The sequence below is a fragment of the Typopeltis vanoorti genome, chromosome 5 (assembly GCF_054136105.1).
Source record: "Typopeltis vanoorti isolate ZY-2024b chromosome 5, IOZ_Tvanoo_1.0, whole genome shotgun sequence".
NCBI classification, from domain to species: Eukaryota; Metazoa; Arthropoda; class Arachnida; order Uropygi; family Thelyphonidae; genus Typopeltis; species Typopeltis vanoorti.
This window is the reverse complement of record NC_143553.1, coordinates 44947456-45091634: the sequence shown is the minus strand read 5'-3', so window position 1 is coordinate 45091634 and position 144179 is coordinate 44947456. Positions and strand designations below refer to the sequence as shown.

General features: G+C 35.3%; 1 protein-coding gene across 2 annotated transcripts; it reads left to right on the top strand.

The window, feature by feature from the left end:
• The first annotated feature begins 33052 nt into the window (after window positions 1-33052).
• Window positions 33053-143428, top strand: Vps24 (vacuolar protein sorting 24). 2 transcript variants are annotated; one of them, XM_090392393.1, is made up of 6 exons: window positions 33053-33127; window positions 91464-91524; window positions 105195-105374; window positions 123025-123146; window positions 130318-130432; window positions 142253-143428. In XM_090392393.1, exons 1-6 carry the CDS (start codon window positions 33068-33070, stop codon window positions 142393-142395), a joined length of 681 nt encoding a protein of 226 aa, XP_090248519.1. In that variant the 5' UTR covers window positions 33053-33067; the 3' UTR covers window positions 142396-143428. The 2 variants fall into 2 exon arrangements, with proteins under 2 accessions (XP_090248519.1, XP_090248521.1); XM_090392395.1 differs by lacking the exon at window positions 33053-33127 and adding an exon at window positions 65040-65172.
• The last annotated feature ends 751 nt before the right edge of the window (window positions 143429-144179 follow it).

The following is a 144179-nucleotide window of genomic DNA, read 5'->3' as shown; positions in this document are numbered from 1 at the left end:
CTTCTAATATGAATATTTCCCCCCACATTCTCTCCTTTTCATTTCCTTCTTTCTTTCCAATTTCAGCCCACCTCCGTACTGTTGGCTCGAGGACGACGATAAATTTAATTTTCTTTTGAAAATATCCAGGTCTGAATTCCAATTATGACACAAGTAACCTTTACTGAACAGGATATCCTTCTTTAATTGTGTGTTTGGATAGAACTACGGTAGTCTCGTTTAATGGGAAAATGTAAACAGCACAAGGGATGGAAACGGCAGGAGAGTGAAAGGTTTCTCACCATTCTATTCCTTCCCAATTTTTACAAGATGAGTTTTGAAAAGCTTCTTCTTGACACGGCCAGTAGTAGGGTAGCCACTCTGCAAAAGATCAAGTTCAAGTTAAGATAAGGCGTAACGTGATTGGTTGTTGAGATGATGACGTCACGGTGCCCGTGATGTCATGTGTTTGGAATGTTTGGAATTTCCCGGGGGCATAAGTGTCAATGGCTTCAGTTCTTGTGTTCTGTTCGCGTATGGAATTATGGGTGATGTTAGAGATAAGGATTCGTGTCGTGATTGGTGGGGAACTTTGAACAAGATCAAGATCAAGATAAGATAAGGAATCGTGTCATCAATGTTTGTTATTATCAGATGTAGATAAGTGACGTCATTTGTTAGTAGTAAATAAGTGACGTTATTATTTTGAATGGAAAAGGGAGATATATTAGTGGATAAGGAATCGTGACGTTTTTGTGTTTGGAAATTTCTGGGAAGAGAGACATATGTTCCCATATATCTCTCTTCCCAGAAATTTCCAAACACAAAAACGTCACGATTCCTTATCTCTAGAAATCACACACAATGCTTTAAGCAAACCAAACAAACCACGTGATGTCCCTGACAGATGAGGGCCCCAAACAAATTCCAAACAATTCCAAACTTTATTTTATCAATATCCATCACCCATAATACCATACGCAAACCATTTACTTATCTACAACGCATAACAACACACATCCAGGACACTGACATCGCTTTTCCTTTCACCCTACCCCTATTTGGTTCATAGTATCCCACCAATCACGACACGAATGCTTATCCACTAATATATCTCCCTTTTCCATTCAAAACAATAACGTCACTTATTTACAACTAACAATTACGTCACTTATTTACAACTAACAAATTACGTCACTTATATTCATCTGATAACAACACATCCATGTCACGATTCCTTATCTTATCTTGATCTTGATCTGGTCAGAAGTGTCCCACCAATCACGACACCATTCCTTATCCACTAATATATCTCCCTTTTCCATTCAAAATAATAACGTCACTTATTTACAACTAACAAAACGTCACTTATCTACATCTGATAATAACAAACATTCATGACACGATTCCTTATCTTATCTTGATCTTTATCTTGTTCAAAGTGCCCCACCAATCACGACACGAATCCTTATCTCTAACATCATCCATAATTCCATAAGCGAACAAAACAGAACTGAAGCCATTGACACTTATGCCCCAGGGAAATTCCAAATATTCCAAACACATGACGTCACAGGCGCAGTGACGTCATCATCTCAACAACCAATCCTGTCACGATTCCTTATATTATCTTGATCTTGATCTTTTGCAGAGTGGCTACCCTACTACTATAGCCTCACTAAAACTTCTTCCTCGATAAGAAACATTGATAATGTGTTCTAAAGTTGGTCTCATTTGCTCTACGCATTAAAAACGTCCCTCATTATTCTCCCCCACCAGCAACGTGGCATAAAACTCTAACTAATAAAGCCATTAGTCTCTTTTTCAATGAGGATGGCCGTTGTTTGTTGCTTGGAATTTGCTGCCGAAGTACCTAAGTCTATGAGGCCAGTGTAATGAATCTGTAAATTGCGTGCGTGTATGTGTGTGTGTGCGTGCGTGCGCACGCGCTTACGATAGGTTTGCCTGTTATGCTTGATAAAAAAAAACCTGCCACTCTGCATGCGCATGCTTAACTCACCTTCAGTTGAAATATTCCTGATAAAGGTTCTTTACGTCCTAGACGGGATTCGAACCTACTCTTTTCAGCAAAAGGTCATTGTCGATACCGGTTTCAATGAGGCGTCTCTCATATCCAAATTTAACGATATAATGCACACTTTCATATCTGGCTATATTTCCAACAAAATTAACACAATATTTAATCCTTCTTTCAATTTTCTACACTTTATAGACAAATTCTAGTAATGCGATCCTTATTCGCTCTGTCCGTGGTATATGAGAAGATGGTAGCCAGAACGTTGAAAAAAAACTGCAATCTGTGCACTGCCTTCAAGTCCCATGAATAAGCACTGACTGTGCTTATTCATCCCCCTAAGGACCCATTCCTCCCCTCAATCCTGACTTGTATGGGATTCGTTGCCCCTGGAGTTGGAAGGCTAAAAAATCAGCCTATATTCGCTTGGAAGAACATACAAAAATATACCTGCAATCATGACTACATACGGACTGATCTAGCGACTATGTCTTGGACAGCATTCTTAAAATCCACTGAAACAAAAATACGCACACAAAAAAAAAACCACTGTGCTTCATGAGAGCAACTACAAATGTGAAAGGCTTTTATTTAGAATCTGAAACTGTCCTTAAAACCATTCTTTAAGTTTTGTATTGTTTACTTTGCATTTTTTTACTATTTATACTGATCTTTCTGTTACTTAAAAAGTACTGAAAAGCATACAACTGTTGTTTATCTATTCGTTGTGCTGTTTTCATTCTGTTAAACGCCCACTTGAGGATAACATTTATAAGGAATCTGAAGTTGAATAAATAAGACAGTCTTATACTGACTTTTTTTTTCGTAATTTGTCATATCACAAAATAGGTCAACCACACCAAAATCAACATACGGTATGTCAGTCACATAACCTGAATTACTGTGGTCATAATCTGAAATCAACCGATCATAAGTTCAAACCATTCAGAGTTTGAAGTCTTTTACTAAACTGGTTGAAATTCTTAAGTATTTCATCACTGATGAAATGAATCACACGTTACTAGTATAATTCAACTTTTAATTGTGTAATTTTTGCAGAGTGGAATTTCATGCAGAAGAAAATTTCTTAGTATTATTATCCACACTTTTCTTCGAAATTACTGCAGCATAATTTTATTAATTCAGAAAACATTTCAGAGAGGAAAATAATATTAAGTGGCTAATCAGTATTATATAAATTTATATCAAGTAATATTAATTACTGCAAAGAAAAATAATATGAAGCAGCACGATCACCACTGGCGGTGCCTTCCATGTTAAGATTTAATTGTTTTTCACTACTACGGTTAATTTGATATTCGGATTCATACTGTCACTTTTGTTAACATTTAAAAGAAATAAATTCTTAATACTCAACTACCTTTTTGAGACTTCAAATCATATTTCCTAGCATACCGAGATGAGAACTGTGGTATTTTTTTACCTTTTTTTAAAAGGGTGGTCTACGAAGTCGGCTTTGAATTTTCTTTAGTGTTGTATATCTCTTCCGTATCTAAAATTTAGATTTTAGCCTTTTACAGTTTGCCTTTTCTCATGGCAAATTTTTCTGTGAATCTTCTTAGGATAAAAATTTAGAATGAAAACCCAAATACTGCAATAAATATAAGTAATTCTCAATTCCTACATAAGCGATTAGTGAGGAGGGATTTTGAACTTTACATTAGTCTGAACGAAGAGTTTCCGTAACACGAAAAATCAAATAACATTCTGATATTATATAGAAACTCCTGTAACTCAAATGGATTAATTATAGCTGAAATAGGAGATATTATGAATCCATTCTTATTTCATAGCCAAATAATGAATTGAAACTTTTTGAAAATAGATCAAAGAGCTTATGAGAATTCAATTCTCGCAATTGGAGGTACCTTGGCTTACACTACTTAAAAGACATGACACGAATTCTTCCCAGGAGCCCATATTCTCTTTTTATTAGTGCTTTTGATTATGGTTTCACTAATAAAAATTAAGGGAGTCTCCATAGCTCAGTCGATATAGGCGAAGTCCTTCGGTCGGAAAGACCTAGGTTCGATTCCCGTCTATGACGTGAGGAACCTTTATCTGGACTCTTTCGACTAAAGTTAAGTTAACCAGTCTCCTACGGAGATAGGGGGCTTTTTCTTCGGGAAACTTGGGATTTTCGTCCCTCAAAATAGACAAACCTGCCAGTAGAACACACGCAATTTACAGACAAGAATACTTTGAGGCATTGGGGTAACCGCCTTATCCTCGTATTACGGATTAGGAAATCCAAGGATACTTGGAAGTGCCTGTTAAAGACAATGATGGGTGGACGAACGGATGGAATAAAATTAAGGTTTTACTAATAAAACGCACTAATAAAAGGCAAATATTGGCTAGTGGGTAGAGTTCTTATCTTGTTTTTAAGGTGTGCAAGCTAAGTCAAATCCGATATCGAGGACTGTTTTCTCATAAGCTCTTTGGGATGAAATGTTTCAATTAATTTTTTTAGCTACGACGGATTTATAATATCCCCTATTTCAGATTTATAATATATCACACAGATAAAAAATCAAAACTATTTCGTTATCTTAAATCGCTTATGCATAATAAATACGTCGGATCGCTAAAACTAAAAATTAAACAAAACGGGATTCATTTTTATGAAGTTGTGTGTGTGTGTGTGTGTGTGTGTGTGTGTGTGTGTGTGTGTGTGTGTGTGTGTGTGTGTGTGTGTGTGTGTGTGTGTGTGTGTGTGTGTGTGTGTGTGTGTGTGCTATTCAAGTTCAGAAAGTTGAGAATGGAATTCAATACATAGACTAGTTTATAAATTTAAAGCGAATGCAACCATGTTGGACAATATCAAAGTTGGAAAAGAAGACACAGCATCATTATCGTTATTCATATTCATGCAACGTTGATGCAAATCTCTGGAATATCTATATCTTAAATGGAATAAATGCAAATTGTCAATATACGGCATAATTTGATGTGATGTGATAGGATGTAGAAACTATTCCCATAAGAAAGAGAAAAGCGATACTGATAAAAACAAGAGTTTACTTCTGTGGTATCTTTCTGAACAGTCTGGAAGAAAGTACTGCAATTTTATAAAGCTTTACTAAATTAAGCCCATTTTTTATTTGAATAGCTGCATTATCAAGCTAATCAGATTATGCACGTGTGCCACAAAACTACATGAAATATTGACGACAACACAAATATTCACGCCGTGTACTTTTCCATCATATATTTTTTGGGCTGATTTTACCTCAAAGATGCTGCTATTTCTGATCTTTTTTAATCATATCCTAAGATCATATCCTAGTCCTACTACGAATAGAACTTAAAGCTGATTAAAAGAGACAAAACGAAAATACTGATTGTGTAAGAGTAATATTGCATGATTATGAAGTAATGCCGGTAAACGTTATATGGGTTTTGAACAGGAATGATACTTCTTTCGACTATCATCCAGATTAACAAAAGAATGCCAATAGATAAGGATTATTTGTTGCACTATTACTCTGAACAAATCAGTCGTGATATATAAACATTTGAAGTGTATTGCTTATGAGGACTTATCTTATTATTAGATAAGGAAAAAAAACTACCCATAGTTCTCGCGTTCACAGACTTTACCAAGACCTTTGACTCGATTGAAAGAAACAGACCTTTTAAAAGTCCTTGGAAAAAGAGAAATCTACAAAATTGTAAAAGCCGTAGCACCGTAAAAAGCATTAATTATTTGCCAATAGCCATTGATATCTACGTACATAATGCAAAGATAATATGCTAACTCCATTCTTGTTTTCAGGTGTATGTCGCATCATACCTTAGAGGCGTCATGTGTTTATACACTCTTATATGCAAGATCTTATGTTTGCTAATGATGAAATCTACTCAGTAAAATTAATAAATAGTTCAAAACCATATTAATAATTTAGCAAGCCATATTAGTCGTGATGAGATTTTAAAATTAAACGAAAAAAGTGTACTGTTATTACTCTCTTTTGAAATACTAACATTAAATATATCACACAGATAAAAAATCAAAACTATTTCGTTATCTTAAATCGCTTATGCATAATAAATACGTCGGATCGCTAAAACTAAATATTAAACAAACCGGGATTCATTTTTATGAAGTTATTCTAAAATTCATTTCCAACTTAAACAAGGCTATATTTCTATAGGAACCGAGAACAGCATTTCCGCTGAGCTACTGCTTGATGAGTAACGTTTTTCTTTTTTTTTATAGCTCTCATTCACGAATGGTTTGTGACTATAGCACATTCGTACCGTAGGTGGATTAAGGATTTTTTAATATATTTTTTTTATTGATTTTGTATATTTTTGTATTTTTCATTTATTTATTTTTTCCCTCGTCCGGAAACCCTGCTCTAGAAAACCAAACACGTAACTTGTTCAAGCCACTTCAGGCCTCCAATAAACGGGGTGGTGGTCTCACACCAGACGATGAAATTCATCTCCTCAGCTAAAGACAATCACAAACATCCATGTCCACAGTATAGGACCCACTGAACCCACACATTATGGAGCTACCGGTCGTCCTGATGTACTAGATATAGCTATATTAAAAAACATAGCGCACAGCTATCAGATACAAGCAATCAACGACTTAAGTTCTGATCATAACCCCATCATATTACAACTAGGCACCATACAAGATATAACAGAAAACACCACCACATTTATAAATTGGAAACAACTTCCCTCAGCCTTCCAGGAAAACCTTGGTCCAATACCGCATATAACATCTGCTGAAGATGTAGAAAAAGCAGTGAAGACTCTTGAAAAACAACTGCTGACAGCTATAACACAGGTAACAAATATAGCCAAATGTACACCATCAAATAAACTTCCACAGGATATAAAACGTCTTATCCAAGAGAAAAACAGATTAAGAAGACAATATCAGAGAACAATGGACCCAGCGGATAAACAAGCAGTCAATAGAGCAACAAACCAGGTTCGATATGCCCTAAAGGACCACCGTAACCAACTCTGGAATAACAAAATTCTCCAATTAAACACAGAGGATCAATCAATATGGAAAATGATGAAATCACTCCGTTCAAAGCGTTTTACATTTCCTCCAATCCAAGGTGAATCTAATGTTGTCTACAACGACGAGGAAAAAGCTGAAGCATTTGCTGACAGTTTAGAAAAACAATGCAGCCCCAATTATATCAATACAGATATAAATTTCATAAGTAAATTTCACACCCAAGTGCGTAAAATAACTCAAAATGCCTCATTCCAATCCAATAACAAATCCGTGTCACCAACAGAAGTATATGAGATTTTAAGAAAACAAAATAACAAAAAGGCTCCAGGTCCAGATGGAATAACAAATAAGGTACTCAAGTTACTTCCTCGCGAAGGGGTTATGCATCTAGTAGCCATCATTAATGCCATCCTCCGGCTAAATTATTTCCCACAACGATGGAAAATTGCCGACGTTTTCCTAATCCCCAAACCTGGGAAAAATACACAGTTTCCTGAAAATTACAGACCAATCAGCCTTCTTTCATGCATAGGTAAGATAGCCGAACGTGCTATTCTCACACGGCTTCAAGAGGCAACAGATATCAACCATATAATTCAAGATGAACAATTCAGCATTAGGAAATATCACTCCACAACGCCACAAATTTACAGAGTTATCGAACATATAACCCAAGGGTATGAATGGCACCAACACACTGGCGCAGTTTTTCTAGACATCACTCAGGCATTTGATAAGAGTATGGCATCATGGACTAATTTTTAAACTACACGAAGTTGGTATTCCATTGCCACTAGTGCTACTTATCAAATCATATCTACACAACAGAAAATTTAAAATAAAACTCAACGGTATCAGATCCACAGAGAGGAGAATCACGGCCGGAGTACCTCAAGGCTCTCTACTCTCTCCCCTACTCTTCTCCATATACATGGCAGATCTCCCCAAACTGTCTCCAGCTATCACCGCTCTGTATGCCGACGATACAATCAATAGCCAGATCCCTCCGTCCACACCTGGCCACAATCAAGCTGCAGAGAGCAGTCAATGAATTGGAGGATTGGTACACCAAGTGGCGATTAATCCAAACAAAAGCTCTGCAGTACTTTTCACCAGACGTAAGGCAGAACCGAATACAAGCATACAAATGTTTGGTAAAATCATCCCTTGGCGCAATTCTACCAAATATCTGGGAATTCATCTTGATAGACGTCTAAACTTCAAGTCACATATGGATAGTGTTGCCACTAAGGCAAGTCAGACTATAGCACAGCTATATCCACTTTTGAACAGGAACAGCTTCCTAAGCATAAGCAACAAAATCTTACTTTTCAAATCGGTAATCAGACCGCAACTAACTTATGCCTCTCCAACCTGGGGTCACACGACTAAAAGCAACATCAACAGACTTCAGATAATACAGAATAAATGCCTAAGAATGGCATTTAATTTCCTATGGTTCATCAGAAACATCCAGTTACATCAAGAAGCCAATCTTCCAGATATTAAGACCTACATGACAAGCATTGCAGAGAAATTCTTCACAATCACGGATAATCACCCAAATCAGTTAGTTCGACAGGCAACGGACTACAAGCCCTCAGATCGTTTCAAACATAAAAAACCGAAATCCTCCATCGCAAGAGAAAGCTGATACAGCCTCAATGCTCACAATGAGCGGGTAAATTACCCACAATAATCTCATCACCCACAATCTAAAATCCAGATGAAGGGATAAAGAGTCAAGGACTCAGTCCATCAACCAATTAAATTCAAGATTCAAGATGTCCACAGTGGGATTCAAACTCGCAGCCTGTTGGTTGGAGAGCGGATATGCTTAGCCAACCATAATATGAAGGAGGAAATGACAAATATTCCCGAAAATGAAAATAAAAAAGAAGCATTTAATAAAAGCCGAAATAGATGTAGTTAACGTAGTTAGATCATCATATCAAGGATTTCTTTATTTCCCAACTTTTGAATTCTATGAACTTCTGGGAGAGAGAAGCTCACTAAATGCACATTTGCAATATAATATATTGTCTAAAATCCTTAATTAGGAACTGATAACTTTAATAAGTAATTGATAAAGAGATCGAACCGCTAGGTGAATCGGGGAAAAAAGAGGTTAACCTTTTAAACCCGAATATTATTTAGAGGTTATGGTCACTTTCTATGAAAGCCTGCTGTCATTCCTTGTCTCATAATTAAACGTTTCGTAATTTGAGAAGTACATGAAATGAGTAATGCTGGTGGCATTTTATGTTTTAGACTTTAATTGTATGCTGACATAATATTTTTTTTTTTTGCTTTCTACCGACTAAATTCGCAAATATTAATACTGAGGGTTTTTTTTTTCCACTCGGAAATCTGGGTTTTTCTTCCCGTGAACACACACATCTACAGACATAGGACACACCGGGAGGCATAGGGCTAACCACCCTATCTTCGAAGCGGTTGTTGTTTCAAATAGTATAGTTCGCCCAACGATTTGAGGTCCCTCGAAACTACTGCGCATGTCAGAAAAAGGAGAATCCATTCCAATAATAGGGTAATCAGTCTGTCTTCTGGGATGTAATAATAAACAAACTCAGTTTGTTTATTATTACAGGTCGGAAAATTTAGCTTTTCTTTTACGAACATTGTTGTTTTTAAAGTGTAACTATTTTGCTTGTATAACAGTTGGAAAAATGTACGTAGAGTGTTAATACGTGCAAATACTGCGTTCTACATAAAACAATATCACTTCGCTCCATGATAAGTTTCCTTTTATTCTGGGACTTTTTAAAACAAAATCCGATTTCATGAAGTATTTTCCTTAAAGTTTCTCTTTTCCAAGGAAAATTAATTTTTTCTTTAAGCACAGGAATCAAGTTCAGAATAGTTGGCACTCTTTTCTCGAATACGTAAAATTCGTGAATAGCTCTTCTTATAACGTCTACATCAAAATCATTCAAAGCTACAGTTTCGATGGTTTTCTTTCTCTGGCGCTTTTTTTTTTTTTTTAGGAGATTTAAATTTTGGCTTACCTTCACCTTTTGATTCCCTACTAATTCTTTTAACAGTCAACCCCGATACGCCCGCACTTGTACGTTTTATGACTTGAGAAAGGGGAACAAGAAGACGGCCTTCTGACGATTCTTTTTCGCAGAATATCAGCACATTATTCAATATTCTTTTGCAAGAGCTACTGAAACGTTTAACAACAGAATTGTTGACTGTACTGGATCCATCATACAAATTAATAATAAAAAAATAATGCAAAAAGAGAACAACAAAAATCAAGCTAGTACTAGTACAGCGACAGACAAGAAAGCACATGATTTCGCATGTTGGCGACCAATTCGTACATCCTTCATTTCTTTCTCCCCTTCAGCATGAATCGACTATTCTTGGCACAAAGCCAAGAAGGGATCTAGAAATGGTGGGCGAACTATAATAGGCCATGCCTAATACGAACGAAACCGGCCATTAGGCCTAATATATGTGAAATGATGAGGAGTTCACGGTAATACTTAAATTTGAATCACTTGTTCAAATAGCGCATTATTCTAAATATTACATTTCTCGATTCTGTCGTCTGTAAGCCTTATAACTTTGATTTATTTGAAAGCGTAGTGTGCTTCTTTTTCGAATCGAGAAGCACCGCTGAGAGAGACATTCAGAATCAAGTTGTCAGAAACTAGAAAAGATACTTTGAACTTTTGAGAAAGTAAATATTTATGAAAAAAAAATTGCGCTAAATTATAGTTAAGAAATTGAAATATTTGAATGTATGTTACTGATCAACTGATAAGCAATTCAATTGATAAGCACTGAAAAAAAACTCTTTACATCATGCATCTCTCTTCCCTATATTTTCATTTTTTAGAATTTCCTATCAAAAATTATAACTCGCTGGTGGTTTATTCCACTGATAATACGTTACTTCTTTTTTCCCGTGATTCAGTTCTTTAGCCAATCATATTTGTGACTTCCATGCAGATTCATCACCGACAACCTACAAAAAATATGCAGAACTGTTACTAAGAAATAAGTAGAAATAAATAAAACAAGGAAGAGCTTATTTTATTCCTTACTGAATTTGTATGTGGATCCTACCCGCATAAGGTTGTAAACATATCTTAAGAGCTGCTATCTTAAAAGTTAGTAGCTTAAGTAAGTTAACAGTCAGATAATCCTGGAACTTTGCAATAAAGACATAAAGACTAAACATGACACTTTCCCATCAGATCTTCAAAAAGCAGGGTAACGGTATCGCATCTGCGATAAAAATCGTTTATAGCCTAAAAATTTTCCAAAACATCAAATGTTTAAATATCTTGTTTGTAAAGAAAAAATTTCCATCATGGAGAGAAATAATCTCTCATATGCTACCCTAATATCATCGCAATGGTTATGTTGTAATGATGTTTTTAATATGGAATGGAATTTTGGGTCATAAAGTGCTGCTGTTAATTAAAGTTTCCTGGATTACAAGGTACACTTTATTAGCATTTGTAAACACCAAGTTAGGTGCCCAATACTTATCTGAAACTCGATGAGGCGGGAACTTTGCGACCACTTTGCAGCCACGTGTTACACCTTATCACATTATTCGTAATAACGCGAAATTCCATTCGGAAATTCATATCATTATTGAAAATGAAGTAATGTACTGTTACCTCCAAAGATATCTGTGAAATGAGAAACCACTTCAGCTAAACACATTTTATCTCTCTCTGTACATTTTAGGATCATTTCAGTTTTAAAGAAGCGAAGGTGAACATTACAAATGACGTGTTGAAGGTTATCGGAATAAAGTAACACTGAAAATTTTCTCACGGAGGTAATATTCTTCATCTTACTTCCAAAAATAAAAAATAAAATCACAAATAAGCAGAAAGGTTCGATGCTTTATTTCTCGACTTTTTCAAAATGAAACCACTGCGCTGCATAAAATAAAATAAATTAATAATGGACAAGTAATGAATAACAATTTAGCTATTGAATTTTGTAATTGACCTCATTACTCTACAATTGTAATTCAGCACTTTGAATTAAAATGACAAAGATAGACAAAATAAACAGGCCTCTAAAAGTCAAATGGAATTAAAATGTAAATAAAAAAAATAAAGAGAGGAATAGTAATCTTTTAGCCACAACTTCTTCGAAATTGGTAAGCAGCCTGTCTCACCTTTCATTGTCATTGTAATTCAGTGTATTTTTACGTGATGCTAGATGGAAGGTCATGTTCATTCCTAATCCTTGTATTTTTACAATCGCATTTGCTGAATGGTGAGATTTAAAACTTCCATGGAAAAAAAAAAAAAAAAACATTGCCTGCACTAAAGATTGACTAACTATGAAATCTGCTGAAAATAATTTATGTCAAGTTCCCTAGGGCGGGGACTGCAATGGAATCTGTAAGATGACTTCGAGTCATGAGAATTATGATGGCTACACTGAGATCCTAAATTGAAAGATTCAAATATAAATATATATTGAATTTTAATGTGTCTTTTTAAAATTTCAAGAAGTTGAGAAGGTTTTGCATGTTGCCTCCTTTGCTAGAGAGGTATCATATTTAATTGTGAGAGATTTTGACGATAACATTTATGGGGACAGTACTTACTAAACTTTATACATATATGTATATACTATTATATATTTTGCACGCGCGCACGCACACACACACACACACACACACACACACACACACACACACACACACACACACACACACACACACACACACACACACACACACACACACACACATATATTGTATATTCGCATCTTTGACTGTATCTTTGTCATTTCAGTATTCGTAATTATGCAATATTACAAAAGTTAAAAAAGTTTTTTTCGGCATGAAACTCTTTGGATTACGGTTGATTACAAAAGTTATTTATTATATTTATGGTATGAAAATTATAATATTATATATTACAATATATAATATTATAATATAATATAATAGTATATAATATATAATATTTATTATGAAATAATGTTGGATTTTTAATATCCATTATTTCTATGCAATAATGTTGGATTTTTAATATCCATTATTTCTATGCAATATTATGATTGTTTGGAATAGCTCGTACAGGTTCCTTCCAACTTTAATGACACTAGGTAACTGATTACCAGTCTGATTCTAGTCATCAACTAAAATACCTTTTTTTAATTAACCTTTGTTTCCAACAAGTTCCAGATTTAGTTTATTCTTAGGGCAAGAACGTAGCTTATTAATTAGAATTAGTTACTTCTAATTACTTATTAGAAGATATGCAGTATGTTATTACAGTAATAGAATACTTGCAATCCTACGTTTCAATGTACTAATTGATGATATCCCTTACATATTTAAAAAAAAATAAAAATAAAAACAGGTTAAAAGAAACCAAAACTTCACACTAATTATGAACCTAGTATGATCCTGTTTAAATGTCACTTAAATTCAATTGATATAATTAAAATATGGCAATGTAAACGTTAAAAACTGATATTACTAATAACGTGTATTTCTTTCATAATTACAAATATATGTATGTGTTTAAAAGGCCTCGATTAGACTTTTACAAAAACACAATTTATTCAGGACATATTTTGTGTTGCCTTTTCTTTAAATCTGAATTTATGCCATGATAGGAGGATTTCAGTGCAGTAGGAGATACTCCAAAGTCTTGTTTCCGTAAGTGGAGAAGAGCTTGGATCATTGTAATATAAGAAGAGATATATTCATTGGCAGTGCTAGTATTAAGTTACACGATGCACAAATTGGCAGATCACATTACATTGAACCATGCCGAGCCATTTGCGGGTTTACTCAAAGAATACGTAAATTTTCCTTTTTTTAATTCATATAATTTATATATCGATTGATTCAAAGTTTTCGTATGTAATGAATATTGAGGATATTATAGCTCCATCATTTTAAATTACGTCAAATTGATCCCTTTTACACCCTGCTTTCTGGTGTTATACAGCTTTCTCATTATAAGCTGATTTTTCTTATTGTAAATGCATAGTAATATTTATAAAACACTACTAAAGCTTCTTTGCAAGAAGTTGTAGAAGATTTTGCATTGTAATAAGAATACAGAAACAAAAAGTGGTTGCACTCTTCTTTCTTAAAGTTCTTCATTTTCAAGAAAGGTAACGTTTATTCGGTAAGTAGAACATATAGAGCTCCTGAAGGCGTTTTATATTGCACGTTTCAAGTTTTATTTAATTATAGTGTTCATTTAGTGCTAAGATCTAAATCTATGTTGCATAGCAATGTCAAAAATACACCCAGTGATAATATATTATTGTCCGCGCGGTTAGTCTAGTGGCTGTGCGCTTCGCAACCATATGCCTGGGGAAGGAGTGTCCTGGGTTCGATTCCCGTCGGCGACGTAAGGAGCTTAAGGATTTTCCTCAGCCATAGCCAAGTTAGCTGGTCTTGGTGCAGTATTGACAAAGATCGCACAACCCAAAGACAACCGACAATTGTTGAGTTGAAATGCTAATTCTCTTCAACCGAATTCCATAACATCTGAAACTGTCATAACACATTCACTATATATTTCTTAGTTTTAACACATTCTGGTGTCGTTTATCGTTCCGACAGAACTTCTCATTACCGGTGGGCTCAACTCACACAAAGTTGAATTTTATTTCTGCTTGTTTGCTTTTGAGCTGGCATGCGAACTCACACACGCATTATATGTATAGTGACCATATTTTTTTGGAGAAAATAAAGGACAAATCAGAAATTGTTTCATAATAAATAATAAAAAAAATAGTTTGCGTTTATTTGTTTCACTACAAATAAAAAGCTTAATAACATTTATTATAAAATATAAGCATATACATAGCATTTTAGACAATCATATTATTACTTTAAAAATTTTAATTTTGATACTTTTCACAAGAATGAACTTTTTTTTTAATAAATCAGGTTCGTGTTTTAAAAATTCATAAAACTGTAAACAATTCATGTCAAAGTTCCATTTGTTATAAATGCATGCTTTCAATGTTTGATTTTTAATTGGCTTTTTCCACTGGTCCACATATTGTTCACTAATGAAAATACTAGCTGTGGGGACATTAGATCCAGGGAGATATAAGCAAAATTCAACGATACAAATTATATTAATTGATAAATTTAAGTATTCAAAATCATCCTACAATTAATTGCATTGGACCAATTAAGATGAGCTCTGATGCACTATGAACTCTTAAAACTTTCATACATCGATAAAAATGCAATCATACGGTCAAATTGACGTGGATTTTGTAGCACGGGTTGCATAAGCCACATAACAGCACACCCAACCTAAATGGGCACGCGACGCCACTGATATATGTGTGTGTGTGTGTGTGTGTGTGTGTGTGTGTGTGTCCAAGCAGATCTCGATGGGTTCTGAAACAAAGCCACGAAACCACCGCCATCTATTATCTTCTTCAAATAAGCTCAGCAGAAGCTTTGAGGAAGAGAGCAGAAACACTACCCGAACAAAGAAATAAGTCCATCATAAACGAACATACTCAGCAATTTGTAAACTGAAATTTTGTTGTAATAAAAATGTAACAAAAATGTTTTAATAATATATATGTAAATACGCTGTATACTAACAAACTCTGATATTGATTATTGATTATATGAAGAGCCAAAGGCTTCAATTCGGAGACATGAACTTATTTAAGTTAAGGGATATTACATCCCATATTGTTTCATAGCCGAATAAGAAACTCAAAGAGTTTCATGCCGAATATAGAAACTATATAAAGTTCGGCGAGTCCAAGCGTAAGCAAATACCTGGATAGTGCAACATCTGATCTATTTGGTAGTGCAACACTGAGACTACTCATAGTAAGGGTGAAGCAAGCTCCGATCACTATTCTTGGTATTTACACATAATGTGAAACCCAGCTCCTAGGAGCTGTATTACTGTTCTACATTATGAGAGAAGGTCACTACCCAGACTGGTTTCAACCTTTATTGAGGTCTCATCAGTGAATATGTAGACCTAGTAATCTACTAGGTCTACTAGGTTTACTAGGTCTTCCCACTCACTGACAACCCGAAATCGTCCTTGAGATTGATTGAAGATAAATTGGGGATTCCAAAATCAACTGTGCACAACATTTTGACCGAGAGTTTGGGCCTTTGAAAATTGAATTCGCGATTTGTTTCCCACAAGTTGACCGACGACCAAAAAACTCCCAGTTGTCGTGTACCCGCGTCTCACGACCACTTTGAAATCACTTAAACCACTCGTAAACTTGAGCACGGGATAAGCATTCATCACCTTATGCTTTTTTGAAGCATTTGATGCGTTTAGGTAAAACTTTTACCAAGTTTAACACAAAAGTCAATCGCAGCTCTCTGTTTGAAACTCATTTTCCGACCGTTCATCAAAACACATGTAATTCTTGCCACTATAACTTAGCTTCTAATGCAACAAATGTCACAAACAGACACAACACTAATAAAGGTAGCCGCTTTCGACAACAAAAAGATACAACAGGTGGCGCGACTAGTTTCTTCTGTTTTCGAAAAGTTCGGATTATTTTTGGACAGAGAATGTAGATCTTATAATCTACTCCCCCCTGCCATTTTTCCACTGGTCATATGAAATGTTGAAGAGACGGAAGCGATAATTTTCCTGTTATTTGCACTGTATTCGCAGAATCATGTTCTCCTACACAGATGCCCATGAAATATTGACCAAGCTAGCCAGAGTACTTTTTCCGTCTTGCAAACTGTAATGTTGAAGCAGTCAGTCAAACATCTATCAATGAATCAGTGAAGTATGTAACATACTCTATTCTCCAGGCAGCAACAAATGCAGTTCCAAAAACATCATCTCGATTTCCTCTCTTTCCAAAGCCTTGTCAATTAGCCATAAAAGATCAGGACTGAGCATGAGTTATATTTCGTAGATACCCTACCACATCAAATCTAATAGCTTATAAACGTGCTCGGGTCAAAGAACGATATGTTAGACCTTAGACTCAAAAACTATCTTGGATCCAATTTACATAAACGATTATTAAACAACTAGTACAAAAATTGTTCGAGATAAAATCCGGAAAATAAAAGGTGGATATTAAACACACAATCTGTCTACCTTAGAACATAATGGATGTTGTTGCTGATCCCAAAGCTATTGAAGACATTTTGGGAGAAACTTTTGCTGCAACAAGAGAAAGAGCAACAAGAGAAATAACGGCTAACTTTTCTACCAGCGGTTAGAGCCGTACAATCAGCCATAAGTTAAGAAGGAACTAACTTTAATTATATCACCCAGTACAGAAGATCCTCATGACTTCCATCATGAAATCATAAAACATCTTCCATCATCTCCTATGGATTTCCTTCTCTTACTACGCAACAGACGGGTACACGACAACTGGGAGACGGACAACTGCGCGAGGTCAACTGGGCGATGGCCAAATGGGCGACGGACAACTGGGCGACGGAATAAAAGATCAAATATGCAATTCTATTCTATTGATTTATTACCAGGTAAATTTAAATAATATTTTTTTGAGAAATGAGTTAAAAGGACGGTATAAACATAAAATTCGAAAAATCTCACCTATAATTAAGTTTATTTTCATTGTGTAGAATTACGAATTGTATAGAAGTTATATTGAAATTTCCCATACAAAAAATGAGTCAGCTAGTTAATAAATATTTATATTATATATTTTCGTTTATATCATATAATCAAAATTTGTAGGATCGCTTAAGAAAGAGATGGTTAAAAAGAGTGGTCCGAAAATGATTTAAAAATGAAAAGGTATAATTGCACAGTATTAAATTAAAGAAAAAATATAGTTTTCTTTTAATTCATTTATTAATATTATTTTGTAATTAACAAACATATTTACAAATATTACATATATATACAATAAAACAAAAAAAGTATATGAAATTCAAGACAATTTTTTGAATTTGTTAATTCATATTATAGTTATATGCAATACCACGTAAATATTCTATTATATTTTCCCTATCGTAATTAATAACTTTTTTCAAAATTCTTTGGTCAGCTTCATCGTAACATCTCGTTTGTGCTCATGTTGAAAACCTGCTACTGCTCTTTCATAATCAACATCATATGTTTTTTGAATTTTTTGTAGTCCATTTATAAAAATCGATAAATTTGGATGACTTGCGCTGCTGCCAAAGCTCAATTGCAGTTTTCGATGACAGGCTTCCGCAAAAGTATTTGTCCTATCGCTTCCATTTATTGTTCTTTGGTACACAAACCAAACGTTTGAGGGAAAAATCGGTGGCGCCCTGGTTCTGTTATTCCTTAGACGACCTATGTATGTGTTCGTAAACCATTCTAAAATTGGTTCAAATTCATTGGATAAATGATTCTCAAGTTCAGAAATAGCGTAAATAACATCTTGTTCTGGAACGAAAGCAAGCGAAGTGATAATTTTTGAATTTAAAGCGAATTGAGCATCAGAATTATATCTGATTAAAAGACTGCATGAAGCTAAATGCTTACGAAGATTTTGTACGACATGAAAAAAGCAACCATTTATGTTGGCTTGTGTAAATACTATACATAATGCTTGATGAATGGCAATTTCAAAATCATCATTTATATTTTCGGGATCTAGTAATGGCCACATTTCATGTATCATATAAAATAATTTTGTGTATGTTTCAAGAGTCTTATTAGGTAATAAACAATATAAAACAGGGAAAACAGGACCTCCATCCTTTCTAGCTAAAATAACAAAAATTTGAGCAAAAAGAGGGGGGAGAAAGAAAAATTTGCCATCCATAAATAATTCATTCATGCTTTGGCTCCACACTGCATGGCTTTTACGACCAAAAATTAATATTCTCGTGGGGTCGACCTGTTCTGATCCAGAATCAGCCAATAAAAAACGTTCAAATTGTGATGGACTGAATTCATAATTTGAGTATTCTTCAAGAATAATTATTGTTTCCCTAGAATCAGGATTAATTGGGGCTTTTAATTTTTTTTAGTCTTCTTCTTTGAATATTTCTGCACAGACTGCTATGATTTGAAAGCATTCCTTCTACCGCAGAAGAAACATTTTGTAGAACTTGAGTTCTGATTTGTGATGGGTTGCTCATTGTCGTATCCGCTAATTTTTTGGCTGTTGTACTAACTTCTTGCGTTATTACTCTGGCCGCATTTCCAGAAGTGCTACATGTGTGTTCCTGTTTTTCAGAAATTAGTGATCCATCACTGACACTTGTTCAGATTCTACCTTTGCATCCTTTGTTTTTATTTTCACATCGCCAAAATTGAATTAAACCTTTCCTATCAATCTTGTCTTTAACATAAAGATACCCATTCCAAACATATTTTTCCTTGTCTCTTTGACTTAATATTCTTGAATTATCCATTTCTGAAGAATAGAAACAAGAAATATAAATATAAAAATAAAATTTTAAAAAAAAGTTTTCGCTATTGATATAATTAAGAATTTTTTCAGTACTATTTGAAAAATAGTACTGAAAAAATTCTTAATTATATCAATAGTGAAATATTTCTATACTTCTATATAATTGTACTTAGCAATTTGTTTCATTTGAGAGATAATCAAGAGTTTGAAATTTATTTAAATTAATTTAGATGTCACGTATACAATTTAGTATACGATTAAGATTATAAATTTTGAATACATACCTTTTATTTGCTGAAACTTGTTCTTTGCACGTGGTAACTGTAACATTGATATCGGAAACGATGTAATAAACAAACAAACAACTAGTCTTACTGTTTAATTGAAGTCAAAATATCTTGCGAATGCATATTATACTAAATAACCGCACACAAAACGCCCAAATGATAAATTGCCAAACAAGACACCTTACGCAGTGAAGCTCATAAATACTTCTTCAGACAATAAAAAATAAACTTAATTATAAGCGAGATTTTTCAAATTTTATGTTTATACCGTAATTCTATGGGAAATTTCAATATTACTTCAATACAATTTGTAATTCTACACAATAAAAATAAACTTAATTATAAACAAGTTTTTCAATTTTTTTTGTTTATACCGTTCTTTTAACTCATTTTTACCTGGTAATAGATCAACAGAATAGAATTGCATATGTCATCTTTTATTCCGTCGCCTAATTGTTCGTCGCCCACTTGGACATCGCCCAGTTGACTGTTCCCCAGTTGACTGTCCCCCAATTGCCGTCGTCCAGTTGTCCGTCGCCCAGTTGACCGTATCCCCAACAGAATACTCGTGCGTATACATCAAGAGTTGCCGGATTCTTGACATAGTCAATTGTCATGACCATCCCAAAAGTAGGAAACGATTTAACGTAAGCAGTTATTGACCTATTACTCTGACTACCTGGCTATGTAAGATATTGTAGAAAATTGTTAATGCCAAAGTTCTCTGATATTTAGAAAGAAACAATCTTCTCTCGAACACACAATGTGGCTTTCGTAGATATCATTCAACGTTGGACCATTTGGTCAGTTTAGAAACGTGTAAGAGGCATTCCTGATACAAGTGCATTTAGTTTCAGCGTTCTTTGACATGGAAAAAGTCTGTCCTAGCCTCATGGGACACCTTCCTGTATTTATTAAAAGCTTGCTATCTACCCGAGTCTTCTAAGTCCGTGTGAAAAGTATGCTATCTGGCCACTTCAGCAAACGATTGATCATGTCTCATCGTGGGCTCTTAATAATGGATTCAGATTTCGTGGACTATTATCTTTTTTTCACTAAAAAAAAAAGGATCTGTGTACACCTCTGTTGAAAACGCACTTTCACCTAGATCCTGAATAAAGAATTGGGGCAAACTATATTCCCAGTAGCAACAAAAGCCAAGTTCGTAGGATTCATCTTTGAGAGAAAGTATGCATTCTTTGCACACACACGTCAATGCAGGAGAGCATTGAATCTCCTTCGCACACTTTCCTCTACTGACTGGGGCGCGAATCGAACTTTATTCTTAATCTTTCTCGTGCTCATATGCGTTTAAAGCTGGATTATCGGGTCTTCGATTCCATCCATCAGCTACTCGTGCCTTTTCGCACATCATGTTGAAGCAAATGAACTGGCTCGATTACTTAGACGGAGACTTTTGCCTCTCAACTATACTCTAAAGATGACGTTTCTTCCAGAGCATTCTACGTGGACTATTATCTTTTTTTCTGCGTCGCGAGGTTTAATGTCATACACGTCAGACTGCTGTACGACTTTCTGGTATGGGTGTTAAAGAGATTACGCAAGCTATTGGCATGAATGTTGACATTACCAATAACAGAATTATTCCAAACAGAATGGTTTGCACTCCAATCTGTAACCTCTCGTTCTACCAACTAAGAAAGTCTCACACTCCATTATCCATCGACCTGCAATTATTTAATACACACAGAGCAAAACGCTCTCATTTCCTTCCGATCTATACTGACGGTTCAAAATCTGAGACCTTTGTTAGTTGTTTCTTGACTTTATCATATCCAATGAGGTCACAGTTCAATGCAGTAATTATACAACAGAGTCGTTCATCTCAGTTCATCTTGCGCTTGTGCGTATAAAAGAATGCTACCAACAGTGTAGTCTGTATATGATTTATACAGACTCATTGAGTTCTATACAGGCCGTCTTTTCTTCTGTGCACAATCCACATCCCGTGTATCGCGAGGTTCTACAACTGGTTGTACAAACTGAAAGTCCTTAATTTTGATATTCAGCTGTGTTTGATTCCCAGCCACATTGGAATTCAGGAAAATGAGACTGCAGCTGCGGCTGTAAGCTCAGCCGATAATTTTTCTACACACTTTTTATCATTCCGTATACGGAGTGTTTATAAGATTACGGTTAATAACCAAATTGCAGTCATCATGACAGGAAGCACTGACAAATAAATTGCAAGAGATTAAGCCTGAAATTAAGAGATGTCAGTCTAGTCAATGTAGAAACAGAAGAGAGCAAGATGGTCTTTGCATAGGTCACAGTCATCTTACACATTCTTATTTACCGAAGGATGATGACTCGCCCGTGTATCAACAAGGCAACATGCGTCTTACCATTCATCATGTTCTGATGGAGTGCCATCACTTCACTCGAGAAGAAAATGCATTTTTAACTAATCTACTTGAGCCATGTACTCTCAGGCAAATCTTATCAGGCTCGGACAAATTGCATGAAGTTTTAATTTTTTTTTTTTTAAGAATTAATTTATATGAACACATTTGATTATACATTATATTTATATGTAGATAGTAGTTTGCTTAATTTATTATTATTTTTAATTTTTTAAGTGCTTTTTTGTACGTAACATGATATTTACTAATTGATCTCTTTATTACTGTTTGTTATTACCTTGAGTACTACTGTGGCCTTTGGATTGGCTCAGTATAATCTTTGCTGTCCTTGCGCCAAGAAACCCCTAATCAATCAACCAACCAATCACTACTTCAACAAGCAAACTGCTCTAGGCACTTACAGTTCTGTGAGAGAAAAAAAAAATCTAGCCTGACCGCTTTGTTAACAGCACTCAAACTGAACTTCTCCAATTCTCACCTTAAATATTAAAAAAATTTCAACTGATATCCTATAACATCCTTTCATACAGGGCCGACCATTCTCGAGGGTGCAATGAGTGCAATGCACCCGGGCCCCACGATCGAGTGGGCACAGTCGATACACATTATCGGAAACGTATTATATTTCGAATGTTTTTTTTTGTTTGTTTTTTTTCCTGTGCCAAAATCTTTTGCAGGTATATTTTATTTCAAATCCCTTAATTTTTACCTTTGAAAAATATTTTAGGGCCCCAAAAGATTTCTTGCACCCCGGCCCCTTTATAGAGAATGCCGGCCCTGCTTTCATATCATCCTTTAATATCATATCAATCCTCTTTCTCATCATTAATAGTGTCTACATTCCACATACTCTCAACCTTTCTTCTTAATCTGCATTCCGTAATCTCGATATCATCTTTGTTACTCTTCTTTTAATCCTTTCCACATCTTTATTTCCTCCGAGAAACTCAACAAACTAAATCTGAGCACAGATGTCCGGTGCAGTCGTATCAAGGCCCTATAAAGAGGAAAATTGACTTTCTTATCCTTGCATATCAATGTTAGTTTCAACATCGTAATTATCCGTTGAGTTGTATTTGCTCTTTTTGCAACGTTTTCAGTTACTCCAAGCATAATCCATCCAGTCATATCCTATCAATATAATATGTCGCACGCAAAAATGCATGAATTTGCACAATAACATCGAATCGATAGCCATTCTTTTGCTCACACTTCCAGCTTATTCAAATCATTCTGTAAATGCCGTATATCGGTAGCATCTTTGATTGCCCTGCCTATCTTTGCATCATCAGCAAAAAACAGGAGATCTGTCAGTCCCTTTCCAATATTATTAATACACAAATTAAACAACAATGGTCCATGGATCCCTTTGGTACATCACCGGTCACCTTAAACTGGAATATTCACATCGCCCATATACGACATTCTGATGCTTGTCCGTCAGCCACCCACTTATCCAAGCTAATAGTTTATATTCCAATCTCATATTCTCTAGTTTATGCAACAGCCTTTCATGTGGTATCCTATCAAATGCCTTAGCAAAGTCCAACAATATCGTAGTGTATCCACTCCCAATATCCAACGCTGCCATAACATTATTATAAATGAGCAAAGCAAGTAAATCAAGGCTGTTTCCTTGCAAAGCGTAGCTTGTTTGTCAACTTTTTTTTTTTTTTTTGTATGCCAGTTCTTGAAAGCTTCTATAAAATCTTCACAATCACTTCAGAGATACAAGGATAATGCAAAGAGATCAGTCTTTGCATTACCCTTGTGCAATGAGATTATCACACATTATTTTCATTCTTGTAGGATCTTTCCTGGACTAAGACTCAAACTGTTACTATCACGACTGTCAGCTTCGGTGATAGAGCTCATGAGAAAGATATTGATCCGACTTTATAATTCGAAAATCGTTCTTTATATCATAATTGCAACCAACAACACATTTTCAGATATTTTCATATGTTAAGTAGTGCTGTTAGTGGAAGCAGAAAGCTTTATTTTTACCTTATTTAATTTTTGTCTTGGCACTTTTTTTTCATTCACTCGGATAACTGTATTGTTATTAAGATAACGGACTCCTTGCAAATTCATAGATGGTGATTTTATACTTATAATAAATATATAATATTAAATAATTTAAATGATAGCCAAGAAATGGCGCCAGGGTTTTAATCCTATGAAGTTGCGTAACTATTTTACGGAAGTTACAAAATCGTATTATATAAGAGATTGTATGCTTCAAATAGTACGCTGTTAGTGGACTACTAGCACATATCCTGAATATTGCAAGCTGTCGATTTTAATTATCTGTATCTTCAAGCACGTTTGATATATCTGTTATTTAAATAATCAGAGCAAAATCTACTAATTTTGCCATGTTTGATTACCATCTAGTGATTATAATAAAAATATATAAAAAAATCAGCTAACGCATTTTTATTCCCCTATATAGGAGTAGGAGAGGCTATTTAGCCTTATCTAACTTTTGGAGACTGAGTGGGCAGTTCAATCTCCACTGGTACCCAATCAGAGATAGCTGGCCCAAGCACTAATTAAGCGGCACGCAGTGAAGAGAGATGGCTCAACAAATGTCGCCATCTCGTGGTCCCTAACCCTAACACTCGTATATAATGTCTGAAATAATGTGGGTTCTACGGTCGATTTTCTTGAGTTTACGGGGCGAAAAATCAGAGTTTCCGGGAGAAAAATTCCGCTTGCCATTCCAAAGATCGACTAACTCGGGAATCAGTCGAAAAAAGCCTCAGAAAAATTTCTTCTACTCGCCGACTAGATTCGAAACTAAGAAGTCTTCCTTCGTGCGGTCAAGCGCCATGGTGTGCAAATGCCACGGCGCTTGATTATAATAACCCTGTAAATTATTATTATTATTATTATTATTATTAGCAAATTTGTAATAAATATTCGTTAGAGCTAATTTGGTAAGCGTACCAATATTCTGTAACATTTGCGAATGTATTGTTCTTTGAATTATTCTCTAAACATTTAAGTCATTAAAAAAAAAAAAAATTCTGTAATATTTAAGAAGCACTTCATGTTCCAGAGAGATAATGTGATACGCTCACATGATGAAGATAAGTTCTGTTTAAAAGGTTTAAGCATATAATATTCGTTTTTAACATAAGGTTTGCTTATTTATTGTTGAGTAAAAAATCCTGGGTTGTATAATATCAGACAAAAAATGAAAACATAATAATAATAAAAAAAATAAAAATTCCATTTCTTATTAAGTAAACATATCGTACTCGTATTACTAAGTGGGTCAAAGTTGAAACAATGCAAATATAACCATTACTGTAATTTTCGACATAGTATGAGATGGAAGTTTCCTCCTTGAAACTGTTTTCTTGTGTGGTTAAGAAGCCCTTGTGATTCAATGAGCCGTTTGCGGATCTGAAGGTGACATTCGTAGAGCCAGTGTTTGCCGAACCGCTATCTAAGGACAGAATAATTTTGATAAAGTCGAAAAAAGGTAGTAAAGAAATTGATTAAATATTATGTGTTTATTTATTTTTTATTTTTATTTTGGAGATGATGATAATTTATATAGCTGTTGCTGCGTCGTATTAATTTGTATAAAGACAATACATGCAATTTTCTAGTTGCATAATTTTTTTTTTTTTCTCAAGAGCAATCGAATAAACCACCACTTAATCACATTGGCGGTTCTTGCGAAAGAACAGTATGGTCGGGCAATTACATAATCAATCCGAAAGGATTGAATGTAATATTGTTTAATAAGATGGTTATGCCACACAATAAAATCCGTACAGTGCCCTGCTTTATCGTATAGCAAGTTCCGTTTTCAGTGTAACAGCTACAGTTCTGTAACCAACTCCCCCCCCCCCGAGGACAATGTTACATTTTCATTTCTAATCCTTCGAACTAGGGATGAAAAAATTCGAATTTTCTTTTGAAAACTGATTTTTCATCCTGCAAAACACGTAAACCAACCAGAAAAACCCACGCAATATATCATCGCTCCCAAACCATGCAGTTATTACTGCACATTTCTGAATCTCTTCAAGTGCAAATAAAATAACTAGTAGCATATATGATATGAATATCATTCAATGCACAGTTTTTGTGTATGTTGAGTAAATAATTCTATAGATTTTGAATAATTTTAATACACTGGCTTCTGGAGAATTAAACTCCTGGCAATATTCTTTTGAACTCTCATTACTTGGAATTTCCGTTAAATTTCCTGGAATTTTTTAAACAAGCGCAGCATAGCAACAAGTCTTTCAATTGACCTTTTCGAGTTTACATAAAAATCGCCACGTGCTCTTCGTACGTCATTTTACGTTGTCTATTACTAATTATGATGTGTCATTTTACTATCGCCTTGTCAGTATAACCTTGACCATGACCCCCGTCTGAATTTAGATTACTACGTATCTGATAGAAAGCAAAGCAAACTCTCTTTATCTTTCTTAAAGGTGTTCCACGTGAACACAAAAATGCTTCTATTTCGACTACTGTGAGTCCCGCTAGCTACCAATTTTGATAAAATGTCCTCGCCAGTAGTAAAGACAGAAGAAGAAAAAACACATCTTCTGCTCCAATACAAATATTTATTTTAATCCGTTTTGAACATGCTCTGTTGTTAGTGTTTCCATTTATATAAACTTTTAATCCTTTGCATTCAAATGGGAAATACGAAACTTTAGACAAGTTCACCTTTCAACAGTTAATAAATTGTGTTCAAAAAGTGTATTTAGTTATATTCTAAATCTGCAGACGGAAATATGTATACACGTATTATATGTATCGTGTACAGCACGTGTCGATATCAGCATAGCAATACCGGCAAAAGGAAATGATTCAACACGTGTCGGCTCTAAAGGAATATTTTCCCACGAACCAGTAATCACTATCTGTAGAGATAAATATACACATTCATTTGTTTCATGTTGGCTCCTAATTTGAAGGGCATGGCTATCGTCGTGTTTCTTCGGCCGTAAACCTTTGATCTCGAGAGAATCCAACCTGATTAATTTTCACCTAAAGTGGAGATTATCCCATATTTTAATGTTAAGGAGGTCGCCGTCTACTTTAAAACAAGTTCTAAAGCTTAAAGGTTTGCCACCACATATTTAGCATAATCTCCAGTGAGAAATGAACTCTACACAATCTCACATCCAAATATTTAGGGTGAAGTAAAACAGAGCACGGTATTTCCCACAAACCACGAGTCATAATGATTTACCTTGCGTCTCCAACGCATGCTCACACGCATTTAGTATATGCAGAAGCCGCGTTAAGTTTTAGCAAGTCGGTACACAAGAGTTTATTTAATGATTATCGAAAGCGGTGCAGAATACAAAAGCTAATTTTTGCTCGGTGTTATTGCTGATGGCAAGGATATTTTATTTTACTCACAAAGATTGTAAGCGGGGCCACCTATGGATAATCATGCTCACGGCGGAATTTGAATTCACAGCTTGTTAGGTGCATCTGTACATGGTGCGTTAGATGTGAAACAGTTTCTTCTTTCCAAATCCGCAACAGTGCTCGAACTCCCGCCAGGATTTGGCACCGGCGGACTTTTTTTGGTTTGTTTTGTTTCCGAAATCGAAAAAGAATTTAAATAGACGTTGTGCAGATCATCTACTGAGCAATCTACCGTTAGACGCCTGCCAACAGTGTTTTGAAATTTCGTATGAACAAACAATGTATGCGTACTATTGAGTTAAGGGGAGATTATGTTGAAAATAAATAAACGATTCATCTTTCTGTAGATGTTTCTTATTTTTATACGAATTCTGTCTTGTGATTTAACGGGCATACTGTGTACATAATTATGTTATCACGAAATTCAAAATTGTTTAACACTTTCGAATTTCGTTGTAGACTTTACCTCTGATGAACAGCTTCATGCCCAATAGAATTTGCCAAAAAAAACTGATCTTCTTATTACATAATATAAATTCTATAACGCCTTTTATTTAGAAATAAAGTACATGGAACTCTTTCTCCTCCCGGTTTACTCGTAGAAATCGGTAAGCAGCTCGTCTCCAGACTTAGTCATCGTCGATAGCCAAGATTATGACGGCGGATGATTTGAAGGTCTTGAGTACGAGAGTATGGTCAACAGCTACCTCCCGCTCGTGTTTCTAAACGTTTTTCTTTTTGCAAGAGAAACTCGTTGTGGAAATCAAAACGGAAGTTCGTGGAAAAGGATAAAGTTTTAGGTATGATCACGCGTTGATAAATAATACTAAGTACTGTGAAACAACACAAAAGTCATCTAAAAATAGTCTAGATTCTTTCATGGAAGGTTAAATAATACTCCGTGTGAATGATATCAGTTATTTTGTTAAAATTTATTACTAGGCTGTATTTTTGTCTGCCTTATATCTGCATTGCAAGCTGTTTTTTTGCGTCTGCAGCTATAAATTACTGTATCACCGACGTGTGAGCTTTCTGGAATTTGAACCACCATCGATACCAAATTATTCCGCGTGTCTTAAAGCGTAGTGTGTTGTTTGCTAAACCTATGTGCATCACTCTGGTTCCACATTGAGATTTGCTTGCATGTCATTTGCTCTTTCAGGATTTAGATTATGCGGGTCCCTTTTTTATGATAATCCTAAGCATTACTAGCCGCTCCACAGAAAGTATTCTAGTGCATTTGTTGTGTGGAAATATACGGGAAATAAAAATATGTTTGAAGGAAAAAAGGCTCCATAGAAAATGCAGAAGAATGAAGGCTCCTCGGAAGAACTGCAGTAGAGCGAATTAACGAATGGGAGGTTCTACATGTAGAAATGATAAGAACTGTTGAGTAGCTGATAAACTTGTCTTGATAAAGAATGAATTTAATTGAATCTTGGATGCATTGTCATTGGATATTGTGAGTGCAAGCAGTGTGAATGAATTCAAGAATAAGTATGATAGCTGGTGTGTGTGTGTGTGTGTGTGTGTGTGTGTGTGTGGTCTCACTCGATGAGTCTCTGACTCCCTACAGGTCTGCCTTTTTTTTTTATTGATTTCTAAAATATTTACACATATACAATGATCATCTTGAGTGACATTCTAACTTATAATGTTTACAAAATTCAGCACTAAGTGCTGCATATATGATTAATTTTCTACATTGGATTTCAATTAAAAATTTCAATTTTTGCCTCTATATTATGTATTTACAACACGTGTTCTTCGAATATTAACAATGAAGATTGTACAGAATTTTCTGTATAATGAATGACTAATATAATAATGTTAATAATAATAGTAATTTTTTTTCACAGTGAGAAGGTTTATTATCATACATAGTATTTACGTATATATACATGAGACATTTTCTGAACATTACAAAGATTCAGTACAATATGCAGATAATAATAACAACAATAATAATTATCATTATTATTATTATTACATTATTTTTTCATATTGCATAAGAGTATTATATTAATGATATTATCACATAATAATCAGTATCTTCAGTATCTTCTTTGTTGTTGCATACTTTACTAACTGTTTTATTACATTATCTGCTTCTTTGGTTATAAGTATTACGTGTTATAAGTATTAAGTGAGGCGAGTTAATCCCACCTACTTCGAAGCTTGGGTTAGCTTTTGTGAAGAGAGTGGGATTTAGCCTTCACTATTTATGTTGTTGCTACTATTTATGTATGGGATGTTGGCATTGGATTCTGGTGATTTGTGATGTGTATATTAGTTAATGTTATATTAACTTCGTTGGTATATTTTCCAGAGTTCGTGTTTTAATGTTCTGTAGTTATCTACGTGTTTTAACTTTCTTGGTAGGTTGTTGAGTTGCGTGGGTATCTGATGTGATCTCACAAAAGAACCGTATGAATTGTTGAAGGGTGTGGGGATGTAGAGAGTTGTTGTAGGTCGTGTTATACGATATGTGTGTCTCTGTTGTTTCGATAGGTGATGTTGAAGTAATTCCTTGTTAATGTCATGTAGTGTTTCAGTTTTTTAATGCTCAGAATTCTGTGTATCGCCATGTGCTTGTCGGACATTGGTTGTTGCGTGTAAGGTGTCCAGATCACTGTTGACACTATTTTCCTGTGTAATGTTTCTAATTTTGTTAGGTGGCTGTTTGATGTGTTCGCATAGAATGTTATTCTATCCGTATCTGAGTAGGGATTCGCAGATACCGTGATGTAGGAGTTTTTTTATGTTGGATGGAATAATGTCTTTAACTTGGAAGAGTTTTGCTGCGATGATCCGGAGTTTGGTGTGTAGGTATTCTATATGTTTTATCCATTTAAAGTGGGAATCTATATAGAGACCGAGGTATTTTGCATGTGTTACAGGTTTGATTTCGAAACATTGGCAGGTATTTTTGTTATTGATGCAGCGGTATGTGTGACAGTGTATCGATAGTGATGCGGGGCGTATGATTCTTGGGTTGTGTATAATTAACATCTGTATTTTGGTGCCGTTGATTAGAATTACGTTTCGGTAGAAGTATGCTGTGATTTCATTTAGGTCTTGTGCTTTGCAGAGAGCCGTGTTGATGTCTGTGTGGATTGCTAGTAGTGCAGTGTCATCTGCGTACTAAAATATTTGACTTTTTATAGCCATGTTATGAATATCGTTAATGTATATGTTGAATAGAGTGGGTGATAATATAATAATAATTAATAATAATAATAACGGATTTATAAAAGTGTGTGAGAATTACCAATGCTGATATTGGCAAACGATAACCAGGATTATTCTATGCAGAAAATGCAAGCAGAGAGAACTGAATGTCTATTCGAAAGTGAGTGTAGTCATGTGATGTGACTTAGTCATATATTATTTAAGATGTCTTAGAGGCACTTTTGTAAATGAGAAGCAAGGAGTGAGAAGAGTATACTGTGCATAAAGGAATTTGCAAAATTTGAAGGCATTTCAAGCAATCGCACATTTCTGAGGATTAGGGTTTGTTCAGAGATAAAGAAATGCCTTGATAAAGGAAAACATTTCTGAGATACTGAAAACAAAAAGCCCTATAAGATTTTTATGCCAAGAAAAACAGATATCCGAAGAACAGAAATCGTCCAATAATACAGAAATTCTCTTTTGCATGAAATAACATAGTATTAAAAATGCTAACATTGAAGTCAAAAAGGTCATCAAAATACATTGCTCGACAAAATTAACAAAACGATTCGAAAACATGATGTAAGTGTGCAACGTATGATGATGCAGAACAAAATTTAGTACAGCGGTGTACAAGAGAATAACAATGAAATGAGGAGACAGCAAGAGACGTTAGATAGTTGTAAGGAAGATTACGTAGAGATGTTAAAGTATTACCAAAAATATCACATGACAGAAGTCGACCATATGATTAAAAATATTTTCACATAACATCAGAATATGATCAATATAAAATCACCATGCACAACATAAAAGTCTATAAAATTCAGTGGGAACAAATTCCACACATGTTCATTCGAATTTAAGTCTAGTGATCATGGCGAGGTCGATAGACTCGGATACTTCATCATTTGAGCTCTATAAGCAGTTTGCAATATCATGCATGAAAAGCAAATCTAAGCCAATCGATCCCCTTACAAAGTCGCACATAGGATTCAAGGATCTGTTCTTTGCACCTTTCTGTATTTACGGTATCACCATCAAAAACATGAAGGAGTGCAGCCGTTGATCATTATATCGCCTACTTAATAATACTGCATTCGCCTAAGTGTCCTTTTCTCCGGTGTTAAAGATGTACATCCCTCGTTCTCTGCAACCAGAATCCGAAAATATTCCAACAGTTTAGTTGGAATATTTTCTCCCGTGGCCGCAGCAACTTCAAGAGACAGTTGATGACAGGCAATCGTGGGATTCCGGGTTGCTCTTAGAACCAGAGAGCACTTTGTTCTGGTTATCAGAGTCCTTGGGTGAACTTGGCCAGTTTATGGCGTAATGGTTCCTGTCTATCCTGTAACTGCTGCCGAGACGACACTTTTTGATACAATAACTCCAAGTGGCACGTCACCTTTGCCTGCGACAGACCAGCTTTAAGTCGTCGAACGGCTGCCATTTGAAAGAATCATCTTAACAATTGATGAATTGCCATCTCGAAGTTACGGCGATGTGACTAAACCACTGAGAAAGCCAAAATGCGGAAATGAAGCAATATTTCATGACCTCTGTTATGAGTAATTCGCATTTATGCGGTCCTGTAATGTTACATAAATTTGTATTGGACTCTGAATTTTCAAGACCGAATGCCTATTATATCAAATATTCGCCTTCTGGGATACTGTTAAAAATAAAATGTTCAAGGCTCTGTTAATTTTTTCTAGCAGTGTATCACTGAAGAAAGTCTTGAGATTAGAATTTCCAGTTGCAGAAGCCAATATTCTAAATTTGGTGATTTGCAGAAACCAAGATTTATCAGATGACGGTGAAATGCCTGGTACACTAATCAGCAAAACTCTGGTCGGTCTGCATTAAAAACCGACAATTGTAAATTATATAGAAAGAAGTCTGCTATGGTACAGCGCGATTGCTAAAGAACATTTCCAAATGCTCTTTTAGCATTTGGAAACAAAACACAAGCAATATTAAAACATGTTAATTTAATTTTTTTAAAAAGAACGATATGACTTCAAATCTCAGAAAACGCTGATACGGTGTACGCCTACTGGAAATGAAAACGAGTTAGCTCCTGAAGTGTCATTTTTAACATTCCTACGGATCGTAAAATAAACATAAATCACCATAGCGTAACGATAGATTATGCGTAATACATGCCACACAGTGTCAGGAGTTATATTTACTAAGAAAAATAAAAGCAATATACCTTTCTAATGATACGGTTTCGAATCGTGTAATTATGATGAGCGAAAATATTTATCAATCACTTTTAGAAAATGTCAATGATTCATGCCTTTCAGCTGATGAATCCACATTGTTAATAAGACGCTCGTTTTTATTTGTATTAGATACATTTATTGGAAGAAAACGAAATTAAAGAAGAAGAAGAATGATGATGACAACCAGCATGAAGAATAAACATACAGGATCATTAGAAAAAACGAAACAAGTAATGCCTTTTTTTTTATTGTTTTATTTATTTATTTTTTAATTTACGGCCGAAGCAACTAAGGCTATGAAGCTCATGTGTGATGTCCGTAAATTGCATGTTTTTCTGGCCGATTTTGAGAGATGAAAATCCCGAGTTTCCGAGAGGTGAAAACCTTCCTCTCTGTATGAGACTTTCTAACTCACCTTTAATGAAAAGCCGTAATAAAGTGTCTTCGAGTCATAAACAGAACCCGAATTCGCGTCTTCCCACACCCATCGAGTAATGCCAAACACAGAAAGCGCACATTGCATGATAACACCGGAAATTTAGCAAGTAAACGTTAAATGCGGAGTTGAATCTGGCATTTAACATAGTTAATTTTATAAAATCCACTTCTAGTGATTGAAACTGTTTACAGTATCATGTGATGAAATGGGCTCTTCTCATAAAACGTCATCACTACATGCCGAAAGTCGCGGGCTGTCACGTGGTCGAATATTAAAAAGACAGTGGGAGCTGAGAGAAGAAATGATTATTTCTCTATCAAACAAAACCAGTGATTTCTTCAGGGAACACATAAAACGATATTAGATCGATTAATATCATTAAATGGAAAGATAAAAATTAGTTATAATTAAATTTTGAACCAACTAACTAAAAATAGCTGCTTTGGTTATTCAGCGATTTAATGGACCGAATGAGTGATGCACAAAAGAGGAATGAATATTACAGTTCTAACAAACGAAACCTGCCCTGATCAGCTTTCGTTTGTTGGAATTGAAATGTTGTTGAAAATTTTATTTAGATTTAATTATTATTTTTTCTCCAGCCTGGATCTAAGAAAGGTTTTTAATGGGTATCGGGTGTTTTCAATTTTAGCAGAACAGTTCTTCATTCATAGCTAGAACATCTACGAATGTTCTAGCTATGAATGTTCTAGCTAAAAACATTAGTTGGGATATCTTTTCTCAGACATAACAATGAAAAATTTTAAGAGATTATCACGTGATAACTTTGGGGTAAAAATTCATAGCAAATATTGACCTTTAACTGTAATAAAAGTGACCGCTTCAGTTTGGAACAATTTGGTAGTAAAATTACTTTACCAATTATGAAGTAATTTAATGGAAAATGTCGATTTCCGAAAAAAAGGAATCTATTGGTTCTTTTGTAAAAATCCAAAGACTTTAGAAAGGGACTGGACACTTCAACAAGTTTATATAGGTTGGTTTTGCCGCTAAAATGATTACTAAGCTGAAATGACTCAAATGAATCAAATCTGGATGATTTAAATCCACCCGTATTGGATGGATTTAAATTTATGCATAGGCAGGAATTTTAACCAATATTTTGTTAATAAAAATGATTCGACTGAAATCAAGATGCAGTGCCATAGTCGTATTGGGTATCCTTCCAAAATATTCAACTTAGTTAAAAGAATAAAAATAGAGGACAATTAGTTTTAGATATAAGTTTGAAACATTTCGCCACCTTTTTTGGCTGATCTAATAATCCAATTAAAAAAAAACTGAGATGGACTTTTCTTAGCAGTTAACTAATTTTGCTAAAATGCGATCAGCCTAAACTTAATTTAGGTGGAAGTCACCATAGCAGAAATAAGGATGGCACACACATGTTTCTCCTCCATCTCCCCCCCAGAACGTATTGAGAACATCATGGAACATGTTTTCTGCCATGTTTTGAAAGAAGGCACGGTACAAACATGTTGCATGCCCATTTTGGAAAAAAATATACGGCTCAATTAATCTGTCTTCAAAGGCACCTGCGCATGCATTGACAGAGAATTGCTGCTGATGGTTTAACTGAATACTGAATCTAGATCTCCACCCACATGCGATTGTCAGAATTAAAAATATCACTTATTAGCAAAAGATGATTCTTTTGTTAATAAGCTTGAACATGGTAGAGATGTTACATGAATAGCCAACATTGCGATTATCTTTTTCCCTGAAAGGCATAGTGGTTTTTCCTGCAGAAAATTCGGGGTTTTCATCTCTCAAAATAGGTGAGCTTACTAGAAGAAGACAGACTCAATTCACTGGCATAATCCACTGGCCTCATAGCCTCAGTTGCTTAGATCGTAATTCTTACCAAATAACCAGCATTTATCTTAAAATTTATATTGAAGTTGTAGAGACAATCTCTAGTAAACAAAACGCTGTCTCTCTTGCACAATGAAAACCAAGCTTTGGGGATGCATTCCTATTATATTCTAATATGCTATAAGCATAACATACAATTGAAACAGGCAAAGAGATTGCCATTTTGTTTCTTCTCTCGATGAACATGCGCATGAACAACTTAATTTGTGCGAATGAAGTTTCCAATCTAAAAATATCTGACATCAGTTAACTCGCGCTTGGCTGATAAGCTAAATTCACTATAAATTTCCTTCTCCTACTTTTTTCAATCCTCAGTTAAGACATTTTAAGTCAAAATTCCAACAGAACCAGAGAAAATAATTTACCATTTCACAGATCAGTAGTTAACTGATCTGTGAAATAATATAATTATTTTGTTTCTAAAATGGAATTATGGATCTATTGCTCTCAACCAACAAAATGTGCAATTCGCATCTCAAGCAGGGCAAAAGTGTTTTTGTACTTCTTCAGATGGTAGATGAATCTGATCTCCTAATGTGAATCCTCCACTCTACTTATTATGTACTTTAAGATTACGACCTTTCTTGCGGAAGTCATATAGTAAATTACAGAATTCAGTTCGATATTCTACATGTGGCTTAATCTTAACGATGGAGAAATTTTCCTTCCAGAGAATCAAATAATTAAAAAATATGCACCTGTAAACAATTAAAAGTAAGCAATTGTAGTAAATAAAAATAGATATCCGATGACAGAGAAATAGATTGGAAACTTCATTCGCACAAATTAAATTGTTCATGCGCATGTTCATCGAGAGAAGAAACAAAATGGCAATTTCTTTGCCTGTACAAATAAAAAATATATAAATTTTTCACACAGAAACACAGGCAAGTATGCCTACATGTATGATCGGAAGCCGCGATTTTATATATTTTTTATTTGTCAAACAATAGGTGCCAGTACGCATTCTTTGCTAGCACAAAAAGTTGTAAGTAGAAATGATACTGCATCTGTATGTCACGTGTTGCTGTTAATAAAGGTATGCCATACCATTGCGTTTGCATTTATTCCATTCCATAAAAATGGAATGGAATAAATGCTAAGTGGTAGCTTTTTTTTTTCCATCACAGATCAACACTTTATAGTTTACGATTGGAGTCGTAGGCTGGAGGATTTGTTGTTGTTGTTGACGTTGACGTTTCTTTGGCCAGTTCTGTAGGAATTTTCCAACCAGAAATTCCTGTTTTAACCTCATATCTCAAAAATTGACCATATATCCAGTACTGTTTCAGACATAATATGTAGTTATTGGTGTTTATGTCGAGATGACTGCATTTATTTACAGTAAAAATTTATTTACGCTAAAAGTCTTTGTCGTTGATATCGTTGAACACAACTATACAGTAATGGCTGAAGGGTGGAGACCGGTTGCTACCAATCTTAAAAAGTTAATTGGAGCTGAAGGAGCAGTATTTACACCTTCGGGAATAAAAGGACTTCATCATCATTATCAGCCATTTTCTGTCCACTGCTGGAGACGAAGGCCTCCCTCAAAGTTCTCCATTCATTTCTATCCAGATCTTTTCGATGCTATTTAAGGGATTATATTTATTTTATGTATTATTTATTTACACATGCCTGCCACACAGTGGCAGGCATGTATAATGAATTAGAAATGAATTAGAAAAAGGTTTCTAATTCATTGTAATGAATTAGAAACCTTTATGCAGATTTAAGTAAACGTCACTTAAATGCAAAATACTTGGTCATACGTCACCATGTGTTCTAGGCAACTATTTAAGAATGCTGCTGGTCAGGAATCGTCAAAAGAGTGTTGATCACAATGGGTAAAAAAGCAAATGATCTTTCGAAATTCAATAAAGTACTTATTTAGGGTGATTGCTCGCCTGGCTTTGAGCCAAAATTATGAAAACAGCAGAACTGACTGCTGTTTTCATAATTTTGAGAAACCAGCATATTCCAGGTGTTTAATCAGTTAGAAAATAATCCACATTGATTGTCTAAGAGGCGTAACTGAGGTCTAAGACAGTCTGTTAGGTTAAAAGGAGATCGCCGTCGTCTCTGAGAAGGCTTGCACAGACAAACGGAACTCTCTGTGTGCAGCAGTTGACCGAAGCATTTAATGAAGGCTGTTTCCGACCTATCTCACCGAACTAGGCGCAGGGAATTGAAGAGGATCGGTATTGACAGTCGCATACCTAATACCAAAACCACTGATTTTTACGAAGTTTCAAATTCAGTCGCCGGTATGTGTATTTTATAAACTCTTAGCAAACTTTTGCTGTTAACATTATGCAATTGCTGCACGCGTCTATCATGTAACACATTCTGTTTATCTACTTTTAATAGTATGGTCTAATTTTCAAGGTAATTTGAATTGTAATTATGTTAAGTTTTGTCATCGTACAATATCACTGTCAGTGATCATGTTTGACTGATATATCTTAAGACATCTTTGATTAACTTCCTTGATTATTAATAAAATAAAGTAAAATCAATCCTAGATCAGACTTACAATAAGAGTAAATTTAAAAACAAACAAAAAAAAAAAACTAATCATTGTAGAAAATGGACTGTACTATATATGCAGGCCTTCAGGGCTGAACTTTGTAAAAGAACACCTTGGAATGTTACTGAAGGCCTCAAAGCTATTGTACATAGGTAGATATTTCAATAAATAAACAAATGAAACAATATTGCTAAATATTATCATACATAACATTAATAATGATGATAATAGGAATAAATTAATATTTATACTATTGCTACTACTACCATTATATCTAGTAGCAGTATGTACATTTATCCAAATATGCTTTGTATTGTATATCTTTACTAATCAGAAAATATAGCATGTTAATTGTATGTCTATCCCAATGGCTTTAACAGGCCTTTAACAGGCCTTGGAAAGGCCTTTAACAGGCCTTTCCAAGCATGCTTGGATTTCGTAACCGAAGTACGAGGATAGGATGGTCACCCCTATGCCTGCAAGTATTCTTGACTGTAATCCGTGTGTGTGTTCACGGGGCCGGTTTGTCTGCTTGCGGGATGAAAAACCCCAGATAAACTGGCGGAAAAAAACCTGCTGTCCACGCTCAAGGTCGGCTAACTTGGCTATGGCTGAGGAAGATCCTTAAGCTCCTCACGTCGGCGACGGGAATCGAACCTAGGACACTCCTTCCTCAGGCATATGGCTGGCATACGGACTAATTGTATATAAATAGTGTAAATGTATGATAATAGCATATTTTTTCAAACTTTAAAAAGTAACAATTTTACTTTTAATGTATTTAAATATTAATTGTATAACTTCCAATATAAATGTTAAAAAAAAACACTATATTGTCAATGCAAATGTTATTACACATTATGATACGCTGTCCTGCTACTCGTATTAATGTCTTCACTGCACGTTCCTTAATGTGTATTTGTAATTAATATTAGTATTATTGTTATACTAAATGCAATTATTTTTATTATTAGTAGTAGTAGTATTTGAAATTATTCTCGAAGACTAATAAAAATTATGATTATTATTAAAAAAATTCAAAACATTCCATCACCCGAGATTTCAGAATTTTGAAATGCTTCATCATAAATCAATCAGTAATAAGACTGAACATTTAAAGTGTTGTTATTTGACTGCCCCTTTTTAGCTGTTCTGAAAGGCATGTGGCAGTGTGAAAATAAATCCGTAGCAGCTTGTTTTCATTAGACAACCGCTGTAATCATCTAGTGTCATGTAGCTCATTCATGACAGTGTCCTGTGTATCACACACTCTCTCTTATTCCCTTTTGCGCAATCATTTTTCCGTTATAGCAAGTCTATTCTGCTATGGTTCCGTCAGTCCTTTTACCTCTTACTTCGATCAGTTGTTTCCTGTCAAATACTCGATCTTCGCTTAATGTTTTCTGCTCTGTTGAGCGACTATCCTAAGAGTGCAACTACTTCTTCTGAGATACAGTTACCAGCCCAATTCACTCCCATTACCTTGTCTCATTCGAAGTTTACTCTGGTCATGGCTTTTTTCATTGTCTGTCTTCTAGAAAGCATCTGCTCAATGCCTTCTACATGCTGCTAATGATGTGATACTGCTAGATTTCATTTATCATGAGCTGTTTTGAATAATTAGCCACTGCGGGTACGTCAGTTACGAAGGCTTCTAGCTGATGTCTTCTGCATGCTGCTCGTGATGTGATACTGTTAGATTTTTATCTACATATGCAACAATAAACTTGAATGTTATCATAAAAAGAAGAAAACATACGATAAATTCGCAGATGTGTAAAAGTTAACTGACTTGCATTGAAATAAATAATCTAAAACAATGAAAATAATTGATCGAATAACCAAACCTGAAGGGTTACTTTATAAACGAAAGCAAGCAAACATGATAAATTAAGAACAAATCTAATGCCTTACACATTTAAAAGAAAAAACAGATATATAAATTTATGTTCATCAAAAAGACCGGAATCTAAGAATATAGAACCGACATGAGAAATGTTACATAAAAAAAAATAAATAAATAAATAAAAAGCGATACTGTTCAATTCTAGCGCGCCATCTATTGCCAATTTTAGTAATTATTTGATTACTTTAATCAAATTATTTGGAATTTGGAGCAGGTTTGTAATTACTATTTCAAGTATAAAGGTAAGAACAAGTCAATAGTAATTAATGTGCCACAAATGTAATTACTAAATGCCTTGTTTGGTCAATACTACAGTAATTAGCAAATACTGTTAGAGTACTAGTTAGTTATAGCGCCAATAATATCAAACTCGTACTGCGAAAATCAGCTTCATGAACTTGTGCTTTATTTTACTTTATTAACGTAATCACTTAACGGAAATTCTTAAGTCTAGTGCAGTGCTTCTCAACGTGGGGCGTACGCCCCACAGGGGGGGGACAATTTGAAATTATTCTCTAACGAAAAGCAGTGTAATTAGGTGAAGCAACTGCACCCCTTTTCTCAGAAATTAGAAGAAAATAGTATTTTGAAATTTCGATTAAATAACAAAAATGTAAGGAAATTAGCTCATAAAATGAGTCTCCGATGAAATTCAAAAAAAATATATATTTCGATAAGTGTTAAAAATGGATATATATTTAAGATTTTATGATATTATTAGTCTTTATAATTAAAATGTACTAGAAAAGGCAAATGCACTATTCAGATTGTATTTTAATTCTTTCCAAAAACAATTATTGTTAGAAAACTAAGGCAACTCGTAGCAAAGGTGAAGAAAGTTCTTCATGTTTAGAGATTGTACATCTCCCTGGTGACAAACGAATGTTACGTCTTTGTTGTAAATAGTAATGATATGACGTCATATTTCTTATTTTGTATGTACTATGTTAAGGATGCTGGTAGTTCTTGTAGGATATTCAGAAAATTCTCGGCGAGTATTTATTTATTGAAATACATTCATCTGAGGAATTTTTCTTAACTTCGATACTTATAACAATAGATGCGATTGTCTGTTTTCGTATCAGGCCAATAGGTTTTTGCATGAATGCTTTATGAATGATTTTAGGCAATGATTTAGTTCAAAATTTTCTATTAATTAACTTGTGCGTTGGAGATGTTTCTAGAATTATTATTATTATTATTATTTTAAGTGTTGTGGAATTTTTAATGAAAAACAGCACCTGCAATATATTCAAAATACAGGAATACGTTAAATAAATTTTGTAAGGGGTTTTTATTCTTATAGTCCTAAATATGTAAATAATTTTTGTTAACAAATAAATTGATTATTCACACATTTCCTTTATATCCAAGAATTGCTTCTTCTTCTCCTTTTCTTCAATTATTACTATTTCTACTATTACCACTAATAAAAATAATCATAAGAATTAATAAGAACTGACCAGATATTATGAAATTTAATTTTAATAAAAATGTTTTTAAAAAATAAAATTAGGTCATACTTAATTTTAAGGGTAATTAATTAAATAATGAAATCGAAGCGAATCGTATTTAAATTTTAATATAATTCATAAAATAATGAAATTCATAATATAATTCAATTCAATATAATTCAATAACATACTTCATAAAATAATTACCCAGTATTGTATATATTACATAAACAGTATTATATTTAAATATCAATATGTATGATATTTAAACATAATGCTGTTTATGTAATATATACAATACTGGGTAATTAAATACACACTCAAGCATGTTCGCCCATCATTACAAGTCAATTTCATGCATCTACCGTTCGTGGGCTTACCTTATGCAGGTTCAAACATATCAGGAACTTGCATATGTTTAAGTGCTTTGTTGTCTTGTGCAAAGTGATTACTTGCGATGCCCGGCTAGCTCCGCTGTCAATGACAACATTCTAAGAAAAGGAAAATTATGGTTTTGTTATGTCGTATGCCAATAACTAGTAAAGGAATCAAGATATACAAGCCTAATTGGAAGAGTGTTAGCGTACCTACTGTTCAGTCAGTGGCTGGAAAGTTGAAATCACGTGTTATGAAAGAATGTTGGTGAAGGTGAGATGAAATTCATTGCCCAGCGTGAAATTTTTGACCTGTATATTTGATGTCTGAAGTTGCATGGAAAAAGCTCCATTTCTAATATGTAGAGCAGGGATTCAGATTATGTAAACAATAAATAAAAAATTCATTATATATATATATATATATAATAAATAATTGGTTGACCCATGATACCAAAAACCTCAACAAGCCTATCACAATCTCATTTTCCATGTAATACAATAGAAATTAAACATTAGTGTGACAGAAGATTCTACGATAGTTAGCGAAGCGGTTTTGTACTAATTACAATAGTAAATCAAGTTTCCACCCTTTTCGCTCCTGTGGGATCTTCCCTGTTCTTAGACAAATTGTATACCTTAGTCAAAGGAAAATCCATTTCAGTTGAACACATCTTTTAGCATCCGTGGTGACATCCAACGATCAGTCCCTATTGCAGAATTCTTATTCAGTTTGTGCAGCAGCTCTAATACCTCCTCCTCATTTACCTGCGTTTCTTCACACAGTTAAGATGTAGCAGTGAACGCAATGTTGCATACATCAGATTGATAGCGTTTAGCAAAATGAACACTCAATCGCTGAACGACTTCTGCATCATTCAATTACTATCTGCATTCACCAGAGGTATTCATATTCATTCTTTATTTTACTTGCAGCATAATGATATAATTGTTTTCTGTTGTCTTTAGCTTGCAGAGCCAGTTTCTTTTCATATCCACACTTATCTTTACGTACAACAGTCGTGACAATTTTGGCCTGTTGCGTATAATATTCATAACTGACATCGTCCTTGTGCACACGGTATTCCTTCCACATCACCTTTTTCTCACGAATCTCGTGCTTAATTAGATTACACAGCCTTTATTAGAGTTTTCCCCTCCTACCCTATTTATTCTTCGAAATCTAAGGACGCATTCTGATATTGCATCATTTAGGTATTTGTCAAACGCAAGTCGAGCGCTGTCGATATTCTTCCCATTTAGCAACTGATACCATGGCGTGCGTATTATCATGATACCCCAGCATGCTTCTCAGTGTTCATAATTTTCTTCTTTGTAGTTCAGCATGCAACCTTTTCTAAATGGAATATTTATAAACTTAGCAACGAGTATTACACGATTACTGTCATGATTACAACCAATGAGTATTACATGATTACTGTCATCAACCGGAGGCAAAATTGTTACGTCTTTAGCTGAATTCCCCCCTTCCCCGACACTATAATGAAATCTAATACTCTTTGACCTCGAGTTCCTTCTGTCACATGCTGGTTGAGGATGTTGTCTCGCATCTGCTCAATAAATTCAGTTTCATTCTTCTCATGAGATTCCACAGCTACCCAATCGATGTGTAGGGTGTGTAGAGGAACGGATGCGAGTTTTTTTTATGTGTGGAGTGAGGGAAGAATGAATTCATATAACAGAGACGGCCTGCACTTGAATGCTTTTGGTATCAGGAGTGTTGAAAATTATTAATTGGTATGAGAGCTAACACAAAGTGTCATAGAAACTAAATGGAATCAATAACACAGCCAGTGACACTTTTCGTATTAATCATGTCTTCTCTTCAAGTGAAATTGCGCACATCTTTGTGTTGCAACATGGCGTTAGTAACAGGGGTGGCTCGTGCACTGCGGAACTGCAGCACCCCCAATTTTTCTCAATATATAAATATATTTATTAATTTATTTATATTTGCGTGTAATATTTAATTTTATCATCAACAATCCTGTACAATTCTCTTATTTTGTAAAAAAAAAAAAAAAAAATAATAATAATAATAATCCATCTTGTAGCACTTAGGAGGGCACTAGCGGCACTGTGTTTTCCATAGTGTCATATTGCTACGCGCGCAAGCATATGTACTTCCTACTGAGATGCGAGCTATTAGCGTAATACGGCACTGTCCGTCGCACAGTTCCACTCTTGTTTATATGTAGTTTGCGCCAGTAGTAGAGTGTTCGTAGTGCTTATCGTGTTTACTCCGTCTCTTGAAATATTTGGATATTACAATTAAAGGATTTAATTGTAATGTCCAAAAATTGTAAATCCATTCCTTTAATTACAATTAAGGGAATGGATTTTATTTTTAAGTAATTTTGAATTATACCAAACTCTTTAATATTATCGATAATAAACAATATTTTTTCATGTTTATTTTTATTTTTTAATTTTTACCATAATTTTGATATTTTATCCAAACACGTATACACTGTACTTTAAGTGTGTATGTATATTTCGAAAGTTGCAGCACCCCCACGATTTCAAGCCACGAGCCGCCACTGGTTAGTAATGACTAATGCATGTCCTGAACAGGAATCCGTCAGGTACTTCCCATTATTATTAATTCGTTTTATTCTTTTATCAAAATTTTACCGACACCTTCGTATATATTTTGTAATAATTTTCTACTCTGCTGTTTAGATGTTCGACATGAACGAAATTTTCCATTTTCTTAGTGTTAACTGCCTTTTTTAATGGCTTCTTCTTTATTATAAACAATAAACGTTCCACCATATGACCTTCGTCTTCTTATACGGAAGAACTTTCGCCTACCTGTGTACATACTGGTAAAAAGTACACAGAAAAGTGTTTATTATATTTCTATTGTTTTTTTTTATGTATTTTATGTATTCTCTATTTAACAAGATTGAATTTAATTCTAATATTTGCTTTCTCATTTTAAACTACCACTTATCACTGAATTAAAATTGATCATTATACTCGACGTTAAGTAGTTTCGTCAAATGACTAAACAAATATCGCAATGCAGACTCATGTGAATGTATAATAATCACGTGCTCTTTCTAAACGAAACACTTTTGCAGTTACAAAGATGCAAAAGTCCTACCCATTTATTATTATTATTATTATTATTATTATTATTATTATTATTATTATTATTATGAAGAGAGACCCCATCGAGGGAAGTCACATATTACACACACCAGCTATCATACTAATTCTTGAATTCATTCACACTGCTTGCACGCCTAACATCCAATGGCAATCCATTCCAATCAGGCACCACCCTATGAGAGAAAAATCTAGCCCTCACCCCCCCCCCCCTTCTTAGCGGCATTCATTCTTAGCTTCCAAGGATGCCCTTTCGTTCTTTCCCCATCCTCCATAAATTGAAAAAATTCCATCAACTGAAATTCTGTATGACCCTTTCAGAAGTTCGTAAGTCTCATTCATATCACCCATCTTTGTCCTGTTTGCTAAAGTCTGCAGTCTACAAATGCTGAATTTTAATTTTTCTTCAGAGTCAGTATATTCGACAATCCTGATATCATTTTTAACACTCTCCTTTGTACTCCCTCCAATATATGAGAATCACTACGGAAACCAGGAGACCTGCGCACAATAGTCCAAGTGAGGTCTTATCAAGGCTTTGTAAAGAGGCAAGATAACATCCTTATTATTTATTAATCTGGTATATTTGTAAATATACCAGATTAATAAATAATAAGTCTCATGATGACGGCAAAGCTTGTGATTAGAAAATTGCAGATGGCAATACAGTTTATTGTGTACGTCTGTAATACTGCAGAGCAGAAAGCAAATGGAGAAACTATTGCTCTATTCTCTCTCCAGACTAACCACCATGGCGAGCAAATCTACACAAATGGCCCCGAGTTACCGGCGTCCCTTAAATGGGACAGGGGTGCGAAGAATCCCCGGGCTCAACATGGTGCGCTCAGTAAAACTAGGAACCTGGAATGTCAGAACCTTGTATGAAGCAGGTAAGCTAAGAAATGCTATCCAAGAAATGAAAAGACTTGAAATTGGAATTTTAGGAATGAGTGAAGTTAGGTGGCCAAGATCAGGCAAACCTCAAGTCAATGACATGACAATGTATCACTCTGGAAGTTGTGAAAACAACCATCAAAACGGAGTTGGAATAATAATAAACAAAGAGATCAATAAGTCACTGTTGAGCTTCATCCCTTACTCAGATAGGGATGAAGCTCAACAGTTTGAGCTTCATCCCTATCTGAGTAAGGATGAAGTTATTAAAACTGAAAGGACAACCACTAGATGTTACTCTTATACAAGTCTATGCCCCTACTGCTGACAAGAGTGATACCGAGATTGAAGAATTTTATGATCAATTAAAAGAACTATTGAAAAATACAAAAAAGCATCATATTAACATAGTCATGGGTGATTTCAATGCTAAAGTTGGGAAAGGTAGAAGTGGAGATGTAGTTGGCGAACATGGACTGGGCACAAGAAATGAGAGAGGTGACCGTCTTTTTCAATTCTGCCAGGAAGAGGAGCTAATAATCACAAACACATGGTTTAAGCTACCACCTCGAAGATTGTATACTTGGCGATCACCACAGGATAATAATGGGAATATAGTCAGAAACCAAATTGATTACTTACTAATTAATCAACGATTTCGAAGTTCTATAAAGAGTACAAAAACCTATCCTAGTGCAGATATTGCTTCTGATCATAACCTACTGGTGGCAGAGTTAAAACTTAGACTGAAAGCTATGCTTAAGAAACATCAACAAAAAAGGTTTGATTTGGGAAAATTAAAAAACACAGAGATAAGAAGCAAATTGAGTCAAGACCTGAATCAAGAGCTAGCACTTATCAAGAATGATGACATCATGAGGGTTGATGAATCTTGGGACAAATTGAAATCTGTCTTCATAGAGAAATGTACCAATACCTTATGTCCTAATAGAGCAGTAAAAAAGAAAGATTGGATGACTGATGAAATTCTTTCTCTCATGGATCAACGCAGATCATATAAAAATCATAATCCAACAAAATATACAGAGGTTCAGAAAATTATTAAACACAAGATCAAAAAAGCAAAAGAAATCTGGATGAATGAAAAATGTAAAGAAATAGAAATTCTACAGGAAAAACATGACAATTTTAATCTACACAAAAAGATGAAAGAGACCTCAGGTATATATAAGAAAAAACAATTCTGTATCCTTCGAAACAAAAAGGGAGAAATTATATCCAAAAAGGATGACAAAATACAAGAATGGGTGAAATATATAGAAGAACTCTTTACTGATGACAGACAGAACCCAGAAAATACTTATGAACATATGGAAGGTCCATGCATTCTAATCAGAAGTAGAATGTGCATTGAACTCAGCTAAAAATGGTAAAGCCCTAGGACCAGATAGAATACCGGCAGAAATAGTAAAGTTATTAGAAGGTGACAACATTAACATATTAGTAAAGCTATTTAATAAGATCTACGATACAGGCATAATCCCTCAAGACTGGTTACAGTCGACCTTTATCATGCTACCTAAAAAAGTAAATGCGCAAACTTGTAATGACTATAGAATGATCAGCCTAATGAGTCACGTTCTCAAAATGTTTCTGAAAATAATTCAAAAAAGAATATACAGAAAATGTGAAGACACCATCAGTGATACCCAATTCGGCTTTAGAAACGGCTTGGGAACAAGAGAGGCCCTTTTCTGTTCTCAGATCTTATTTCAAAAATGTATTGACCAAAACAAGGTAATATTCATTTGCTACATCGACTTCGAGAAAGCATTTGACAAAGTCCAATATGCTAAAATGATTGTACTATTAAAAAGAATTGGATTAGACGGTAAAGACATCAGGATCATTGAAAACTTATATTGGAACCAAAAGGCATCTGTTCAAGTTGATGACATTATTACAGACTCCATTAACATCAAACGAGGAGTAAGGCAAGGATGTGTGCTGTCACCTCTTCTTTTTAACATCTACTCAGAAGCCATATTTCAAAAGGTCTTGGAAGGAAGAAAGGAAGGGATTAGTGTAAATGGTGAAATCATCAGTAACATCCGATATGCCGATGATACAGCTCTTCTGGCTGACAATATTTAGGATCTTCAAAATCTTCTGGAACTAGTGAATGAAGAGAGTGAAAAAATTGAATTAAAAATGAATATCACCAAAACTAAATTCATGGTCATAAGTAAGAAACCAATTCTTAATTTAGCACTTTCTTTAAATAGGAAACAAATAGAAAGAGTGGCAAAGTTTAAATATCTCGGATGCTGGTTAAATGAAGATTGCAATCCAGAAATGGAAATAAAAGTTATGAAATGGCAAGAAAAAATTTTCTCTTGATGAAATCAACACTGTGTAACCGCAGTTTAAACTTAGCGCTTAGAGTACGCATGGTTGAATGCTATGTATGGTCTGTACTGCTGTACGGTGCAGAAACTTGGACCTTGAAGACAACATCAATAAAAAGACTTGAAGCCTTTGAGATGTGGTTATACAGACGAATGTTAAAAATCCCATGGACAGCAAAAACGTCCAATCAGGAAATACTGAAACAAATGGGAAAATCACGTGAACTTTTAGATACCATGAAAAGAAGGAAAACTGCATATCTTGGTCACCTACTTCGTAATGAAAAATATAAGATACTTCAATTGATTATAAAAGGGAAGATAAATGGAAGAAGAGGACAAGGAAGACGAAGAAAATCTTGGCTGGCAGATATCAGACAGTGGACTGGTATGAACTCTGAGAGACTGCTCAGAATAGCTGAGAATCGCTCAAAATTTGCCAAGGTGGTCGCCGACCTCCGATAGGAGATGGCACTCAAAGAAGAAGAATATACCAGATTAATAAATCTGGTATATTTACAAATATACCAGATTTATAAATATACCAGATTAATAAATCTGGTATATTTAAGGTTCTGATTATTAAAATAATCAGAACCTTAAAAACGGAAGAAATGAACTTTAATACAAACTACAGATAGTTCCACAGCAACAGCTAGCTGATCTTGTACACGCGATATGTGTTTCACTCACGTTCGATACTATTTTATTTGTAGTTATTCTAGTCATTCTTGTCAGTTTGCAGTTATGCATAATTGTGAGATTGTTTAAACCTCTATGTAAGCCCTGAAGATGCCAACAGATAAGTGTGGCGAAACTAGTTGGTTCAGTTAATAAAATTGATCAACACTTGATCGGTAAACCAAAAAATATTGTTATTTACTAATTTATGATCAAGAAAATAACCTTCATGATGAATCTGGTATATTTATTTATTAATTATAATTAATAAAAACAATTAATTACGTTATATTTATTAATTCTAGATTTAGAAATTATAGGAACCCTGGAGTATACCGACTTGTAAACGAAGTTTATCAGATGTTAATTGGAGCAATGACAACTATTTTGATTGTGAATAAAACAAGAAAGTACCTAGCCAGAAAACTGTTTCTGAATTATGTTGACATCGCTGTTTTAATGAAAAGGTATACTCTTTTCCACACCACCTCAGAGGTGGAGTATTAAGCGCGCTTTTTTAACGTGGTATCTCCAGTAGGCCTAATTCACGATTTCGTAGTAGCAGGAGTGGATAAAATTTTAAATATATTAATTTATTTTGTGTCAAAAGTGGTGAATATCATTTTTATATCAAGAAGAAAAAATTATATTATTAATATAAAGACTGATTAGCAATGGACCAAGGACTGATCCCAGGAGTGCACCGCTGGTCACTTTAAATCTTGTAGACTCACAGACATCCCCTATAACACAGTAGTGAGCTATGGAAATTTATTAATACAGCTTGTGTACAAATTCCAATCAAAAAGTATGAGAGGACAATCAACCTCTAAAGGCTATCATTTTCAAACATATATTTCATGATCTAAACATGAAATATTTCCACACAATCAATTGTATTAATTTATTTTACATAAGAAAATTATTTTTTAACTATCAAAATATAATAAGAATGAAATCTTTTATAAAACATTTGATTGGCTACTGGTTTTATCATACGATTGGCTACCAGAATGGAGAAGGGAAAGATAGCGCATGCGCTTATTTTATTTTCAAACTTGGGCGCATTCGTTATAGAGGGGTTGTAACAATAATTCCAAATAATCTATACACTGCCGAATAGACTGATTTTTGTTAGGGTACCGTATGGGTTTGTCGCTTAATATGTTTCAAAATTTTTTTTTTCTTTTTAAATATAAAAAAGTAAACAAGAATAACAAGGGACTGACTCGCAAATTTGCGAAAAATTTAACAAAGGGCTCGCGTGAGCCCCCGCGAGCCCCTTATAGTTCACCACTGCCTATACTTCTATTTGATATCTCTCACTCAGCCATCCTCATCCAAAAGAATATTTTCTCTTCCAATCCTATTGACCAGAAGGCCACAGGAGACAGGCAACACATTGTTCTAGGAAAGAAGGAAGTGATTTGCCTTGATCATTTTTCAGGGGTCAAATGAATCGGAATTATTGTATCAGGAAACCGCCTCTTGTTTTCAGCGATCATAGTAACGCAATTTTTGTTGTGTTATCTAAAAAGCCCATTTTATCACCTTATTCGACATTAAAAAAATTCGAAAAGACTATTCAGTTCATCATAAATATCAAGCGCGTGCTGTGCAATATAATAATAAACTGAACAGAGGAAAACCTTTTGATTTAGAAATCATCTCGGGAGGAAGGAAAGAAAATTACTCTTCCCAAGAAATTCTACTCTTGTTTTAATCCTTCTCTATTGAGACCATGCTCCCAAATTAAGCAGACTCTCCCCTCCCCTTTCAAAGTATCTTTCTACCTAATAAATTAATAGGAAGGTTTTTTTTTTTCCTAATTTATTTCAGAGAAATTTCCTAAGAATGATTTCGTATTTATTACTATTACATATGAATACTTCCGAAATCGCTTTCTAACTTGATTGAATCATTTTTCATGATTTCCAAACGGTAGGAAATGATGATAGTAATAATTTAAATATTCATTCATTTCCCACCATGTTGAAAAAAGGGCATAAGAAAGCTTTCCACAGCATTCCCAGTAATTGTCTCGGTACTGGACTACTTAAACGCACTCAACCACAGGTTTCTATTGAAATATTTTCTCCACGTTGATGTTGCCTTCTAAACTTCTTCATTTGAGTAGAATAAATTTCAAAATAATTCATTGGCTAATTCAATAGCAAATGCAAGAACTGCTCATCCGTTTTGTTTAATTTTGAAAAGTTTTAAAAGCACATTTCACTTTATTTGTTGATATTATGTCATCGGAAGTGGATTATATCTAGCGTATGCTCATAAAACGAAATGCGAAAATAACTTTAAAAAAAAAAAAACAGAATTTTTGCCAACTGGTCAATTTAATAAATTTGCATCGTTTAGAATTAAAGACATCAATGGATTGTATTTTAAATAATACAATTATTTTATTAAAAACATTATTATTACTACTACTACTACTACTACTACTACTACTACTACTAATAATAATAATAATAATAATAAATTGTTAATAATAACAATAAACACTGCAGAGTTGACATGAGTGAGAAGAAAACTACACCAACCTTACTTGCATTAAAAATGGCCGAATGATATTTAATACAAAATTCGAAACACAAAATTAATATAAGAATAAATGAATGTAATATTTTCAAATTTTTCTTAAAATTTTTATACAAATCTTAATAAATTATTTATTGGATTGAAATTTAAGTACTTAGAATTTTCTTTGAATTATTTTATAAAACAAATTATAATCAAATCTTACCAATTGCAGTTTTCCATATATTTCCTTAAAGAATGGAGTAGAACGATCAGTTGTATTTTACTCCTTTATATTCCTTTAAATGTATCAAGTGATCTGAGCAATTCTTGCTCCGATTATATTTTCAACTAGATACAGTATGTGGAGTCAACCTCTCAGGAATCTTCGAAAATAGATATCGTATATTATATATAAAGGTTATAATCCACTAAGTGGACTGGTGCCATAGGCTAGAAATTTACAAGATTAGTTTTTTAATATTTTGTCATTTTTTTAATTGTTATATAAAATGAATAAGATTCAAACTTACTGACTGTAGTTTCCATATATTTTCTTAAAATACTTGGTGTTAAAAGTGATATGAGTAAGAATGAAACGGTGGAAAATGTAGAAAATGACCAGATGGTAGATGCGTGATAGCGCACGTACATGAAGTTTCCACTGAATCTAATTTGAGGAGATTGAGAGCTGGAGAAACACCTCGCGGATGGTATAACACAAAATTAAGAGAAGGAGGGGAAGATCGGATTTTGTATGGCGATTCGAGTGTTTGAGAAGGGTGTGATGAAATCGTATTTTCCTGGTGCTAAGATTAGGGATGATAGTGATGACGTAAGGATGAAGAGCGTGAAGGTGAAAGGGGTCATTTTGATGGTAGAAGTGATTGAAAGTGACAAGAGTGGTATGCAAGATCACATCAAAGAGTTGCTGATGCATGCGAAAAAAGAAGAGCTATGAATTAGCACTTCTTTTTTCGCATGCATCAGCTGCAGTGTTTTTCGCATCAGCTACAGTGTGATAAAAGTTAACTGAGAAAAAAAAGTAATGATCGCGAATAAGTCATTGGAAGATGTGTAGGAGGAATGGTGTGGATGTGTAGAGTGACTTTGATGGAAGGAAGGAGTTGTTATACAAGGCGGATGGCTTGCATTTGAATGGATTTGGGATCAAAAGTCTTTGGAAAATGTTGTTCATTGAGAGTTTGGAAGTTCAGAGTCAGGAACGGTAGAATGTCTAGAGGGGGGGGGGAATGAAGGTTAGCAGCGGTCCAGGCAACCTAGAGATTAGTAAGTGGGAGAGTGATCACATGACTCCAAATGTAGCACCCCAGGTTCTTAACTTGATTGGATTAAATAACACAAGGTTCAAAGAAGGTTGTGGGATTAAGAGGTGTTGTAGCTTATGTATACTAATGCCACAAGTAATCGAAATAAGGGTGAGGAGTGTTTGGCATGGGTTAGCCAAACATAGCCAAAAGTGAGGCTTGGTTGACCGAAGATGATATAGTCATAGGAAAAGAATGCAAAGGATATAGTATCTTCAGAGGATAGAAAGAACAAAATGTGGAAAGGGTGGGTTTACTAATAAGAGCTGACGAACTAAAGCCACATCAGGAGGACGGGAATAGAGGAGAGTTCGTTTGGTGTGGGACATAGTGCAGCAGGACGAAATATACAATTGATTGCTGCCATAATGCGGTGGATATATGGGAGAATGTAAATGACATGTTAGCATGATGAGTACAGGTCGAGTAATAATTATGGGGATTTCAACTATTGGGACATAGATTGGGAAAGGGAATGGTCATAAGGATGCAAGAAAATGGAATTGATGCATGTGCTGAGAGATAATTTCCTGAAGCAGCATGTAAAGGAGAGACACGAAGTTTGACAGTGCTGTATCTGATCGAGGCATCAGCGAACTTAACAGTCACCAATCTACGGTACACGTTAATGAGATATACAAGATTTACTTATTCTAAATAACCCTGTCTATCACGCGTGCTTATTAAACAAAGAAGTTGAATAAATTAAATCAGTATGATTAGTAAAAAAATTGAAAAATATGACTTATCTTTCAACAGCGTTACGAACCAACGACGTTTACCAAATATCCTCGATCGCAAAAGCATGATTAGTTCTTTCTCTTTTTAGGCATATACTTCTGCTTTCCTACTATTAAATCACGTCCATTTCATTATTAATTCTAAAAAAATGATGCAACTAATTTCAATATAATTTTCATTCTATTAAAAATATACTTTGAAAACATACAAAGATGAACTCCGAAAGAATGAAAAGAATTATGGGTTAACCGAATATTTCACTCAATAGTCGTTCACTCTTCGCAGGCTTCTCATTCTAAGAGTTTGTTTGTCTGCTTGAGAGTCAGAATTTAGAAATTATAGAAATATTTCAGAAATGGAGAAAATGTCAAGGTTGATTTTTTTAAGTTGAACTTGAAAACCAGAGTAATGAACTCATATAAGAAGCGTGTGCGTTGGATCTGTCTGAAGAGCAATCGCATGTTGTTTTCAAAGGAAGGCCGACTGCTAGAAATGTTATAAGAACACTGCTCGTTTCTGTTACCTTCGTTATTTCTGTCTGTATGCTTAATGAATTTAAGGTTATAAAATATGTGCATTTTAAATGAGCATTTTCATTTGGTGAATTACTGACAGAAAAGAAGAAAAAAATGTGTGTGTGTGTGTGTATGTGTGTGTACAGAGATTTTTCACTTGGTAACAAATTTAGTTAAACTCGACAAAAAATTATATTCCTGGTTTCATCCTTTATCCAAGTGTAAGCGTGAAGTATCTTCACGATTGGGATAATTGTAAACAGGAACTCATGACTTCCCACCAATTTCCTTAGTATCCCATAATGCAAGACACACTTCCTTTCGGGCGTACATAATGCTATGTATTATGGGAGGCCACTACTAAGATATGACTTCTGCACTATTCAACCTTGCCATCTCTTCATCTAGCTCCACTGACAAAATCTCAATAAAAGTCTAAATCGGTCTGGATAGTGGCTCTCCCATAATGTGAGCGTTATGGGAGGGTGTGTGTGTGTGTGTGTGTGTGTGTGTGTGTGTGTGTGTGTGTGTGTGTGTGTTGATATTTCAAGCAATATTTAACCTATTCAGTTGAGATTCTTGAATTTGTTTAGAATTTTGTACCATTATAGACAATCTATTATAGAAAATGAATTGTGAAATAAAAAATAACATAAAAATATATCTACACTCTCTGATCAAAAGTATCCCGACACCCTCTGTAATTCGTAACTAACGTCTAGATATCACTACGACCTCACAGGTATAAAAAGGGGCACGAATCTGTGTGTTATTCAGTGATAAAAAGTACGAGCAGAATAGGTAGTTCAAGGGAGCTCAGTGACTTCGAATGTGGACTAGTTATTGGTTGCCACATCAGTAAGAAATCTCTCAGAGACATTTCAACCCTTCTCAAGTTGCCCAAGTCAACAGTTGGTGACATGATTGTGAAGTGGAAATGTGAAGGCACAACCGCAACAAAACCACGGTCAGGTAGCCGCGTTTCATGACAGACAGGGACCGTCGAGCGTTGAAGAAGGTGGTTTGTGGAAATCGCCAGACATCGAGTGAAACAATCACCCGGGATTTCTGCAGTGCTACTGACTGTCCGTCGAGAGTTAAGAGGAATGTGGTTCCATGGTCAAGCATCTGCCCATAAACCAAACATTTCTCCTGTAAACGCTAAGCGCCGCCTGCAGTGGTGTAAAGATCGACGCCACGGGACAGTGGACAACTGGAAACGTGTGATTTGGAGTGATGAGTTACGCTTTATCCGATGGGAGGGTCCGATTATCCGATTTATCCGATTCCTGCAAGCGTGTGAAGTGAAATTTGAAGGAGGTGACGTTACAGTGTGGGGGTGTTTTTCATGGAATGGACTTGGTCCTCTCGTAACACTACACGGAAATCTAAATGCGGAAGGGTACAAGGACATTTTGACCCATTGCGTACTGTTTACGATACAAGATCAATTCGGTGATGACTGTTTTCTGTATCAGCATGACAATGCTACCTGCCATAAAACAAGGTGTGTGACGGAATGGTTTGTGGACAATAACGTTCCAGAAATGGGCTGGCCGGCCCAGAGCTCTGACCTGAATTCCATAGAACACCTTTGGGATGAAATAGAAAGCCGACTTCGCTCCAGACCCCAACAACCAATATCACGAACTGCTCTGGCTTCAGCTCTTCAGGAAGAATGGACTGTTATTCCTCCAGAGACTTTCCGACACCTGGTAGAAAGTCTTCCCGGTTGAGTTAGAGCTGTCATAGAAGCAGGGCCGTCGCCAGATTAGATCGCGCCCTGAGGCAAACAATTAAATATCGCCCCTCATGGATTTTAAGACAAAAATATACGATAAACTCCAATTGCAATTTTGTTTTCATTACAAGAGAAACATTAATGCAAAACGATTACAAAATAATATGAATTAAATGCTTGCTCTGCAGGGATATCGCACAATAAATCTATTTACAAGCTCTTCTAAATTTAAATTATAAGCTATGTCCGCCTCTATCGATATAGTTGCTAGACCAACTGTTAGCGTAGCGACGGCGCCTACCGCAATATCGAGCGCCCTTATTAAGCCGCGCCGTGAGGTAGGCTGCCTCTATGCTGCACCCTGTCGAGGGTACTGAATAGAAGCAAAGGGTGGATCCACCCGGTATTAATTGTCCACTACTGGAAAGTGTGTCAGAGGGAAAGTCTGATTATAGTTTCGAGTAGATGTCCGGTTACTTTTGATCAGATAGTGTGTAAAAACTTGGCTATCTCTAATTTTTAAACCTTCGCTGCAATGAAACAATCACTAGCTTGGCAACTCTTGTTCAGATGATTACTATAATTTTTCGATACTTAAAATTTCAATTCTTATATTGTGGCGCCATCTATGGAGGTATATTATAATATAATTCATATTTTTGTACATTATATATATATATATATATATATATATTCTATATGTATACATGACTTGATTAAACAATTAAGTAATGGATTAGAAGCCGTCATTAAAAAAGGGTGCGTTTCCTGAGAACACTTTTACATAATGCTGTCATTTATTATAAAAACATTGAGACTTTGATTTTAATAAAATGCATAAGCACCTATTAGATTTCAAGTTTCCAAATGTTATTTCTCTGCACTGGTAGTATTGACTGAACCATTTCTGATTAGAAATTCTATTTCTAATCCTTGCAAAAAATACTCAAGAGAAAAACTGTCTTGTCAGTTAAAGAAAAAAGTTCCCCCCTCTCCTCCCCTTCAATTTGTCCATTCACACAAGAAGAAACATTCAGAAGTCCATTGAGTGAAATGGAATTAAGTTATGTTTGGAGACAGTCATTAACTTCAGACAGGCTAAATGAATGTCCATTCAATACCATTTTATAATAATAGCACACTTATTATGAAAATGGCAAAATGAATCAAAATGAAAAAAAAAATATATATTTAATTCTGGCTGGATAAAATTTTATTTAAGATCTTGACTGAAATTTGTCCAGTTATCTTAGTTTTGCTTTCACCCAATGTATTAAGAAAGTTGAACAGAAGAAAATTGTATGCAGCATGCGTGCCAAAATCAGCTCAGATAAGAATGCTATCACGAAAAGAACGATGTCTATGAGTGCATTCGAAAAATTAATGTATGAAAAATTAATGTATGAAAATTTAATTTCCATTTAAGCCTCATACTCAAGTGCATTGATTCGCACGTTTCGTTCTTTACAAGATGGAGGGTGGGGGGAGGCATAGTTATTTAAATACTGATAATCACATTTTCATTTAAAAAAAATCTATGAATGCCTTTAGTTTCCAAAGGAAGTAATTGAGGGCGTTTAAGCTCTAACTAACGTTTTCTTAAAGATCGATGGTCAGGAATTCTCCACTTTTAGCCATTAGATAGTTCAGATAAGAATGCTATCATTCTTATCTGAAGTAGCAATGACTCAAAAGCATCCGAGAAGGAGGGAGTATGGCAACACCATATGATCATCTACTTCCGCATTGTTTCTCCTAAGGTTGTACATTACTGTCTGAAATAATGCGAGATCCACAGTCGATTTTCTTGACTTGCATTAAAATACCGAGTTTTCAGGAGAAAAAAACTTTACTTGTCGTGGTAAAGATCAACTAACTCGGGAACGAGTTGAACGAAGGCCTACAAAAAAGTTCCTATAGTCAGCGAAATTTTGCCAAAAGAAACGGTCTTTCTTTTGGCAAACTAGAGCTTTTAAAGTGAAATGTAGCCCTCTGGAAATAGCATTTCCAGAGGGCTACACATTTAACTAATACCTGTACAACAATTGCTGATCTGCTTCTTTTATTTAATCTGACTAATAATTATACAAAATGTTTTCACAATAAAAATTAAAAAGCATTCATTGTTATGTTATAGACAATACAAAGAGATGTGTGAGAGAGAGAGAGAGAGAGAGAGAGAGAGAAATTGGGAGCAGAATGGCTTAAAAACAAAATACAAATTCATAAAATTCTGCCTAAAAGATGATATAGAATATCTTATTTTTTTTAATGACTGGAAACTTGTCCAATGAACCGTTTCTGGAAGATTTGTTGAATGAAACATGGAACTAGGAACTGTCATTGAGAGATTCCAGATGGAAAGTAGTGTGTGTGTGTGTAAATTAAAGATGCGAAGAAATTATATTCTTGGTTATAATCCTTGGTTTTAATCCTTTATACAATACTTTGCGCATGAAATATCTTCACTGCTGAGCTACTTGTATATAGAGGCTAATGACTTCACATCATCAATCCAATTCACATCATTAATCAGATGTGATACCTTTTGAGTGTTCTAATTCAACCTTGGTATCACTTCTGGGTCTGGCTCCCACTGATGAGATCTCAATAAAGGTCGAAACCGGTCTGGATAGTGGCCCTTCCCATTATATGTAGTATTATACATATCCGAAAGGGTCTGTGTTTTGCATTATGGGATACATGCTAAGGCATTTGATGTGAAGTCATTAGCCTCTGTGTACAAGTAGTTCAGTTGTGAAGATATTTCATGCGCAAAACATTGTTTTGCTTACTTTGATAAAAGATTAAAACCAAAACCAAAATTTCTTGGCATCTTTAATGTATAGTAGAACCAAGTTTAAAAAAAAAAAACTTTCAACATATATATATATATATATATACACACACAGTATATACATTGCTTGGAAAGAAGTCTGAGGTCAAACCAGGATAAACAGATCACCATATCATACCACCACCACCACCTCTGAATATCATATTTCGGGTTACGCACTCTGGTAAGAGACATTCTCAGGGCATCAGCCACATCCGTAATTCGTCGCTCATAACACAACTTTCCATGTTTCCACGTACAACTGTATACGCTCTTTGCCCACTGATTCTGCACAAGTAAGCTGCATGTTGGTTCGAGTAATGATGTGGGGCTGGCACAACGCGGTCCTACCACGGAAACCCATGTTGTGAGCCTTGGTTCTGAATGTTTTTGTGCAGATTCGTGTTCCAGTCGATGCTCGGAACTCTACATGTCGACCAAGGAATGGCGGTTTTCACATATTATCCCTCATAGCAGCTTACAGCGATGTTTGGTGAGTGTGGTGGGTCGTCTACTGCAGGTAGTGTCGTGACGTTCTTTCCTTCATGTTCGAATTCGCCATCTTGTTATAAGTCACTTTCATATAAAAAAAAACAACTAATTGTAAATTGATCACTAATCTAAGGGTAGAGAAATTTCTATTATACTGCGCCACTCTATCCTTAGATTAGTCTATATAAAATAGCAGGATCAATTCATAATTAGTTAGCAGTCTCTTTATTCATACTGGCCGAAGTATTTATTTTCCACTTGGGATTCCCGCATGATTCGAATTTTTGTGAACGGTGCAATAAAAAGGAATTCAGGCAAACACAATAATTAGATTAACAAAATGAAACATTTAATATAAGCTATATAACACATACCTAAATTTTACTTGTAATTTTAGACAATAGAATCAAGTTAAACATTAGGTCAAGTCAATCACATTAGTTCAATTTTCCAAACCTTCACATAACCTTCTCAGTTTCTGAGTCACAAAGTTCCTACACTTAATTAAACATAATAGAACTTCCTATCTAACCAGTTTCCACACATTTTTCAGCCATGCTATAAGTTTCGCACGCACTAATAGCTGTAAATATCTCTCAAGCAATTCTTATCTTTGATTCTCAATTTCGAAGAATTTCCACAGTTAAAGTTATGTTAAACGGAGCGTAACTAACACTCAATTCTTCATGCATTGAAAAAAATTAATATGACAGTCCTTACCAGAATTAGTTCCTAGCACATCAAATACGTTGTGAGTATACTTTCAAAATATTTTTATTTCACTTAAGAACACATCTATAAGACTTATCCACAGTTATAACTAAAACACTATTAATCGCGCTTCACAACTCTAGACATCAACTGTAGGTTACTTTAATTATCCTTGTTATCACTCATTAACTAATTAAACACTGTGCAGTTCTCCTTAGGGCAATTTAGAATTAAGTCGCAATTCTAGATTAGCTGGGTTTATTCAGAATTCTTCATTGAACGTCCAGCTTTTTATATTATCCGATCACGGCTTTAATTTCCTTTTTTTTTTATTATCACTGCAGACTTCACCTTCAGCTGACTATAAGATTCACTTCATCTTTGCTCGCTTATAAGTATTATCCCTTTTAATTCTGCCCTTGAGAACCTTTCACTTACTTCCACTTCTCTAGTTTATACCCTTGCTTCCTTCACTTCCAAAAATTCCGTCTCCTTCCTTCTCTACTTATTACCTTATATCTCTTCTAATATATCTCTTCTCCCAGCTCACGCTCTGTTCCACTCGCGCTCGTTTACTTCATGCGTTTCCATGACAACAAATAAACGTAAACATTTTCGTTAATGTTAAATAAGGCTATACCACTACATTGAGTTAATAAAAATACAATAAATAGAACATTAGAGCTACTTAATCAACTCTTTCATTTCGTATACAGATAACTATAATAATATTCGCGTTACAATATTTACATAAGTCACAATAATTTATATTGTGACTATATATTACTGTTTAATTATTACTGTTTAATTAATTAATAGCTGATAAAATTCAGAATAAACACTTAAATAATAATTCTTAAATAAGGATTAATAAATAACTTTTATACAAGTCATGATTAATATATAATAAACTATGTTGTGTATTTTGTTCTTTTTCATTCACATTTAACATTGTTTATTATATATTAATCATGACTTGTATAAAAGTTATTTATTAATCCTTATTTAAGAATTATTATTTAAGTGTTTATTTAACAGTAGCACTTGCAGTTGACTCCTTGCGCTTTCATCTCAGTATGATATCTCTGTCTGTCGACCTAGATCGACAGTCAGTGGTATCCTAATTTTACAACAGTTTTGCCGAACAGATAGGCCAGCAACATGACATCCTATCATAAAGCCTCTTTCAAACTTCGTCAGTTCCTTTCTTGTCAGTTCCATTTCACCCGGACACAACACAAATGCAATGACTTGGGAGCATCATTATCCTCCAACTTATACCGGCAAAAAATGTGATTCGTTTTATGGCACGATGCACCTTGCCCATATGGATGTTTGTTGACTTCTTCACTTCTTTCCAATCAGTGTGTGTGTGTGTGTGTGTGTGTGTGTGTGTGTGTGTTAAAAGGTTAAAAGACTATGAACAACATAGAGAGTCTTTATACATAATTAGCATTAAAACGTTGTAGTTGTATTTGAAGCTGTTCTTTCGTTTGTTGCATTGTTGGAAGAGTGCGTGCTTGCAGCATCACGTGAACGCCAGTACATGATTACAGCTGAATGACTATCTGGGAGGTTGTAGCTCAAGTTATTATTTAGATGAATAGGATTGAAGATGATTTCTCTAGATTCAACGATTTTTCTCTTTAGTTCTTCATTGCAACGGAAGATGTTAGTAGATTTTTCCCAGCAGACTTTGTGACTTTGGTTTTCATCATTAGGATTAGCCAAGAAAAGGATATGATTTGATAATGCACTGGCTCGCTGTCTCTTGTAAGTAATGTCCCTCATGTGTTCTTCTATATTTCATCCTAATGATGAAAACCAAAGTCACAAAGTCTGCTGGGAAACAGGAAACATCTACTAACATCTTCCGTTGCGATGATGAACTAGAGAGAAAAATCGTGGAATCTAGAGAAACCATCTTCAATCCTGTTCATCTAAATAATAACTTGAGCTACAACCTCCCAGATAGTCATTCAGTTGTAATCATGTACTGGCGTTCAAGTGATGCTGCAAGCATGCACTCTCCCAACAATGCAACAAACGAAAGAAGCTTTAAATACAACTACAACGTTTTCATGCTAATCATGTATAGAGACTCTCTATGTTGTTCATAGTCTTTTAACCTTCAGTGTTTATTCTTTTTTCTTTCTTTTATAATGTCACCTGATGAAGGCTGTTACAGGCGGAAACTAGTAGTTTTTTATATTTAAACCTTTTTACTTAAATCTCGGTCCTAGTCATTCAATTCTTCATAAAAATATGTATGTTAACCGAGTTAATGATCATTCTTTCATATATATATATATATATATATATATATATATATATATATATATATGTTTAATTCCGCAAACTCAAGCAAATCGACTGCAGCGCTCATGATGTTTCAGTGAAAGATACGAATATTAGCGTTGGAGTCAAAGGTGGCGATATTTTTCTTCCTGAATCTCACCTTGAGACCTAACAAATAACCTTTAACTCAGCTATCCTTGATTATGTGTAGAGACCGACTTCTAACCAATTTCCGAAAAGTTAGACTAAAAAAAGTTCTGCCTACTCGTGGAATTAATTAAAAATATAACGCTATTATATGAATCTCCTAACCGCAAGCAAAAGGCTCTTAGCCTATAGAATATTAGTTAGTACTGTGGGTGGACAATCAATTTATTGGGTTCATATAGTACAGACCAAACAGAGTTCAAGCCACTTCAAGTCTCCTCTAAAACAAAGTAGTGGTCCCAAACTACTCTCGTAACGATGTGTATGGCACCATTCAAACTAGCAGTGTGTTAGTTAAAGGGCAGATACACTAACCAGTCGACCAACCAGGACAGAAAGAGTTAATTCAGCCTAGCATTCTTCGAGTGAATACCATTTCCACGGTGCTACAGAGGTTCACTTCTTACAGCATTTAATTTGCTGAATCGAAAATTAGAAGAGTGAAAAGCGATATCCCAGAAGAGGAAAGTTACTAGTGATGTACTCCAATGGTCTGTTTTGGGTCCATTGCTATTTAATTTGTGTGTAAATGATATTGGGAGAGGTCTGAATGGCGATTTGCAGTTTTTTGCAGATGAAGCAGCTTTGCAAGAGGAGGAGGGGGGGGGGGATATGAACTTGAATACACTGGCTGACTGGGTAAATGAGTGGGATATCAATTCAATGTTTTCAAGTGCAAGGTTTTGAAATTTGGGAAGCCGAGATGGGATGTAAAGTACACAATCGGTGGAAATATCGTGAAAGAGGTAGAGAAGATGAGAGATCTGGGAGTGTTTGTAGACAAGGACCTAAAATTTCGGGGACATGTTACTAAAATTGTGAAGACAACACAGCGGATAATGGGAATGATACAGAGGACACTGACTTGTAGAAGTATGGATGTTATGGTTCCTTTGTATAAGTCTTTGATCAGGCCACATATGGATTACTGTGCACAGATCTGGTCATCTGGTTTTCAAAAAGATGAAAATGCTTTGGAATACGTTCAGAGGCGATTGACTAATGATGTAGAGTGTGAAGACAGATTGACAAAATGTAATTTGCAGAAATTGGTGGATAGAAGGAGGAGGAGGGGGGGGATATGATCGAGACATATAAGCTGTTAAGAGGTTATTACCAGATTAATGTCAGGGAGGTTTTGCACAGAATGGGTGAAGATAGCAGGAGAACAAGAGGTCATTCCTGGAAGCTGTATAAGGAGGGTGTGAGCAAGGGAGCGAGGAACAGATTTTTTGCATCGAGAGTAGTGAGTGATTGGAATGCATTGCCTGAGAGTGTGGTGAACGCAGAGATAGTGAATATATTTAAGGTGCGGTATGATAAACTGATAACAGTGGATCTCCCACAATGAGTCTCTGACTCCATGGAGGTTTTATTATAATAATAATAATAATAATAATTATTATTATTATTATAAGTGACATCCGATGAAGAGAGAGACAGATAAGTGCCATCACCTGGTAGTCCCTGACCTTAACTCAGTTTATTATTTATCGGAAATAAAGTGGAGTTAAATACGTACAACAGTACACACAACTGAAGTTCGGTAATATTTCGTACCAAGACCTTTAACAGTTACTTTCGGTTGATTGTTTGCTTATGATATCGTATTTTATTTTCAATGTTATTTCTCTTCATTATTTCTTTTTATTGACATCACTCTCCATAGTATTACTTCGTTTTGGCATACTGTACAGTATACTAATAAAGTGGATGCATTTGATATGACAGCAAAAATGAAGAGCAAGGCAAGGCAAGAAAACCACCTTTTTATACAAAACGTGAGCATGTTAACTGTTTTATGTGATGTTCAATAACTGAGACCTTCCTCTTCCCGGATAAACAAACGCATGCATAGTTGAACTGTACGAGTATTGTATTGTATAGCTATGCACGTGGTTTTCTTTTTGTATTAGGCTCAGTGGCCTGTCATTCAGATCTTTCCAACCATACAACATCGTCGATACACAGCACGTAGGTTATTATTATTATTATTATTCGTGACACCTCCAAGGAGTCCGAAGACTCCATGTACATTTGCTAGTTCGGCAAATATATATATACAGTATATATGACTGTCCATATCACTTCCTTCTTTGAACCATTACTGCAGAATTCCTCCCCTCCCCCTATCCGTTAAACCATATAAACAAGCCGAAAATCACACAGCCAATGAGTCTATGTGGATAGAATTAACTGAGTTATCGCTGTTAAAAATTATATTTAGAAAGCCTTTGGCAGCACTATACGTGAATTGCAGACGAGATGCAATCTTGCACATAAAATGCTTTTTTTTTTTTTATTCCCACGAATTAATTTCCATTTGGAAAACATCGTTTCTATATATATATATAAGCGCCTCCGTAGCGCAATTGGAAGAACGACGGTACATTGCGCCCTTCGATTGGAATAGGCCTAAGTTCGATTCTCGTCGCGACGGGAGGAATCTTTATCTGGTCGATTTCAATCGATGGTGAGTTAGCCGATCTCATACGGAGGTAGCAGGGTTTTTTCTCCCGGAAACTCGGGTTTTTCATCCCGCATACATACAAATCGGCCCTTCAGAACACACGCAATTTACAGACAAAAATTACTAGTTGTGGTGGTGTTGGAGGTGGGCGGTAGATGGCGTTGATTCGTAGTAGAGGTAAGGTGTAGAGACAGTTGAAGATGTCCTCCCGCGATGAGTCTTCGGACTCCTTGGAGGTATCAGGAATAATAATAATAATAATAATAATAATATAGAAATGTGTTTTATCCGAAACAGCAAAGTCTATTTTAATTTCCTATATATATATATATATATATATATATATATGTTTCGGATAAAACACATTTTCGAAATACTAGTAAGCATCTCTTCGCTTGTTTCAGCATATTGTAATATACATTGATTTATTAACACGTGAGCATAACGCACGCGTTATAAGATCATTTGATTGTGGTTTTTTTGCAGTGAACTGTTTGAGTGATACGAACAATAACTACTAACTAGCATTTAATAACATCTAAAATTCTCCAGAGGGCGCTTAGAGCACTGCACTTCATCAGTTCTGTTCTAATGGCGTGAGGTCAGCGTTGCTGATGTAAATAATGGTTAAAAAAGTTTGAAACTTCAGGCTACACCAGTTAGTATATTCATAACTAAATGGGTTTATTTGGGAAAACACCAGAAAGATCCCCAAAAGAACAGGTTTGTAAATTAGAAATTAATGCCTGTTTGTTAACAATTTTAATAAACTTGGAAAGCTTGTTACGTAGAATTGCGTCATGAGCGAGATCATGAATATTATTCTCATAAGTTTTAACCTCGGTTTGTTCTATTTGCCGTTATTACATATTACATTTGTAACTTTGTACGATAGACAGTCCACATCTCAGCTGTTATTCGATAGGTCTCGATTAGCTTCGGTGTAGTGGTTGCGGGCCAAACCAACTATACTAATTAACTACATAAAAGCAGAAAAATTGGTGTGGGTGTTAACTTGGCCTTATTTGACATTCTGAAAGCCCTCCTAGCATATAAAAATCAAATCTGTTATAGGGTTAAACAGATTTGATAAAGAAGTACTTCCTATATTCAAAACATTTACAAGGAAAATCTGTTTAGCCAGAGTACTACTTTCTTATCTGTATGCATGTCAAGAGCACAATTATATATTGAAGTATAAAAGATTTATTTTATTGAATTTCACAGGCGTTTTCTTTTCATGTACCCCAAAGCTTTTAGATTGTTCATTGCTCTGCATTAACAAAAACGGTTGAGAACTGATGAAATAAACATTTAATCGACATGAGATATTTGCAGATGAGATCTACTAAACCTTAAGAAACATTTACATTATCAAAAATCTGACAATTTTTTTTTTTTTTCAAATGTGGATTTTCACAAAAAAGTGTACAGTAGTATGTTAAATGCAAGAGCATATCATCATCAAATTCCTGGCATGTACCCTAAAGTCAGTGGGGGGGGGGGTACAGAATACTCGGATAGTACTGCATGAAAAGTTTATATTATTATTGATTTCCAGTCAACTTTTTCTTTAAATTAGCTTATCTGTCAGGACTCCAGTATTGTCAGATCTTATATCACAGTGTTCTAAAGTACTTCTAACTGCATTAGTCTTCGTAGATTTTGGTGTACCCTTGTGACTTTTTCCTGCCATCCTTTCATCAAACATTTTGTTAACATTGCTTTTCCAATTCTGTTTAAGTGGCTATACCACCTGCAATTAGCTCTGCTCATGCATTTCCAAATGCTAACAGTGCCAAGTTCCTTCCTAATACAGTAGCAAACAAATTAATCTGAACAAGCTGAATTTTCATAAAGATTTTTGGTTTCAGGTTATTATTTTTGGTTCTGGTTTTAGTTCACTATTTTGGTTGAACACTGTGTGTTTTAACTGTCTCTACAATGTTTATTAATAGTATTGTGCATTTTTTATAGTGTAAACAAGTTGACATTTGTAGTGTTTTATTCATTTTGTTAGCTATAAATGGATACATTTCCAAGAAAACATTCAAAAATATATACTCTTTCTCAGCACACATCCATGACTCAAAGACAAATTGTCAATGAGTGTGGTTTGGTTTAGGTACTTTTAATGTGATTTTAAAGAGGTACCTTTTCTCTTTTAAGTAAAGGAAAATGTAGGTGGAAAAGGAAAACTGCACTTACTCAAGATCCTTTACTAGTTAGGGAAATCAAAATGAATTCAAGATTACCTGCTGTAGACTTAAATAGAGACTTCACAACTATTGGGATTAATGTTTCTGACGTGACAGTCCATCGAAGATTATTGGAACCAGGGAGGACTTCCCACAGACCAAAAAAGAAACAACTGTTGATGAAGGCTATGCAGAAAAAGAGGCTCCAGTGGACAAAAGTGTAAAAAGATTGGACTGTTGAGAAGTGGAAGAAGGTCATATTCCCAGGTTTCCCTGGGGTTCTTTTACACATGATGACTAAGGATCACTTGTGCCTGTTGACAGTATGGTTAAAAGTGACCAATACATAAAAATGTTGCGGAAAAGAGTGGTCGCATAGATCCAGAAAGACAAAGAACCTATCTTCCAACAGGATCTTGCTCTGTGCCACACTTAAACAAAAAAAAGTGAAAGAGTTTCTCCAAAATCACAACATTCAGTGGCCAGGTAACTCTCCTGACATTAACCAATAGAAAATTTGTGTGTTATAGTGAAAAAGTGACTTGGAAAATAAAGTTGATACAAAAGATAACTTAATCCAGTTCATTATAAAATTATGGCTATGTGATGCAGAAATAATAAAATTGTGTTCTGTGTTGGTCCATGCCTAAGTGAATTAATGAATTTATTTGGAACAGAGCTGCACTAATAAATTATTAAGTAAAGTTGGAACTTAATTTTTATACTTATTTTCTTGCGCAATTAAAATTTTTCTTTAAAATGTGAGTATTCAGATTAGTTTGTTTGCTGCTGTATATCCATTTTCATTATCATTCTGTCACTGGTACTATCTGCTCATTCCCCTAATTTTTCTTAGAACTCTCATATTTGTGGTCTCCAATCGTTGATCAACTGTTTTATATCTTACCCCCATCTTTCATACCCATAAGTTAAAATTGATTTGAACACCATGTATACTTCTACTTTAGTGTTTTGACTAATTTCTGTCCTATTTCACATAAATTTATTCATTTGACTCTCTGCCTTACCAGCCTTATTTCTTATTGTCTATAGTATTTCTGACCCTATGGTTCATGTAGTTCCCATCTCTGACTTTTAGTATGAAGTAAAAATCAAAACTTTATTCTTTGGAGAAACCCACATAGTAATGATTTTTTTTCTTCTTTTTTTTTTTTTTTTCAGGATGCAGTTGATAGAAAAAAACTAACCAAGATGCTAACAAATGTGGGACTGTTTAAGACTTGGAGCTATACAAAAGGAAACCTTTGAATAGTCTATACAAAATGTACAATTAACTGGGACTTGTAACCCAGTATCCATCACTCAGTGATGGATACTGGGTTACAAGTCCCAGTAAGATACAACCATATTCTGTATTTGTTGAAATGAGCAAAACAGAAGTTTGATGTAATGATGGAAGACAAAGACTGAGGATATCCAAAATCTAGGTGGATTTATGCAGTTAGAAATGGATTGGAAGAGTAGAATATAAAATATGACAATATTAGATCTGACGAATAGGCTAATTTTGAGGAAAATTTATGACTGGAACTAAGTAATAATGGAATCATAATCGTGTAGTAGTATCACAGCATAATCACATATTATGCTAGCTGGCAGGTTGATTAGTTATGAAACTCCTGCTGTTTTCAATTAGAGAACTAGGGGAAGCAGTGAGAACTCAGCTACTAGAAAAACCTCATAAAAAGCATTATCAATGTAACAAGAAATGGAGTGAACAGAAGTGGAGCTAGAAGAAGTATTACAGAAATGTTGATATAATTGAGGTGAAAAGACTTTAAAATAGGGGAGAAGAAAATCCTTCTGAATGAGTTTAAAGCAATTCATTCAGAATACGAGAGAAATTGGATTTACAGACACAGATCTTGTGGAATGGTCCAAATTAACCATTATTCACACAATTTTTTGTATCTCTCCTTAAACTTACACATACCTTAGGTTTGTGTAATGCTATGATACATCTTAGGCCTCCAAAACCTCCCTGTCTTCACTTAGGAAATCTGGTTTTTACAAGATCACCTGTACTTGTGGTATGTGTTACATAGGACAGACAGGTAAGTCAGGAGAGATACACATGTCAGAACATTTTAAGGACATAGAGAAAAAAAAATAACACAAATTAGGATTAGCAGTATACACAATTGAAACTAAACATGAAGTGTTGTGGTTCCAAACTGAAATAGTCCATGTAGATTACAATTTCTGCTCTAGAGCTTTTAAAGAGCATCTGAAATGCTAAAATATCCACAACAGCAATAAGAAACAAGGCATGATTTATACCAAGTCTGGATGTCTCTCATAAAACATCTAATGCACACAGATTCAAATGGCCCAGCATAATGCCCAACCATCAAGTTACTACATAGCACATGTGCATTCCATGGTTAGGCTTTTTTAAATATATAGCATTGTGATCTTTACCTACTTGTAGTATACTTCTTTGTTTTATTCACTATTATCTCCTGAAGATGTGAAACAGTTATTTTGCTAAACTAGTTGAGTGTGTTAATTGTGTTTTACATTCAACTTGTTCTATGTGGTTAAATACCAGCATTATGTAATTTTTATTTTTTCTTTTCTTTTTATTTTATTATTTTTTTATGTGGTTCCCATCTATGAAATGTTATTTACGAATGTATAGTACATTTGCATTGTAGATGGGTTAAGGTAAGTTTTATATATATGTGTATATATATATATATATATATATATATATATATATATTTATTTATTTATTTTTTACATAATCTGGAAACTCTGCTCTAGAAACCAAGTATGGAACTTATTCAGGTCTCCATTAAGCGGAACAGTGGTCTCACACTGGGCGATGAAATTCATCTCCCATCTAAAGATCATTACAATTATTCATGTCCATGACCTATTGGTTGGAGAGTGGATGTGCTAACCACTCGGCCAACCAGGTCAGCATTTGATTATATTTTCTCATTCTTATCATCAGTGCATAACCTATAGTTTTTTGCTTGAATTACATTTGTCAAATTTATGCAATCACTCTTTATAATGCACCCACATTGTTTACAAAGAGAGCTGTTTCACCTTTAACAAATACAGCTGTTTCATTAACATTGTCTAAGATACTTCCTTGTTATACTTCATTATTAATTGTAAACCACTCCAAATTACTGTCATGCACATCTCTCATATTTGACATTTTCTTTAATTTCTTCTTTTCAAAACTTCTCTGACTTCTTACTGTTTTTCACTCAGTTAAAGGCTTTTCCAATAATTGCTTTGAAAAATTATTAAATGCAGTGTCTAGTGATAAAACATTTATAAATAGAAAATATCCATGAAGAGTACATATCAATTCTTGTGGAAGGAAAAGCTATCAGAAATATGAAATCTGGAAAGGCAGCTAGAATGGATTATTATTTTACCTGGAATGCTGAAATATAGTGGTATAAATAAGTTTTGCACTGCCTACACTGTATAATTCAGAGAGCTTTGTCCAGGATGATTGGAATAGAGATTTCATTGCAACAATTTATGAAAATAAAATAAATGTAAAACAGGAATTTTGCTATTGAACGTTCAGGAAAGTTATGGAATCATACTTGAGAATATTCCCAAAAAAATTGTTCGAAGTAAAGATCAATCTGGGTTAAGGTCAAATAGAGTTTCCAAGGGCAGATTTTTACACATAGTGAGGAACCATGTTCATGTACAACAATTCATGTTGAAGGGGAGAAAGGAATAAGACAATGTATGTAATGATCACAAACACACGAAATCACGTGCTTTTTATGTAAAATTTTCCAACTGTTATACAAGCAAAAGAGTTCCCACTTTTAAAACTACAATGTCCATTAAAAAAAAAGTTAATTTTCCAACATGTAATAATAAACAACTCATCCCACAATACAGATTGATTACCCTGTTATCAGAATGGATTCTCCTACTTCTGCCATGCACAGAAGTGTTGAAAGGTCTCGTATCTGTGGTCGAACAGTACCAATGGAAAAAAAATGTAAATCTGTAGTTCAGTAGTATGGCAAATGGATATAAGGTGAGTGGAACCATAGCAATATGTTGTAAACCAGCTTTGTTATTTCTAATATTTGGATCTTGTTATAGTGGAAAATAGTTTTAAACCTGATATTCAAATAGGAGAGATAAAACTTAGCTCTTTAATTTATACAGGTTTTAAATTCCTTTTAAATAAATTCCTGCATGTGTTCCAGGAGTCTTTAGCTAAATGAAATAATTTCTGTGACAAATTTGGCACTAAAATCAGTAATAAATGGACTGAATTTGTGAAAATAGGCAGGGAAAAAAACAGAAAACAATCAGTTACATTCTTACACATTTTAGCTTTTATGGTTTTCAGTGAAGATGGCATTGAATGTGCAATTAAACATGGAAATCAATAAGAGAATAAATAAAACTGCAATATAGTTGGAAGCAACTTCAATAAATTTATATGGCACAAGAGAGAGAGAAATCTACCAAAAGAACAAGCTGGAATTATGCAAGTCATGTTCCAACCAAGTTAGTTTGTTAGGTTAGAAAATAAATCAGTTGATTGCAGACTGGAGATCATAGATGAAAGTTCAAAGAAAGTGTTGGCAGGTAAAGAGATGGCATCATTTTCATATTTAAATATATTAAAAAGGAAGTCAGCATTATTAGCATTCAACCATCTTAAATAAGCAGAGCTAATTTAAGATGGTTATTTAAATGGAATAAGAAAAGAATAGTAATTTGAATTTGCAAAAATGTTTGAAAAAACAAAATTGACAAGAAAAGGATCCAGAGGAAGATTATATAGGAGGATTGTTGCATTTAGGAGTCAAATGTAAGACCTAATCAAATTATACCTAACAGATGACTAATGAGTTGCTTAAAGGCAAAGCTGTATAACTGAGAGGAGACCTCCATATATGATTTTAAAGTAATACAGAGAACCAACCAGGGCTTCTGATCTAATGTCCAATCTTCACCTCCTCGTGGTGCACCCTGTTAGGTATCTACCTGGATACTGATGGGCTGGCAATTTGGGATTTAGCCAACCAAATTGTATTCTTATTGGCTTAAACCACAATATTAAATGATGGTACAACATGACAATGTCATGCTGCCTGGCATGTTGCCTGGTTAAACAAGGCCCCCATTGTTTTAGCCAGGGCAAACAGCGAAAAGTCAGCTACTGGAACAAACCCTAAAACACACCCCAACTCAGTATCACCAGAGATGAAGATTGGTACTATCAACATAAGAATCCTAAATGGCAAAGAAGATCTAGCTGAGGAATTGGATAAGTACCAGATCAATATTATAGGGGAGACTGAAACAAAAAAGACAAAAACTGGTGAGATCTTTCTGAGCAATAAATATAAAATGTTATATTCAGGCAATGACAATCAAGGAAAAGAAGGAGTAGCCATAGTATTCAACACTAAATACGAGGCTAATCTTCTTGAATGGCAGGCAGTTTCAAGTAGAATGATGTGGGCAAATATCAGAATGGAGAACTGGACCATGAGACTTATTTGTGCCTATGGTCCCACAGAAGGTTCTGCTAAGGTAGAAGTGGAGGAATTTTTTGAGGATTTGGAGAAAGCAACTGACATAATGAAAAATGAAAAGTTGATACTTGTTGGGGATCTAAATAGCAGAGTAGGAAATGATTGTCAGACATACAAAAATATTTTGGGAAAATTTGGAGAAAAGAGCAAAGCTAATAATAATGGCAAATACCTGTTGGATTTCTGCTCAGGACATGGACTGGTTATTACTAACACCATGTTTCAACATAAAAATGTGCACAAATTTACATGGAAAGAAGAGGCAAGGAATAAGAAAAGTCTTATTGACTATGTTATTGTTGATATTGATGTTTTCTCTCTGGTTCAGGACCTTAGAGTGTACAGAGGATTTGAAATTGGAAGTGATCACCATTTAGTCTTGAGCAGGATAAAATTGAATTTCATATTGAAAAGAAGAACATGTAAGAAAGTTTTTTAAAAGTTGAGCAGCTCTCAGATGTGAACTGTAGACTAAAATATACAAACATTATTCAAAAAAAAATGAAAAAGTTTGAGAACAGGAATCAAACTTTGGAGATTCAGTGGCAAGCTCTGAAGAAATCAATCAATGTTTTCTTCAGAGTTTGCCACTGAATCTCCAAAGTTTGATTCCTGTTCTCAAACTTTTTCATTTTTTTTTGAATAATGTTTGTATATTTTAGTCTACAGTTCACATCTGAGAGCTGCTCAACTTTTAAAAAACTTTCTTACATGTTCTTCTTTTCAATATGAAATTCAATTTTATCCTGCTCAAGACTAAATGGTGATCACTTCCAATTTCAAATATGGTGAAAGAAATGCATATGGTGAGATTGTCTGTAAGGATAGAAAAATCAGAACTCCATGATGAACACAGGAAGTTCAGTTAAAGAAGCAGTGAAGGAAAAGAGGAAAGCATATCAAAAGTTCTTGGCAAATAAGTCAGCTTGTGCTCTTAGAGAATACAGAGACAAATATAAGAAAGCTAAACACTGTGTAAAACCAGCTAAATAAAAGTCATGGGAAGACTTTTGTAAGAACATAGAAAATAAATATCAAGAAGGTGGGAATAAATTCTGCAGGTTGGTGAAGAAGTTCAAAAATGGAGGAAAGAGTGCTGTAAAAGGAATTAGAGATGATAAAGGTGATATGAAAACTGGAGAAAAAAGATATCCTTGAAGTATGGAGTAATTTCCATATTTGCTGACATATAAGATGCACCCCTTTTTGTACACAATTTTTAGGTGGAAAAAAAAAATAGATTTTTTAGATCCTCTTCCTGATTCTGCCAAGTTCTTATCATTTTCTCAGTTGGGGGTGGCCCAAAATGCCTCTCTGCAGCCCTGTTTCCATGTTCTTTAGCATACACAATCACACATAACTTGTATGCAATATTGTAGCAATGCTGACGTTTCTCAGCCATAATTTGCCAAGAAATTTAGATAAAATTTAATGGCAGAAATTTATCACCGTTCACAACAACTGCGACAACAATTGGAATGTTTAAACGAACATGGACACAGCTGTGATCGTCATTGACAGCGCATGCCCATCCACTGAACTCTACGTAACTGGAATACTCTCACTGCAAGGAAGCAAGAAAGAAATTATTATTATTATATTGCGTGACACCTCCAGGGAGTCCAAAGACTCTTCGAGGGAGGGCATCTAATCTACAAGTTTCCATCATCACCACCACTCCATCAACCTCAACTAGCTTCATATTTACATCAACGTCATCTACTGCCAACCACCACCACTAGTGTTTTCAGGGACGATTACAAACATCCATGCCCACAGTGGGATTTGAACCACAGCCTTTTGACCGGGCAGATACGCTGCCCACTCGGCCCACCAGGCCGACAGAGAAAATTTCCAGAAATGAAAGTAATAAAAAAACTGAGTATCGGCATATAAGACACACCTTGTTTTTCAGACCTATTTTCAAAGAAAAAAAAGTGTTTCTTATACGCTGGCAAATACAGTACTTCAAAAGATTCTAAATGAAATTAGCAGTGATGACAGATAAGAAAACACTACCAGGCATGCAATCAGGAATACATATCCATACTTGAAGTAGAAAAAGCCATCAAAAGTCTAAAATGTGGAAAGGCAGCTGGAGTAGATGATATTCGACCAGAAATGGTCAAGTATGGAGGTATAAAAGTCTTAGTGACTGCACTGCATAGTACAGAATGCCTGGACAGAGATACGAATTCCATATGATTTGAATAGAGCTCTCATAATACCCATATATAAAAAGGGAAATAAAACTGAATGAGAATTACAGCGGTATTTCTCTATTGAGTGTTCCTGGTAAGATCAAGCAAGTATACTTGAGAAATGGTTGAGAGGAATTGTGGAAGAGAGGCTTAGTGAAGAACAAGCTGGATTCAGACCAAATAGAGACTGTCAGAATCAGATTTTCACTTTACGACAAATAGTTGAGAAATCATGGGGAATATAACAAAGATCTGCATTTAAGTTTTGTAGATCTGGAAAAGGCATATGACACGGTGCCAAGAGAGAAGCTATTCAATACGCTACAGTTATATGGTGTCAATGGAGCATTATGTCAAGCAATACTTCTCTTTATTTGAGTTGTAAGTCAGCAGTTAGAATTGAAGGAAGTACAGGAAGATGGTTCAATGTTAAGCACCTTCTTAGTGCAATTGGAAGAACGACAGTAAGTTGCCCCCTTCAATTAGAAAAGGCCTAAGTTCGATTCCCGTCATGACAGGAGAAATCTTTATATGGACTAAAGTACAGAATGCCTGGAATGAAGGTGAATTAGCCGATCTCATACGGAGGTAGCAGGGTTTTTTTTCTCCTGGAAACTCGGGTTTTTCATCCCACGTACAGACAAATCGGCCCTTCAGAACACGCAATTTACAGAGGGAAAAAAAACCTAGTGGTGGTGGTTGTGGGCAGTGGATGGCATTGATGTAGGTGATTGGTAGTCGAGGCTCTGTGTAGTAAAGACGGAGAGTTGTACAGTTGGTTTCCTCCTGCAATGAGTCTTTGGACTCCTTGGGGGTGTCACGAATAATAATAATAATGTTAAATCTGGTGTCAAACAAGGATGTACATTATCCCCTCTGTTATTCATTACCTATATGGATCACATTATGAAGGAAAGTGGTATTAAACCTGATATCAAAATTGGAGATGTTAATGTCAGCTCTTTGCTTTATGCAGATAATGTTGTACTTCTAAATAAATCTGCTACAAGTCTGCAAGATTCCCTGACTAAATTGAATAGCTGTTTAAAGATATGGTATGAAGGTAAGCAATAACAAGACAAAGACAATGAAAATAGACAGAAGCATTGAAAATATCAACTGCATTGTGAATGGTGAACCTATAGAACAAATAAAACATCTCAGCTACTTAGGCACAATTTTTAATGAAGATGGTAAATTAAATATGAAAATCGAAAAAGAATCAACAAAGTTGGTATTGCAAGAAGTCAACTGAATAAATTTATATGGAATAAGAGAGAAATTAGTCAACACTAAATTAGCTGTATACAAGACAGTGTTCAAACCAATTTTAACTTATGGATCTGAGAGCTTGGTCAGAAGTAAAACACTTGACCAAAGACTAGAGACAGCAGATATAAGAGTCCTGAGAAAGATTAGGGACGTGAACAGATGTCATCAGTGGCAATATCATATTAACCACGTCGCTGTCAATATGGATAAAATACATCACTCCTCTACACTTTGTATCCATTATATATTTCAATGTAATATCAATGGTATTACAATTTTAATATGCACTTTGCATCCATGGTAACCTGGAGTCTTGGCCAGTTGGGTGGTTAAAAATGAGAATATTAGGAAGGAACTTGACATTATTAGTATTCAGAAATGTGTGTTAGCAGAGCTAATTTTAGGTGGTATGGTCATTTAAACAGAATGGGAGGGGAAAGATTAGCAAAAGAAGTGTTCTCTACCAGGTTTTCAGGAAAAAGATAAGAGCAAGACCAAGATAAAGGTGAATTGATATGGTACAAAGTGCCTTAGAAGATAGAAATATAAGACCTGACAATGTTGGAACTTTGACAGGTAATAGATTGATTTGGAGGAAAATTGTATATATGAAGTTAGTAATGATGTAAATTTTTCATGTAGAACTATCATATCCTGTATATCCCTTGAAGATAAATGTCAGGAATTTGATTAAGAGATAAGACTAATTTGGAAGAAACTAGTCATAAGCTTAATCATGTTAGAAGATATTAAAATGATGGTAGTAACAAATATGGTAAACAACGTGTGTGCGAAGGTTTCTGTGGTTCAGTAGTGCGAGAGATAGATTCCGGTATTGAGACCACGTGTTTATTAAATATGAACAGGATATGTGAAAACCCGAAACATGAAAACATCTGTGTCACAGAACGTGACAACAAATAATAATGTTCCAATAAACATTCAGTAACTAATGTTTCAATTTTTTCAATGTTACAGTTAGAAACATCTAATGGAGTATGAATTTAATCTTTGTTAGTTGTGTTTAACCTTTTTTAACACCAATGCCCCTGATGATGTAAGTCATACGACTTATGGAACTTGTCGGGTTTCACGTATCCTGTTCATTATTTTGTTAGTATAGGAAATGAACACATCTATAGTGAATGACTTGTAGAATTCGGTACACATCCAAATTCACTTGTATGTGCACTGAGCTATACATGTGATTTACTGTAGATTTGTTCATCCCATACACTAACAAAAAACACCTTTACACTCCAAACTATTGTTTACCACATTTATTATTACCATCATTTTCTGGTATACGTGCCTCTTCCAACATTTACATAGTGTCATTTGGCAATGCTGCTAATTTTTGTTTTCACTTGTTATAGTAAAATCACTTTTTTTGTATGTTAAACCATAGAAAATATGAAGTCCAACAGTATCAAGTTCTTGTCCGGCAGTTAGCCTAGTGGCTATGCGCTTCGCAACCATATGCCTGGGGGAGGAGTGTCCAAGGTTTGATTCCCATCAATGACTTGAGGAGCTTAAGGATCTTCCTCAGTCAGCGAAGCAGGTCTTGGGCATGGACAGCAGGGTTTTTCATCATGCAAGCAGGCAAACCAGTCCCATGGACACACGGATACGGTCAGAAATACTTAAGAATTTCTGAGACTTAAGAAATACTAAGACAATCCCTCCAGCCATAGGTCTGAATTGTCAGCTATGCCAGTCCCGAGCATGGATAAAAATAGGGGAGGATTGAGGTGGTTCCGTACCTCTCCATAAAAGGGGCTCACGGCTGTTGAATCACCATACGAAATGAATGAGCAAATCAAATTAAATTGATGAACATGAGAATTGCAAACTTCCTTACTGTGTATGCCAGATAAAATTTATGCAAGAATACTTGAGAAGAAGCTAAGAAAAAGTTATAGAAAAGCAACTTGAAGAACAGCTTGAAGATAAGCTGTGTTCAGACAAATAGAGGTGGTCAGGACTTTTCACTTTAAGACAAATAATTGTGTGCTTGCTCAGCAAATGCCATCTCATGGTCTTCTTCTACCCTTTGCAGTTGAGTCTCTTTCCTGACTGCTCACTACATGTCATGATAGATGGATTTTCCTCTCCTCAGATTTCCCCACCAGTACAGAATATCACATAACTCTGTACTTGGACCCTCTCTCCTTGTTCTTTACATCAGTGCCCTACCCTCACTAATTTCACATCCTATCCTCAACTTTGCTGATGAGAGTACACTCCACGTTTTTTCATTTGACAAACTTATGGTGCCCAATCACTAGAATCCCTCCATAGCCAATACCTTAAATTCTAATATCTTTGGTATTCATCAATGGGATGAAGATAACCGTGTGAACTTCAATGCTATCAAATCACAGATTTGTCTAACACTTCTATACTAGATCTCACGTCACTTCCCATTACTCTTGATAACACCAAAACATCTAAACTTGATCAAATTTTTCTTCTTAGACTGACCTACACTTCCAGTCTTTCATGACATAAACTTTCATCAAGAAGTTCTGTTCATCAAGAAGTTTGGGGTAATTTTCCACACCAAGGCACTATATAATATCAGTCAGTGATAAAATCATATATAAGTCATAAAATTTCTAGGTGAATTTACTGGACATCTTTAATCAGTTACCTGAAATTGTTGAAAACATTTTGGAAAAATGCTTGTGAACCAGACTTTGATTCCTATTTTGCATTTTCACATCAGTGTTAAAGTGTGTGAGTATATAGAAGATAATGATTAAAACAAATAAGTCACTTGCTGGCTTGATTGGCCAGGTTGTTAGCATATCAACACTCCAACCAATAGGCTTCAGGTTTGACTTCCTCTCTGGGCATAGGTGCTTGTGGTTTTCTTTAGATGGGTGAGGAATTTCATCATCTGGTGTGAGACCACTGCCCCAATTTTTGGAGGGCTAAAGAGTTTCCAGCTTATGTAAAAAAGAAAATTAAAAAAAATACAAAAATTATAAAACATTAATAAATATAAAAATAAATTTCCCACATCACTAATGTACTATAGGTTTACAATATTTTGTAAGAGTCCTACTAGAAACAAGTTACTAGGTATGTCTTGTTGAGGTGCATTTTATAGTTATTATACAAGAATCTCCATGTAGTCTGGAGACTCATCATGGGAGCAAATCAACCACACACACACAAATTCTATCATACTTCTCTTTGAATCCATTCACCATTAGGGAACTTGCAACTAATTCTGGCAATCCATTCCACTCACTCACCACTCCATGCAAAAAATCTGGTCCATACACCCCTACTAACCACACTCTTACACAACTTCCACAGATGGCCCCTAGTTCTCTATTTTTCATATATTGAAAAATTTCACTTGCATCAATTTTATAAAACCACTTTAATATCTTAAAGGTTTCTATCATGTCCCCTCTTTTCTACCTATCAACTAAACTTTGCAACCCATGCATTTTCAACCTATCCTCATAGGGATATCAGAATTTCAGAACACAAGGACTACATCTGGTTTCACCAGTACAGCCACTCGGGTCTTGCTGACCATGCTCTGGATACCTGCCATAGAATACGGTGGAAGAAAGCCAGGATAATCCACCATAGCAAATACAGATATGAAAGGCTTTTCATGGAATCAGCTTCAGCCCTAAGAAACGATCCAAACCTCAACAAATTTGGCTGCACGAGACTTCCTCAAATTTGGGAAACCTACATCAGAAGCCCTTCAGCCCAAGATTCGCCCAACATTGCCCGCTAGAGGGCACCATCAGGACTTTAGGAGAAATAATGAGCTTCCTACTTCTTCCTCACTTACTGTTTGTTGTGCCTGCGTGCACGTGTCTTGTACTTGAGTTCTTGAAAATGGCAACGTGACGTTGCCGAAAAATAGAAATATATTAAAATTTAATTTTAATGTATATCCTAGTACGTTGTAATTTCCTTAAATTATATAGTGAAAATGCATAACCAACGTCTAAGTCTTTCCACGAGAATCCTCATAGGGAGTATTCCACACACCTGTCACCGTATTGGTCACTCGTCTAAATCTTTTCAATCGCCTCCTGGTTCCCAAGAAACCCAGGTGACTAAATCTGTGCACAGTAGTCAAGAAGTTATTATCCCTCTTTATAAAGTGGGATAATAACTTCCTTATTTTTACATGTTAGGGTGTTTTTCAACATCCAAGTAATTCGTTGAGCTATTTTACCAACTTTTGCGATATGGCCTCTGAACTTTATTATCCCCAAGTCATTATCCCTAGCTTCATCAGTTTCCTGCAAACTGATACTATCAATATGATACACCATATGCAGCCTTTTCAGCCTGAAGTGCATAACCTTATATTTTGTAACATTAAATTGATAATCATTATCCTTTGCCCACAATGCCAATTTATTATTTAAATCATCTTGCAAGATATCTACATCACCTTTATCAACTATTGGTCTTCCCAGTTTTGCATCATCAGCAAACAACTGAATATCCCCTTTTAAATCTTTCCCTATGTCATTTATATACAAATTAAAGAGTAGTGGCCCTAGTACCAAATCCTGAGGTAGACTCCACTCCACCATATACTACACTCTGGTGTTTGTCCGTCAGCCATCCCCCCCCCCCCCACCATCCATGCTACTAACCTCATCCATTTCCATCCTCTCCAGTTTTTTGTAATAGTTTTCCATGTAGTATTCTGTCAAATGCCTTGGCAAAGTTGAGCAGTATTATAGTGTAGCAATTACCTTTATCCAATTCTGCTGTCACTTTATTATAAAACGTGAATAAGTTACTAAGACAGGACCCACCCTTTACAAAGCCATGCTGCCCGCTATAGAGTATCGCATCACTATCCACCCACTGTTGTATTTTACCTTTCACCAAGTTTTCTAATACTTTAACAACCACTTCTGGTATATTAATTGATCTGTAGTTTGCTACCTCTGTCTTGGAGCCACCTTTATGCAGTGGTATACTATCTTACCCTCTTTCCACTGTCTTGGAACCCTGCCAGAGATGAGATTTCGGTTGAACAACTTTGTCAGAGGAAATGCCAATTTTCTTGCACATTCACGTAGTATGCGGGCTGATATGCCATCCAGTCCCACTGCTGTGTTCACATTCATATATTTTAATATGCTGAACACCTCCTGTTCATCTACCTCAATGTTGATATGCATCTCTGTAACATCAGCAGTTGTAAAATCACCACCTGGATTATACAAATTTGCAAAATGATCACTCAGCAACTCAACTATTTCTTTTGGTTCAATCACCTTCCTACCATGAGCATTTTTTAAAGTCATTCTACCATAGTCATTTTTTCCTCTTACTTGCAACATAACGAAAAAAACTCTTTTGGATTTACTTTGGCCTGTTTGGCTAATTCTCTCTCATAGTCTGATTTGGCCTTCCTTACTGCACTATCTTGCTTGCACTTTGTACTGCTCATGAGTATGCTGATCACATTTTTCTTTATATTGCCTCCAAAATGTTTTCTTTTTTTGCAGCTCTTGCTTTATATCCTTACTCATCCACTTAATTCCAACTTGGTTTATCCTCCTGACCTTAGGTATGCAGCCTGATACTACTACCCTCAAGCAATCTGACCACTTGCCATGTGCTACTGACATTCTTTCCTTTTAGCTTTTCAAGCCATGGCACTGTTCCAAGGTTACTCCTAAGTCTCTCATAATCACTAGCCTTATAATTGAACATAAACCCCTTCTTGACATAAAACTCGATGTGTTTGGTAACTTCCTAGAACAAGACTACATGGTCACTCTCCCCAATTGGAGGCAGAGTGTCTAACTTAGTTATAGATACATCTTCTGATGCTATTATCAGATCCAACACCCTCAAACCCCCTTGTCCCCTCTATAACATGTTTCATGTAATTATCCCATAGCAACTGTATGAATGCCACTTCCATTCTGCTATGCCCCCTTTCCTCCTTCCAGTCAATGTCCCCATAGTTAGTCACTCATAATAATTATTTGGCCTACACTCATTGTGCCGATACATGGTATCCTGTGGACCCCCTGGTCTACAGCAGCACCCAACAACGTATTTTGTCCAATTTTCTTCTATCTCACACCAGACAGCCTCAAATCAACCATCTCTCTCAGACCTAATATCCTCTTTAACTTATAATTTTGTAGGTTGTAATTCTGCAGCTATCATCAGCAATACCTCACCTTCTGTCCCTTCTATCCTCCCTGAAAATGCAATATCCTTTGCATTCTATTCCTGTAAGTCAACCAGGTGTCAGTGATGCCTATAATTTTTGGTGAAGTTGAGCTTACCATGTTAAAAACTCCTCGCCCTTATTCCTGATACTTTTTACATTCATGTACATGCATTTCAGCATCCCTTTGTACCCATAGTTATCCTTGTGTAATGTTATTACCAACCCATTTAAATTGGAGATTTGTGAAAGTATGTTCATGATTGCATAATCATTACCATACCCATGCACATTTATCACAGGGTGGCTGGACACATGGGCATAGTAATGATTATATTTCTAGTTTCCCTGGTTTTGCACTACCACACTCTCACTAAACAACACTTTCTCTTAACGTTTAACTTCAAAACCATTGAGATGCAGTCCATCAGGCCTACGCAAGTCCTTTCATCCATCAAACTTACTCCATAGGTCAATAAACTGCACATCATTCCTCCTGCACAATCTTCTCATTGGCAATCATGGTCCTTATCAGTTCTGTCCTATCATACCGAGGCAGCAGACCCACAGTCTTTACTTTCTTGCTCTTCATTTTCACTTCCACTAACAACTTTTTCATATCTTCTCTCATTGCATATTTCTCACCTTTCAAATTATTTGTGCTAGCCAATACAATCAACTCGTTTGCTCCATTCTTCTGCCTACTTACAGCATCACTATCATCCTTTATTTTCGCATCTGGAAAACATGCTTTCATCACTTTCTCATTAAGTGCACCTCATCATCGAATCCCCATGCAATATTATCTCTTTTCCCCCAGTCTCTTGCACTTTTATGGTTTTCCCATTCATTCTTTCTTTCATGCTTTATCCTTCCTTACCACTTGCAAATCGTTTCTCCAGTTGCTCGAGCTCACATTTTGTCCTGTGGAGTCCACATAAGTGTACAATTTCTTTCTGCACTAGCGTCTCATCATCCACATTAGTTTCAACCACTTCCATCAAACTCTCACCCATATTTTATGCACTACCACTCACTACTTCCACTACTGCATTTTTCACGACACCTTGACAATCCTGCCTTATATCCTTATTATTATTCACATCATATTTTTGCCACTCGCATTTCTTATATTCATTTACAAAACAGTTCCAACAAATATTTTCCCCGTTCTTGCTCTCATACTACAAACCATTCACTCTCAGCAACGAATACATCAAACACACATTACACTGAACTAAATTATGCACATTGATATCGGCCAACATCGATGTCTTGGCTGCCATTTTTCTCATGTGTAATTGGTGCCATAATGAAAATTGATTCTGAAAGAAATACGACTTAACGGTAGATGACTAAAACAGCATGAATTAATTACAGTCAAAATAAAAAAAAAATATATCAAATATATTTAACAATTTTGTTAATATCTAATAAAAAATAACTTAGCTGAGCAAAACGTGTATTGCATTATATCTCTCCTTAAGCTTATTCACTGTCCTTTGTGACAATCTTATAAAATCTCTTTAATGTCTTATCAGTTTCTATCATGTTTCTTCCCAAATCTCAGTTATCATCCTTGTTGGCAATCTCATATGGATTTCATCCAAATAATGGATCTGCTATCTCAAAAGCCGAAGAGTTTTGCATGTGACTTGGAAAGCCATATTGTTTTTGATGTGTTTGTGAAATGTTTGTTAAAATTTTTATTTTATTTATTTTAAACAGTGGAAATACTAGGTATGACATTTTGGATTTTATAATCCAACAGACATTGCTTTAGAGTTTACCAATGTATGGAAATGATTCCAGAAATTATTTATATTATTCCAGAAATAAAAACTTAGCAAAATTACTATTGAAAAGCTACCTAAAATTTTTTTTTTAATTTTGATTTAATTTGTGACACTCATGTTTGAGAACAGATAGTTACTAGTTTTGACACATACTTTTGCCTTTATATTTGATACACACAACATAGCTACACTTCATATAACAGGTGGCTGTCACTTTTCTAAAGCACCCATTTAGATCTGCAAGATAACATCTAAAGATGAATTTTGGGTGTTTTTAAAATTGTACATCAATCACATCCTGGAATGATAAGATGGCATATGTAGAACAATAAAGATAAAAACAGATCAAAATTATTATAGACATTTTTATGTTGTACAAATTTTTCAGAAGTGCCCATTACAAGTTTAGAAAATTAAAATTTTAATAATAGTAATTGTTACTTTTTGATAACCAACACATAAAGTAGAATAATTGTTTTTTAGGCAGCTGTTTGGAAGAAATAATAATACACTGTATTTCCTACTTGCAAAGATGTTTCAAGTCCTAAGTGACATTAATACAGAGCTACTAGTCCAGTGCAAAAGGTAAAAAAAAAAAAAAAGGAAAATTTATCTTGATGGTAACCATTTGTATAAATGACAGCTGCATTTTTTTTTTTAAGAATAACATTTGGCAAAACATAATTAGCAAGATATTTGGCGCTTGAAGATAATAGAGGTTCAAATAACAAATTCTGTGATTTATACAAGCATACTTGAGAAGAGACTAGGAAAAAAATGTGGAATAGAAACTTGGAGAAGAACAAGCTGGCATGAATTCAAACAGGATTAAAATTTTCACTTTAACACAGATAGTTGAGAAGTCACTAGAATATTATTATTATTATTATTACCACGGGCTACTCCAGGAGTCCTTAGACTCATCGAGGGAGGCCCTAAACATCATGTTCACACAGCTGTTCAACATTCTCACAGTATCTATCATACCTTGCCTTGAACTCGCTCACTATCATAGCACCCACAACAGACTCTGGCAGCTTATTCCACTCATTTACCACTCTAAAAGTAAAGAACCCAGCTCTAACACCCCTGCTAACCACGCTCTTGCCCAGCTTCCATGGGTGTCCCCTAGTTCTCCCACCACCAGTCCTGATCTCAAAAATATCATCTGAATTAATCCTATAGAATCCTTTTAGCAATTTGAATGTCTCAATCATATCTCCCCTTTTTCGCCTATCAACTAGTTTCTGCAACCCACAAATTTTCAACCTGTTCTCATATGGTGCATTCCATAGACCTGCTATCATCTTAGTCACTCGCCTCTGGATCCTCTCAACCTCCTCCCCATCAAGAAGGAACCGAGGTGACCAAATCTGGACACAGTAGTCGAGATGAGGTCTTATCAGGGCTCGGTACAGAGGTACAATAACTTGTTTTTCTCTGCTCGTCAAGGTATTTTTCAACAACCAAGTGAGTTGATGAGCTGATTTAGCTACTTTCGCAATGTGCCCCCTAAACTTCATCTCCCTATCCACCAACACTCCCAAGTCCCTGGCCTCATCAATCTCTTGGAGTACAGTTCCACCAATGTGGTATACTGCTGCTAATCTTTTCACTCCGAAATGCATAACCTTACATTTTGTCACATTAAATTGACATCCATTCTCCTTAGTCCAGAACTCCAATCTATCTAAGTCATCTTGCAAGACTTTGACATCTTCTGCATTCGCTATCACCCTACCCAACTTTGCATCATCAGCGAACAAATGAACTGTCCCACTTAGACCATTCCCTATATCGTTAATGAACAGATTAAACAGCAGGGGTCCAAGAACAGAACCCTGTGGCACACCACTAGTCACAGGCCGTTTTTTGGACTCTACTCCTGAATAAACTACTCTTTGATATCTCTCCATCAACCACCCAGCTATCCATCTCACCAACCCTATATCCATTCCCATATGTTGTAGTTTACGGATTAGAATTCCATGTGGTATCCTGTCAAACGCCTTTGCCAGGTCCAGCAGTATCACTGTAAACCCATTTCCCTTATCCAGTTCAGCCGTCACCCTGTTATAAAACTTGAGCAAGTTACTGAGGCATGATCTACCCTTCACAAAGCCATGCTGTCCTCTGTACAGTATCTCATTTTCATCAATCCATTCCTGTATTTTTCCCTTGACTACTTTCTCCAAGACCTTGACAACGACTCCTGATATGCTGATCGGTCGGTAATTTGCAACCATAGTCTTGGATCCTCCTTTATGCAGTGGAACTATTTTCCCCTCTTTCCACGCCTTCGGGACTAAGCCAGACCCTAGTATTTTCAATTACATGCTGTTTCAGATAGTTATCCCTTAATAATTGAATAAAATCCATTTCCTTCCTCACATGTGTCCTCTCCTCCTTCCAATCAATGTTACCATAGTTGAAATCCCCCATAATAATTACCCTCCTTCCACTCATTTCATCAATTTGTTTATGCATACCATCTCCACCATCTATTCCATCACCTGGTCTATAGCAGCACCCAACTGTATATTTTATTCTGCCAGTATCAATCTCACACCAAATAGCCTCATCCATTCTCCTTTCACTGTCCTGCAATACTTCAATTCTCCTTGGCTGCAGTTCATCAGCTATCATCAATAACACCCCTCCCCCAATTTTATTCTCTCTGTCCCTCCTAAACATGCTATAACCTATACATTCTATCCCACTAACTATATCATCTTCCGTCAGCCATGTTTCACTAATGCCAATAACCTGTGGCCAGGAAGAGCCAATCAAGGCCAAAAATTCTTCCTTCTTGTTCCTAATACTCCTGGCATTAGTATACATGAATTGCAGTGTTCCCTTTGTCTCACCCCTATCTTGATGCGTTATTCTAAATATCCCATTCCCATTTTTTGTCCTTATTGCTGGCTCAGGTACATTATATACATTTTTACACTCAACTGTCTCACTGATGTCTGGATATCCACTTCCCCCCCTCCTTGGTAGTTCTAGTTTCCCTGGTTCTGCACATCCATTTTCACTTCATTCAGCAACACTTTTTCCAGTCTCCGCACACCAAGTCCATTCAGATGCAGTCCATCCATCTTGTATAAGTCCTTTCGCCCATCAAACTCATTCCACACGTCCACAAATTCCACACCACACCGTCCGCATAACCTGCGCATAATATCATTTGCGATACGCTCTTAAAATCATTTGTCTCACTTCCTTCCAAATTCTCCACTCTTAGAGGACATAGGTCATCACTTATCATAAGCAGTACCCCACCACCACGCTTTCCCCTCCTATCCTGACGAAAAATGCTATACCCAGCAACTTCTATTCCTGTTGTTATATCCCCTTCTGTCAACCACGTCTCAGTGATCGCAATAATTTTTGGCCAGGCTGATGCTATCTGCACCACCAATTCCTCTCCCTTATTCCGGATATTTATTTTGCTTTATTTTATTTTATTTTTCTTTCTTTATCGTGCTTTATTTTTCCAACCTTCTGATCCATTTCATTCTCCTTATACTGTTTTTTTTTTTTTAATCTACTACACTCCCTAATCAGAAAATATAACAAGGATCTGTAAATTTTGTAGATCTGGAAAAGCACATGACAAGATTCCAAGAGAAAAGCTGTTCAAAATACAACTATATGGTGTAAATGTGACATTGTACTGAGCCATATGCAGTTTATATTTAAATTGTAAGTCAGCATTGAATTGAGCAAGATATGGGATGATGGTTTGATGTAAAATCAGTTGTGAGATGGATGCACATTATCTTCTCCACTGCTGTTTATCTATATGGATCAAATTATGAAGGAAAGTAGTATCAAAATTAGAGATGTTAATCTCAGCTCCTCCGGTATGGAATGATTTTATGTTTTATTTTATCATCATTTCTATATTCAGTTAAGAGTTCACAGGCAAAGAATAACAAGCTGGATAGGAAACTATTTCCTATCCAGCTTTTTCAATTAATCGTGCTTTTGTTTATAGTCTGTATGAACTAATTAGATGGCCCACTGGTTATCTCCACCAAGTCAGCAATTGCTATCATTATATATCTTTTCAATCTTTGCCTTGATTGCATTCATTTGTAGTACTTGCTCTTGAGCAGCAAGTATTAGATCTTCTGTCTCTTTCTTGATGTTGCCTTGTTGAAGCCATTGCCAAGTTAATGACTGTTAACTTTCCCTTCAGTATCCTTCAAATATTGACCACGGAGTGCTTTATTTTTCCAACCTTCTGATCCATTTCATTCTCCTTATACTGTTTTTTTTTTTTTTAATCTACTACACTCCCTAATCAGAAAAATGTTCATTTTCTGTCCACTGCTGGATGAAGGCCTCCCTCAAAGTCCTTCATTCAGCCCTATCTTGAACTTATATCTATGCCAATGAGTTTCAGCCACCTCTTTAATCTCATCCTAGCGAACATGGTGGCCATGTTGAGTTATGCTAGAAAACGTGTTTTTAAATTAAAGTATAGTGTGGCTTTTTGTCTCAAATTGTGCTGCAGTTGTGCTTCGGTTGGATACAAGTGTCCTTCAGTGGTGTTATTGTTTTAAATTCTGTTGTATATATTGTGTTTTCACTGCTATTTGTTTCACTACTTCAGTGTCTAAAGATGGCATCCAACAAGAGACGTACGTCAGCGGCTTGGAGGACTTCTATATGAAAGTCTGGCTCTGCGTTGGATTTTTTGCAATGGATGCATTGCAGAAACTGCTATATATATGCACTGAAGGATCTGGGGACTGTTTGGCTAAATGAGAAGAATGAAAACGTTGACATATGTGAGAAGTGTTGGGAATGTTTGTTTCACTACTTCAGTGTCTAAAAATGGCATCCAACAAGAGACGTACGTCAGCGGCTTGGAGGACTTCTATACGAAAGTCTGGCTCTGCGTTGGATTTTTTGCAATGGATGCATTGCAGAAACTGCTATATATATGCACTGAAGGATCTGGGGACTGTTTGGCTAAATGAGAAGAATGAAAACGTCGACATATGTGAGAAGTGTTGGGATAGGCTGAAGCGATTAGGAATGGAAGCAGAGATTGAGACCATAGCGGAATAACTTCAGCAGGAGTTCGTGAAAATGAAAAGTGACCATCTTCTGCAAGAGGAATTGGAAGTGCTCAGTAAGGCGGTTCTGGAAATTAAAACTGAGTTTAATGTGAATAGAGAAATTAGGACTATGAAGATTACTTGAGCTGAAGTAACTAGAACAGGATTAAGTATGGGAGAGTCTTTGGTAATTGATGAAGTAGTAAATAGCATGGGAGTGATTTGGAGTCAACAGAATGAAAGCACAAGAGGTCTAGAAGAAACAAGATGTCGTGAGAGTGAGGGAGTAAGTAAAAGAGCATTGAGTAATGAAACTGGGGGAGTCATGCTGAATTGCATAGAAAATGAGGCCGTGAGTGACGCTTGTTTGGACCTGAATGAAGTTATGAGTGGTAAAATATATTCTATGATTAAGGGCATGGAGAGCAGTATGCCTGAGGAGTGCTTGGCTGGTGGAACAATAGAGAGAGTGGCTTTAACAATAAAGAGAGGGCATGATGCAGAAAAGATTATAGTTATGGTGGGAGACAAATGACCTGAATGGTAGTATAAATCGGGTAGCAAAAGATTTAAGAACATTGTTAGATATCGTGAAGAAGAAAAGTGTCAATGGGAGGATTGTGTGCTGCCTTGTTTTGACAATTATGAGTAAGTAGATGAGCGATGATAATGAATAATATGATTGCAAGAATGTGCAAAAAAAGAGGTCTGGAATTAGTTGATGTCTGGAGTGTGTTTGAAGGCAAAAGACAGCTGTATGCAAGAGATGGGTTGCATCTGAACATGGAAGGTCATAAGCGATTGAAGAAGTTACTGTTTTCTGAACAAGTTGAAGTAATTGGGCAGGGAAACTAAAATTGAAAAGGTTGAGTGTAAGAGGGAGAAACTTAAGCAGTGATTGTATATTTGTTGATCCTTATTCGTGGAATTGCAGAATAGAGTGGATAAAAATCGGCATGGGACTACTGAAATTAGTGACATGTATATCGGTTTTAGAGCTGGTATAAGAACTAAAGGGAATCTGCAATTTTTGTATACTAATGCAAGAAGCATTCGAAATAAGTGGGAAGAATTTTTGGCATTAGTCAGTGCAATCTCACCAAAAGTTGTAGACATTAGTGAAACTTGGCTGTCAGCAGAAGATGTGGTCACTGGAATTGAATGTGATGGGTACAATATTTTCAAGGAGGATAGAAAAGATAGAATGGGGAGGAGGAGTACTGTTAATGATAACTGATGAGTTGCAGCCAAAGATGATTCCATTTGACATGTATTGCAACTGTGTTAAGAATGGCTTGGTGAAGACTTTTCTGTAGTGAAGGAAACTTGGATGATTTTGGTCTGAGTTATCAAGAAGGAGAACTGTATCAAACACAGGCTCAGACTGAATAACAAATAATAGGCCATGATGTGGCAAGGAGACTTGGTCAGGCTCTGTCTTGGTCATCCGTAGTGTGTTTGGAAGGAGAGCTTGTGAAAAAGAGGTTAGGGCTGTTGTGGCAGGATGGTGAGGTTATCTAGTATTCTGGTAGGTAGAGATTAAGGTATTTGCCATTAGTAATGATCAGTAAAACAGGAAAAGAGAAGCCATTTTGAGTTGTGGACATTGAAATCCTAAAGGATGATGATCTCACTGTTTCAGTATTTGAAATCACTACAGAAAATTGAGCTTTAAATATTTCAAAAAGACAGAGTGGTTATCATAATTTGGAAAGTAATAGTTATCAGATGAATGCAGCATGGTTTTGTAAAGAATTTTTGAACAAGCAGATCAGACACAGGAAATTCAAGGATATAACATTCTTTGACATGGGATGTTAGTTCCTATGAATGCCAGAGTGCCACCTTGTGATAGAAGGCATTGTGCAAGGTGTAGTTTGGGCAGCTGAGAAGGCTTCAACTACACCTTGAACCTCAGCTTGTAATCCCAACTACCAGCTGAGGTTATGTTAGGAATAACAAGACTGATTTGAGTAACTGGAATTAATGCACATCATTTAAATTGCTGCTGAGGCTGCAAATATTGGGAAATTAGATATGAAAACCCTTTTTTTTTTTTTTTTTTGGTAAAATTATTAACATTTGTGTGATATATATTTTGGTTGGATTTTTTTTTTTTTTTTGAATTGCTTTTTGTAGGTGATGTTTTCTGATCTGCATTACAACTGTATTTCATTAAGCTGACCTTCATTGAAGAAGAAAGTTAAATAAAGGTAGTCACATGCAGTTGAAAGGAAAAGATTAGCAGATATATTGCCCCTCACACACACACACACCCAGTCTTTCTGTCCGCATGTCACCTCAACAGTGTCCCCTGCATACCATCATAGTTGGACTTCTTATGATTGGGAGCCCTCCTAATATGTTCTATAAGGTTTGGTCTTATGTATTATCTAGTGGTTGGCCTGTAGAACTGTTATTGCTGGAGGAGGGTCTGATCCCTACCATCTGTGTAGCATGTCCTTGAAGGGTGTCACCCTTGCTCTGAAAACCAGACTGCTTTGAGCCTCCACTAAGCAGTGCAGTGGTGTTTTTTACTGGGTGATGTAAAATATACATAGGATCTAGTTGAGATATCTTCCCAGTTGGCATTTTCCAAGTATCGCTTTACGAGTAGTACTTGATAGCCCTATAGTAGCATTATAGTCCTATAGAATACCTATGTTTGCTTTTATTTGTATTTCTTCAGGTTTATAAAAATTTTTTCTTTCACAGGTAAGAGAATGGACTTCAAAGTTACGTAAAGAGCAGTTTCAACTTGATAGACAAATCAGATGTGAGCGAATATTTTTCATTAGTATTCTTACTTTTTTATTTTGAAAACTAATTTGGTTCTATATAATTTTACTAATTGTTTCATATCGTTTTTTTTTTTTTCATGTCGTTATATGATGTTTCATGAGATTTCTCTAATCATATATTACAAATATTAATATAATATAGCATTAAGTTTGTATGTTAAAAAAAAAAGTACAAAACTTGTATACTTATATATAAAATGAACTATTATTTATCCAGCTCCCATGGAAATTCCAAGTTGGCCATTTCTAGATGTATGAAAATAATCTGATTCAGTTATCATTCACTACACTAGGGACATGTGTGAAGGGATGGTCACCTGCAGAATAAAGCTTCTGCTCAAATATCAACCTCTCTTTTTTTTTGTCTACTCTATTCTGAAAGTACAAACAAGGCTCTGGTCATTATGTATGGATGGTATAACCCTAGTCCCAGTATCAGTAACAGAAGAAATGACTGTTCAGAGGATATTATTATTGTTATTGTATGGGCACCTCCATGGAGGCTGAAGATTCATCAAGGGAGTCCCAAACTATCCACACAATCTATCATATCCTTCCTTGAACCCATTAACAGACAAAGTGCTAACAACTGATTCTGGCAATCCATTCCAATCATTCACAACTCTCCAAGGAAAAAGTCATCACACCCCTAATAATCACACTTTTACTCAACATCCAAGGATGACCTCTTGTTCTGCCCCTCTAACCAAGTGCTGAAACATTTTCCCTGAAATGTTTCTATTATACTCCCCTCTTTTCACCTACCTTTTCAATTTCTGCAGTTCACACACCCTCAATCTATCTTAATATGGAATGTTCCATATTAGGATAAAATTACCATTTTGGCGTGGTCACCACCACTTACTCATCCTCAAGAGACCAGACGTAAGTACTGTAATCCAGATGTGGATGTGTCAAGACCTTATAAAGAGAAATAACTTCATAATCTCTACTTGTTAGTATATTCTTCAATAGCTGAGTGATCTTATGAGCTACTACCTTAGCAATATGTTCTATAAACTTCAACTCTCTATCTGCCACCACCCCTAAAGCTTATACGTCATCTATTTCCTGGAGTACAGTTCTATCAGTGTGGTACAGAGCTTGTATCAGTTTATCCCAAAATGAATAACTTGACATTTCTCCACATTAAACTGATGCCCATTATCTTTTGCCAGTATGTTTGAATCATCCTGTAAGCTCTCCATTGCCTTGATTCATCATTATGCTATCTAATTTTGCTTCATTAGCAAATAACTGGATATTTCTATTCAGGTTATTTCTGATATTGTTTATGTACAGATTAAACAGTAGTGCTCCTAGCACTGAACCTTGCAGCACACCACTAGTCACCTGCTTTTGTCTGGACTCCACTTCTCCACATACCACTTTTTGTATCTGTCAGCAGCCATCCCCTTATCCATATAAGTGTCACATCCATCCCCATTTGTTCTAATTTGTATAACAGAATATCATATTCTTATCCATCCCATTCTTGCATTCTAATTTTGACCAATTTTTCCAGTACTTTTACTATCATTCCTGAGATACTGATTGGTCTATAATTGGTCTAGAACAGGGTTGGGCAACCTTTTTAAACGTGCATGTCGAAATCACCAAATCTTTGATGCAAATTTTTCTCATGTGCTAACCGAAATTTTGCAGAACATTATTATTTGGTGTCTTTTCGGTATTGGGAGAACCTTTTCAAATAATCACAAATCACGCTAGAGCAGTAAAATCAAAGAATATTGTACGAGTGATTACTGTAAGTCATGCAAGATTGAATGAATATAAATAGTGATGGAGTTTTTACTTACAAGTCCTTCTACCCTGTTGATATCATGGGTATTTTTTTATTTTCCTTTAAGTGTAATTTTAGCTGCCATATACAGTCACACAATTTAAAGACTCAATTTTTAACATCAGCAAAACAGTAAACAATAATTCTGAATTTTTTTGTTTTGTTTTTTCATAAAGATCAATCAGACAAGTTTTTTTCAAGTTTTTTCCAATATATTACAGTGTACAATCTCATGATTATTTTACTTGACTAAAACACAATAAAAGAAAATTAAATTAAATAAAAAAAATAGAAAATAAAAGATATTCCTTTGTTAATTCTTAATCCCTTACAAATAATACATAAAAATTACAGATAAAATAAAATGATATTTTACCTACATGATATATTAAACAGAAGTTAATTTTTAGCAGAAAACATCAAATCAAAACTAGAGAAAGAAAAATAGTGGATATTTTATTTATTTAGCATCAGTGAGACTTCTGCTGCTGCATCACTGATGATAGATAATTTATATTAGGTTTATATTTTGCAACCTTTAGAGATATGCATACGTTACTAGTTTCATCTGTAAGGCTACTCCTATTACGAGAATTAACAAAGTTCATCACTGAGAACAATGATTCACAAGAATATGTAGATGCAAAATGAATAGTAATGCTTTTGCAAAGATGTTTAAACATACTAAAGTTTCTGGAATAGTATTCCAAGTCCTTAGTACCTCATTTTCCTCACTTCTGTTATCCCTGTCTCTAATCGCTTCTTTTCAATATTTTCTAATTTACCTCTGAGGTCAACAAATTCCTGCCTCCAAATTGAGATACTTTGAAAATCAATCAACTGCATTTCAAAATCATCCATATTTATCCACAAAAACACCTGCAAGTTTAATTCAGTCTGTTTTATAGTGTCTGGAAACTTAATGGATTTTGCAATCTTCTAATTCTCTGAACTTAACAAATCTTAGAGAGAACTGCTCAACAGTTGACACACTGGTGTTTAAAAAGAGCTTTTGAAGACATTGGCAGTCTGTTTTCTCATCCTTTTGGAGATCATTGATGTATTTCTTTAGGTTTGGAAAATATCTAAATCTCTTGCTATCTACATCCCTCTTATAAAACTGCTAGTTTCATTTCAAATGCCTTTATGTCATCAAACATAACATCAAGAGACTTACCAGAGTCCTATAGTTTAAGATTCAGGTCATTTAAATGTTCACAAAAATCTACAAAAAACATCAGTTTACAAGCCTACATGATGTCATACATTTCTTTATAAGACATTTGTTGATTAGTCAAAAAGAGATTTATCTCATCCAGGCATTCAACAAATCGTTTCAGAACAGGACCTTGATTAAGCCAACGAACATTGTTATACATTATTAGTCTTTTGTACACCGAATCCACCTCATTTGATAGATTCTGAAATTGTCTTTTATTCAAAGCACGTGCAGAAATGTAATTAACAACCTTGGTTACTGTTTACATCACTTCTTGAAGTTCCTTTAGGCAGCTTTTGCACATAAAGTCTTCTCATGTATTATGCAATGAAAACTTATCAGTGAATGACCAATATGTTTTGCAAACAGATTTACAACTGCTTTCATACCAATCATGCTGGGTTCACAATCTGTTGTGACGAATACCACTTTTGAAATATCAATTTGTCGAATAGATAATTCGTTCATAACTGCTTTACATATTTCAACCCCAGTGGTATGCTTAGTAGTGTTACAAGGTTAATCATCTCTTCGCATACTTCTTCAACCCTACAAAATGAAGCAAATATTGCTAGCCTAGCTGATTATGTAATGTCTGTGCTCTCATCAACACAAATAACTTATAAATAGAAAATAACTTACATGAAGTCAAATCATTTAATTGTTCTACTCTATTCCTTTCCAGCTTAATTATCCTATCCTTAACTGCTTTTCTACTCACAGACAAATCTTTAATGTGCAGAATAATTTTTACCTTTTCTGAAAGATTGGCCAAAAGGAAAGGAGTACATTCTAGCCATGCTTTAATATACTTCCAATCACTGAGTGGTTTTTCCATGTAGAGCAATAACTTTTGAAACCTCAGAACTAGCTACAACTAAATTGGAACTAGGCCTACCTGAAATAAATTTCATGAAATTATCAAACTTTTTTTTTTTTTTTGTCATGCTCAATCAACGACAAATTAATTCTCTTTGTTCTTGCTCAAGTTCTTACGAACAGGTTCAAAATGTCTTTTTACAGAAGAAATCCTACAAACAACTGATTTGAAACATAAAATGCATAATGCTTTATTATTTAATCATACCAAATGTTTCAGTCCAGTATTGTTTAAATTCTCTAATATCCTCTTCATTTGAATGTCTTTGTTCCTTTGCTGGTGGTTTTGGCATTAAATTGACAATAAATACTTCCAATCCACATTTTAATGAATTACGATTTAATTAAATCCAAATCCATATATATATATATACACACACACACACACACACACACACACACACACACACACACACACACACACACACTTTAGAAAGCTGATAAATTCTTTATGAAACACACACACAAAATATATATATATATATATATATATATATATATATATATATATATATATATATATATATATAATGATGGTAAAGGAGTCTGGCTGCCTGGCGAACGATGCACCAACTGAATGGGACAAAACTTATATGTCAGTATATTGCAGGGATAGATGGCTGGATGGATAGATTTGGAATAGGATGCTTATTTAATTTTCTTATTACTTATTATTACTAAAACAGTTGATAGTGTTTGTTTCTTTATTGCATTTTTATTTGGTATTGCTGTACTTAATAAAATTTTATTCTATTAAGTTAAAAATATACAACTCAGCAAAGATGTCGGATATGTATTTATTTAATTATTTTTTTAAGATGAGCCCTGGATTGTATGCCGGAAAAAAGTCGTTGGCATGCGTGCCAAGGGTTGCCCACCCCTTGTCTAGAACCTCTCTTATGCAAGGGAATTATTTTGTTTTCTTTCCATTTCCTTGGAACTCTACCAGAACTGAGACTTAAATTAAAGAGCCTAGTTCCAAGGGAACATTACCAGTTCTCTTACACATTCCTGCATAACATGAGCTGATATCCTGTCTAATCCCACAGCTTATTTACATTGAGATTCTGCAGTATCCTAAGCACCTCCAGTTCATCCACTTCTGTTCCCACATACGTTTGTCACATATCTCACAGCATTAACCTCACTTGGATGATACACCATTGCAAAGTGGTCACTCAGTAACTCAGCTATTTTATCTGCTTCTGTCGCCTTGTGACTATCAGCAGTCATTAAGGTTAGTCTTCCATAGCCATTCTTCCTCTTACTTGCCACATAATGAAAGAACTCTTTGGGATTTCCTTTGGCCTACTCGTAATCTTCTCTTAATCTAATTTTGCCTTCCTTACCATACTGGTTATCTTTCTTGCTTGACCCCCTGTACTGTTCATGAGTTTGCTGGTCACCTTTCTCCTTATATACTCTTCACAGCTTTTTTTTTTTTTTTTTTTTTTTTTTTTTTTTTTTTTTTTTTTTTTTTGAAGCTCATGCTTAATGACCTTACTCATTCATCTAACTCCTACCTGATTAACTCTCCTTACAATCTAATATTGCTTCTTCTAGATGCCCCTTAACTCTCTCCCCCATTCTCTATTAACATCTTTCTCCTACAAGGTTTTATGCCATGGTACAGCTTCAAGCTTCCTCCTAAGCTTGTCATAATCACATGCCTTGTAGTTCCAAATATAACATTTCTTACAGAATATTCCTAATTTTTTGTGATCTCCCAAGTCAAGACCAGACCATATGGTCACTTTCCCCATTCAGAGGCAATGTAGCCACTTTGGTTATGAATAGCTCTTGCACTTGGTCTCCTCCATCACATTCTGCCTCAAATAATTTATCTCTCATTAGGTGTATGCATTCCATTTCCTTCCTTCCAATGTATATCTCCATAGTTGAAATTCTCCCATAATAATCACTCAGCCTGTGCTCATTGTATTAATTTGCTGATACATGTCTCCCAGACCATCTTTGGAACCTCCTGCCTATATCAGCAACCAGCCATATATTTTGTCTTATTGGCTTTGATCTCACCCCAGACTGCCTTAAATGAACAACCACCCTTCCCACCTATCTCCTATTCTTTTTGGCTGCAATTCAACTGCTATCGTCAGCAGATGATATAGGTAACAACATAACACTGGACTTACTCAATGAAGGCTAGTAGTTTTTATTGGGAACAAGTTGCTGCTCTTGTTTCAGTTCAAGAAAAGCTGTACAAATTATCAAGACAATTACCTTAATTCAGGAAAAGATATGCAAAATTGGAAAATGAAATTTATAATAAAAATTGCAATATGGAATATAGAAGTGTTGCACACACACACATGCAAAAAAATAAGCTGGATGAACAACTAAACCAAGCCAATATAAATATATGCATAATAGATTTAAAGAAAAAAAAAAAAAAAGAAGAAGAAGCCAAAGAAACAAATGAAGATATGCTTGTGTAAAAAGGAGGAGGTAGCATAGACAGGTATTAGGATTAATATACACAAGAAATAATAAAGAAAAATATTGTATGACTATTGGAATGAAAAAAATATTAGAAATTAACCCAATCATTTTGAGACCACACAACAGTAATTGGTGCTTTTCATCTAAAGAGAGAGAAAAAGGAAATATGCTTTATAAAGAATTATAAATAGAACTGATAAACATAGACCACTTATTACTAGCAGGGAATTTAAATGCTAGAATAGGAAACAAAGTTCAAATCAAATGTATGTAAATTTGGTAAATAGTGGGTTTGAATCCCATCAAATTCAAACCCACATCAGGCTGTGGGTTTGAATCCCATCATGGGCATGGATGTTTTATGAATACCTAAGTATGAAAATAGATGAATTCCATTGCTTGATACTCCTATTCTGCTTATTGGAGGTATGAAGCATCTTGAAAAATAGGTTTCTCTTTTGGTCAGAAACTCTGTTCTTTATACCAAACACATAACTTTGATCCATGTGTGATACTAATAATTTTTGTGACAGATATTGCATTGAATTCTGATAAATAAATTGTAGCAAAATGGGATGGGTATGAAGTTGAAATCATTGATGGAAAGATGCCAGGCAGTAGTTTACTCAGGAGTAGAGTACAGTAGGTCTGTGACTAATTGCATGCCACATGACTCGGTACTTGGTCCACTACTATTTAATTTGTACATTAATGATACAGAAAATGATATAAGAGGAAATTTTATTTGCCAATAATACAAAATTGGATAGCACAATAGTCAATAAACATGTTGAAATTTTTCAGGATTATTTAAATAGACTGGCAGTATAGGCACAAAAGAACGGATGTCAGTTTACATAGATTTGTGGGTTTTAGTAGATAGGGAGTTGAAGTTTAGAGGACATATTGCAGAAGTGACTGAAACAATTCATCGAATTATTTGGTTACTGAAGAATACTCTGATGAGTAGAGATAAGCAGGTTATTATACCTCCTTATATAGGTTTCTTGGAGATGATCCAGAGCAAGTGACCAAGATGGTGGCATGTCTATCGAATGCACCTTATGAAGATAGGTTAAAGATTTGTGGGTTATAGAAATTGGTTGATAGGCAGAAGGGGATGATATGATTATATAACCTTTCAATAATTTGTATGTCTTGCATACAAATTACTGAAAGGTTTTAACAGAATTAATACAGAGGAAGTTTTCAGAACAGATTGGATAGTGGGAGAACAGATTGCTCAATTTCCTTGGAAATTGAGCAAGAGCGTGGTTGGCATTGGTGTGAGTACTAGATTTGCTTGGAGAGTGGTAAATAAGTGGAATAGGTTGCCAGAGTCTATTGTGGGTGCCATGACTATGAATGAGTTCAAAACAAAGTATGATAGATGCAGTATGAATATTGGATAGTTGCTTAGCATAATGTTTAGAGCCTCCCTAGATGAGTCTGTGAACTTCGTGGAGTTTATCATGTAATAACAGCTTTTGTGGGTAGGATTCACCACACACATGCACAAAACAGGTCAAACTATAAGATTTTGTAATTTATAGTAATATGAAATATTACTATAAATTACAATAATTTATAGTAATATGAAAATAAAATTCAAAACGAAGTATGAGAGATGTAGTATGAATATTGGATAGTGCTTGGCATAATGTTTAGAGCCTCCTTAGATGAGTCTGTGAACTTCGTGGAGTTTACCATGTAATAACAGGCTTTTGTGGGTAGGATTCACCACACACATGCACAAAACAGCTCAATTTCTTTTTTATAGTAATATGAAAATAATAGACTCACTGTCTGGTTGCTTAATGGTCACAGTTGGAGCATAGCCTTTTAAGGAATGTGGAGAACCTGTTGGGCTTCCAACTTAATATCCAACCTTGCCTTCTTATGTTGAACTCCATTAATAGACCATATGAGCCGTACAGGATGGGCTGGTAATTTACCAGTCAGATTGTATTGTTGTTGGCTTAAATTAAAACAAAATGATGCTAAAACATGATGGAATGTCACACCAGCTGAAGCATCAGTTGGTGTATAAAGCTGCTGCTGCTTTCTTCAGGGAACCAGGGTGAACAATGGAAAGTCAGCTACCAGACTTCAACTGAACATCAGAATTCAAGGTAGGTACCACAACATAAGATGTATCAATGGAAAAGAAGTGGAACTGACAGAAGAATTAGAGAATATCAGGTCAATATAATTGGTGTTACTTACTGAAAAAGGAAGATGGTAACAGGTAAGATTCAGCTAAATAACAAATAGAAAATGTTATATTCAGGCAGAAATGAATAGGGAAAGGAGAGGGAATCTATGATATGCCATACTCAACATGATAATCTTCTCTAATGCAGACAACTTCAAGTAAAGTGATGTAGGCAAACATCGAAATGGAGAATTGGGTAGCAAGTTTTTTTACGTCTGTGGTCTCGTAAAAAGTTCCACTAACAAAGAAGTTGATGAATTTTTCAAGTCATCAGAGAAAGGACCTGATCTAAAGAACAGAATAGGAAATGAGTACCAGACATAAAGAAATGTTTTGGGAAAATTTAAAGAAAAGAGCAAAGGTAAGTACTTGCTGATTTCTGCTTAGCTCATGGTCTGCTCATTACTAAGACCATGTTCCACCATAAAACCTATTTACATGAAGAGGGAAGACAAGACCCAAGAAAAGTCTCATTGACACTAAATACGAGGCTAATCTTCTTGAATGGTAGGCAGTCTCAAGTAGAATGATGTGGGCAAATATCAGAATGGGGAACTGGACAATGAGACTTATTTGTGCCTATGCCCCATAGAAGGTTTTACTAGGGTAGAAGTGGAGGAATTTTTTGAGGCTTTAGAGAAAGCAACTGACACACTAAAAAAAAAAAAAGTTAGTCCTTGTTGGTGATCTAAATAGCAGAGTAGGAAATGATTGTCAGACATAGAAAAATTATTATTATTTGACACCTCTAGCGAGTACAAAGACTCATCAAGAGAGAGCACCTGCTTTACTGCTTTGTCTTTACCACTCAAATGCATCAAAATATTTTGGGAAAATTTGGAGAAAAGAACAAAGCTAATAATAATGGCAAATACCTGTTGGATTTCTGCTCAGGACATGGACTGGTTATTACTAATACAATGTTCCAACATAAAAATGTGCACAAATTTACATGGAGAGAAGAGGCAAGGAATAAGAAAAGTCTCATTGACTATGTTATTGTTGATAGTGATGTTTTTTCCCTGGTGCAGAACACCAGAGTGTACAGACGATTTAAAATTGGAAGTGATCACCATTTAGTCTTGAGCAGGATAAAATTCAGTTTCATATTAAAAATAAGAACATGTAAGAAAGTTTTAAAGCAAATGAAAGTTGAGCAGCTCTCAGATGTGAGCTATAGACTAAAATACACAAACATGATTGAAGAAAAAATGAAACAGCTGGAGAACAGGAACCAAACCTTGCAGATTCAGTGGCAAGCCCTGGAGAAAACACTGATTGATTCAGCCAGAGAGGCATGTGGTGAAGTTGTCTGCAAGGATAGAAAAATCAGAACTCCATGTTGGACACAGGAAGTTAAAGAGGCAATGAAGGAATTTCTATGTTCTTACTTTGGTAAGAACATAGAAAATAAATATCAAGAAGGTGGGAATATATTCTGGAGGTTGTTGAAGAAGCTCAGAAATGGAATAAAAATACTGTAAAAGGAATTGGAGATGATAAAGGTGACATGAAAATCGGAGAAAAAGATATCCTTGAAGTATGGAGTAATTACTTCGAAAAATTGCTACATGAAAGAAGCAGCACAAATGATAGCACAGTGGTAAAAAAAACACTCAACAGTGTAATCATAGTTCACAAGGCCTGGACAGAGGGACGAATTCCAGCTAATTGAGATCCATATATGATTCATATATAAAAAGAGAAATAAAACTGAATATGCAAATTACAGAAGTATTTCTTTACTGAGTATACTTGAGAAACGGTTGAACAGGATTCAGGCTTCAATCTGAGCTGTCAGGATCAGATTTGGTGACAAATTGCCAAGAGAGAAAACTATTCAAAACACTACAGTTATATGGTGTCGATGGGACATTATATTAAGCAGTACTTAGTCTTTATTTTCAAGCCGCCGTAGCTCATTTAGTATAGAAGAAGCCCTTTGGTCAGAAAGACCTGGGTTTGATTCCCATCGATGATGTGAGGAACCTTTATCTGTTCTCTTTCAACTAAAGGTGAGTTAGCCAGTCTCATACAGAGGTAGAGGGTTTTTTCACCCGGAAACTCGGGTTTTTTCATCCATCAGAACAGGCAAACTGGCCCCATGAACACAAACAGCTACAGTCATTAATACTTACGGCAATATGTGGAGGAGATAGGGTCCTCACCACATATCGTTACGCCCATAGTTAACCATGAGTAACATCATGGTAGTCAACCTCCTAGATAGGAGACGACACATGAATGGAATGGAGTCTTTATTTGAGTTGTAAGTCAGCAGTTAGAATTGATGGAAGTACAGGAAGGTGGTTTAATGTTAAATCTGGTGTCAGACAAGGATGTATATTATCCCTTCTGTTATTCATATTATGAAGATCACATTATAAAGGAAAGTGGTATTAAACCTGATATCAAATTTGGAGATGTTAATCTCAGCTCTTTGCTTTATGTTAATTATATTCTACAGAAATATGCTACAAGTCTGCAAGATTCTCTGCCTAAATTGAATAACTGTTGTAATAGATATGGTATGAAGGTAAGCAGTAACAAGACAAAGACAATGAAAATAGGCAGAAGCATTGAAAATATCAACTGTATTATGAATGGAGAACCTATAGAACAAGTAAAACATCTCAGCTACCTAGGCATGATTTTTAGTGAAGATGGTAAATTAAATATGGAAATAGAAACAGAACCAACAAAGCTGGTATGGTAGGAAGTCAACTGAATAAATTTATATGGAATTAGAGAGAAATCAGTCAAAACACTAAATTAGCTGCATACAAGACAGTGTTCAAACCAGTTTTAACTTATGGATCTGAGAGCTGGGTCAGAAGTAAAACACTTGACCAAAGACTAGAGACCGCAGATATGAGAGTCCTAAGAAAGATTAGAGGCATGAACAGATTGGCATCAGTGGCAATATCATATTAAAAATGAGGATATTAGGAAAGAATTTGACGTTGTCAGCATCCAGGAATGCATTAGCAGAGCTAATCTCAGGTGGTATGGTCACTTAAACAGAATGGGCGAGGAAAGATTAGCAAAACAAGTGTTCTCTGCCACATTGGCAGGAAAAAGACCCAGAGGAAGACATAGGTGGATTGATAATGTAAAAAGTGCCTTAGTAGATAGAAATATACGATCTGATAATGTTGGAGTCTATCAAGACTCCAACAGACTGATTTGGAGGAAAATTGTAGATAGGAAGTTAGTAATGATGTAAATTTTTCATGTAGTATTATCATATCCTATACACCCCTTGATGGTATGTCAGGAATTTGATGATGATGACAACTTTGGTTGTTATTGTTGATAGCAATATCTTCATGCTGGCACTGGACTTAAACATATATATGAGATTTGAAATAGGAAGTGATCACCATTAATCCTGATTAGGATAAAATTAAATTTCATATTGAAAAAAGAAAAAAAAAATTAAGGAAGTTTTAAAAAGAATGAAAGTGGAGTAGCTTTCAAAGGTGAGCTGTAGACCCAAATATTATATAAGAAAATATCGAGTTTGTAAGCAAGAACTAAACCTTCAGGATGCACATGGCAGATTTTGAAACATTAATAGATTCATTCATGAGCTGTAGACACAAATGTTATTCAAGAAAAAAAAAAGAGTTTGTAAGCAAGAACCAAACCTTTAAGGCGCACATTGGCAGATTCCGAAACATTAATAGATTCATTCAGAGAAGCATGTGGTTTTTCCCATCTCCTTTTTTGTAATGTAATTACTATCAAGATCTTGTTGATATAATGTGAAACTTTGTCAACAAAATATTTTTTGAAATTCAGACTCGCACATCCCAGTGACATTCTGATAATTTATAAACTCCTATCCACACTTTTGATGTCTCATTAAATATTAAATGTAGAATACTTGTCCATTGTGAGTGCTTGATACTTCCATAATATAGATGACAAAAAAATTATGATCTGAGTTTTGAATATGAATGTTGTGTAAATCCATTAGATGTACAGCAATATGTGTACCCAATCTTCTTTTGCAGCTTGTCCCACTTAAACAGGGTCACTGTTTTTGGTGAGCCTCCTCCACATCCTCCTGTCTTGAGCTGTAACCACATCCAAGTTCTTCATCCTCAAGTCCTCTTCCACCAGCTCCCTCCATCTCTTCTTTGGTGGCCGTCGCGTCCTCCTCCTCCCCTGCACATCCATCTGCATGACCTTTCTTCCCGCATATTCGTCCTCCCTCTTCATCACATGACCAAATCATCTAAACCTTGCTTCCTGTCCTGTATCTTCATTCCTAAGTTCGTAACTTTCACTGTTCCCCTCACATAGGCATTTCTGAGACGATCCTTTCTGGTCACACCACACATCCACCTAAGCATTCTCATCTCTGCTACCTCCATCCTGCTGATGTTATTTTTCCTCAGGGCCACAGTTTCCATAGCATACATCATAGCTGGTCTCACTACTGTCCTATAGATTTTGCTTTTCAGATTGATCAGCACTCTCTTATTGCATAGCACTCCAGCCATCTCTCTCCAGTTCCTCCATCCCACTTGTATCCTGCATCTCACTTCCTTCTCAGCCTCTCCATCCTCTTCCACTGTTGATCCTAACTATCTAAAGTAAAATAAACCGAGCTAACATCTGACTGGAGAGAAAGCAAAAAATTTTTCAGGCCCTAACTATAGTATTGATGTTTGATCACACACTACCTACCTTATTAGATGAATTAAGATGCCACCCTTAAACAGTATGTGATAATCCCATCAGTAAATTAGTTAATCCACACAAACTTCTAAAAATCTCGTTCTGAGTTGCAAGAAATTGAAGGCTTTCATTTTAGCATTTTAATCTTGTTTACATTTTATGTGGCATACATTAGAATGGTGTTTCTGGCTAGTCCAGAGACATCATCTGATTAAGCTGATTTTGTCAGTTCAGTCAGATGTATTAAAAATAAGTGTTCAAATCAATCAGATTGTTTGATTTTATATTTACATATCTGTTTATTTTTGTATAAACTTTTTTCACCTGAAATTTTTCTCTCGCATTTACATGTCAATATTTAAAAATATTTTCATATCAGCTATACAGAGAGAGGAAGAGAAGGTAAAACGATCATTAAAAGATGCAGCAAAGAAAGGGGATGCTGATGTCTGTAAAATCCTTGCAAAAGAGGTAGTGAGAGCGAGAAAGTCAATTAATCGCATTCATACATCAAAAGCCCAAATTAACTCCATTATGATGAGTATGAATCACCAACTAGGTAAGTTAATATCCAATAAGATTGTTTTTTAGAACATGCTTGAGTATAAATTTTTGTTTTCAGCTACAATTCACTCACTACAGTATACACCATTAACAAACCAGCTTATTCTGGTTAATTACTAAAAAGTCCTCACCAAATCTTCTTAGGCACAATGCTGTGTTAAAACTCTTTCTTCTTGTGATCACTTGGAGTTTGCTGTAGTGAAAGTTAAACTGTAATTAATCTTTTTTGATGTAATTACTATAGATTCTCTATTAACTCAGATCTTCCTAAGAGTTTACATCCTTATGAATTACTGATCATGTGGACATCTGAATATTCCTTTCGCTTTTTCTAACTATTTCTTTATTATTATTATTACCACAGACATCTTCATCAAGTCATTGACTCATTAAGGGGAAGACACATATCACCCACACCAGCTGTCATACCTTTTTTTTTTAAATTCATTCACACTGCTACTTACAATCGCCACCTCTAAAGGTAAGCCATTCCAGTCATGCACCATTCTTGAGAGAAAAATCTTGTTCTCATCTCTTTCTTGACTTCTTTTCTCAAGAAGGGACCAAGTACACCTTGGGGTACACCGCTGGTCACTTTAAATCTTCCAGACGCATGCCTCCCACATGCCACTTTTTTGATGTCATTCGGTCATCTTCTTATCCAAGTTAATAGTTTATAATCCAATCCTGTATTCTCCAATTTATGCAATATCCATCCATGCTGTATCCTATCAAAAGCCTTTAGCAAAGTCCCAAAGTATCATTTTTTTGTTATCTCTGTATCTGTATGACCCATTGGATCAATTTGCAAATATCTGTTCATATCTAATGTCTCACTTATGCAAACATCCTTGCATGTATTAAATAAGTCTGAACCAGATGAGTATACAATCATCATTTCAATCCTAATCACCTCTCTGATTAAGCACATTTATATCATTACCACAGTTCTATATCTTAGATGCTCTTATGAATAGACTCTCATCATTCCTTTCACCATGATCTATTTTCCCTGACTCTCTGTATTAGATCTCATACCAGTAAATGGTTTCTCTAGACTCTTAATACCAAACACATTCAAGTGCAGGCTGCCCATCTTGTACGGAGGCTGTTCAATAAGTTATAAGACTATATTTATACAGAAAACAGATTACCTTTAATCATCATCATTTACATGGTCTTTTTCGAAGTAACTACCGTGAGACGCGATACATTTGTCCCAACGTTGCGTCCACTTCTTAAACACATGTGAAAGTCCGTTTTTTGAGAGTTCTTTCAAAACCGCCTCCGCATCTTTTACACATGCTTTGTTGCTTTCGAAATGGCGGCCTCTTAGTGGTTTCTTGAGCTGAGGAAACAGCCAGAAATCGCACGGTGCGAGATCAGGACTGTATGAAGGGTGTGGTAGGATATCTATGTTGTTCTTCTGAAAACATCCACTACACAACCTTGTATTATCGTGGTGCAATTGCATTATCATGGTGCAATAAGAAGCCATTCTTCAGCAACGGATGCTTCCTTTTGACGTGCTGTACCATTGTCCGTAAAACATCCGCATAGTATGAGCCATTTACAGTATTCCAGGGTTCTACAGCGTGTTGGTAAACAATGCCTTCGTAGTCAAAAAACATTATGGTCATAACTTTACCAGCCGATTTTACAGTTTTTGCTTTCTTGGGGGTAGGTGAAGACGGATGCTTCCATTCACTGCTTTGTTGTTTCATTGTAGGTCATAGTGATACAACCAAGCTTCATCTGCTGTAATGATGCGTTTTAAGAAGTTGTCGCCTTCTTGTTCCAGTCTTTCTTTCCATTCTGTGCACACATCCACTCGATGCTGCATTTGCTCCGGTGTCAAGAATTTGGGAATCCATCGGGCGCAAACACGTTTCAGTCCCAAATGTTCAGCCATGATTGAGTGAACACTTCCCACAGAAATATTCAGGACAACATGCAGCTGGCGTACTCTAATTCTGTGATCCTCCTCGATGATAATCGCTGCTGTGTTGATCATTGTCTCTGTGATGGATGTTGAAGGTCTTCCCTCATGTTCAAGATCTTCCACATTTTGCCTTCCTTAAAAGTTTTATGCCAGTGAAAAACACTTGCCCTCGACATTGCTTCATCGTGGAAAGCTTCGCGTATCATGTTAAAAGTGTCTGATGCCGATTTTTGCAAACACACAAAATTTAATCGCATAACGCTATTCCAAGGACACTTCCATTTCGACGACTGGTTGCAGCTCGTAAGTGCGCCGAAACAAGCTTGCGTTTAGTCACGTGACACTCTGGCACATCAGCCCGTATATGCCATCTATCAACCTCTTTTGTTAATAATACAGACAGCAACATTTCTTTATTCCACAGAAATTAATATTGTGATGAGTGGTTTTGCGACAGTAAAATTAGTCTTATTACTTATTGAACAGCCCTCGTATAAATCCATTCTCCTCTCAGACTCACTCCACATATTCAAAAACTTGCAACTATTCCATCTGCACAGTGTCTCATACATCAAATTGTTTGCCATCATAGCCATTCTTCTTAATTCACTTCATAGTAATAAACTGACAAGGTTTACTTCCCCCCTTTCTCTCTCTCTCTCTCTCTCTCTCTCCACTCTCATTTCATCCAGAAATCCTTTCATATCCTCTCTCATTCTGCATTTATTTCTGGTACCTACCAGACATGCCATCTCTTTTCTTTTGTTCTTCAGTTGTATTCATTATATTTTTCATTTTCCTCCCCAAAATTCAAAGTAGTAGCACAGTCAACAATGGCATGTTTTATGAGGCAGTACTCAATAATATTTTACCTGCTTTAGTGCTTTATTGTCACTCCTTTTGCTTCTTAACTTTTTTTTGAACTTCGTATGCATCTCTAAATATCTCCTGAACTTTTGCTAATTCCTTCATCTTTTGTCTAATAATTTTTTTCAGTACTGGCTTGTTTTTGTTCAGTAGGACACCAAACAAAAATGTGTCAGTATGCCAAGCATGTTGACAAATAACTTATACAGAAATATGCATACTATCTTTGGAAGAAATTAAGCATCTTCCCAAACAATATTATGCAGGCTGCATTTGACTACTTTTGAGGTCTTTTTGCTTTAACTTAGTACTATAAAAGTAGCTTTTTCGCCGTGTATTCTCTATGATTCAAATGCTATGTCATGTTCTGCTGGTCTGGATTTCTTTTGTTATTCATGAATTTAAGACATCTTTTAAGAGTTCATCTAACCCGGCATGCCTTCTGAAGAGTCTATAAACATGAAGAAATTTTCCATTTAAATGCCCTAAGTAATTTTCAGGAGGAAAGTAAACTTAAAATTTAGATTATGATCCTCCCCCCCACTACCACTGATAGATTTAAATGCACACACACGCACTGATCCTGGGAGCAGCAGTTAGGGACATTTCTTTTTTCTTAGAGTCATATGTTTTGGCCTGCATTCTCAAGTATTGCAAAGTATAACGTCTACCAAAAGATAGTCCTCTTGCTTGAAAATAAAGGATTGCAAATAGGCTGCAAGGTATGTGATAAATTTTAGAACTAAATCACAACCAGAAAACATGGGGGGAGGGTTTCCATATAACATAGTATTGTGAAAATTCAGTTATCATGACAAAAAATCCTGTATAAAACAAAAAAATATATTTTTTTTTTTCTTTGATGTAAGGCTTTCCTCTCCCATTCTGTTTAAGTGGCCATACTGCCTAAGATTAGCTCTGCCAACACATTCCTGAATGTTAACAAAGTCGAGTTCTTTCCTAATAGCCTTGTTTTTAATGTGATACTGCCATTGATGCCATCTTTCTCAGGACTCTCATATCTCTGGTCTCCAGTCTTTGATCGAGTGTTTTATTTCTAACTCAGCTCTCGGATCCATAAGTTAAAATTGAGTTGAATGCTGTCTTGTATACAGCTAGTTTAGTGTTTCGACTAATCTCTTTCTTATTTCATATAAATTTATTCAGTTGACTTCCTACCATAGTAGCAGCTTTGCTAATTCTGCTGTCTGTTTCCAAATTTAATTCGCCATAGTCACTAAAAATTGTGCCTAAATAATTGAAGTGTTTTACTTGTTCTGTAGGTTCTCCATTCAGGATGCAGTTGGTGTTTTCAGTGTTTTCTTCCTATTTTCATTGTCTTTGTCTTCTTAATGCTGATTTTCATACCAAATTTATTACAGCAGTTATTCAGTTTGTTCAGGGAATCCTGCATACTTATGGATTTCTTTAGGAGTATAACATGATCTGCATAAATTAAAGAGCTGAGACCAACATCTCCAATCTTGATATCAGGTTTAATACCACTTTTCTTCATAATATATGATGAATAACAGTGAAGATAATGTACATCCTTGTCACACACCAGAGACAATAAACATCTTTCTGTAACTTCTTCAGTTCATTCTAACTGCTGATTTACAACCCAAATAGAGACTATGTATTGCTTTATGTAAGGTCCCATTTACACCATATAACTGGAGTGTTTTGAAGAGCTTTCCTTCTGACACTTTGTCATATGCCTTTTCCAGATCTACAAAATTTAAATACAGATCCTTGCTACATTTCCATGATTTCTCAACTATTTGTCTTAAAGTGAAAATCTCATCCTGACAACCTCTGTTTGGCCTGAACCCAGCTTGTTCTTCTCCAAGCTTCTCCTCAACAATTTTTCTTAGCCATTTCTCAGGAATGCTTGCATAAATCTTATCAGGAACACTCAATAGAGAAATTCCTCTGTACTTCTCACATTCAACTTTATTCCCTTTTTTTTTATAGATGGATACCATTAGTGCTATACTCCAATCATCTGGAATTTGACCCTCTGACCAGGCCTTCTGTATTATGCAGTGTAGGCCACTGTAAAACTTCTATACTTCAATATTTTAGCATTTCTGATCAAATATCATCTACTCCAGCTGCCTTTCCACATTTCAGGTTTGTAATAGCTTTTCTACTTCAAGTACAGATATATATTCCAGACATTGCTGTTGAGTGTTTTCTACCACCATGCTATCACTGCCCGTTTCATTTAGCAGTCTTTCAAAGTAATTACTCCATACATAAACAATATCTTTAATCTCAGTTTTCATATCCCCTTTATTATCTCTAATTCCTTTTATAGTTCTTACTATAAAGTTTTTACCAAAGTCAAGCCATGCTTTTCTTTTAGCTAATTTTACTCAATTAAAAACTTTCCTGTTATTATTCTATTTGAAATTTCATTATCAACTCTATGGTTATTTGTAATGATTTCTCCTAGATATTTCAATCTGTTTTTGATTTATTTTCATTTGTTTTCTTTGCAGATTTTTTTGACTATGTTATTTTTTATTAGTCCATATTTATTTGTTGGCCTGTTCCACAGACTTCATTTAATTCAAGCAATCACTTGTTCTAATTCTTTTGGTCATTCTGCTATTATAACAAGTGATTGTTGATATATATATGATTTGCCCATGATATCATATTATTATGATATCATTGGCAAATCATAGATTAATAGTATTCTCGATTAATGTTCAATTCTCTTTGCTCTAAGTATGTTTTCTGCATCAATATTTCTACTCTTTCCTAGCATATTCAAAAGTTGTAGCAAATTATTTTTTCTCGTAGACAGGCTTATATGTTGGTTATGCATTATTAAAACACTTAAGGAATTGAACAACGTAGTTAAGAATATAAATTAAATTAAACCTTAATAAATATTTCCGATATATCGGCAACGTCACGTTGCCATCTTCTAAAGGAACTTACAAAAAAAGGCACGTGCATGTAGGCACTACAACACAGTAACCGAGAATGAAGAGATGAAGCTATTGTTCTCCTAAAAGTCCTGATGGTGCCCTCTAGCAGGCTAAGTAGGTATTCTTGGCCGTTGGGGTGAAGGTCTGCTGATGTAAGCCTCCCAAATTTGGGGCAGTCGCATACAACCAAATTTGTTGAGGTTTGGAGAGTTTCTTAGGGCTCAGGCTGATTCCATAAATAGTCTTTTGAATTTGTATTTGCTACGGTGTATTACTGTAGCTTTCTTCTACCATATTCTGTGGCGTGTATCCAGAGCATGGTCTGCAAGACCAGAATGGCTGTACTTATGAAAACAGATGTAGTCCTTGTGTTCAGAAATTCTGATATTCGCTGTCCTGCCTGTTTGGCCAAAGTAAGACAGTTTACAACTGCAAGGGACCTGGTATACACCAGGTAGGTCTAGGGGAAGTGGTTGGTCTTTAGTGGAGCGGAAAGGGATGCCAATCTTCTGTAAGGTCTGTAACAGGAGGTCAGGTCATGTTTTTTTTTAAGATTTTGGTAATCTTTTCCGAGGTGCCTCGGATGTAGGGAATGGTGATGGATTTAGAGTAATCTTTGTTGTGGAGGGGGGGGGGGGGGATCTGTGGTTTGTAGGTTCTAATATTTTTTGGATTTTTTTTGGGGGGGTAGCCATTGGCTGAGAAAGTGTTGAGGATGTGATTTAGTTCAGTGTTTAGGGCCAAGTCATTTGAAAAGATTAGTTTAGCCCTGTTGTATAGTGTTTTCACCACTCCGTATTGTTGTGAGGGGGGGGAATTGTTGCTGAATGTATCTGCCTGTATGGGTGGGTTTTCTGTAAACTGAGAAAACCAAGATTCCATTAGGCTGGCGGGTGACTAGTGTGTCTAGGAAAGGGAGGCTGTTGTTTTCCTCTTTTTCCAGGGTGAACTTGATTCTGGGGTGTTGGTTGTTTATGTGTGTTAAGAAGGAGAGGAGTGTTTCAGAGCCATGTGGCCAAATAGCGAACACATCATCAACATAGCGAAGCCATATGGTTGGTTTTTGTGGGGCAGAGGCTAAGGCTTTTTCTTCAAAGGTCTCCGTAAAGAAATTGGCCAAGGGTGGAGGGAGTGGTGAACCCATGGCTGTCCTCTCTATTTGTTTGTAGAATTTTCCCTGCCAAACGAAATAGCCTGAGTTCATTGTGAACTGAAATAAGGCTGAGATATCGGGAGAAAATTTAGCTTGGATTAGCTCTAAAGTTTCCTTGAGTGGGACATTTGTGAATAAAGAGGAGACGTCAAAGCTGACCATTATGTCATTACGTTGGAGTATAAGGTTTTCTATGCTGGCTTTGAAGTGGGCTGAGTTTTTTTATGTGTGTGATGGTGTGTTGCCAGTATAGTGTGAGCTCTTTGGCGAAATGTTTAGCTAATTTGTATGTGGGGGATTCAATGCCATCCACTATGGGACGTAATAGCACATTTTCTTTATGTATTTTTGGGAGTCTGTAAATACAGGGGGGGGGGGTATAGAGTTAAACGGCTTTAATCTGTTGGTAACTTCTACAGGCCAAGAAGTGACTTTCCCAAAACGATCATTGCCAATCACGCGATATCGCGTGGACGTCGCTATCGAGTAAAAAAAATTTTGTCCACCACATGAAAATTCCAATTTTCAGCTTGGCAATGAACGTGTTAAGGAGCCTGTGAAGTTTTCTAATTTGAGAGTTGGTGGGATTGTATTCGATAGGGAGGTAAGTAGCCCGATCTAATAGAAGAGCCTTCAGCTTACCTGTGTAGTCCTTTTGGTTAACTAATTCTTTATTATTCCTCATTTCCTGTAGAGCTTTATATTCCTTGTTGGATATGTTGGTTTTTGGTGGTCTTGCTTTGGAGAGGACACAAGCTACATCCAGTCTTACACTGCTGGCGACTTGATGTGGAAGGTGGCGGATTCCGCGTTCGATCTGGATCATAATATCCTCACTAGGTATTTTATTGGGAGCAATGGCGAAGTTGTGGCCACGTGAAAGCGTGTTGAGTGCTTCAGGCTTCAGGGTGGCTGAAGAAAGGTTGCTTACGGTGTTGGTAGCAAGTTTTGGAAAGACGGTAGAGTTCTTTTCTAATTTTTCGAATTTTTCATCTGTCCGTCTCGTATTTTTTCAAATTCTTTCTCTGCAGTAGTACATGAGACGTCATGCAAAATCGACCAAAGTTCTTGATTTAAAGTGCATGAAAGCTCATCTTTGACGGCACAAATAGCTTCGTTAATGTCCACTAAGAGAAACCGTGTGGCGGTGATTTGTTCGTGTAGCTAGTGCAGTTATATATTCGGAGAACTTTTTGTGAAACAAAACAGCGCTTGAATTTTACACAGTTCGGGATTACCTTATTATCCCGGCAGCGTTTCAGGAAAGTTAGACGATTTAATTGTCTAGACAGCTTCAATTTCAATTTATCGTATTGGCGGGCCTTCCGTGCAATCGTATCGTCGTGGATGATGTCGATTCTCGTAGACAGGCTTATACGTTGGTTATGCATTATTGAAACACTTAAGGAATTGAACAACGTAGTTAAGAATATAAATTAAATTATACTTTAATAAATATTTCCGATATTTCGGCAACGAAATTATCGGTATTTCTGATATTTCGGCAACGAAATTATCGGAAATATTTATTACATCTGAAATATTGCCATCTACTAAAGGAACTTACAAAAAAAGGCACGTGCACGTAGGCACTACAACACAGTAACTGAGAATGAAGAGATGAAGCTATTGTTCTCCTAAAAGTCCTGATGGTGCCCTCTTGCGGGCTAAGTAGGTGTTCTTGGTCGTTGGGCTGAAGGTCTGCTGATGTAAGCCTCCCAAATTTGGGGAAGTCGCATGCAACCAAATGTGTTGAGGTTTGGAGAGTTTCTTAGGATCAATCACAAAATCACGAACTTTGGTCGATTTTACATGACGTCTCGTGTACCGCTGCAGACAAAGAATTTGAAAAAATATGAGGCCGACAGATGAAAAAATTCGAAAAATTAAAAAAGAACTCTACCGTCGTTCCAAAACTTGCTACCAACACCGTAATCAACCTTTCTTCAGTCACCCTGAAGCCTGAAGCACTCAACGCGCTTTCACGTATCTACAACTTCGCCATTGCTCCCAATAAAATACCCAGTGAGGATATTATGATCCAGATTGAACGCGGAATTCTCCACCTTCCACATCAAGTCGCCAACAGTGTAAGACTGGATGGAGCTCGTGTCCTCTCCAAAGCAAGACCACCAAAAACCAACATATCCAACAAGGAATATAAAGCTCTACAGGGAATGAGGAATAATAAAGAATTAGTTATCACCAAAGCGGATAAGGGAAATGCAACTGTAGTACTTAACCAAAAGGACTACACAGGTAAGCTCAATGCTCTTCTATTAGATCAGGCTGCTTACCTCCCTATCGAATACAATCCCACCAACTCTCAAATTAGAAAACTTCACAGGCTCCTTAAGAAAGTCACTTCTTGGCCTGTAGAAGTTACCAACAGATTAAAGCCGTTTAACTCTATACCCCCCCCCCTGTATTTACAGACTCCCAAAAATACATAAAGAAAATGTGCTATTACGTCCCATAGTGGATGGCATTGAATCCCCCACATACAAATTAGCTAAACATTTCGCCAAAGAGCTCACACTTTACTGGCAACACACCATCACACACATAAAAAAACTCAGCCCACTTCAAAGCCAGCATAGAAAACCTTATACTCCAATGTACTGACATAATGGTCAGCTTTGAGGTCTCCTCTTTATTCACAAATGTCCCACTCAAGGAAACTTTAGAGCTAATCCAAGCTAAATTTTCTCCCGATATCTCAGCCTTATTTCAGTTTACAATGAACTCAGGCTATTTCATTTGGCAGGGAAAATTCTACAAACAAATAGAGAGGACAGCCATGGGTTCACCACTCCCCCCACCCTTGGCCAATTTCTTTATGGAGACCTTTGAAGAAAAAGCCTTAGCCTCTGCCCCACAAAAACCAACCATATGGCTTCACTACGTTGATGATGTGTTCTCTATTTGACTATTTATGGAATCAGCCTCAGCCCTAAGAAACTCCAAACCTCAACAAATTTGGTTGTATGCGACTGCCCCAAATTTGGGAGGCTTACATCAGCAGACCTTCACCCCAATGGCCAAGAACACCTACTTAGCCCGCTAGAGGGCACCATCAGGACTTTTAGGAGAACAATAGCTTCATCTCTTTATTCTTAGTTACTGTGTTGTTAGTGCCTAAGTGCACATGCCTTTTTTTGTAAGTTCCTTTAGAAGATGGCAACGTGACGTTGCCGAAATATCGGAAATATTTATTAAAGTTTAATTTAATTTATATTCTTAACTACGTTGTTCAATTCCTTAAGTGTTTTAATAAAGCAAATAATTTTGTCAAGAGCCTCCTTTTCTGACCCCACTTTTTTTTTTATTTCTATTGCTCTTTCTTTCACATCTAAATTTAAAACTGCTGAACCTCTCTCTCTCACACAGACACACACACACATATATAATATTATTATATATAGGCTTTATGAAGATGACACTTTTCAACACTTAAACATTCCATCACATTCGCTTTAATAGCCTGGGTGTGCAGTACTAAAAATATGGACACCTTTAAACAGATGTATAGATGGTGTAGCAAGTCAAATTCTTTGCATTCCAGTGGTTGTAAACCGCACAGAAGGCGAGGTGGAGGTGTGCTCTGAGACAATGGCACCCAGAAATCATTAACAGTGATTGGTTATTGTGTCAACCATTCGAATTGAACATTGTCATTTGTCACAAGTTGCTGTTTTTGTTTTCTGAGTTTCGTCTGTTTTGTGTGCTTGAAGTGTGAACTAACATGTTTAGGACACCGATATAGAGAAGTAATTTTCTATAAATAATTTATAACTTTTTTTTTTGTCCATATTTACAATGGTAAAGAATGTTGGCAATCTACTGAATGTTTCTTTTTCTGCCAGAGCTTTCATGGATTGTATGATTTGTTGAAGAAGGTTGGAACTTGTGTATAAATAAGTATGTAAAAAGCAAGTTATTTCAGCCTTTCTTTGGTTCAATCCAGGAAAATAATAATTTCTCAAGTAATTACTTTTTATGATTTCTGTGATTATTATATGGCTGTATTTAAGAATCGTATCAAAATTCAAATTATCCATGTCTCACTCACATATTTGCCAGTGATAATCTAATTTCGCCATGAAGTATAACTCCTTTGTGCTTCTCACATAAACGTCACGCATGAAGCATAGCTATTTTTCGTTTAACTTTATGCTTTCCATATCATCATCAAATTCCTGATATATACCCTCAAAGGGTATACAGGATATGATAGTACTAAGTGAAAAATTACATCATTACTAGCTTTCCTATCTACAATTTTCCTCCAAATCAGTTTGTTACCAGTCAAGACTCCAACATTATCAGATCTTATATTTCTATCTTCTAAGGCATTTTTTACTGTATCAATCCACCTATATATCTTCCTCTGGGTCTTTTTCCTGCCAGAGAACACTTGTTTTGCTAATCTTTCCCCTCCCATTCTATTTAAGTGACCATACCACCTGAGATTAGCTCTGCTAACGCATTCCTGGATGCTGAAAATGTCAAGTTCTTTCCTAATATCCTCATTTCTGATGTGATATTGCCATTGGTGCCATCTATTCATGTCCCTAATCTTTCTCAGGACTCTCATATCTGTGGTCTCTAGTCTTTGGTCAAGTGTTTTACTTCTGACCCAGCTCTCAGATTCATAAGTTAAAATTGGTTTGAACACTGTCTTATATACAGCTAATTTAGTATTCCGACTAATTCTCTCTTATTCCATATACATTTATTCTGTTGACTTCCTGCCATACAAGCTTTGTTGATTCTGTTGTCTATTTCCATATTTAATTTACCATCTTCACTAAAAATTGTGCCTAGGTAGCTGAAATGTTTTAGTTGTTCTATACATTTATATTCACAATGCAGTTGATATTTTCAATGTTTCTGCCTATTTTCATTGTCTTTTTAATTCTGACTTTTATACCAAATCTATTACAACAGTTATTCAAGTTAGTCAGGGAATCTTGCAAACTTGTAGCGGATTTATTTAAAAGTATAACATCGTCCGCATAAAGCAAAGAGCTGACATTGACATATCCAATTCTGATATCATGTATAATACCACTTTCCTTCATAATGTGATCTTCATAATATGAATAACAGAGGGGATAAAGTACATCCTTGTCTGACACTGCATTTAACTTTAAACCACCTTCCTGTACTTCCTTCAATTCTAACTGCTGACTTACAACTCAAATATAGACTAAGTATTGTTTGATATAATCCCCCATTGACACCATATAACTGTAGCGTATTGAATAGCTTCTCTCTTGGCACCTTGTCATATGCCTTTTCCAAATCCACAAAACCTAAATACAGATCTTTGTTATATTCCCATGATTTCTCCACTCTCTGTCGTAAAGTGAAAATCTGATTCTGACAGCTTGTATTCGGCCTGAATCCAGCTTGTTCTTCACCAAGCTTCTCTTCCACAATCCTTATCAACCGTTTCTCAAGTATACTTGCGTATATCTTACCAGGAACACTCAGTAGAGAAATAACTCTGTAATTCTCAAATTCAGTTTTGTTTCCCTTTTTGTATATGCATAGTATGAGAGCTCTACTCCGTTCATCTGGAATTCGTACCTCTATCCAGGCCTTCTGAACTATGCAGTGCAGCCACTGTAAGACTTTTATACCTCCATATTTGAGCATTTCTAGTCAAACGTATTCCTGACTGCATGCCTGGTTGGTATTTTTTACCACTGTGCTGTCATCATTGCTTGTTTCATTTAGCAATTTTTCGAAGTAATTACTCCATACTTCAAGGATATCTTTTTCTCCAGTTTTCATGTTACCTTTATCATCTCTAATTCCTTTTAGAGCACTTTTTCCTCCATTTCTGAGCTTCTTCAACAACCTCCAGAATACATCCCCCCCTTCTTGATATTTATTTTCTATGTTCTTGCCAAAGTCCTCCCATGACTTTTGTTTAGCTAGTTTTACACAGTGTTTCGCTTTCTTACATTTGTCTCTGTATTCTCTAAGAACACTAGCTTACTTATTTGCCAGGAACTTTTGATATTCTTAGTTCTTTTCCTTCACTGCCTCTTTAACTTCCTTTGTCCAGCATGTACTTCTTATTTTTCTATTCTTACAGACAACCTCACCACATGCCTCTCTGGCTGAATCAATCAGTGTTTTCTTCAGGGCTTGCCACCGAATTTCCAAGGTTTGGTTCCTGTTCTCCAGCTGTTTCATTTTTTCTTCAATCATGTTTGTGTATTTTAGTCTACAACTCACATCTGAGAGCTGCTCAAGACTAAATGGTGATCACTTCCAATTTTAAATCGTCTGTACACTCTAGTGTCCTGCACCAGGGAGAAAACATCACTATCAACAATAACATAGTCATTGAGACTTTTCTTATTCCTTGCCTCTTCTCTCCATATAAATTTGTGCACATTTTTATGTTGGAACATTGTATTAGTAATAACTAGTCCATGTCCTGAGCAGAAATCCAACAGGTGTTTGCCATTATTATTAGCTTTGCTCTTTTCTCTATATTTTCTGAATATAATTTTGTATGCCTGACAATCATTTCCTATTCTGCTATTTAGATCCCCAACAAAGACCAACTTTTCCTTTTTCATTGTGTCAGTTGCTGTCTTTAATCCCCAAAAAAATTCCTCCACTTCTACCCTAGTAGAATCTTCTGTGGGACCACAGGCTTCCCATTCTCATATTTGCCCACATCACTCTACTTGAGACTGCCTGCCATTCAAGAAGATTAGCCTCATATTTAGTGTTGTTGAATACTATGGCTACTCCTTCTTTTCTCTTGATTGTCATTGTCTGATCTGAATATAACATTTTGTATTTATTACTCAGAAAGATCTCACTAGTTTTTGCCTTTTTTGTTTCAGTCACCCGTATTATGTCGATCTCGTACTTATTGAATTCCTCAGCTAGCTCCATTTCTTTGCCATTCAGGCTTCTTATGTTGATAGTACCAATCTTGAACTCTGGTGATGTTGAGTTTTGGTGGGTTTTAGGATGCTTTCCATATTTAAAATTATATTAATTGATAAATTAAAGTATTCAAAGTTATCCTATAATTAATTGCATTGGAGCAATTAAGATGATGATGATGCCTTATGCACTCTTAAAACTTCCACATCATTAAAAATGCAATCATACGGTCAAACTGATATGAATTTTGTAGTGTGGGTTGCATAAGCCACACGACAGCACACCCAAACTGAATGGGCACATTATGCCACTGATATGTGTGTGTGTGTGTGTGTGTGTGTGTGTATGCACACACACACACACACACACACACACACACACACACACACACACACACACACACACACACACACACACACACACACACACACACACAATGTGATTTAAAATATAAATGTAAATATTGTCTGTTCCCATATGTTTTACAACTTTTAGTATTTTATATAGATGTATTGATTCAAAGACTTTTTTTTTATATGAAAGCTAGGGAAATTGGTATGTTATATTCTTTTGTTTTTTTCCATTACAAGATTTAAGTCTTTTAAAAGTATAAAAATTAAATATATAGAAATCATAATACTGTTTCTTTTTAAATTATCACACAAAATAAATTAGTTTTATTCAAAATAATGTCAAGCATATTATTGAACTTTGATACATATAGCAGTATTTCATTCAGCATTCTTTATATTTAATTAAAGATTCAGTTTTTTTTTGGATGAATCAGTTAAACTAAGATTTTTGATAGAAATAACTCTGAACCAACTGTGAATGATAGATTTAATTCTCTTTTGTTGCTTGGCTTCTGGCTAGCAATATTTACTTGTAGCTTTGATATAAATTTTAAGGTCTTGGCTATTACCCAGCCACCTTAAAACACATAAATAAAATATAATTAAGATATATTTTAGGCATTGAATGTTTTTGCAGCATGATATTGTGCAGTTATATTCATGTTTTTACTATAATAGGGAACAGACTGACACTTGATAGTAGTAATTTTCACTCTATGATTTCATTTTTTCAGAGTCAATAGTATGAAATTACTATCAGTAATATTAATCCTTCCTGCAGCATTCCTGGATATGTATCTCCCTATCATGACACTAATTAGTTACTTCATAGCAGTGGCGTAGCTAGAGCTGCTGCTGCCCAGAGTGGTCCCAGAGTTTCCCGCCCCTCTCAATACACACCAGAAATACTACAAAAAGTCAAAACGACGTATAGGAAAATAATTAAAACACTATGTTTATTTTTGAAGTAAAACTTTAATTTCAACATTCTAAAATGTTATTTTTCTTGCTTTTCTGTTAGAAAAATTGTCGATGACATTGGCGAAGTCTATTTCATAGCAATGTAGGTAATTCTTAATCAGATTTTATTTCGAAAAATCCTCTCACAACTAGTAGCAAACACTTACAGAACTTGTGAGGAAAATTTGCAGTAGTATTACAATATTTGGAACTGAGTTCTTGAGTCTGTATTTTAAAATTAACTGCAAAAGTTCAAAAAGGTTGAAAGTGCCGCCCCCTCCACACACCCCTAGCTACGCAACTGCTTTATAGTTGCTGTTTTATTCTCTTAACACAAGTGGACACTGGACAGTTTTTACCCAGATGGGTCATACTTGTATTTTGAATTTGTGAAGAATGAATGTATTATTTCATTTTATCTGTTTTTTAAAGGTATCATAATTCCAGTTTAATCCTTTATACAAGTGTGAGCAAAAAAAGTTTGCGCCTGAAAGTATCTTCAGGACTGGGGTAAAGTGGTACAACACCAGGTCACTCCTTGTAAAGGTGGAGCAAGCTACCAACACTCCTATCTCAGTATCTCCCATAATGCAGAACACATCTCCTTGCGGATATGTCTAATGTTATGCATTAAGGGAAGGGCCACAACCCAGACTAGTTCCGACCTTTATTGAGGTCTCTTCAGTGGGAGCCAGGCCCAAGTGGAGATACCAGGCAGAAGCATTAGCAGGTCATCTCTACCTATAGGAGTTGCCAAATGGTGTGCCACCCTTTTTTTAATAAATTGCTTTGGATTTAGAGAAAGATGTTGAAAGTTTATTTTTCACTTTATTATACTCTAACCAAGTGAAAAATAAACTTTCAACATCTTTCTCTAAATCCAGAGTAATTTATTAAAAAAAGGGTGGCACACCATTTGGCAACTCCTATAGGTAGAGATGACCTGCGAATGCTTCTGCCTGGTATCTGCACTTGGGCCTGGCTCCCACTGAAGAGACCTCAATAAAGGTCGAAACTAGTCTGGGTTGTGGCCCTTCCCTTAATGCATAACATTAGACATATCTGCAAGGAGATGTGTTTTGCATTATGGGAGATACTGAGATAGGAGTGTTGGTAGCTTGCTCCACCTTTGCAAGGAGTGCCCTGGTGTTGTACCACCTTTACCCCAGTCCTGAAGATACTTTCAGGCGCAAACTTTGTTTGCTCACACTTGGATAAAGGATTAAACTAAATTTATTATACTCTAACCAAGTGAAAAATAAACTTTCAACATCATAATTCCATATAACAGAGTTGAATTCATTGTTATTATATTTCATCATATGATGAACTTTGGGCAGGAGATGTTAGCAAGAGTATAGTTTAGTCTCCAGCCAACAGGCTTTTGGTTTGAATTCCACTACGAGCATGGATATTTGTGCAAGTCTTTGTGTAGGTAGATTTCATTACTCAGTGTAAGACCATAATTCTGCTTACTGGGGACTTAAAAAAGAAGAGACTTAAAAAATTTTGTGTTTAGTCTCTAGAGTAGGTTTTTTGCATTATTAACTTCTCCACCCATGGTAATAATGTAAGATAGGTACATTGTATCTGTAAAGTAGTACATCTTTTACGTATGGTGTAAAGTATATAACTTACTGAAAGGCATGTTTAGTTACAGTATATTAATTTATATACAGTTGCATACACCTGTGAGTGTGGCACTTTTATTTGGCATTCTCACATTTGAAGATTCTATTTCTTTAGTAAGAATGAATTTTTTAAATAATCCTGACATAAAGTAATGATGTACCTATAATGTATTTTCTTTTTCTTTTGAATTTGATGACTGCATTATTGAAGTAAGTTACATTGATCTCTTGAGTATTGTTTTGATGCGAGTCCAAGCTTCTAAGAGGAATGATACTGAGCATCTTTCTGAATATGTATAGACTGTTGTGAGTTGATTTTTGGTTGGCAACAAAACTGAGCAAACCATTGGTAAATGTGATTAAGACATTAAGAACTGAAGATATAATATTTTCCCAGCTGTAGTGAATTGAATCTATTTATATTGGTTGCTACGGTGATTGAGAAATGTTCTGAACTGTGTGTTTTTTGACATTAAAATGCAAGTATTTCATCACTGTATTTGATGCATACTTTGGATTCAAGAGATGAGGAGTTTACAACTCTACACTGATTCCTTCTGGATGGCCTGGAATTGAAAGCTTCTTTTTACAATTAGACACTGTCATGTTCATTCAACACATAGCATATACTTGTACATATTAACCCACTTTTATATCTTCATTTCATTGGTGTGCCAAGGTCTTGTGATCTGTGCCCTATAAATTATTACGTGTGGCATTTTCTATTACGTGAAATGATCAGTTATGGTTAAATTTTAATTATGAATATTTTTAATGTAGTGATAAATCCTTGAAGAGACTTAACCATACATCATATAACTAATTGCATAGGAATGGGTTGTAAAGAAAATTGCTGTTTACTCTAATTTTCAGCAACTGTCCGACTAGCTGGCTCTCTACAAAAAAGCACCGATGTGATGAAAAGCATGCAGCAGTTAATTAAAGTGCCTGAAGTAGCTAGAACAATGCAGGAGCTTTCCAGAGAAATGCTTAAGGTGAAATTTTCTTCACTTTGAAAAAGCTTAGTTGCTCTCAAATATATATTTTTTATGATTAAGTTTTAATTTAAAAAGTTTTTTAATTAAAGGTAGGATTAATTTTCAGCGTCCTCTGTTCAATTTTTCTGAGGATTCTCTCTAACTAGCATAGCAGAAGAACCTCATTTTAGTTAGTGAGGAACTTTCTTTTTAAAATGTGTTTCCAAACTGCCTTAATATCATTTTTTAATTATTTTTGATGGTTTTCTGGCATCTTCATTGGTTACCATAACCATTAAAAATGCACTGTGAAGTATATTTCATATTAATATGAGAATATGATTTCGGGGACATGTGGTACTCTTCCAGATCACACAGCAACTATTTATCATATTTTTCTTTGAAAACATTCACCAAAGATGCTCTTACAGCACGTTACTATCCCATTTCACATGCTTGCCACATATCATGAGAAGAACTTAGACCATATATGCCTCCTAATCACACCTTTACTCAATTGCCAAGAATTATTTTGAGTTCTCCCCATCTACCATGAGCTGTAAAACTTACTTGTGTTCTACATTATAAATTCCCCTTACCATCTTATATGATTGTTATAACTCTCTATTACTCAAACTTGGAAGACTGCATTCCCTCATTTTGTCCTCATGTGCACAATTCTATAGGCCAGATATCATCTTGGTTATCTTCTGCTTGATATTTTCATTTGTCTCCTCATCTCTGAACCTAGGTTACCATATGTGAGCACAGTAGTCAAGATTTAGTCTTATCACACCCTTGTGCAGTGGAAGAATAAGAAGTGAGTGTCCTCTTCAACGTTGTAGTTATCTAATGTGATGACGTAATGTGGCTCTAAACTTGAACCTTTCTCTCCACCATCACCACTGATCCCTAGCCTCATTGACCACTTTGCATCAGCAAAAAAATTTTATATTGCTATCTATTCCAACTGCAATATCATGATCTTAAATGTATAAATCCAAGCTCTGGAGTATTCAAGTGGTCATCATTCTCTTAGACTCAGTACCTATATATACATTATTCTCTGATATTTGCAAGTCAGCTGCTCGCCTGTCTCCATGTCACAAATATATTTTGTATACCTATTCCTTTGAGTTTAAATAACAACCTCCAGTATGGAATCCTGTCAAATAGATATACCGCAATACTTTTGGATTTTGCCAAATCCTGTTCTGCCATAGTTCAGAAGCATTATGTATATCCATTATATCCAGAAGTATATCTGTTCCCTTATCCATCTCTGCATTCACTCTGTTATAAAACACATACCCAGGTTCTTAAAGCAGGACCTACCTTGAATAAAGCTCTGCTATCTCTATGGCAGTGGTGTCCACTAATTTTTATATAAGATCCATCTGCAATCGACTTTGTCCAATCGACCTTGATTTATGTATTTTGATTGACAATAAATATTCATCTGCAATCGACTTGATTAACTTAAAAATTAATACTTGGTTTATTTATTTTTACTTAAAATTTTTAATTGGTAATCTACACATCATCCTGAAGAAGAAGAATCAAAACGATGGACTGCTAAAAAATTCAAGAAGCCAAATAACCCTTTAAATAAACACTTTTTTTTTCACGATATTTGGATGTCTAGAGTAGGTCTGACTTTACTAACTTAGGTGACAACAATGTTTTTATGGTAGTAATGTTAATAATAAAAAGGAACACAAAAATTATTATTTTGAATTTCTGGAGTCTCAAAATTTACTTTAGTTGTTCAACACTGCAGTGAGTCCACGGTCTTTTTGTAATTTGGTATGTAATTACTCAGAGTATTTCATAAACACAAGTTTAAGTGTTTGTCTTTCAAAGTGATTTGATGCTTTGCCTTAATTATACTAAATTGCAAAAATGCTGCTTTGCACAAATACATTGAACCAAAGCAGGCATACAAATTTTCTGTTAGATTTGCTTAAATTGGGATACTTGTCACATGGTAAATAGTTCCAACAATTATCTCCCAATACTCTTGCTCTGACATAAACATTTTATAAGGTTATTATTTCTGCCTAAGTCCAAGAATATCCATATGAAAGATTAATTATTTTAAGAAAATATAAATGTATTTATAACCAACGTTACACTGTTTGGCTTTGCTAATAAGCAAACAGAAAACACAAGTTACTTTGTGTTATTCTACTAACTGGTGCATGTGCACCTGTCTTTTTCATAAATGTTTTGAATAATGGGAGTGGAATAGGATTGTGTACTATGTGTATCATATTATATGGGTACCAGTGCCGTGCATTCAGGGTCTACTGTGTGTGCGGTGCACACCCACAGAATAACAATATCACTGATATTATATTTTTGCATTTATTCCTGTTAAAGGCTCTCCTAATTGTTTTCTGGCTTTGCCTGATTCCTAAAATTAAACACAATATATATAACGCTTCATGAAGAGGACACTTTTCAACGCGTAAACATTGCATCACATTCACGTTAATAGCCAGGGTGTATGGTCACAAATACAGACACCTTTGAACAGACATACAGATGGTGCAGTGGGTCTAATTCTTAGCATTCCAGTGGTTATAAACCACCAAGGAGGCATGGCAGGGTGTGCACTGAGACAATAGCACCCAGAAATCAGTGGATGTGATTGGTTGTGTCAACAATTCAATTGAATTATATATTTAGTTTAATTCTTTATCCAAGTGTAAGCAAACAAAGTTTGCACCTGAAGTATCTTCGGGACTAGGGCAACTCGTGGCAAAGGTGGACTAAGTTCTAATCACTTTCCTTTGTATCCCATATTGCAAAGCACATCTCCTTGCAAACATTTATAATGCTATGCATTATGGGAAGGGTCACTACGCAGACCGGTTTCGACCTTTATTGAGGTCTCTTCAGTGGGAGCCAGACCAAGAGGTGATACCAAGGTTGAAGTAATACAGAACTCATATTTCCATATACCAGTTGCAAAAAGGTGTCACACCTTATTATTAAATTACTCTGGATTAGAGAAAGATGTTGGAAGATTTTTTCCAATTGATTAGATTTACTGAAGAAGCCTCAATAAAGGTCAAAACCGGTCTGAGTAGTGACCCTTCCCATAATGCATAGCATTATACATGTCTGCAAGGAGATGTGCTTTGCGTTACGGGATACTAAGGAAAATGATGAGAACTTAGTCCACCTTTGCCACGAGTTGCCCTACTCCTGAAGATACTTCAGGCATAAACTTTGTTTGCTTACACTTGGATAAAGGATTAAACTAAATATATAATTTATAGTCTAACCAAGTGGAAGAAATCTTCCAACAATTCAGTTGAATGTTGTCATTTGTCATGAGTTGCTGTGTTTGTTTTCTGAGTTTCATCTGTTTTGCATGTGTAAAGTGTGAACTGACATGTTTAAGACACCAATATAGACAAGTTTTTAATATATAATTTTCTATAAATAACACAGTCCAACACAATTTTTGCTGACTTTTATATGAGACTTGTTTTTTACTAATTTGGGTGCACTGATTTCAAATATCAAACCCATTTTTATCTATCACATCAGGTTTTTCCTCTGTGGCATTTTCTTTTTGCTAATTTGTAAGTTTTTGATAGTTTTAAGGAGGCAATACTATTTAGAGGATCAAAAAAATTGATTTTTTAATATTATTTTCTGAAAGTATGTACTTTTAAAAATCTGTTCCTAACTTTTTATCAAGAAATTCAAAAAATTCCCGAAGATATAGCCTATTATTCAAAGCGGTGCGCAGATCAGAATCGGAGCGCTCACCGCTCTTGCTTGTTAGTAAACGAATAAATGCGTAAGAACCTGCAACAGCACGTACTGGCGCTTTGAATGAATTATTCTTCTTATTATAACCAGAAGTCTGAACTAAACAAAAATAGCAATCGTCTACGTGATTTTTCAGTTCACGCCAAATCATTGGAATGCCAAAAGCTAATTTTTGGCGTTTTCCCTTGCTCCACTGTCGTAAATTTTCTATACATGACTTACACACTTTATTTGGAGCCCATGACTTGTCCTGATCTGCAATTTTTACGTCGAAGTATGCAAAGTACACTTTCTTAATGAAATCAGTGATATTTGTCCTTTGACTGGGAACAGTAGAGCTGCCACAAATGTAGCAGAAGGAATCTACACTATTGACACAATTTCGAGTAGTAGACATGATGTATTTTCTTCACTGCCGACTAACATGCAATTAACAAGACAAAAAAAACCAGACTTTATTGAAACGTTATAAGCGCTCATCATACTTTCACAATCGATTAACGAATGACTGATTTCGATCGTTCTTTGTCCGCTATGACGCATATAGCATTCATTTGTTTTAGGCAGTTGTCATCACCTAAATGTATTAGGTCGGTTATTGGCCTCTCTCGCATTCAAAGCACCAGTACGTGCTGTTGCAGGTTCTTATGCATTTATTCGTTTACTAACAAGCGAGAGCACTGAGCGCTCCGATTCTGAGCTGCGCACCACTTTGAATAATAGGCTATATCTTCGGGAATTTTTCGAATTTCTTGATAAAAGTTAGGAACAGATTTTTAAAAGTACATACTTTCAGAAAATAATATTAAAAAATCGATTTTTTTGATCCTCTAAATAGTACTGCCTCCTTAAAACTATCAAAAACTTACAAATTAGCAAAAAGAAAATGCCATAGAGGAAAAACCTGACGTGATAGAGAAAAATGGGTTTGATATATATAGTTTGATATTTGAAATCAGCGCACCCAAATTAGTAAAAAACAAGTGTCGTATCATAATCAGCAGGAAAAAAAATTTTTTTTGTTGGCCAGTGTAATTTATAACCCATATTTATAATGGGAAACACATGGAAGATCTATTTAATGTCCCATTTTCTGCCAGAGCTTTCACAAATTGTATGATTATAGTCGAAGAAGGTTGGAACTTGTGTATAGATAAGTCAGATGACTTATTTCAGCCTTTCTTTTGTTCATTGCAGAAAAATAATAACTTCCCAAGTGATTACTTTTTCCAATTTCTGTGTGTATGATATGGCTGTATTTAAAAATTGTCTCAAAATTCAAATTATCCGTGTCTCACTCTAGTATTGGCCAGTGATAATCTAATCTCACCATTAAGCTTAATCCCTTTGTGCTTCTCACATAAATGCCGCTCGTGAAGCATGGCAATTGTTCGTTTGACCTTAATGCTTTCCATTTTTAAAATTATATTAATTACTATTACTAAAATTAATTACTAAAATAAAAAGCCAAAAGACTTCAGTTTGGCGATGCAAAATTATATAACTAAAGTGGATATAAGATTTAGCATATTTCAAAGCCAAATGTAGAAACTATGAAAGTTTCGTAAGATAAGTTGACCAGAGAGCTTACAGGAATACACTCTTTGGCATTCATGAGTTATCTTAGTGTGGTCAGTGAAACCTTATCAAAATGGACTAATAAAAGGCGAATATATAGACGCTTGGACAGCGCATGTCTTCTAAGTAATCCACACTAAGGTATCCCGTGAATGCCAGGGATTGTATTCCCATAAGCTCTCTGGTCAACTTATCCTAAGAAACTTTCATAGTTCTATATTCAGCTTTGAAATAATGCTGGATCTAATATCCACTTTGATTATATAATTATATTAATTGCAAAATTAAAGTATTCAAAGTTATCCCACAATTAATTGCATTGGACCAATGATGAGCACTGATGCACTATGCAACTTAAAACTTTCGTACATCGATAAAAATGCAATCATACTGTTAAATTGATGTGAATTTTGTAGCACAGGTGACATAAGCCACACAACAGCATACCCACTCTAAATGAGCTTGCAACGCTATGATGGGTACATCAATTGTGAATCCATGAAGTGGAGTCAACCAAGCGAATTCATTTCTAAGAATGGATGTATTTTTGGTAATGTTATTAGAATGCAAGCGCATTTTACTGTGAATTCTAATGCAAATTTTTTATGAGTATTCAGTGTTGGTTGCAACATTATTCTGTCATACAGTACTTGAACAAGCAGTTGATTGTTGTAGGAATATACAGGGTGTTCGGGATAAATTTGACAGTTTCGTAAGGAAAAAGAAAATCTTCTTTGTATCTATTAAATTTAATGAATTGACAAAAAAACATTACAGGCAGAGTTAATTACAATACTATCAACAAGATTTACTCAAAATAACCACCATTAGCATCGATCACAGCTTCAATTCTGCTTCGGAACCTCGAACAAGCTGATGCTACAGTCTCCCTGGGAAGGGCCGCAAAAACTGTTTTAATTTTATCCATTAACTGGGCTTTTGTATTACTGGAAGTGCGATTGGTGTCTTTTTCAACTGCGCCCCATACAAAATAATCCATGGGGTTAAGGTCTAGGGAGTTTGGAGGCCAAACATTTGGACTGGTGAAGTCGTAGAAATTTTCAGACAACCATTTTTGACTTTTCCCAGAGGTGTGGCAAGGGGCCGAATCCTGCTGCCATACATACGGCCTACCATTGGCTACCCTTGTTATCCAGGGCTTGACTACAGTTAGCAACTCCACGAACAAAGCCCGAATTCCAATGCCAGGGTTCTTCAACACCTGTTCCTGCAGATTTGCGAGGAATTCTGCTGTACGAACGCAATCAGATCGTCTGCTAGGGATCTTTCTTCTTGCTACATCCTCGTAGTCACCATTGCAAGTCTCTAGTTCATGCCTAATTGTTTTTACTGTATTCAGGGAGCATTGGGCAGCAGTCGTAATATCCTTATTTTGATGGCGGGCATGAATCATCATGATACAAGTTATTCTCTTCCATGATTCAGGTGGGTTCCAGCTATCCATCCTTTCTGACATCTTGTATATGAATGAAGAAGGGTCCAAACTTTTAAATGAAGAGAAGTGTGTGTTAATACATGTAACTTACGGAAAAATATAATTAATTATAAATATGTCAAATTTATCCCGAACACCCTGTATATGTTGCTTTAAATCACACTGATTATTTTTCTATCACAGTGACATCATCAAATACTATGTGATTCAAATTATTATGAATTCATCAACTTTTACCCAGAGTAAAATTGAGTTAAATTTGGATCCAAAATACTTATTTTTATTTTGTAGACCATCAGTAAATTGAGGTTTGTTAAACATATTGCAATATATCAGTTTTTAAAAGTTTATTATTATTATTTCTAGGCAGGTATTATTGAAGAAATGATGGAAGATACATTTGAAGGACTTGATGATCAGGAAGAATTGGAAGAGCAAGCTCAAGAGGAAGTCGACAAGGTTCTTTGGGAATTAACTGCAGGTAAGATGAATTCATCTGATTAATTTTGAGGTCCAGGTCTTTTGATATTACATGAAATAACAGCATCCTGGGCATTATGTTTCTGCTTTCATTTAGTTTCCTTTCAGTAAATGCCTTTGCATGTGATATGTTGACCATTAAGAAGCATTATTGTTAACAGGTGGTGGGTGACAACATTCAATGAGATATAGGATACTTATCAAAACATCTAGAGGCTATCAAATAAGTAACTGATATATCTAAAATCTCTTTGAAAGTTTATTTCAAAATTGACTTAAAGCAAATAAATAAAAAAAATAATTGAGCAAAAAAATAGCATAATTTAATCTCTTGGTGCTTTTTATGTGCAGTGTCTAAAATTGTATACCAGTTATAAGTGACAGCAATACTTATAAGTGTGTAAATTACATCTTTTTAAAGTGATCAATTAATAATTTGCTTATTTAAATAAGTAAATTGTTATATGATTAATAACAGTTCACTTATTTGTATTAATTAATTAATGAGCTGTGAATGCAAAAATTATTGATAGCTAATAGTTAACTGAAATAAAATCTGCTTGGGAAGCCACATTCTCACCTCAGCTCAGAGAGAGAGAGAGAGAGAGAGAGAGAGGGGGGGGGAGGGTAACTAAGATGAGCTAGACTTCATATCCCTCTCACCATGTTTTCTGCTGCCTTATTTCCCACTTGAAACTGCATTTCATTATGGATCTATCAGTTGTAACATGCATATGCATTATGTTTACAAATATGCAGGAGTTTGTGGATAATAAAAAATATTCAAAGTGAGCATTATAATGTTTACTCTACACTTAGTATAACATAGTCACCCATTACATCCTATCATCAGTGCTGTGTTTGTTATAGTAAATTCAATATCACAAATGATGTGTTATAAACTATTTCTTCGGTCCACACTAGTTGACTGTGATAGATCCACTTTAATTTTGGGATGATATTAAGGGTATGGGTTCAAACCCTGCCATGGATATGAACATTTGTGATTGTCTTAAGGTGAGAGATTATTTGCATTGACCTGGGTGAAACCATCCACCTTGTTTATTGAAGACTTGAAATAGCTTGAAAACAGTCCATGTTCATCATCATCATCATCATCAAATTCCTGCCATGTACCCTCAAGGAGTGTACAGGATATGACAGTACTACATGAAAAAATTACATCATTACTAACTTCCTATCTACAATTTTCCTCCAAATCAGTCTGTTACTTGTCAAGACTCCAAAATTATCAGATCTTATATTTCTATCGTCTAAGGCACTTTGTACCGTATCAATCCACCTATATCTTGGTCTTCCTCTGGGTCGTTTTCCTGCCAACCTGGCAGAGAACACTTGTTTTGCTAATCTTTCCTCTCCCATTCTATTTAAGTGACCATACCACCTGAGATTAGCTCTGCTAACGCATTCCTGGATGCTGGCAATGTCAAGTTCTTTCCTAATATCCTCATTTTTAATATGATATTGCCATTGATGCCATCTGTTCACGCCTCTAATCTTTCTCAGGACTCTCATATCTGCGGTCTCTAGTCTTTGGTCAAGTGTTTTACTTCTGACCCAGGTCTCAGATCCATAAGTTAAAACTGGTTTGAACACTGTCTTGTATACAGCTAATTTAGTGTTCCAACTAATTTCTTTCTTATTCCATATGAATTTATTCAATTGACTTCCCACCATACCAGCTTTGCTGATTCTGTTGTCTATTTCCATATTTAATTTACCATCTTCAGTAAAAATTGTCCCTAAGTAGCTAAAATGTTTTACTTGTTCCACAGGTTCTCCATTCACAACACAGTTGACATTTTCAATGATTCTGCCTATTTTTGTTGTCTTTGTCTTTTTATTGCTGACCTTCATACCATATCTATTACAACAGCTATTCAATTTAGTCAGAGAATCTTGCAGTCTTGTAGCGGATTTATTTAGAAGTATAACATCATCCGCATAAAGCAAAGAGCTGACATTAACATCTCCAATTTTGATATCAGGTTTAATACCACATTCCTTCATAATGTGATCCATATAGATAATGAATAACAGAGGGGATAATGTACATCCTTGTCTCACACCAGATTTAACATTAAACCATCTTCCTGTACTTCCTTCAATTCTAACTGCTGACTTACAACTCAAATAAAGACTAAGTATTGCTTGATATAATGCCCCATTGACACCATACAACTGCAGCGTATTGAATAGCTTCTCTCTTGGCACCTTGTCATATGCCTTTTCCAAATCGACAAAACTTAAATACAGATCTTTGTTATATTCCCATGCTTTCTCGACTATTTGTCGTAAAGTGAAGATCTGATCCTGACAGCCTCTATTTGGCCTGAATCCAGCTTGTTCTTCACCAAGCTTTTCTTCCACAATTCTTCTCAACCGTTTCTCAAGTATACTTGCATAGATCTTGCCAGGAATACTCAGTAGGGAAATACCTCTGTAATTCTCACATTCAGTTTTATTTCCCTTTTTATATATGGGTACTATGAGAGCTCTACTCCAATCATTGGGAATTCGTCCCTCTGTCCAGGCTTTCTGAACTAGTCCATGTTTGGTCTCTTAAAGTGGAGTTTCTGGATTATGTAAAAAAATAATGTTTAAAGAATAATATAAAAAAAAAATCTCATCATCATCAAATTCCAGCCATGTACCCTCAAGGGGTGTACAGGATATGACAGTACTACATATCATTACTAACTTCCTATCTACAATTTTCCTCCAAATCAGTCTGTTACTTGTCAAGACTCCAACATTATTAGATCTTATATTTCTATCATCTAAGGCACTTTGTACCGTATCAATCCACCTATATCTTGGACTTCTTCTGGGTCGTTTTTCTACCAACCTGGCAGAGAACAATTGTTTTGCTAATCTTTCCTCGCCCATTCTGTTTAAGTGACCATACCACCTGAGATTAACTCTGCTTATGCATTCCTGAATGCTGACAATGTCAAGTTCTTTCTTAATATTCTCGTTTTTAATATGATATTGCCATTGATGCCATCTGTTCATGCCTCTAATCTTTCTCAGGACTCTCATATCTGTGGTCTCTAGTCTTTGATCAAGTGTTTTACTTCTGACCCAGGTCTCAGATCCATAAGTTAAAACAGCTAATTTAGTGTTCCAACTAATTTCTCTCTTATTCCATATGAATTTATTCAATGGACTTCCCACCATACCAGCTTTGCTGATTCTGTTGTCTATTTCTATATTTAATTTACCATCTTTAGTAAAAATCGTGCCTAAATAGCTGAAATGTTTTACTTGTTCCACAGGTTCTCCATTCACAACACAGTTGACATTTTCAATGATTCTGCCTATTTTCATTGTCTTTGTCTTTTTATTGCTGACCTTCATACCATATCTATTACAACAGCTATTCAATTTAGTCAGAGAATCTTGCAGACTTGTAGCGGATTTATTTAGAAGTATAACATCATCTGCATAAAGCAAAGAGCTGACATTAACATCTCCAATTTTGATATCAGGTTTAATACCACATTCCTTCATAATGTGATCCATATAGATAATGAATAACAGAGGGGATAATGTACATCCTTGTCTCACACCAAATTTAACATTAAACCATCTTCCTGTACTTCCTTCAATTCTAACTGCTGGCTTACAACTCAAAGACCAAGTATTGCTTGATATAATGCCCCATTGACACCATATAACTGCAGTGTATTGAATAGCTTCTCTCTTGGCACCTTGTCGTATGCCTTTTCCAGATCTACAAAACTTAAATACATATCTTTGTTATATTCCCATGCTTTCTCGACTATTTGTCGTAAAGTGAAGATCTGATCCTGACAGCCTCTATTTGGCCTGAATCCTGCTTGTTCTTCCACAATTCTTCTCAACCGTTTCTCAAGTATACTTGCATAGATCTTGCCAGGAACACTCAGTAGGGAAATACCTCTGTAATTCTCACATTCAGTTTTATTTCCCTTTTTATATATGGGTACTATGAGAGCTCTACTCCAATCATCGGGAATTCGTCCCTCTGTCCAGGCTTTCTGAACTATGCAGTGCAGCCACTGTAAGACTCTTATACCACCATGCTTCAGCATTTCTGGTCGAATATCATCTACTCCTGCTGCCTTTGATAGCTTTTTCTACTTCAAGTATGGATATGTATTCCTGACTGCATGCCTGGTCAGTGTTTTTTACCACTGTGCTGTCATCACTGCTTGTTTCATTTAGGATATCTTTTTTCTCCAGTTTTCATGTCACCTTTATCATCTCTAACTCCTTTTACAGCACTCTTTCCTCCATTCCTAAGCTTCTTCAACAACCTCCAGAATATTTTGCCACCTTCTTGATATTTATTTTCTATATTCTTGCCAAAGTCCTCCCATGACTTTTGTTTAGCTAGTTTTACACAGTGTTTAGCATTCTTGCATTTGTCTCTATATTCTCTAAGAGCACAAGCTGACTTATTTGACAGGAACTTTTGATATGCTTTCTTCTTTTCCTTCACTGCCTCTTTAACTTCCTGTGTCCACCAGGGAGTTCTGATTTTTTTATCCTTGCAGACAACCTCACCACATGCCTCTCTGGCATAATCAGTCAATGTTTTCTTCAGAGTTTGCCACTGAATCTCCAAGGTTTGATTCCTGTTCTCAAACTCTTTCATTTTTTTCTTCAATAATCTTTGTGTATTTTAGTCTACAGTTCACATCTGAGAGCTGCTCAACTTTTATTCGCTTTAAAACTTTCTTACATGTTATTCTTTCCAATATGAAATTCAATTTTATCCTGCTCAAGACTAAATAGTGATCACTTCCAATTTCAAATCCTCTGTACACTCTGGTATCCTGCACCAGGGAGAAAACAACACTAGCAACAATAACATAGTCAATGAGACTTTTCCTCTTCCTAGCCTCTTCTCTCCATGTGAATTTGTGCACATTTTTATGTTGGAACATGGTGTTAGTAATAACCAGTCCATGTCCTGAACAGAGATCCAACAAAAAAAATCTTAACCCACATTATCTAATTAGATCTTGTAACTAACTTTCATGGGTGTTAGAAAAAAAAAAAATCCATTAAATTACTGGAGGAAGACACAGGTTTAAATTATAAGTAATGTTTATACTTATATTTTATTATTATTATTAAGAGAAACCAGGGAATCAGAGATCCATTGAAGGAGGCAACATATTAAAGCCTTTGAGCGCTACCTGTACTCACCACCTCTAGTGGCAGTCCATTCCAATCATGCACCACTCCATGAGAGTAAAATCCAGCTCTCATCCCCTTCTTGATGGCATTCATTCTTGACTTCCAGGATCTCTTCTTGTCATGTCCCCATCCTCCATAAAATGAAAAATTCCATCTACTGATATCCTCCTGCATCTTTCAGAAGTTTGTAGGTCAATCATATCACCCCTTTCTCCTGTTTGTTAGGGACTGCAGTCACAGATTTTCAAACTGTTATCTGCATTCCACAATCATTATGTTATATTTAACACTCTGCTTTGCACTCTTTCCATTATACCAGAAGACCAGACCTACACACAGTAGTCCAAGTGAGGTAAGATCAAGTTCAATTTTAGCTTGCTCAACACTAAATGGTGATCACTTCCTATTTCAAATCCTCTGTATACTCTTGTGCCCTGAACCAGTGGGAAGACATCACTGTCAACAATAGCATAGTCAATGATGCTTTCTTATTCCTTGCATCTTCCCTCCATGTGATTTTGTGCACATTTTTATGTTGAAATGTGGTGTTAGTAATAACTAGTCATATCCTGAGCAGAAATCTAGCAGGTGCTTATCTTTATTATTAGCTTTGCTCTTTTCTCCAAATTTTCTCAAAATATTCTTATGTCTGGTAATCATTTCCTACTTTGCTGTTTAGTTCTCCAACAAAGACCAACTTTTCCTTTTTTGTTGTTTCAGCTGCCTTCTCTAATGCCTTGAAAAATTCCTCTACTTCTTCGTTAGTAGAACCTTCTGTGGGACCATAAGCACAAATAAGTCTCATTGTCCAGTTTCCCCATTCTGATATTAGCCCATATCCCTCTACTTGATATTGCTTGCCATTCAACAAGATTATCCTAATAATCTTGTTGTGTTTAGTGTTTAATATTATATCTACTCCTTTTCCTTGATTATTATTTCCTGAATATAACATCTTATATTTGTTGCTTAGAAAGATCTCACCTGTTTTTGTTGTCTTTGTTTCAGTAACACCTATTATGTCGATCTGGTATTTATCCAATTCTTCTGCTGCATCTCTTTTCCATTGATGCTTCTTATGTTGATGGTGCCAAGCATGATCTCTGTTGATGTTGAGCCAGGGGTTTGTTCCAGTAACTGACTTTCTGGTATTCGCCCTGGTTCTCTGACAAAAACAACGGCGGCCTTGTTTAATCGGACGACACTCCAGCCAGCATGAAATTTCATCATTTTGAGTTATGCTTTAAGCCAATAACAATGCAATTTGTTTGGCTAAATCCCAAATTGCCAGCCCATCCTCATTCAGTCTGTATCCAAGTAGACACTCAACAGGGTGAAGGTGAGAATTGGACATCTGGTCAGAAGCCCTAGTCATTTCTCCACATTCCCCAAAAGACCATGTGGAGGTCCAGTTATCCAGCCTTGACCCCTTAAATACCCCATCTTTTATGTTTTATATTTACATATTAGTGAAATTAATGACCTGCCACACTGGAAAACCATTGATTTGTCAATTCACAATCATTGGTTGGGCACATAATTAAAATACATAATATTATTGACGTGATCCAATATAGGTTTGATTTTGTATCACCTGTTAATGTTTTGCTAAATGAAAGAAAATGTAAGATGAGAAGTAACAATTAGAACTTATTTTAACTCATGACTGAACAGCAGAATGATATACTATATTAAATATCTGTGTTCTGATGTTCTATGGAGCAAAAATCACAAAGAAATTACTATGGAAATGATCTTCCTTTGCAATTTTCATGTGTTAGTTTGCTCAACTAATAAACTGAGGAATTCGTCAGTAAAAACATATTAAGAGTATGATAACACAGTAGTGCACATTTTCTAAAGGCAAACAATGATTATGTGACACATTTTGGCTCATTTGCATAGCAATTCAAAGTATGCAGCTCTCAACAGGACAGGTAGCATAGTTCTACTCAGATTATTTGCAGCCAAGGAGCAAAGTGTAGTTAGTTATTCTTTGTGGTTTCATGTTAGATAACTGTGTATTTTTTTTAAACTGGTATTTATTTTTATCTTTCTCAACAACTCGAAACAGTATGGAAGATATTTTGTGTGCACCATTTTCAAACCGAGAGTATGAAATCAAGTTAAAAATTATTAGACAATAAGCAACACCCACCTCTCGGACTTTACGTCTTAGAAATGAAGGATTGAACTAATTTATAAAAAGAATGGGTGTTTTTTCCTCAGTGAAGTAAGTTTTTTCATACAAATTTAATGATTTTTAATAATGTTGCCTTACCACAGCACACCCACTGGAATACCTGCCATGTGCCACTGTTAAAACTATATATATTATTTTTATGGCAATTTAGCCTATTTTTGTTTAGGAGTACCCCTTTTTTATAATGTCATTGGCTTTTTACTCAGATTTTAGGTCATTGCTTATGTTTTATATGGACAGATATATGAAGAATATATTGGGGGGGGGGGAATAGGAAGAAAAAACTGGACATACCTTTGTGGGATGTTGCTGGCTGTCTTCTTTTTCAGTGGCATCCCGCATATGTCGATATATATTCATTGTTGAAGGAAGGAAGTATGACTGAATGGAAGGGGGGTCAGAAAAGTGGGGTGTGAGAGATGTGGGAGAATTATTATTGAGAAAAGAGGTATGTGAATCTTTTTTGAAAAACCCGTTTTTTTTTATATTTTTTAAATTATAAAGGGTGGGTAGAGAATACTTTGGGATGGGGGTGAACATGAAAATTTTTGGAGAAGGAGAAGGATGTTATGGGATAAGACCAGGAAGTGTGAGCCGTTTCAACAGTACGTCATCTTCAGAGCTCATGGAGGAAGACTTTCCCCATGGGTTCCAAAGAAGATGCACCCAAAAATTTCTCCTTCTCCATAAAGTTTTGTGTTCACACCATCCCAAAGAAGGAATGCTTTTAAAGAATACTTAGCAATAAAATCTCAAGATGACTATATGGAATACAAGAGAATAAGAGCAATCGCTAAACAAGCTGTAAGAAAAAAAACACAGAGTCCTAGGACAACTCTTTCTCTGAACTTGAAACAGATATTAGAATATGTTCAAAACTTTTAAAAAATTAAATAATTTAAATAGAGATCTAAGAGAAAAACGTCTTTCACCCATCGATTAGAACATCTGGCTAAATTATTATAAAAACCTTTGGACTCATAATAAAGATTTTGAAAATAAACTTCGATAATGAGATCCTATTGGATTGAATTGGATCCTATATCAATAGACAAGTTAGAAACTGCTCTAAAAAGTTGTAAAAATCATAAATCACTAGGTGAAGATGGATTAAATACTGAATTAATGAAATATGCAGGTCCAAACCTCAAAATTTGTTTCTTTAAACTAATAAATAAAATATGGAATGGCGAATCGCCACCAAAAGACTGGCAAAACGCAATATTCCTATACACAAGAAGGGTGATATTAATAACTGTGAAAATTATAGAGGAATTAGTCTCCTAAACTCTGGATATGATATCTATAGTAAAATTCTGAAAAATATACTGTCCCAATTCTATGAAGAAAAGATAGGAGAAGAGCATAATGTATTCAGGAGATGCTACTCTTGGATACTTGACCTTAAAAATTTTATTGGAAAAACATAAAGAATACAATGTGGAAACCCATATTGCTTTTATTGATTATTCTAAGGCATTTGACAGAGTTAACCGCAATAAACTTTTTGAGATATTCCTCATCACCTAATTAAAGTGATCCGTGATACATATACAGACAACATGATTGCAGTAAAAGTTCATGGAAGAATCTCTGACTGGGAACCTATAAACAAGAGAGTAAGGCAATGGCCTATCACCCATTCTCTTCATAATCTATATGAATTCTATATTAAGACATCGGAGACTCATAATACATGGTTATATCCCAATTAACAAGTGCATGAATATAGAAACAGTACTGTTTGCAGATGATCAGGCTATACTTTCAACCTCTGAAACTGATCTGCAATACTCTATCCATCATCTTAAGCTAATTGTAAAAAAATTTAATATGAAATTTCAAAAGAGATGACAAAGGTACTTTCCTTTAAGGGAAGAGAACCAGTAAGAAGTAAAATCTGTTTAGACAATGTAATTATTGAACAATTCACCTCTTTCAAATACCTTGGATATCACTAACCTACAGAGAAAAAAAAAAGATATTGAAATGAAAGTTACAAATTTCAGTAGAGCTTTAAATATTATAAGTTAAATTTTTAAACCCTTGAAAGTACAAAAACATACTTGGATTAGAGATTATAAAACACTAGCAAGACCAGTGCTGATTTATGGAAGTGAGACATAGACGATCAGAAAAGGAGATGAGAGAAGAATAACTGCAGCAGAAATGAGATTTAAGGAGAACTGCAGGATACACCTTGTTAGATCATAAAAGAAATAAAGAAATCAGAAGAAATGAATGAACAACCAATAATAGAATATTATAGGTTGTTCATTGGAAACAGTACATTGGAAGAATCTACAATAGTAGAATTGCCAAACAAACCCGTGAGAAAGAGATCAGTTGGAAGACAATATAAAAGATGGAATGAGACTGTAATAGGAGCCTAATACAAGATAAGATGATGATAATATTTGTCTAAAAATCGAGACATGAGTGGAAGAATTCTGGTAATAATATTTTGATGAATCCTTAGCTTTTAGTTATGGTTAGAAGTTATTTATGATCTGGTGACTGTATTTTGAAATGTTTATTGTCTGGATTATCTAATCCTTTAGCCCATTCAGTACTAGTGATTTAGAACTGTTTAGAGTACGAGTTGCATAAAAATGATGTTATTATAAGTTGTGGAAAATTGACACCTGTATGTTATTCTTCCATTATTTGAAAATACAAATATCCTTTGAATGTTATCAAACAGTTATCTGAGTGGAGTGCAAGTGCAGTTTCATTTCGCTATCTCAATTGAAAATCAAAGTTTATGGCTTTTTCTAAGGCTGGGTCATTGTTTGACCCAACCTTAGAAAAATTGTCTGAGGATATTTCCATGGCAAAGTTGGCTTGTTTACATTGGAATCTTTACCAATCAAAATAAATTACACGAGCCTTGCATACTACATGGAGTACAAAAAAGTGTAAATAATCCCCAGTGTTTATAGGTTCAATAAACTTTGGTGTGAGCTTCATCATTTGATCATCTAGTGAATATTTTCTGTTAATATGGATTTATTTTCTTCATGTTGTATTGTGAATTTACCTATAGCTATAAATGATTAAACTTACTCATGAGATGTTCTCGTTCACATTACATAGCATGTTTCCATAAAAGAAGGTACCTCAGTGAGTAAGGATGAAAGATATTGGAGCTTCAGGCATACCAAAAATAGTTGAGTGAGTTGAACACTGAATGTTAAATTGGTTTGGGTATTCAAATATGTCATTAATTAACAGCACTGTTGTTAATAAGCTATAAATGATGACATGGACATGATTACTTTTGTTAATAGTCTTTCTTTTGGGTTGATCCTTATGTTCAAGTTATTCCTATGGGAATACAAGTAATAAAATAACTATCTTTTGCCATTTAGAGTTTTATAAAGTAGGAGTAAATTGCTTTGAGCTGCCACGGCTGCTTTAGAAACTAATTGCTTCACATTTAAGTTTTCTGTAGAAGATAGTTTGTTAATATTTTGATCTCTTCCATCTCAGACTTAACCGTATTCCTCTGGTGGATCCTTGTTATAATCCTGGATTTCTTAATTATGACTTTCTGACAACCCTCATTTATTTAAACCCTACTTGCTCTTCACCAATTTTTCCTACTTTCTTCTTAGACGACTGCATAAATCCTTGCTTGAGTAATGAATAAATTACAGAAGAATGTCTTGACTCTTTTCTTCCTTTTTATAAATTAGTATGATGAAAACTATTCCATTTCATCAGGGATTTAACTACTGTAAAACATTTTTGCTGCTATATTTAAGCCTTTACATTGCTTTTCCACATGTATGTTCACACTCAGATTTCCTGTACATTGACAACATGTATGACAAACATATTACTTCTCGTGTGTGTGTCAAGAAAAAAAGTTATCCAAAATAAAGAATTTTCAGAGTTAATAAGCTTTATCTTAATGTTGATATTTTAATACATAATTAAGCATTCTGTCAGAAATTGCATATAAGAAAATTTTTCCTGCTTTAGAAAGTAAACACTTTCTTGGGATTTTATATTTTTAAGTATCTGAAATTCTGTATAATAAAAGATATCCAATGCTTATTGCACACTTTATGTCTTTGCATTTTACGAAATTCAAACTAGGTAGCACTTTGCCTACATTCCATTTTTGGAAATTCATCAATTATAGTACCAATGACTATTTATTGAAATAGTCACAAAATATCTTCATCATATGAGAATCATATGTATGCAAATTATATTCACTTCATTCAACTTTGTTAAGGAACTGCAGATAATGAAATTGAATACTTTGATGTTTAAAAAGTAGTTTGCATTTAAAATTAATTAATTTCCCTTAGTCAGAAATATATGTACTAATTTATTTATTTTCATGTTTACGTTAGAGGTAGCTATTATTATTTACCTGTTGCCTCATATTTTTAGGACAACTAGGCAAGGCTCCTGCAGCTCCTGATTCCCTTCCACCTGTGAAAGAGCAACAGCCTGAAGGTGCTACAGCTATGGCACATGACTTAGATGATGACGTCACAGAGATGCAGGATCGTCTTGAAGCATTAAGGAGTTAGAAAAGGATTTGTTACGGTTGTGTAAATTATCAAGATTAGAAAGACGAAATTATAAAAATTTTGTAAATTATATATATATAGCAGAATTTAACAAGAAATTTTAGCAGACTGAGAAAAAAGCCAGTGTATTATGAAAATTGAAATAGAATAGTTATGCAGCTTTTTCAAATACATCTCAGATTAATTTATAAGCACTTACATTACACATTGCACATATAGTAACTGTTTAAAAATAGTTTCTTTTTTTTTTAATTTTAATCACTAGATACCCATGTATCAAGTGACAAGTATGTACAAGTATGATCAAAGCTCATGTCCTTACTATATTTTGTGCGTTTAGATTATTTTCATCTTCATTACTACAAAATTTACAAGGTCTCTAACTGTTATTGGATATTCCACGATGTGTATATTTTCTTTCCTTATTGTCCATTGATCCACACAAACCATGAAATTGGTGTAAATGTATTCAAGACATCTTGGGAGTATTCATTTATTTGGAGTAAGGACTATTTTAATCACTATGGCTATTCTTACCATCCCAAAAATCAACCTTTTTCTCACCAGTATTGAATGAGATAGCACCTATATCTCTTTTTTTTTTTTTTAAGTGGTGCAGAACTGTTCTTTAACTCTCTCTATCCCTCCACACTTTCTGAGGATATGGTATTTATTTACACTAATTCAGCTACCATGCTTCTCAACTTAGACTGTAGTTTATCGTTGTGAAGAAATTTTGATGATGGAATCAATGCAGGATTTTTCTGAAATTTTCAAAATATACAGTTAGTAGTGAATAATTGAATGAATTTTCTCAAGTAAATTATGGGTGAGTGAAGGATGAACGGTTTCTCAGCAGGGATATAGTATTTTAAGAGAACTATTGAATTATGTTCATAACTTTCTTATTACTAATTTACTGGCTGTTTGCAGTTCAGTAATGTTATTAAATGGCTGCAATATACTCTTGTACATTTATTTTTTGTATTGATGTAAGCTAAAATACAGAAAAATAAATTATGCTGAAATTTTTTGCCAATGTAGTTTGGAAGTATTTCTAACATATGACACTCTTTTTAATTCTGTTTGTTCTGCTCTTAAAACAGAAAAAAAGAAATCCAGTGAAAGTTAGAGCATATGAGGGGTGTTCAAAAAAAAAGACCGAACTTTTTAAATAGCATGCCAACTGGCACAGAGAGCGCACCTAGTGGCAGGTTTTGACAACAAACTGCCATTTGCCCTGTTCTGCTATGAGCATTAGTCATTGAGTTACATCCACTGAAGTGAGCACATGCACAAGCTGTTTGTCAGATTAGTGACAATGAAAGAGCTTGAAGAACAAATGTATGTGTGTTAAATTTTGCTGCAAACTTGGTAAAAATTTTACAGAGACATCTCAATTGCTTAACCAAGCATACAGGGAGGACTGTATGAGCCGAATGCAGTGCTATGAGTGGTTTAGGTATCAATGGATTTATCGGTCAAAGATCAAGGTGATGTTGGTTGTGTTTTTTGATTGAAAAGGCATTGTCCATTATGAATTTGTACCACGTAGTGAGATGGTAAACAAAGAATTGTACCAGGAAGTTTTAGCATGTTTGAGGGATGCTGTGCACAGGAAGAGGCCTGAATTGTGAGAAAACCAGACTTGGATGTTGCACCACGAAAACATGCTGGGTCACACATTGCTCCTCACATCCATTATGCCCCATCAACCCTATTCTCTGGACTTAGTCCCAGCAGACTTTTTCCTGTTTCCCAAACTTAAAACTACTTTGAAAGGA

What these genes read in the sequence shown, in the direction of transcription:
- Vps24 (XM_090392393.1), top strand. Translation starts at nt 33,068, where the DNA reads ATGATGATGACAACCAGCATGAAGAATAAACATACAGGATCATTAGAA. An exon ending in GAGTATGAATCACCAACTAG is followed by an intron (nt 105,375 to 123,024) that starts GTAAGTTAATAT and finishes TCTAATTTTCAG; the next exon opens with CAACTGTCCGACTAGCTGGC. An exon ending in TCTTTGGGAATTAACTGCAG is followed by an intron (nt 130,433 to 142,252) that starts GTAAGATGAATT and finishes TCATATTTTTAG; the next exon opens with GACAACTAGGCAAGGCTCCT.